Below are 144,179 nucleotides of genomic sequence, written 5' to 3'. Positions count from 1 at the left end.
TAAAAATTAAAAATGTTTTTAATATCTAAAGTATAGTCATATTACATCATAGTGAACAATTAAATCTTCAGTGATTAAAAAACATTGTTATCTCGATATGAAATATTTCATTGGATCATTTTGAATAGGCAGATTTGCGGTAACCTTCTTTGACTGACAGAGGAACGGCTCTTGCTGGCGGTACGGATCTGGCACTTACAGGGTGGTCAGCAAATAAATATATCAGGAACTGCATACAAGGCATACCGTTCTCCAGACAGACTCTTCTGGACTTTACTACACCACAAAATGTGGCTTATTGTAGACAAATTCTGTCTTAAAGTAAAAGAGGTTTCCTTTAAGATATTACATAGTATATATCTGGTAAAAAAGAGGTTTGAGTGATTTAGATTGAATATTCTTGCACTTTCTGTCTATTACATGAAGAATCAATTTGTCATTTATTTTATCAATGTATATATTGTAGAATGTTTTGGTGGGATGTTGAACGTTATTTGAAAAGGAAAACTGGACAAACGTTTCAATTTCAGGAAAAAGACATTCTTATGTTTTGAAAGAAATGAGAAGGAAAAAGACAATTTTTTTGTACAGTTGGTATTATTGGGGAAATTCCACATCCGCAAGAAAAAATGGACTGACTCCAAACTAAACTTTGGACACTTTCTGCATCAGTATAGCACCTCAATTAAAAACGTTAAGAACAAGAAGGCAATCATAACTAACTGTGTTCTGGGTGGTCAGATCTGCTCGGGGCCTGCGCCTGCTGGTAACGCCACTTAACGTGATTGGCTGTACGTTTGTATGATGACGTGGCAGATGGTATGTCGTAGTGTTTACGGATACTAGTTTTTGGTGAAATAATGTTACGACGCTAATGTTAGCAGCCCATCTACTTAAGCTAACGTGTGTGTACGTTATTTCCCTGGAGCATATCTGGTACCTACACTGGCATCGGAGGGTTTAACAACCCACTACCACTCCGCCCTCGTTTGTTTCAGAACGCAATGCGGCGGACCCTCTGCATGAACGCGCAGACAGTGGAAGTAGGTAGGGAGAGGGAGGAGCAAGCAGTTTCGGAAAGGCTCTGACACTTTGAGCCAAGAATGTTTTTACTCTCAAGTCGATTATTAGCAGCGTTCTTATGAGTAATTCTGAGAAGCTTAATAAATACGGGCCCAGAACCAAGTTAAGGTTTGAATGAGTATTTCATTAATTTTAATAAAGCTCAATAATGGAAAATTGTTGCGTTGTACTTTGCATGTTATTTCCTTGCATAAAGTGAGAAAACTTTTTCCTGATCCTATTTTTTATTATTTAATTAAAATTATTTAATAAGCATGAAATATTCACTGTGAGAACTTTTCACTTGCTTTATGCAATAGTTTAAGTTCTAGCACTTCACTTTAAGTGCATTTCTTAACATGCACTCAAGCAAAAATAGAAACAAATACACTACTCAAAAGAATAAAGGGAACACTTAAAAAACACAATGTAACTACAAGTCAATCCCACTCCTGTGAAATCAAACTGTCCACTTAGGAAGCAACACTGATTGACATTCAATTTCACATGCTGTTGTGCAAATGGAATAGACAACAGGTGGAAATTATAGGCAATTAGCAAGACACCCCCAATAAAGGAGTGGTTCTGCAGGTGGTGACCACAGCCCACTTCTCAGTTCCTGTGCTTCCTGGCTGATGTTTTGGTCACTTTTGAATGCTGGCGGTGCTTTCACTCTAGTTGTAGCATGAGACGGAGTCTACAACCCACACAAGTGGCTCAGGTAGTGCAGCTCATCCAGGATGGCACATCAATGCAAGCTGCGGCAAGAAGGTTTGCTGTGTCTGTCAGCGTAGTGTCCAGAGCATGGAGGCGCTACCAGGAGACAGGCCAGTACATCAGGAGACGTGGAGGAGGCCGTAGGAGGGCAACAACCCAGCAGCAGGACCGCTACCTCCGCCTTTGTGCAAGGAGGAGCAGGAGAAGCACTGCCAGAGCCCTGCAAAATGACCTCCAGCAGGCCACAAATGTGCATGTGTCTGCTCAAACGGTCAGAAACAGACTCCATGAGGGTGGTATGAGGGTTCAACGTCCACAGGTGGGGGTTGTGCTTACAGCCCAACACCGTGCAGGATGTTTGGCAAATTCGCCCTGGCACCCTGTGCTCTTCACAGATGAAAGCAGGTTCACACTGAGCACATGTGACAGACGTGACAGAGTCTGGAGACGCCGTGGAGAACGTTCTGCTGCCTGCAACATCCTCCAGCATGACCGGTTTGGCGGTGGGTCAGTAATGGTGTGGGGTGGCATTTCTCTGGGGGGCCGCACAGCCCTCCATGTGCTCGCCAGAGGTAGCCTGACTGCCATTAGGTACCGAGATGAGATCCTCAGACCCCTTGTTAGACCATATGCTGGTACGGTTGGCCCTGGGTTCCTCCTAATGCAAGACAATGCTAGACCTCATGTGGCTGGAGTGTGTCAGCAGTTCCTGCAAGAGGAAGGCATTGATGCTATGGACTGGCCCGCCCGTTCCCCAGACCTGAATCCAACTGAGCACATCTGGTCTCCATGTCTCGCTCCATCCACCAACGCCACGTTGCACCACAGACTGTGCAGGAGTTGGCGGATGCTTTAGTCCAGGTCTGGGAGGAGATCCCACAGGGGACCATTCGCCACATCAGGAGCATGTCCAGGCGTTGTAGGGAGGTCATACAGGCACGTGGAGGCCACACACACTACTGAGCCTCATTTTGACTTAAGGACATTACATCAAAGTTGGATCGGCCTGTAGTGTGGTTTTCCACTTTGATTTAGAGTGCGACTCCAAATCCAGACCTCCATGGGTTGATAAATTTGATTTCTATTGATAATTTGTGATTTTGTTGTCAGGACATTCAACTATGTAAAGAAAGGAGTATTTAATGAGATTATTTCATTCATTCATATCTGGGATGTGTTATTTTAGTGTTCCCTTTATTTTTTTTGAGTAGTGTCAAACTGAAGCAGACAGAATTTTACTCAAATTAAATGTCAAACGTAATTAATCTTAATTTATGCAACTTGAGCCAACAAAAATATTAATTTTAGAAGAATGGAAATTAAACAATCTCCAAGAGGCACAAGCACCTCCATTCATTCAAACTATCACCACTGGGCAGTTTTGTTCAGCAATTTGACTGAGGATGCTTCCACTTCAGATGGACAAAATCCAATATAAAAGACCCATATCTACATACAATTAAGAGCTAGGTACAGCAGTGAGAGAATGCAGGTAATAATAATAATAATAATAATAATAATAATAAAAAGTCAATGGTGAAAGTACATTAAAACATCTCTTAGAAACTAAATATTTAGTGTTAGAACGGGTATGTTCAGCCTTTTTAAACAAAACTTTAAATACACAGAGACCTTACAGAGTCAAACCCTGTGCATTGAACATTCTGACCTCTGACTTATCAGGAGCTGACCCAAAACTAACCAGCCGCCACCACCACCACCACTTTAAGCCTTAAAAATTATAGATGTTGGTTTGCTGCCAAAGCGGCTAGCAGAAAGATTTCTGCTCACTTCTAACATTCATGTCTTTTCCTGAATACAGACACATGAACCAAAACCCCGCAAACAGATGAGATTGTAGGTGGTTGATTACAAGCTAAAGGGGACAGACAAACAATCACAGCCAAAGTTTGACAACATCTGGCTGGTGGGTGGCAGACATTCCCCGACAAGACATTACTACACTGCATTCAAGATTGTTCACTTTGATACATTAAAAGACAGACGACAAAAAATGAGACATGCTAGTCAAAACACATAATGCCCTGGATTTTTATTTCATTTTGTGACAATTCAAGAGGATTCTTAGTCTTTCCGTGTGTGTAGGTCTACAAAAACAAAAACTCATGAATCAACTGGGCCACTGGAATGGGCATTGGGATTGTGGTACAGACAAAGAAAAACTACAAGTAGCCTTGTTCAGTACCAAACTCTTCACAGAAGAGAGCGATTTTTTTTTTTTTAAAGGTTTTTTTTTTCCCAAATGAAGGCACCCGATAACTTGTGGTTCATGGCCTTGCAGCCTTCTGGAGAGTTTTTTAAAAGTAGAGCGATTTTTTTCTTTTCAATTAATACATGTTTCTTCCTTATTATGTAGAAGCTGGAATGATAAATGTCAGTTACTGCATTTTTTTACTCCTATTTTTTTAGATCACAAGTAACAAAAGAATGATGTCTTGAGAGGGGAAAAGTGGATACAAAAATATTAAAGTTAAAAAAATTATACAGGATGTAGGGGCTCATCTTTTACAGAAAACAAAAGTAAATGAGGCCATCTGGGGCAAACCAGAGACCAAAATCATACAAAAGCAGCATCAATCAATTTAAAAAAACAAATTATATAGTGCTTAGATAAGTCAGAAGCTTCCCTTCTGGGAAAAAGTCTTCATCCCCAATGTTTTGTTACTTGTCTCAGGAATAATATATGTATGGAAGAGCTTTGTGGAAACTGATTAACCCACTGACAAACTGATGCCTACAACAAACAAATTCACACCTGTCGCCGTCTTCTACTGCCCTGCGCCTGAATCTGTATGAGTGCATGTCTCCATGGATTCAATATGACACATGGGAACATCATGGAAGAACGCCCACAAAAAAAACAAGCGAGCTCCCGGCCATGTTCACAACATCAAAAAAATGTGTTTTTTAATCTAGCTAAACACTGACTACAGCACGGGGAACCAGTGAGGGGTACAGTTGGGGGGGGGGGGAAAAAAAAAAAAAAAAAAAAAAAAAAAAAAGTAAAAACCAAAAACAAACCCTTTGTAAACACGGCACAATAAATAGATCAAACAGCAGGTTCCGCACCATGCATGTGAGGACATACATTTTTCTGTGGTACAACTTTCACACCTCATACTCGCATCAGTTGCAGTTTGTCGTTTTCTTTTTAATTTTGATTTTTTTTCCTCGAGTGCAAAACATCACAAATGAACAGTTCTGTATTCAAGTAATGTTATATACAAGAACAGGGGGTGGGGAGGGGGTATTACAAATATGCAGTACTGTACATATAATTGCCATATTAAGAATTTACAGACGATCTCTTATTAACAGTAACAAATAGGGAAATGGGGTCAGAGGGGAAAAAGAAGTTGTACGAGACGAGCATTGCAATTAAGTCCCAACAGAGTTACCATGGAAACCCAGCCTTGCCGCGCTCTTTCCACCATCACTTGCTTTCACGACTAACGAACGATGCATAGCACCTAAAAAAAAAAAAAAAAAAAAAAGGACTTGCTTCCCCCCCGTGCTGCAGACGCGAGGCTACGTAACCTCCATGGCCATTGTGTTCTCCGATAGACTGTTCAGTGCTGGCTTGTCTTGTTCATGGTTCTCCCTGAGGACAAAACAAGATGAAAGTAAGAAAAACAGCAAATAGCTGGCATTTAAAATTACTACATTAATGTACTAATCGCCACTGCAGCAACTTAAAGCAGTTATCTGGGTCGTCTCATAACCTGAACTATTAAGAACCTTGTGAGGCTTTGATACAAGGGTCTTGTTTATGTTTGTTGTATTTTACAAACTGGGGGGTTTTGGATATACACGACATTAAAAAAGGACAATTGATCTTGACTTTAAAATTAAGTTCATTCAAACTCAAAAAAGGAACAAGAGCTAGTAATCAAAAAGTAGAAGTACTTCCATCCAAATGAAAACAGCTGTGTGTTTGAGTGCAAGGCTGCAAGTGTTTTGTTTTTTTAAAGATGTGAAATGGAAGCTCTCGCGTCTTATGTGACTAACAGTTGTCACAAAGTCCAAATATACTGTAGTAACTTCTAAAAGACTGTGGATGGGGGATATTTTTCCTGGCTGACCTGGTCCACCCTTTAATGTTCTCACAATGGTTGCATGTTTTTTGCTCACCTGGGCACAATGTCCAGTGGCGAGGCCGAGGCCGTAGTGACCTTGGGTTTCTGACAGTTGGCGGTGGCGGCAGCTGCATGGGCGAGCTTTAAGGCGGATGTTGACATGGTGGCGCTCAGCGTCCGGGGGGCGTGTACACGCTTGCTGGCGGGAACACCCATACGGAGGCTGTTGTTGTTGTTTCCCAGCAGGACCTGAGTGGTGGCGGTGTTAGTGGTGTTGGCAGGGTGGGCGGTGCCGTTGTTGTTACTGGTAGTGGAGGTGGAGCTGCTGGTGGTGCAGAGGTGAAGCGATGTGGGTGTCAGGGTAGTGGTGGGTGGAGCCGGGGCAGCGGGGGAAGGGGACGCTGTGCTTGAGAGGTGCAAGCCCTTGTAGACACCTGAGGGGTGAAAAGATCCCGGGTGATGATAGGGGGGGAGAGGTGGTTGGTGACAGGGGTGGGGAGTTGGGATTTGAAAGGTTTTGATTATCAACTGTTCTTTAAGGGGGGGAAGAAAAAAAAAAAAATCATGTTATCTATATTGGAAACTTGAAGCACTAAATGCAATGTAATATGGGTATTTAAATAAATTTTTTAATGTGTACATGGTAATGCTATATTAAAAATAAGCTGTTGAGAATGTGTGCACAGGTTTAAAGGATGCCATGTTAAACCAGCTCAATGCATACTTTAACTTTAAAACTGCATATTATTAAATATCTACAGTGAGGAAGGTCATTTATGAGCTGCATTTATTCCTTTTCACCAGACTCACAAAAGAGATTAATCATTAGAATACAAATTATTTCACAGTGATTATTTGCCTCCAAGTTTTTCTGTAGTTTTATCTGTAAAGGGCAGATCCTCCGTGCACTGCGTTCATCTGCAGAATTATCTCCAATGGAAATTCCATTGTCAGTTATCTCCTAAATCCTGCAGCTTTTGTTCAATCTGCTTTGCGCTCTTATCTGTTCTTTCTGTATACCCTATTATGAACTGTAATTACTTTACACTCATCGTTTGCTTTGGCTCTTCGGTGTCACAGTATTGCACATTTTGAAGTGCACTTTAAATTGTTTTGTTTCTGTAACTTTGTTGTTGCACTATTTATCGAAATTAATATTTTGGAGGTACAAACAATCAAACTGGGAATTGTTGGCGTATCCTGCCAGTAATGAAACATTCATTACTGTCAGGATATTCAACATTGTGGTTGAGAATAATCAAGATGGTCAATCAAGTTAATCCTTCAGACCAGTGACCACCTCATTGAATAAAATGACTGTGATGCCAGTTTCCTCATATTACATGTGGAGTTTCCACCACGCTGCATAATGAGGTTTTGTCTTATTTACAGAAGACAAAACATTTTCGGCTGTCTTGTCATTGTCTCTTTTTCAAAGTCTACAACCAAGCCTACCAGCAGTTGTCTGGAGGGTTGTCATACCTGAGGGAGAGAGGACGCCATTGACTCCGCCTCCCAGGGCTAAGTCCTCCTTGGTTTTGAGAGCCAGCAGTTGGTCGGCGGTGACTAGGGCTGAAGCGGCGAACTGAGCGCTAGCCTGGTCCAATGTATTGGCCAGGCCCTGTCGGAAGGAGAAGAAAGCTATTTAAGTCAATGATGAGAGGAAAAAAAACAAAAAACACAAAAACTCAGACCATGTTCAGTTTGTGTCTGACAACCTGGACGGACTGTGGGATACTGACATGTGTGCTGTTTGTAGTGGCGGTGCTGTTGGCTTGCTGTTGCTGCTGGATCTGCTCCAGCTGCCGTTTCTGCATCAGGCCCAGCTGCTCCTGATGCTGCTGGTACTGTTCGGCTGTGAAAGCTGAGAGACAAAAGTTTGTTACGAGAGTTCGAAATGGATTTCAAATGCTGCTTTTAACACACTGTTTCTACTAATACCCAAAGCCAAGAAGACACATGCAGACAAATTCACCTCCATAAAATGTTGCTAGATGTAAATGCAGAAACAAAGCATGAGTAGTGTGTGAAGAGAAGCCACAGATGTGCTGAGTCTGAAAAACCTGAACACCTTTCTCAACATTTACAAGATACTCTTAAGTACCAGACTACATGATGGCCTGGTGATGGACAGTTGTGAAAGGAGGCTTGAATGATGAGCACTGAGCCGTTCAGATAGACCAATCACACAGTGTATGCAGCATGCAAGACATGGTCATTAGATGCAGTACAGCTATTTTTGCTAAACTGCTTGACCACGCCTGCTAGCCTCTTGCAATCTTGCAACCCAGTGGCATCAGCTCCACGTAACACTCTGAAGCATCACTGTCCAAACAGAAATCTCAGTGATGCATGAAGCTGTCTGAAACCCATTGTCTTTGCCTTTACTTTTCTCTTGAGGAAATCCCAGTACAATAAAACATGGACATAAATATCTGTTTTCAATTTACTTATGGTGAATGAACCAGCAACTTTTCCAGCACTGCCAACTCAGCAATGCACAACACACACCCACCCAATACTGCCTTCATTGTTAAGGCAGTTGCCAAAAAAACAACAGGGAAACGACACTGAAGTTCACAGACTTCAGCGGCGAGACATTTTCTTCAGCTCGGGAGAACAAGAAAGCTTGTGTGTATGCAAGTTCCTCCGTGGTCTTATTTGCGTCCCAGGTATTTATCCTGTGAATAACATGGTTTTAAGTCTTTCTTTACTGGCTTTCTATTGATTTCAAAGTCTTATTCCCGCATTTCAAGGTATTACGTGGCTTTGTGTCTCATTGAAGTATTGATCTGTTCATTCTCTCCGAGTCTTTCAGTTCTCTACTTCACAGGTTCCACGACTCCTCATCACTCTGCAGTTGGAAGTCACAGCTTGTACTCCATCTGGTACACGCTTCATTCTTGTTTCATGCAATCTGCCTCTGTCTTATTTAATCAAAATACAGTACCCATTAATTCAGCACTGCTTACAATCTACATTTACTGCTGCTCTCTGCAGCCTTAACCGCTACTGTAGTCACTCTGCACAGATGGGTTACTTGAGTTTCTTGCTAAATCTCTTGTTCATTATGTCTATCAGTTTTTCAAGAAGAATTCAGTACGCAGTTGATTTTCCTGCACATCAAAACATACACAACTCCTGTAAACTGCCTGTAGAGACATCAAGACACCAACTGCCTGACTGCCATCCCAGTACCACCACCAGGGATCTGTGGCATTTAGTTTGTATTCAACGCTCCACGCCTGTGTCTACACACCCCATCAAATTGTGCATCTCATGAATTTATTTATCAAACCCAGTTTTAATTGACACCTTGTGGACTGGGTGGGGTGGGAGGAGACGCAATGTGAATGCCAGGCAACAGCTCTATTTGATAAGCAACAAAAGCTGGAAGACAGCAGGAATAGTGTCTGTTTGCAGTCTTTTAATTGGAGGACCAAAGAAAGAATGATCACCACAATCCAGAAAGAAAAAGGGGGAAAAAAGAAAATGTGATAACAAACAGGAAGTAGTCTGACCCGTGCATCCTTTATGTCATGGATGGATAGTTGCTAATTACCTCCATGATCTAGCTTGGCTCTAAAAAGGTCCATTCACCCAGAGTAGTACACTGACACACTAGTTGCTTTTTTATGTGCCCCGGTTTTAACATCTCAATTAAATTTCATTTAAGCTTCTAGTATTCAAGAAATACATTTCAAAAACTCAAAAGAAACTAGTGTTTCCATAATCCACAGACCTTGCAAACAGCTTTCATTGAGACTACATTTTACAGGAAAAACAATCCAAGCGACACTTGATTATCCAGTAATTGGGACACTGGGGGAAAACAAACTTAACTTTTTTTAATTTCATTTTTCAAGGTTTTTCCTCAGCACAAAATTGATTTTCAACCTCCACTGCCAAACAGTTGGCATGTCTAAACACCACTAGGGCTGAGGCAGTCACTGTTTTCTATTTGTAAAATGGGGAAAAATTACTATAAAACAAGCTCATAGGTAGAAGACAAGTGGTGTCAGTGGTGTGTGTGCGCGCATGTGTCCTGTTTTCAGAAATAAATAAGGTCACTCATCAAAGCAGAAATGCCCTGCAACCCCTGGCTACCTAAAGTGCAAAGTTAAGAACAAAAACAGTATCTGACAGAAAGCGTCCATAATGTTTGAAGGCAGCCAATCCACTTACCAGCAATGGGTGCGGGAGCGGGGACAACCCTTACAGGGCGTTGGGAGCCAAAGGGCCGTCCCCCAGCCGTGGAGGCCGAGACTGGGCGCTTCAGGCCTCGACTCAACTTCCTGAATAGCGGGTGGGCATTGTCCAGCTCATGTAGTGGTAGTGTCCGTGGTCTAAAGTGCCTCCATCGACACGACTTTATATTCAACAGTATCTGACTGAGGTCCGTGGAAGAGGGAGAGGAAAGAGAGGAATTGAAGGAGGAGGAACTTCTGTCTGAGGTATTTGTTTCTGAGGTACTGGCAAACTTGTCGGTGGCCGGCGAACGTGAAGTAGTTGTAGGAGGAAGAGGAGACGGGGGAAGAGGCAGGTCAACCATTTCTGGATCCAGTCCGTGGAAAACTTTGTCATAGTCCGTGTGCGCCCTGTCCAGCAACACCCTGCGAGACAAGGAGAAGTTCAGGTCTTGTGCTTGGACACTGGATCAATACAGATAACCAGCCTAATTTGGCTGACATTTTAACAGCTTCTTTCTGGGGATATGTAAAAAGCCTTCTTATAATAAGACTAGTACTTCAACTACTAATTAATCAAGTACTTCCACGTATGTCTTTAAAGAACAAGAGTAAATGAGGAAAGTTGAGCAGTTCTTCCTTCCTTGTTGACAAATACAAGTTGTCTGCAGCTTCAACTATTAGCCATCATTTCCTATGAGATTTAAATTCATACAATATGCTACGTCCAACATACCACTGCACAAGCCATTAAGAAGTTTATAGCATGGGACAAAGTGCTAATATGCTAATCTGACGGAAGTTAACTGACCTGCCGCCTCGTCCCACGCGTCGTCGAGCCATGCCAAGACAGCGCCGCGGCACTGTGAGCGTGGTGAGACTGTAGCGAAAGCGAGCTTCTGCAAAACCGTCCTCCCAGGGTCCACACCATGGCCAGCTACCCACACGATCCTGATGAGCCTGGAAACAGACAGGATGCTGATCGTCACTCGGGGTACACTCACTTAATCTGTGACTTGCTTTACTGACTTAGTAAAGAACTTAGTCCACTGTGTGCTGTGAAATAAAATCACTTGCATGTTGAGATCAACTTAAATCTGTAAACTGAATATTTCACTATGTATTCTCCTGCTAGAAATAACCCTTCTTGTTATAATATAACAACTATGTGGATAATTATTCCTGTTCTAACCAGTGCTTGCAAAGAGCATTTAAAAGCATCTACAACCTCAGGGCACCACTGCTGGGACATCATGCCCCCTTAAACTCACCACAGTATAAAAGTAAAGCTCTGATATGCTTTTTATTTCAACTGGATTACCACAGTACTTACAGCGTAGTACTGGCAGCCTGCCTTCCTGCGAAAGGCATATGCACCGTCTGGGTCGTTCTCCTCCTCTGCTTCTGATGAGCCCGAGTGCAGCTGTGGACACAGATGTTAGAGGTCAGACAAAGGTCACTGGAAGAGCAGAATTTGTAACACTGAAGCCACAAGGCTTAAATACATTAACCAACCACTCGCCTCATGTGGTTTTGCAGATTTGAGTGGGTTTATCAGCACAAAGGGCAGAGTGCAGTGACAGAGGTCAAACTGTTCAGCAAGGTTTTTTAGCTTGGTAGTCAACAAGTTATTTCAGGACATAGTAGCGCTTGCCACTTTGTTAGAAGCATCATTTCATAATCATGTTTCTAGAAATAATGAAAAGGGCAATACACACAAAAAAAATCAAAATATGTACAACAATAAATATTACCCAGAGAATTTACTTGAAGAGCAAACATGTGCAAATGATAGTGTGTGTGAGATTAGCGGTCTTGTTTGCTCTGCATAGTGTGCTTGGCTTTGTAAGAATGTACCTGGGAGAAGGGCTCGTCATCTGAGCTGGGGAAGTCGTACTGGTTCAGGTCCTTGGCATTGAACACGACAGGACCTGGATGGTGTGGGGTGCCTGACGACAGTGGCAACACCTTCTGCTTCTTCTCATACTTCCTCTTCTGACGGGGAACTTCGGTCTTCTCAGGCTAAAGGAGAAAAAAAAAAAAAAAAAAAAAAAAAAAGGGTTAGACTTCACAGCACCTTAAAAAAAACAAACACATTTAGAGACAAACTACAGCAGTTTTTAACCTTGTACACAGCCCTCTTAAAATATTTTTATTCTCAAGTTAGTCTGTAAATGTGACTGGTAATGTTACACATTTAATGTTTTTCTAACCAAACTTTTAACACTTTCTCCAAATTATCCAGTCCAGTGTCAGAATCCTGTTCTTAACAGTGAACCTCACCTTGGACTTGTAGTCCTTGAGGTCCATGTGGTCCTGGTGTCGGTACTGGTTGGTGAGAGGGACCAGGGGAATGATCTGCGGCCTCACCAGCGCCCGCTCAGCCAACACCTCTGCCATCACCTCACCACCGTAGTCTGACATGACGTTTCTGGAGCAGAGACGGGAGAAAGGATTAGCCTGAAAGACTTTCTTTTGCATTTTTGTTACCTTTTAACATCAATTAAATTTTTGGTCAGAACAGTTCCAAACCGCACAGCAGTACTAGGCTTTAACTATTCTTTTATGTCAGTTTTATACTCCGAGCAGTCACTCCCACATTTTCTTTTTTAATGTCGCCACCCTGTCAACGTTTCATTTCTGTATCAATGCATTGTGGGCGCAGCCCCGAAGGCAGGCTCACCTCTTCTCAAAGATCTCCAGTGTGAGGTGCAGCAGCTCTCTCTTGCTTTTCTCCCGCCTCTTGATCATTTCCAGGATGGTGACAGCTCGGCTGAGATCCCTGCGTAGCTTCAGCATCTTCTCATAGGACGCCTCGTCATTCTTACGGTTCTGAGTTTTGAAAGACGGAACAGGTTTAGGCAATACTCAACAAAATAAAAAATTATTAGAATTTACATATTTATATATGCGCTAAACATTTACAAAATAGTTTGGATAAACACAAACAGGTTCCTACGATCGAGTAAACATCAAGGCCAAATTCTTCATGTGATCACTTGGTGGCATATACATCCTTTACAAGCAGGTTGAAACTACTGTTTCATGGAGTCAGTGTTTGCCCTGTGTTCAGAGTACTGCCACTAATTAAAAATAGTTACTTTAAAGAGGTGCATGGTTTCTCAGACTACTGGGTCACTTTGGTAGGTTGGAGCAGGGGTGGAAATTAACACCCGCCAAGTTCGTTAACACAGGGATTAGGGACATTCATTGGTTGTTTATATACATTTCGTGTTTGACTGGCGTAGATATGTAAGGGGGTGGGCATTGGGGGATTGGAGTTGGGAGCTGTCAAGCCGTGCTCTAAGGACCTGGATTGTTTTAAGCATTTAGCTAGCTAGCTACCACTGTAACGTGCATACCGATCAACCCTCCCGTTTCCCCTGGCTTCTCCCATATTTTACCCTTCTCTCCCCGTATCTCTCCCCTTTATTTAAACCCGCTGTTTGCTACGTTCCCCTCTGGTAAAGCCAGTGGCAGCATGTAGAACAGCTCTGCAAAAATGAGGCTGAAGCAGAACATGAAAAAAAACAAAATAATGAGGTTTAAGTTGAATGATTGATTAATAAGCATCTTGTAAGTTTATAAAACAATTTACCGTTATGTCTTAATTACATTTAATAGCAATAAATTAAGTTTGTGCCAATTTTTTTATCTGGTATCTTTTTTTTTTCGACATAATTCCTTATTTTCAAAGTGCTGAAACAATTTTTTACTTGACATAAATTTTGGCCGGTAAAAATATATGTTTGGGCAGTGGATTTTTTCATCTACCAGTCCCACTGGCAGGTGAACCAAAGTGTTTATTTCCAACCCTGGTTGGGACGGTGCTTTTATCTGACTTTATCCATCATGGTATGCTAACAGTCTTGGGCGTGATGTTTTGGTTGTGTATGTATTCAAATACCTCTGATGGGAACTTCAGTCCCTTTCCAAATAATCTGTAAGCTAATTTACTTTAAAAAAAAAAAAAATCAATCACAATTTCATAGAGAAGCTTGGCTTGCTTAGCAGACAAATACAAAACTGAAAAGCACATGCCCTTGAATTCATTCTGCTGGCAACACCTGTACTGACTGACAGACACAAAGCTAAGGCATTATACTCTCCAAGTGACGTAAGATGACGTTCATCGAATGTGGTTGCGATGCCTGACAGCATTCTTTCAGGGTCAGGTATTAAGATTCATATCGATCTACATCACAGATTAGAGCAAGTAGTCTTTTCAATGCAGAAAACTGGATCAAAACACAGTGAAGCTGTGAAATCATAGTGTGAAAATGTTTTCCTGTGAGGTGTAAACCAATTCTTTGTCCCAATTCAAAAACAAAACACCAACACAAAGATCTGGTATGAACTGCCACGAGTATGTAAAGACTACGGACCTTCCTGGTTTGCATCTTCTCTGTGCGCCGTCGGAAGGCCACATAGGGGTCACTGGTACTGGAGCCGTCCCGCTTCTCCTGCTTGACGGTGGGGATGAGAGAGTTGGCCTTGCTGTTTTTCCTCTTGCGGCTCCAGTAGTCAAAGACCTCCTTGATGAGCTCATCATCCTCCTTCAGCAACAGTTTGGCTTCCGGAAGGCTCACCAGCTAAGAAATGCAGACCGGAGTTACATTTTGATAATTAAGATGCATTTACACGGAGGTGAGGGAGACGAAACTGGTGCCACAGGCTTTTATACTGAGGCTGTTTTACCATTAGATGATGTCAAATTAGGTATCAGTGTTTTTCAGAAGCTCACTGTGCATTAGTCTAAGGCATTTCATAGGGCTTTCTTTACAGCTGGCTGTGTTTCGGGGCAGATGGAGACACAAATGGTGCTGACCTGCTGTCCACTGCCTTTCTCCAGCCGGTCAATCATCTCCTCAAACTGCAGAAAGCTGATCTCCATCTTCTTCTTCAGCTTGTTGACAAATGCATCATCTTCCGAGTCCAGATCGTAGTCGGGCTGCTCTGTGTCCAAGCTGAAAGCTGCAGGGAGGTCGAGAAACAGGAAATAGACTTTAGACATGGATAGATGGGCAAATACTAAAACTAAAAAAAAAAAACTAAAATAGGTTGTACAGGTCAAGTTGTGGACCATATTAGCACATTTCTTTAAGCTTAATTCTTCAGTCTGTGTGGCTTTTAAAAAAAACCAAACAAGTTGTACATGTTCATGTCCTCCTTGTCACTCTTTTGTAATCCCCATATTGAGAAGCATTTGCTGCAACTGCTTGCTCTTGCTTGTGGGGGAAGGTAAATTTTTGTCATAACACGGATGCATTCAAGTGCTTTTTTGGAATTTGACACAGATGACCTCACTACACTGACAGCAAACTGAGCGGTCAAAGTTAAAATTCAGTTTAATAGATTACTATTGTTACTGATTGAAGGCACTGCATGCAGCATTACAAAACATTATCTAGCCAGTTTCCAGCTCAGTTTACTTAGCGTCACTGCTGAACAATCACTGAAATACCAGATGCAGACTTTTTATGAACCTTATCTTTAATGTTGGAGATGCATCATAACACACCAAAAATCACTTCTCAAACAAATTACAGACAGACGGGTGGGTATAATTTCTGCGTGCAGGCCATAGTGGCTAACAAATCCCTGGTTTTGTTTCAGAAACATACGGATGGTTGCTTGGCTGTCATGACTGTCAAGGCCACTCTATACCTCAAATGCATTTTAAAAGTCTTTCAGTATACATTTAGTGTCAGTTTGTGTTTACTGCTCAGTCACACAGCCAATGTACGAAGAGATGTTTACAGTACATCTTCTACTCCATAACACAGAAGAAGCAAGGTTGCCACCTACACTGTCCATATTTAGGATTATCATTTAATGACAGTATTTCAGCTGTGCTACATACCTCTTATCAGACACATAAAAACATTCGTCCTACACTATGAAATAAAAACAAGCCTAAAATTATTCACCCTTAGACTGATGACATATTGACCAAACTGCAGTACTACTACGCACAATGACACACCGACAAACTTTGAATATATGTATTTCAAAAAGCTTTCTGTGCTGTCCAGTCGGTCAACACTACTGCTCCCTTTGCGTGGAACTAGTGATTGGAGCATTTTGAACATATTAAAAATAGAACGTGCCTGTGTCTGCAGACACACAACCTTAACCAGACCTAAAACAAAAGCAGCAGCTGTATGAATAAGTGACCGTTGAGAAAACATATCCAGTCATTGTTACAGACTCTAAAAATACAGTGGCGACCGAGCCTCCTTTCTGCAGAAGATATAATATTCATTAAACTACACAGGACTAATGGCCCGCAGTTAAGTGGAATAAATAAGTGCTTTAGGAGTACAGTCCACCCCAGTTATGGACACACTGGATAATTATCAGGTGTAATTACACCAGATTTGCCTTTTCAGACTGAAAACTTAAGGACTTACCAGACAGTATAGAATATCCGACAGTCACATCTAACCCAGTACATCACAGACTGACCAAACACTTTATCAGAGAATGTAATGTTGTCTGCATTTGTGTGTGTGTATATGAAAGCTAAATAATGGGCACTGAATACTTCTGCAGGTCAAAAGATAGATCAGAATAATTTTAGCTGAAGCATAAAATGTGACTCTTCGCCCTTTCCTAATGGTCTAGTGTAGCGCATGTTCCTGTTGCAAAAAATACCAAATGCTATCCACTCACTTTGGTTTTCGCTTTATTAAGTCATCTAGTTTGTCTTAACCCTCAGTGACCGGTGAGTCATGTTAAACCACGTCAGGCTAATTCAAATAAACTCATTTCCTTTCTGATTCTCAACATTCACCTCTAAACTCCCAGCCAGCAGTATTTTTTTTTAATTCAGCAGTGTCTCACAGCAATGTTGCCACAAACAAATAACCAGGCTTCCATCATGCATAGCTACTGTACTTACCCAAGTCTAGATTAAATTAAAGAAAAACCGCTTGCATATTGAGCTGCCATCAAGGCAAATAGGCACGGCAGATGGAATATATTGTTACTGACAAGACTAAAAACAGCAATCTCTGTCACCAGGGCAACTACAGTGTCTCCTCTATATGCATTCAGGAATGGCGGTGTGCCGCTGCTGAATCACGACCGCCACTACAAAAGTTTCCCACGATCATTAAACTATGCGCTACAAATGTTTTCACTCGCTCACTGTGCGAGCACGGCAACACTCAATGCTCGGCTCGCTTCCTCTCCTCGTTCTATGCAGAACATACTTGACAGATGGTGTTATAAGAGCAGCGTAACTCTGAATCAGGAGGTGCGTAGCGAGTGTTTGATTGTCAGAGGGGCAGAAAGTGACGGTGAACGCGAGCGGAGGAAAATATTCTGGCAGTAAATGTACGGTGTCTGTTACAGTGTGTTAGCTTCTCAAGACCAAGAAAAGTCTGTTGTTTCCCACCTACTGGAAAAGTGAAGCCAACTTCTCCAGCAGCTACATAGCTGCTATGTAACTTACCATTAGCTCAATCTATAGAAAGTAACTGGAGGCTGTATTTTATAACTGCCAACTTGTCCAATGTTGAGAACATCAGGTACAAACTTAGACTAAACTGACGTAGCCTGCAGCTCTGTCCTGTACAGACTGATTCAATTACTTTTCAGTTTTCAGTCTGAAAAAGTGGTTTTGGAAAAGAAAGGACGGAGGTGACCAGAGGAGCTGAGGTTAGTAAAGCTTATTAGTGATGCAAACTAGTCCTCCTCAGAAGGGAGGAGGTTTCTCATGTTGCCCATTTTTCATATTAATGTCTACAGATAAATGACAGAAGCTGTAAAATGAAGACACAGAAGACAAACATGAACAGTCGTACCTATAATGATTCTGAGGTCATATTAACAGGGCTTTCCTGCCGTTAAGGCTTAGGGCAGATGCCCAAAACATGCTGTGCCATCACTGTAAAATCACTGTGGAGCAACAGAACCAACCAAATTACTTTCTCCAGATGTAAAGGTTGGAGTTCCTCCAGTAGACTGATCTTTGGCTGTTTATTATTTGCTCTAGCTTTTCCAACTATTTGTTCAGAGATATGGTGAAAATAATGGCCCAATATGATGTGAAATGACATATTTTTCATTGGAAAACATAACATTTTCTTGGGGGAGCATCCCCAAACCCCCCGACCAACACCAAAACATTCATCTAAAGCTCACATTAAACTAGGAAAACTGCAGTTTTAAGCTATTCTAATGTGCATCGCATGCTCATGGACACAAGAGCAATGATGCTGAGACATGTTGTGTTGGGGTTTTATATTCAGACAAAAAAAAGGAGGTGGGGGGGAGGGGGTGCTGTTTGTCCTGCACCCACTGCTGAAAAAAATCCTAGAGGAAACACTGAACTATATAAGATTTTGACTAGTTTTCCTATTTTTAGAGACTCGTTTCCTCACAGGATTTACAGCACATCAACGGCCACCTTATAAAATGCCAGTACATGCACAGTGGCATAAAATGCCTACTCACAACTAGACAGACAAATACAGTTTTAGATATTTTGGTACCAACTAAACTTTCCAGAAGTGGAAATGATCAATTCTGAATTCCCTACATTTCAAACTGTCTCTACCTCTCAGGAAACCCTGAAAAAAAAGAGCAATTTGACTGGGAAAAACAGTCATTTCAATTTTCAACTGATAACAGTGTCTGTTTAGGGTACAGCAAATTGCTTTCCTTTGAGAAACAATCACGACAACCACTTGTGACAGGGACATGGTTACTGAACTGAGCAATCTAACAAACACATTTTCTTTGATATCATTACTGAACTTGGCAGTCTCGCCAACTCATCTACCTTGACAAACATGACAACTCAGTAAAAGTTCACGAAATACATGCCTGATGCCATTGTACAGATGACTAGCTGTCGCAATCAAAAGACCTCCTTTACTACCTTGTGAATCACTGAACAGACTCGCCATTTTAGTCTTTATGCATCCACCTTCATAAATCCTGATTGACCGTTTCACTTTTAATGCCACATGGGTTTGAATGTCATTTCAGGTTGCTCGTTATAGCTGTATAGTCAAAAAGCTAATGTAATGAAATGTTATAGGTCTAAAGTGATGTTTAAAAATTAAAAGTCTCAAAACTTATAATTCTGATAAACAGCCCTCAAGTGTATAATGCATTCAAAATAATTGAGGGGAACACTATTAAACCTAATGGAACATCTGAGGTCCCTAATCTGCTACATCAAACTCATTTTCTCCGCTTACTGCATCCCATATTTGCCATTAGAGAAGCCCACTTACGCTGTATGTGAATTAGCTGCTTTGGCATCTTGAACTCCCCAGGGTAGAGGGATTCGTAGTATGTGATGTTGCTTTCTGCCTCGGGGACCGGGATGACCATGTTGTCCCGCTTCTCGCCATAAACCTGCTGTGCTGAGATGGCCCGCTGGAGATGGTGTTCCTACAGAGACACAGATGAAGGTGAGACAACTGGACCGCTGAGGACGGATGTGTTCTTACTAGAGATTATGCACGATCTATGGCTAAAAACCATTCAAACAAAACGACTGCTATGAAGCTAGCACACTGGATAAATCAACTGGTGGCACACAGTTGAAAAACTATTTTAAAACTAAATCTGGGACCAATATGAAGGTGATAAAAAGTTTTGAACCACTGTGATAGGGTATGGGCTTCTCCAGCTTAGTTCATTCAGACACTTTGTACCAAAGAATTGACCATTTATAGAAAATACTTTTACAGTTACTTTTCAGGAAATACTCTTTAAAAGCAAGCTTTCAAAACAATCCAAGCAGAAAAAAGCAGCGCAAGTCTACTAATATTAGCTTATTGTAGATTATATCTCAGTGTATGTGTCGACCAATAAGTCTGCAGTACAGAAATGCAAAAGTAGGTGTGAGGTCATGTTGAAACAGGGTTCCCATTACATAGCTTGTCCACTACAGAGCACTAACAAGTTTACTTTTCAACTACACTGTGCTACCTAGTATGCCTCTTGGTCATAACAAAAAGGGTACAAAGTTGTCCCAAATATCAATGGCCGCTTTAAAAATCTGGATGTCATGCTGTAGACCTGCAAAGATATGATTGATATGATCACTAGTCTGCTAAAAGCAACACCTCTGAATGAGCCAGTGATTCTTTAAAAGCTAATGCCAATCATCTAATGCAAGCGTGAAGGAACACTAAGCTCTATTAATCAATGTGCTACAGCAGTTTAATTTAGTTAAAACTGACAGATTTATAGAACCATTTATAGCAAACACAAAATTACAAGTTTCTCAGCATTAAGTTTGACATCACATGGTAATACTGAACAGCCTCGGCCCGTTCAAAAGCAAAAGCTGAATCTTCACATAGGACTGCAAAACACAAAACAATCCAAATAAATTGTTCAAACAGTTCACAAACTTAAGACCAGACTGTAAAGCAATTGTTACACAGACAAACATTGCCCTACTGAAACATAATATCAAGCCTGGTAAACTTTATCAAAGGGGGGTGGGGAGTAACAAACTGACTCATGTCGATACCAGCCAAATATCCACCTATCGTGCACACTGAGTTGCAGGAAGAAACTCGTGATTATCCAGTTACACAGTAGGCAACATTTGGTTTCTGCACAACATATTGAAAAACCCCCTGTATCACAAACAGGACTACTGGGTGGAACAGAACCATATTTAAAACATTTCATGCTAAAATCTACACTGCCATATGAGTTTTAAATATTGAATCTTCAGGTTGCATTAAAATATATGCATTTATAAATCTCTTTCTTTATATATGTGAACACTACCACCATTTTCATGCTCATTGCAGATTAACAAATGGGGCCTACAATGATGTGAAGCAGCTGGATGGAAACAAATTTGAACCTGCCTTCCAATCACTTCATCTCAAGAGCGCAAATACAGAGGACAACCCGACACTGTTTTTGTCTCCAGCATCAATTGGCCTTATCTACCCGCCACAAGTGTGAGGAGTGCCTGCCGCTGCCAAGCCTGCTGAGGGGTAATGTGCCGGAAGGAAGGCAGACAGGCTGGATAGCTGACTAACGGGTTTGCTGGCGGGCTGCTTGTCTGAACCGTCCCAGTCAGCCTTAGTAGTAGAGCCTTTGGCCCAGAGCTGGGCAGTCAGCCACTGGCAGGCAGTCTGTCAACAAGGCAGCGTGCCGCCGGCCTCGTACAGCAGCTCTCTGGAGAGAAGGTGTGTGTTTGTTTTCCCTACGGCTGTCAGAGACACAAGGGTAGCAGGGAGGGTACAGGGAGTGAATATCTGTGCCTGGGGATGGTAGGCAGAGTGAGTGAATAAGTCAAAAAGAAAGTATGTGTGCGTGTGCACACTTTGATAAATAAGTGTGACACCATTTGAGTACAACTGGTCTGTTATGGTTGCATTTTTCTATGAAAAGCAACCGACTTTGCTTACTGCCAAAACATGGCATAGTCACTGTGTGTAACATACAAACACTGAGATATACTACAGAAGCAAGTATTGTAGCGCTTCAGTCAGATTCAGCTTTATGCAGTGGAGGTTCTCAGAGGGACATCAGTCTGGATTTGACTGTAAACTTTACTAGGTTTGCCATGTTCCCAAGGCTGATACACCTTATGCTGTTCCTGCAGTAAACTCAATTCTGCAACTGACACTTAAGTCTCTGCTTCTTATTCACAGGTAATGTGAAGATATATAGCGGTTATACTGCAAGCCCTCCTGGCTATGTCTGTATCTCAAATGAAAGCATCTGTCCAACATACATACACGGCCAATCCCAGTGTGCAATTGGCCAGTTTTTTTAAGTTATTTTTATAAATGACTTGTAGCAGTGCTTCGCATTGGTTGAGGATTTATTTGTGGTGGTCACATGGCTGCATCAAGATTTAGGTAAGGTTGGACAAAATATTTCACAGTATGTGCAATCTAATATATCATAATAAAGAAAGTACTGAGGAATTTCAATTGACAAACCGTATATAGATAAAACATCCACAAGGGAATGTTAGTTTTTGGCTAATCCAGTAAATTAAACCTCTGAAAAATGTCAAACATGCTGTAATCAGAATTGCACGCAAAGATCTCTGTATAAATGATAATCTGAGGCTGTCGCACGTCCGTCAGAGAGGTTATATATATATTTAAAAAAAATCCTATGAACTTATTCACAAGCTACATACTGTGCATCAATGCATATTTTCCACCAATCAATCTCTACTTACAGCTGTAATTCCATGTAGGTGTTGAAAGAGAAATACTTGAAAGGGTCACCCGTTTAACTAGTGGATGGTATTAATCTTTCCAAAACTTTCAGGTACCCATGTATTACCAAGATTTTTATACTTACTTTATTGCATTATACTTCAAAGCCTACTTTTACAGCACTATAGTAGCACTGTATACTGAGGAATATTATTTAACTGCAACTTCTGAACATTAAACAGTAGTTTGGTGTGGGTCTGGTAGTGTGTGGGATTCGACTGAGCAGCCCCAATACATCAAAGAATTTAATACTTTTATATATAAGCTGGTTATGTAGGTAATTTTTGCAGCTCAGTGCTCAATAACAGCTGGATTTTGTTTTATTGTAAGCTTCCCTGGTACCGCATGATAGCCAGAGGGAAAAGGTGACTGTGACCCAGGTGACCCATGAGTACAGGAACATAAGGACGGCAAACTGCTTTCACTGGTTAAAAATCAGCTAAAGTGTGCATTGCCTCGGAAAAATATCCAGAAAAAAGTGAAGTTGATCATTGCTGAACATGGATCAATTTGTGCATTTACAAAAATGAAACGGCACAAACGGGCAAGCCTTTCAAATGCAACAAGATTTTTCTTGACACTTTCACTGAGACTTTATTTTTATTGATTGAGACAGCGTATCACAATTACCAATTCACAATCTTCAAATCACAACTAGCTAAATTAATTGGAGGTCACCAATTATTTCATTGTCAAAAAAATAAAACTATATAAAAGGGAGGTTACCTTCTAAAAAGGCAGAAAGTAAACTTTATATACTTTCAGTATACCATCATGTTGTTTGTAGTCATCTAACATTTTCAATTTATTTTATGGTGTCCCAAAGCACTGTGTTCATCAACACCATTTGGACTTTTGGGGCTAACGATTTTCTACCGTCTGTTTTACCCGAGGGGCAAGTGATTGTATTTTACATTTATAGCTCCGGTGATCTGTTCAGAGGATGTGGCTACTCGCTTAGCTGGAGAAGCTGCTGTGGACAGGCCTTTCAGTGTTATTCTTCCCTTAGGCGTTTGCATACAGAACCCAAAACTCTTGCACATTCAACCCAGCATTTGCTTTGACCCCCTCTGTGCATGTACGCTTGCATAACCTTCGTGTCCCTATCTGATTCCCACTGAATAATTCCCCCGGCGGACGCCTAAACCTCCGCATCTACTTCCTCGGGCCTCTCCACAATGAGGGAAAAACTCATAAAATCAAAACGGCCTTGAGCAATAACACGTTGGCTGCCAAACCTAATCAAGCAACATGTTTGTTTACTTTCCCGGCCTTGGCTATTTGCCTGAGAATAAATAAGACTTAGATTGAGGTGAACAGTCAGAATACAGAGCATTGGCTGGTGCCCTCACACACATGCACAATTTTTCCTCTCGGTCTTGCTTTCTCACACATGAACATAGGAGTCCAGAAATAGCCTTCTAAAATGACCACATCGATCACTGTCAAGTCTGCTAAGGCAGCCAGAGCCTCCTCCACCTACACCAGTCTCGCCTCTGACAGCTACTGTCCCAGACACTGTAAACGCCACTTAACATGATGGACAACCGCAGGGGATGGTCGGGTAGGGCTGTCGAGGGATGCATAGCATAGCAGTAGAAAGTAGTTTCATGCACTGTGTGGGAGAGGATGATTTTTAACACCCAGCGTAAGTGGAGTGGGAAATTAACAGAAGCCATCAAACTGCACTTTTGGCCGTGGCTGGTAAATTCCCGACAGTTTTGAAAAGTAAGTTACATGAATTGAGAAACTTTCCATTCCTCAAGTTAATATGGCTGTTAAAAAAAAAGTCAGACAGAAGCAGTTACTACAAGGAAAAATATGTTTTTCTAACTTGAGCGTAGGCCCACTGTTGCATAATAATGCAGGGAAAACAATTAATCACAAACAAGGAATGCACATCTTCCATCCATCCATCCATGTGTCTGAGAGGAAAATTCTTGAATCCATCGTTTATTTTCAGGACTTGTTCCAGCTGAGGCTCAAGTACTAAGAAAACTTGCAGGCGATTTAGATTTCAGAAACCTGCCTGGTGTTAATTCCCCACGCTGCCCACATACGCGTCACTACGAAACTGTTAACAGTGAAAGAAAAAGAGGGAAACAGCTGACAAAGGCAACTTTCAATTTTACAGCATGTAGGCTGCAGAGACTTTGGACAGGTGACATGCCCCACATTCCCACCCAGCAAGGTCACACAGTGACAAACTGCCAGAATGAGTGTCTGTCAGTGTGTGTGTGTATACAAGAACTGCGTCTGGCAAAGATGCAAACACAACAGATGCCTGTGGGGTCCCACCAGGGCTGCAGACACTGACCTCACTTTCACCCAAACGTAAATACAAGACAAAGTGTCTGGCCCCAAAACAAACACGCCGCACGTGCTGAGGGAGTTTCAGCGATTACGACTCTTCAGTGGAGCCAGGCTACATACACACCGCCTCTAAATTACAAGACCACATGCTGGACTGAGCAATGATTTTTGATAGGCAAGTCCAGCAGCAACTGAGACGGAAAGATTGTAGTCCTGTGCTCGCCAAATTGTTCAATCGAGCAGTGCCAAATGTAGCATAAAGAAAGGACTACGCCTACAAGTTGCTCTGTGGTCTAAGTTCAACAGCTCACTGTAAAAAGCTCTCTATGAACATAGAGTCAGGAAGTGCACAGACACCACTCAACGACCAGTGGTTTGCAGGGTGAGTGTGTGGGTAGTCAGTGTGGTTGGGGTGTTGGCAGGCTCACTGTGTCAAGCATATCTCCAGACACGCCAGGAACTATTCACTGTGTACATCAGAGACTGAAGAATCACGAGTGCAATTCCCATAGGAGACCCATAAAATATTTTTTTTAAAATAAATAAATAAAAACACACACTTGCAGTACAATAAAAACACCACCATACCTTATGTGCTGACAGATTCATAAAGAGCATGAGCTATAGTATCTACAAACAATGATTCAAAGCATGTTCCAATGCAACAGCTCCAAACACTGAGCGGTTGGGCATGCAGCAGGACTTGGCCTTCCTCTTATGATAATATGACTCTTACATAACCAGGCACTCCAGCTGAGCAGGGCACAGACTTGGAAGTGACAGCGACCCCCCCCTCATGCTGCCCTGATCTCCTCGAGCGCCACGTGCCGCTGGTCCGCCAGCCTGCTGAGCCATCTGACACACTGAACCCCTGACATGGAGCCTCCACAAGAACAGGCAGCCAGACTGGCCGCTACATACTTCCATTGAAGGATAACGGTATCCCAGCAAGGACGCCTGTAGTGATAGCCCCCGTTTACTTGGCACTTATATATGTCAACACCAGTCAAGACTGTTGTGTCAGCTGCAATTTAACAATACTCTTTGAGTAACTGATATTGTGCTTGGGGGAACCAGGTTGTTGGAATGGAAGCACAAACAGTAAAATCGCCATGGGCTGCATCTAGTTTATAAACGGCCCCCTACATCCTACAGATCACCCTGCTGTGGGAGGCAGCACAACCAGGAGCATAGAGCAGACTTTTTTATCTACCTGTCTCAGTGGCTTGTGTGCATCCCTGAACCTCACCTGATAGTATAACTCTCTTTCCACCTAAACTGTTAGGATACTTCCACCAAAGGTTAGGCAAGTGTAGCAAAATCGCTAGTAGAGCTCTTCAAATGTTTCATCCCCCAAAAAAAACCAAAAAAAAACAACAAGCACTGGAGAATTTGGTTTGTGGGGGGGATTTAATGTTCTTATCTGGAAAATCAAATGTCAACACAAACTGTAGAGATTAGAGATGGTTACTACTGTGACAACAGCTATCCTGATAAATCCACCACATCTCCAGAGCAAGTATTAAGAGAAATACAGCCAGGTTAGACTTAAATATACATCTCACAGCTACACAGGCAGGATTAACCAGTGCAATTACTGTTCGAACAATGGGTTTTAGTTGTTGCTGTATGCCAACAGCTGCATTATAATTAATATATACACACACCCACCCACCAAACACGAAGGGCTGGATCATTTGTAGACAATTTCATGACATGACAATGTGCAAATATCGCCAACTGTACCCAAATCTGCACTAAAGCAAATGATGTGAGCAAACACACACTCCATCCTGTTCAACATGACCCATACCGAGATTTTCCTCAATGCAAGGCAGCCGTGTTGACATTTCTGCCTTGTGGGAGCGCAGATGCCACATAGAATCTGAAATCACTAGCTCCCCCTTGCCCTGGTCCTTTGCAATTACGCCAACACAAGGCCCCATCCTGACAGACAAGACAAAATGTCGGAACTGCTGAAGTCACATGACTCCTTTGTACTCAGAAAATCGCCTCACGCACAAATAAGCCGGCCAAATTGGGTAATTTTACCCTACAACGACACAGTGCATCCCCGCTTCCCCCAAACATTCGTTTAAGTCCCACATATATGCAATTTGCAACAGAAATCCGTCGTGTTTCTCTTGAGAAAATCGGCGGCCATTTTGTGAAAGCTTGCGCAGAAAAAAAGAGGGACGCTTGTGATCATTTAAAAATAAACCAAAGCATATATTTTGACATTTTCGGACGGTTAAAGCATACCGATTCCTCTTCTTTCTCCATCCCCGTAGGCATCTGCGGCACGGCCCGGTTAATGGATGCATATTCGTGTAGGTCGGGTAAATCCTCACAACGGAAGACGGGTAGTGGCTTGGAAGCGTCCAGCGCCCGTGCCCGAAACGACAATTTACTCATTTTTCACAATTCGAGATGCAATATAAATCTATCGGATCTCCTAATATTCACAACGGTAGCGAGTGGAGCTTTCATGGATGTTTCTGTGCGGTTATTATCTATTCTAACGTTCGAATGGTTGTAGCTTGTATTTAGGGCGTCGCCAACGGAGCCGGGGGAAGGCCCGGATCTTGGTCGCTCTCTCTCGGACTGTTTTTTTCCGACGCTCCGCTCCCTATCGTTGGTTCAGTGCGCCATGGACAACATGGCGGACATTTAAAACTCTTTTGCTCTGTTTCGCTCGGAGCGGTCCAACCCCCAGTTCGCGGACCGACCATTCCCACACGATCCCGAGCGCTTGCGCGTTGCGGGGGTGGGGGGAAGGGGGCATTTCTTGCAAACTAACTCCTCTCCACACACGCACATAAATTATTGAAATAAACATTAGGCTTGGCCGAGATATATATTGCGAAATTTAAATGACAAAATATTGGATTATATATTAATCAAACATCTAAATTAAATACAATATAAATAAAAATAAAAAGGGAAAATGGACTCAAGACTTAAAAACAAAATAGATAAAATCTATTTATAAATGAAGAAAATTGGTGTGCAACAATAAAGAAAGTTATAATTGATGGCAGGAAATTTTCCAGCAGTGATTAAGGCATTACTTATTGAAAATATACCTTGTCAATTTACAACTGACTGTGCAGTCCATATTTGAATATTAAAAACAGATTACATCATATGCAAATTTGTTTTTAATCAGACCTCTCAAATAATGAGACATTGTCCAAGTTTATTCTGTTGTATAACTTTTTATTTTTAATTATGCATTGTTTATAGTAAAAGGATTTGTTAAAACTTCTTAAATGCCTTAAACAATTCCCTCAAAACTCTGTGTGCTCTGATTTGTGTGTGTGAGAATTCTATTCTCACTTTTGGTTAAAAAAAAAAAAATAATACTATACTCTGAATGTTTCTTTTATGTAACTGGTTTTATGCGCTGGTGTAAAACCAGAGGAACAAAATCTTCAGTATGTTTTAAATACAGAGTTCGCATTATCCACAACAGGACAACGCCCAAAATACCACAAAAGTAACTGTTCCTGCTAACTGATGATGAAAAGATGTTAGATCCACGGAACCTTATCAGTGCTGAGCATAGAACAACACACAAGTGTTTACTCCAGGTGAAAGGCTTCTTGGCAGCATGTTTACCACGTGAACAATGTCGCCCTCTTTTGGTCCAACAGGCAAATTATCTGACTTTCCGACAACATGGATGTTTGAATGCACTACAAAGATACACTGCACACAGCATTTGCTGAATATTTGTAGCCAAAACACTGTGCAGCTCTATCAGTGTATATATTATTCAGCTGGACTGAGTGGGAGTACCCTGCTTATCTCACTGAACTGTAAGATCCAACGGTTTAGTGCTTCCAGGGGGCTTTGAGATTAGGTTTCGCCATGAACCCAGTGTTAAAAAAGGTCAGAATAAAATCATTAAAAACTCCTTACCTGTTGATGACATTGGTTTTAGCCAGGGTCCACCCAGGGGAACCGAGGATGTCTATTCATCATTAAATCCAGTGACTGCATCACGAGGACCTGAGAGCCAATTGACAAGAGCAACATGGGCATTTAGCCAAAACTCACAGAGGGAGCCCAAAGCTTGAAAAAGAAAGACATTATTACAGCTCGGGTATAGCGAAAAATAAAACCAATTGGCATGAAAGTCAGATAAAGAAACTCAATTAAGATGTTTGCCTTGTTAATTAAAAATAGGTTTAGGAGAGGGTTTTCTGGGCGGAGCAAAGGCAAAACATTTGTCCACCAGCTGATTATAATTGGCAGCCGTGGTGCCCGGTCCTGCCCTCCAACGACCACACCTGGCTGCGCTCGTGGGCATCGCCAAAAGGGACTCGTGCATAAATAAAATTCTAATAAAGCAGCACCCTAACATTCACAATTCCACCTGGACCTTTGTATCATGCAAGTACCACTTTTTTTTTGCTATGTAGCAAAAGATGAGATTTTGATGCCAATTAAGAAACAATTTTTTGTTGACAGTGAAGTTGATATTTTGTATGAAACAGGCAGAAAGGAAATGTGGGGAGAATGATTAAATGCAGCAAAGGTCTTTGCGTAGCCATATTCAAATTTGGACATTACAGCTATGTGTTACGCTTTTTATGAAATATCTTCACAGCTACTGAATGGATTGCCAAACATTTTGGAACAGAAAAGTACCAAGAAAATGTTATTCCCCCCTCAGGAATAATTGTGATGACTTTGGGTTAGGGGTTTGCAACCTGGCAGTTTTTGTTCAAGCTCATGATCTAAAGGTGGCAACAATTTACTTTTCAGGCGAACAGTAACTTCACATAACGTCACTGACTAGCAGATCCGCTTGACGTTAACATACCAATAGAGTGATGTAGCCAGCTAGAAGGCTATGTGGATTGGACAAAGTGCTTCACGTGGCTCTTCCATGATGTATTGTAAACAAACGCAATTGAGTAGTGAGTACTTGAAGTGTTATTTTATCATAATGTTCTCTTTCGGTTCTTGTTTACAATTTCAAATTAAACTCAAGTTTTAAAATCAACATGTTGAAAACTGTAGTATTTTTAATGCAATATTATATCATAGGCTATTTTAAGTCTCGCTATAGTCTTCATAGCATATAAAAATCGCCCACCGCTAACTTTGGTGATTGCTTTACTTCTCATTTTGCACCATGCAATACTTGAGGACCAAATAGCTGCCAAACATTCCCATCAGCGTCTGACATATATTTCTTGTTTAATGCTAATTAGTAAAATGTTCTCATGCTAGCATACTGAACAACTGCTCTGGCAAAGTACAGCCCCACAGAGTGGCTGGTGCGGCTGTAGGCTTACAATGCTGTTGTGTTACCACTGGGTCAATAGATGTGTAATGTAAATGTGCTCACTCGTTGTGACAAATCCAATGCTGCACTGGAAGTCTCTGTATCTGAGGTTAAAGTTAAACTTGAGACCCTGCCAACGTGCATTTTCTAGCTTTAACCTGTCTCGCCAAAGAGCAAATAATTGCTCTAGTAAAAAATCAGACAGTTTCATGTACAATTACAATCAGGAAGTAGTTCTGTTGTGCAAAGCAGCACTGTGATCATGAGTGCTGAGGGAAATGAAACCACCGGACTGGAATTTGTATTTGAATACTTATTTGGATATAGATAACTAGCAGGACACAAATATTGACATGTATAGATACTGTTATCCATACTTGATTCCTCAAATTTTCTTATCATCCTAGTCATACTTGTGAGACATTATCATTGCAGTGTCAGCAATATTATCACGTGCTCTCTTGCAATATTGAGATGACTACTCTCCTTAGACATTTTACCTGCTCTGTCTGGCACATGTTCCTGTTTTTTTTTGTTTGTTTTTTTTAAACACTAAGAATCAACATGTCTGCTAAATGTTGCATAGCTGGTAGTACTATCTAATGCAGTGACTTTAATTTGGCGCCTGCTTTTTGAAAACATCCCATTTTAGAGGTTTGTTTTCCCCTTTTGTTACACTGATATTAACCTGTATTGTAGATGAATATCTTGAAATCTTTTTTAATTTGCAGATAATTACCGAACTATTAGTTAGACAAAAGGCAATGATTTGAGTATGCGGCCGGGGCCTCTGTGCCCTATGATTATGCAAAAATGACAAAATCTAGTGTGAAGTTTTTGTATATAATATAGGGCCTAATGTTAGTGACCTTGATATCTAAGCTTCTAAAACCTTAGTAAAACATGTAAACATACTAACATGCCTTCTCAAACTAACAAACAGTAACTCTCATACCTCACATAGTTTGTGCTGGCCTACAAATGTCCCATGAGGGTGGGGTTAGTCCCACAATACCTAGAGTTTACACAATCACAGGAAACGCAACTTATTCTACTCATCTGATTTACAGCTTACACCTGCTTGACCTGATGTAGGACCCCCCCTACCCATCTGGTTTTCTAAGAAGGCCTTTACTGAGAATTATTAACTAATGATTGTACTCCAACTGCTAGTCACCATGAGGCAGCTCTGGGTGCAGGTCTTCCAAACCTCATCTTTAAAAAGGGAGGCAGAATCAGTTACTAATGTCTTCCCCACCTTTTTGAGTCTATGTAGGGAGAGGTGGGTGTTTTGAGGAGGGGGAACTACTGTGGGGTTAAAGTAGATAATGCGGGGATCCAGAGCATGCAGGCCAGGGCCAAGCAGTTCCCTGACAGACCGCAATAACTGCCTGGCACTGTTTAGCCACACACCCTAAGCTTATGATCCAACAATGTTACATTTCCAACAAAGATGACGAAAACCCCTAATATGAAATCATGTCAAAATTATCTTTGAAGCTCTCATCGCCTCTTCACCTCGGCCTTCTGTTGAGGTTCTCTCTCCCCGCTAACTGGATCAGGTTTCGGACCTACTCATTTTGCCATTAATGTAACAACCAATGAACTACATTTTTGTTTTTACACAATGAAAAACCATGTCCTCAGCCTAACTCGATCGATATCATAATCCGCCTGAATCGAGAGCTGGCAACGTGATTAGGAACTTGTGGTTTTAGTGCTGAATTGCATCCAGCTGACCAGCCAGGAATTTGATTGCGTGTATGAAATCATCTGATGCCAGAAACACTAGTTATTCACGATGGGCCTTTCTGGCGACCATCGATTCAAGTTAAAAACATGACAAGAAAATACTCACCAAGTCGACCATTCCGCACACGTCGGGCATTTACAGACAAACGGTCAACATTTCTGCAAGTCAGAAGTATTAAAAAAAAAAAAACGCCAGTCAACACGACGCAGCTAGCCAGACAGGGAGCCAACTAACATTAACGTTAGCCACAGCTACTTCTTCTAACGATAGTTGGATTTAGAATAAAAACCAGACGGTGAGCCGGTGTCCCGGCAGGAAGAGCAGCTGTCCGCTTTCTATCCACCTCGTCAAATCGGGGTTTTCGCTCGATAAAAAGTCAGTGTTTTCCAGTCGATGTAAAGCAGGATGAAACTAGAGAGGTGGCAACCAAAGTGCTACTGTTGGGGGTTAACAACTTTGCTGTAAAACACGGCCCGTGATTGGACAGCCGAGGCCACCAATCACCTGTGGAGGGCCCTGGGCTTGTAGTGTCACGCTCCACGGGGGATGGAACGAAACGTGATTGGCTGACATTTGTCACGATGTCTGCTCTTTAGCGCTTAGCTTATTTTTCTGTTACATCAAAACTATACTTAAACATCATTTTGCTCGTTGTTGTAGCCCAGGCTTTAAATTGGACTTGATCCTCATTTTCTTTCATTTATTAGAAAATGTATTGCTGTCTCTTTTTTGAAATGATGTCTGTCTTATCTTGACAATGGGCGTGAGACACATCCAGACCACCACAGACTGTATTTCGCCGCTTTTCACCACCAGCTCACGTTTTTCATTAGTCACCTCACAAAGCAGAAGAACTAAAACCACTGGCATACAGTCCCCCTTTCAGTTCAGGTTGGTCAAATTTTTTTTATGTATGAGTAAATGCCAAAATAACTTTATTCAAATTGATGACTTGACTGAGTTTGTTATAAAAGGAGAAACACGTCTAGTTGGCTGTGAGCCACAACTGTAAATACTTAAGATTAAATGGTACTTGTAAACAAAATTATTGAAAATAATTTCAAGGGATTTAAAAAAAAAAAAAAAAAACCAAATACAAGGACAATTTGAACACTTTAAAAAGATCACTGATCGTTTCCACTGCCTCCATTTATAAGGATGAGGAAGGCATGAATCACTAACCTGCTTTATCCTCAGTTTTGTTGAGGGACATGAGCAGAGCATTTGTTCACATCTCAACTCAGAATTTTCCCCATCAGGTCAAAGCACATTAATAACAGGCCCTCCTGGTGAGAAGTGTAACATTTGAGGCTAGCTGTGGAGACACACTGAACACACAATTGAGTATAATAACAAATCCAAAAGGAGAAATTGCACAATGGTATTTTTAGAAATATTGGGGTAAATTGTTTTTAATGTTTATTCAATAAATAATTCCAGAAATACGAATTGCAAATGTGAATGTGTTGAAATAAAAAAGGCACTTAAAAACATTGGTGACAGGTGTAACCTTTTTTTCCTTTATAAAACCCAAAAATTCTCCAGATCGATAGATAAATCCCTTACCACTGATCTTTAAAACTAAAATTACATTATCGCCATTTATTTCCAATAAAAAAAATGTTTGATCGAGGCACCATAAAGCAGTTGGGTAGAATTACTGATATAGAAAAAAGTGGGACACCTTCCCAGTTCATATCCTACAAATAAAATAAGGCAAATTTAGTGAGCACATAAGGCAGGTTTGCGTGCATTTGGCATTGCTATGAATTAAGGACCTGAGTTAGCTTTAAATAAGCGAGTAAAACCTGGAGCCAAAGAGTAGTACTACTGTACACTGACGTCCTTTACTCTACAAAGGCTTCCCAAGAAAATATCTTTTCTAGACAAAGATACATTTCGATTGTTCAGATGGATTAAGTCACGCAGGAAAAAAATAAAAATAAAAATACACACCATCGCCTTCAATCCAGTTCTGTGAATACATATATGGCTTTACACAGAAACCAAAACATCCTGTACACATTTCATAGCTACTGCACACAGCCAACTGGTGCTACATTTGAAGAGTTTCAATCCAGAGAACTTCAGAAAGAGTGTGACTCAGTCAAAATTATGACAGACTCAATAAGACCTTTGCTCCCACAGCAAATCAATCTTAAGACCTTCTTAAACTCACCTGTGTTTTTGAAATATTGACTGATAGACAGCCACGTGTTTAACATTGTATACATGGTTACTTTGACAGGAACTCTCCATTTGTTGCCCATTATCAACATCCAATTCAACCCTCAACAGAACACTGATGGCTTGATAGTTCTATATTAAAAAATAAAAAAGGCTTTCTGTTACCTTGCCAAAAACTACAAAATCAGTTCAACACATTCTCTCAAGTTCCGCGCAGAGGCAACCAAAGAAAAACCACAAAAAAAAACCCAAAAATAAAAACGCATTTATACAGACTGTACACATTTCAGATGATGCATAGAAAATAAAAACAAGTTAGTAAAACACACTGAAACAGTGACAAAATTCTTTGCTATCATTTGGTGACTACAACAACAACAACAAACAGTGAGAGCATTATAAAACCCACCCCTCCCTTCACCCCAGCCCATGTTCTTTTCAATACAGTGATGTCACAGTGAAGGCAACGCTCCATCATTTGCCCTCGTACTTTGGATTGACGACAGTTGTAACGGCACTTTTGTAGATTGGATTCTCACCCTGAGAAAAACAGAAGAGCAACATGAGTGAGTACGGCAGTTGTGAACCGAGTGATCAGGTTAACAGCACTTGTCAATTTCACAACAACACAGTTTTGATACCAGTAAGCTCAACAGTTTAAGAATGTGTTATAAAGCATCACAGCAAACAACAAAAGCCAGTAACAAGCATTATTTGTTTGGTTTTAAAAAAAAAATACTTAACAGATAATGGAACATTTCAGCCTTCATTTTATTTTTATCTGAAAGATTCAAAAAACACCAGCTTTGGAGATATATGTTTTTTTTACTGGACAGCGACGTATACTGTATAAACACAGTGAGTAGGGTCTACATTAAAGAGAATAGTTAAAATATTATTGCAATACTAATACTATTGTTTTTATGAGTTGTTAGTTCGTTCGACATCAAAATATTACACCAACCCAGAGGTTAACATGCCAATTTCACAACATGCAGTCACCAAACATTTCATTTTATTGCAGTCCTACAGAAAGGTCATTCAAGGTGTACAACTGCACTCTGCTGAAAGTGCATGCAGATACACACGGCCAACAGGTGATACAAACTTTAACCTAAAGAGCAGCGCCTTTATTCCCATAGCTGGGATTCTGGAACTGGTTAATAGGACTCTTGTAAATGGGGTTCCCTTGCTAACATGGAGAAGGAAAAGGGGGAGATGAAAGGGGAAAACAGAAGAAAAGAAATTAAGAGAAGCAGGAAAAAGCAGTGTAAAGGACAGACACAAAAATCTGAAGGAAAATGTTCAGCATAGACCAGAAAAGGTCAGAAAGCAACTATCAGTGCCACTCAAAATCCTTTTCTGTCTGTAGTGGTAAGTTAGCTCTTATTTCCTGTAATATGTGATTTGTAATATTTCAGTAGATATCTTTGCTTTTATTTTACTTTCATATTACGTCAATTTGGTTAGCAAAAAAACAAAACAAAAAGACTGAGGCCCCATCCGAATCCGTGTATGGTTCGTTCTTACATTATTTCGTTTCAAAACCAAATCGGAATAATTTTGATTTTGCTGAGTCCGATTTGCGTAGCTTTCCACACTACTCCGTTTTAGTTTACAAACAGAAGTAAAACAAATACGATCTCCATCCACACCAGCGTTTTAGAGTTGATCTCCGTCTACATCAAAATGACTTTAAACGCACATCTAGTGGCCGTTCAGGTACACTGGGCATGCGTGGACATGGAGCAGATGGTCTATTCCGTAGTTAGAGATGATTTGGCGAAAGAATAAAGTATTACAGACGAAGAATCAGACCAGATATTTTTTGCATGGACCATTAACGAGCTGGGACTGTTACTGAATGTAACACGGGAGTTAAAAGCGGCTGTGGCGGCAGAAAACAGGCTGGGAGTTCTCGTAAAGTAAACGGCGACATGCACAGTACAAGTGTAGGCAGATAGGCTATAAGTGTTATTTGCACGTTTTAATTCGAAAATAGTAGTGTGGATGGGGCCATATAGAAAACCCTGAAAACCCCCCTGACAGCACCAGCTGTCTTGCTCCAGCATGTTTACTAAGAGAATACAAAAGGATCAAGCGCATTACCTCTGAACAGAAAGTAACTTTCCAATGTCTCTACTTTCTTCTACTTATGTGATAAATTTACACATTTATTGTTACAGTTTCCCTCCACCAGGCCATAAACACCGCTGCTGTGACTTCCACACAGCCAGCAGCGGTGGAGCTTTCCATAAGTGCTCTCCCAACAGTACTGTTGGTCTGCTTCATTGCCTTTTATGGTTGTGCAGTTATACCGTGTGGACAGTGAGAGGCAGCACTGTCAGCTGAGGGGAAGGCCGCTCCCTCGGTGAATAAAGACTAAACAAAACTGCACGGAGAGGAGGTTGATCAAGGACAGAGTGAGGGCCACAGAGCTGGAGATTCTCTCTGAATGTGTTGTTCTGATCGGGGATCCTCCACATTACTCTGGTTTAAATCTCTCTTTCGGTTTCCAGACATTCCGCTCGTGTTTCTGCCGATTACTTCACACATTTGACTACAGAATAGACACTCACATCCATAAATGATCTGGAGAAACCTGCAATGTGATGCTCAATATTTTTTGTGTTTGATGCTTCTCCATAGAGTCTAAAATCTGTAAAGTCTAAAAAAAACAAAAAAACAACATATCTAACACAATTAGGGCCCGTGTCGACCGAAGCATTTTTTTCTGACGCCAGCATCTTTTTTCCAATTTTTCCAACTTGTAAAAACGCCAGGAGCAGAATGAGGCGCTGTCACTTTTTACCCAGCCATCCAATCACAGTGCAGGAGGGGCGGGACAAACACCACACCGAGCACATCCGATCTTGAACGAAACAATGTGCATACTCGCTGAGGTGTTTCCTCGCCTGCAAAATCTCATGTACCCATGTACGGACAGTCTGTGCTCTCATGTTTCAGCCTTCTCTTCATGCAGAGCAAGTAGGCCTACGTACTTTGTGGTGACATTTTCACATTCACTAAAATTAAGTAGGCTACCCTAGTTGCAGCACATCGCCTCCACGGAAACGCCTCCAAAACGTGTTTTCAGAAGAACAGGTGGCGTTTTCACCTGGAAAAAAACGTTTTGGTGGACACGGGCCCTTAAGGACAACCAGATTAGAATGTTTACTTAGGTAATAAATAATCTTCTAGCAATTATGTAACAGCTGAAATAACGCTAGATGGAAGGATTCAGGTAACCATTATTTGAACTGTGGAAAAGAGTAAAGCCTGGGCAATAGATAAAGTTCCCATGGCCCCAGATGCTCTGGGGTGACTGACTCACCGTGTCCCACTTGGCATTCATCTTCTCCTTCTCAAACTTGGCAAACTCTCGGCGGTCATGGATGATCATGAGAAGTTTCCAGATGAGCAGCAGTGCGAGTCCGATCAGCACAATACCTGCTACCACACCTGCCACGATGGGGATGATGTCAGGTCCTGCCGGGCACTCTAAAACACAGAAAGCACACAGAAACCAAGTTAGATCTATTGCTAAAGTTCATAAAAATAATCTAATCTTATAAGAATCCTGTGTGGAAGTTATGATGCTCCGTTGGCTTCACCTGTCAAAACTAAGTTTGTAATGATGGGGAACAAACCAACTGATTGTGTCAGAGCTTTAACACAAATAAGCAAAAAAAGCAACTTAGATATTGATTATACAAGTGAGGGTGCCACAAAAAGGTCCAGTTTGGAAACGGGCATTTATTCAAAAAGGTCCAGAAATAACTCATTTGTACGTATCCTTGTTGAATGCATTTCATTCCTCATAAATAATTTGCTAAGCCAACTTAAAAACCAAACTGCGTGTTTTACACATGTTTTACAGTAAAATGATAACTAACCAAACAGCATCTTATTCAGTATTTCAGATGATGTTAGTCCAATCATACCCAGTGTCTCCACCACGTAGACCTCCTTGGTGTCGTTCCTGACGGCATAGGTGTAGTAGAACCAGCAGTCGTTGGCGTCTCGCTCTTTGCAGTGACTCAGTGGGAAGCTCTGGTCTGTAGGCTGGGGCAGCTTGTCGCGATCCTTCACCTTGATTAGCTGGAAGTAGCTACAGTCCCGCTCACATGTATCCTTCTTGTCACCGGCCTCAAATGCTCGGCACTGCACACAGTCTCTGTGAAAACATTTATGGGAAAGTTGATTTTCTCCATGTTGTATTCTATTTATTAGAGTCCCAGGATTCCTTGGAACGAGCTGTGAAAAGTTACTAATCGAAGCAAACTACATGCTTCTGAATGAAGAAAAGTGAGGAACCAAGAGGCAGAGATGTAGGCAAGATTTCAGAAATAATCATGATACTTAAAAGTATACTTTCGTTAACTGTTAATTCATTATCATCATTATATTTTCTGTAGCATAAATTCTGTTTCAAAGAATAAAAATGTGGTGGGGAAATACTGAATCCTTATTGTTCATTTATTTGTTGGTCTTCAAGTATTATTTTAAATTAGTATAATTTAAATGTACTGAGTATAAAACATATTGCAATCTGTCTATAATATACTATATCTACAGATTGTAGAACATAAACTGCTAAAAACCTCTACTAGGACATAACCTCACTGTGTTCAATGGTAGATCTGGCCCTGTCCCTAGAGGAAAAAGACACAGGAAGCAGATGCAAACTGTACACAGACAGGCATCGGGCTCAAACCCAAGACAAGACAAATGCATAAACATTGCAAAAACAGTTGGAAAAACTTTTGCACAATATGATAGTTTGTGTCACCAGCTGAACTCCTGTTTTAATATTTCTTAACATTACATTTCTTGCCACGAATGTAAGTCTTAGACTCACTTGTGCTCAGTGCAGACACCAGGGCAGGTGGGACAGATCTCGCAGGTTGGACCCTGGAATTGGTGGTTGGTGCATTTGCAGACTCCACATTCACAAGTACCGCGGCCATTACAGATCTGCCCGTTCTTGGCTAGGCAGGTGGAAGTCTCCAAGGAACAGTCGCAGGCACTGCCTGTGAAGTTGGCATCACAGATGCACTTCCTGCATTCGCAGCGCCCATGTCCTGGTAAAGCACAGGCAATGGCAGGGGTTACCACAGAATGTACAATGAAACAGATGTCTCTTAAATAAATGTATTCCTATAATCCTCACCTCCGCAGAGCTTGTTGTTCGATCGGTCACAGTTGAAGTTGTCGCACTCACAGTACTTGCCACTGTAGACCTCTGCAAGATTCTCCCGCTTCTTGCATTCGCAGGTGCCGCAGACACAGTCACCATTGTTGCTACAGATATCTGTACCGTTGTCTTTTCGACAGTTGGCATCCAGGTCCTCTGTCCGCACTTCGTCCTTGCTGCACTCACAAAGACGCCCGATGCGTCCATCATTACACCTGGACAGAAAGTAGAACGTTAGCCATTTCAGCAATAATGCGTACTATCAAAGTCTAACGTTGCGAGCAGAGTATAATTCCACAAGACAAGAAAAGTTATTCTACATGTTTGGGAAGTACTTCAAGTGAAGAACACTGGTCTGAACCAATGGGTGTGTTTATTTGGGTGGTGACAGTAAAAAAAAAACAACACATTTCTCCCTCCTCATTTATTGAACCTTGTGCCACAGATGCCTAAAATCCAACAGCTTTTCATTCAACGTATAACTGCACCTGGTAAGTTTATTTGGCTGAATACTTACTTGCAGGCTCCACACTCGAAGGTCCCGTTGCCCTCGTGGCACTTCTCACTGTTGGGCTCTCCATTTGTGGCGCACTGACAGTCGCAGATGAATTTCAGAACTATCTCCACCTCCTCATTGAAGGCCAGTGGTTTAATTTTAATGGTCTCAGTCTTGCCATGCGATGGACACTTTTGGGATTCAATGGAAATCTTGAAGGACACCTGGTAACCAGAAGAGAGTTTATAGGATCATGAAACCTATTGAGGATGCCTTGAAGCTTATTATTCCACTTTTTAGACATGAGTCATTAGCTTGTAATGCATTTGTCATTTATTTTGAAGTGTCTTTTTTTATGCATGTGTTTTATCCCCTCTGTCTCATTTTAGAACAGCCAATTCCTATGATCAGTAGCGGACATTAATGTAGCAAGAAGGACCTTGTTGTTTACAAGCTTTCCACCCCAGAAACTGGACATCCAGATTATAAAATGCCACTGCTGCCATGGTGCAATTTGTGAGGACAATGCCTTTCCCTCTGTGCTATCTGAGTTGAGAACCTAAATGTTTCAGATGCGTCATTTTCACACGTGCAAACAAATGGCAACAAAAAGTATTGTATCTACCTCGTCTCCGATGGAGATGTTGGAGCACTTCCTGCCGTTCTCCCCGGTTCCCACCACACCGTTCTTACAGATGGACTTGTAGGTGATGGAAACTCCCTCTGGCAGCCTGTTGTTTTCCAGAATGACCTCAGATGACAAAGACTGTCCAAAACAACAGAAATCAAACAATCACTATAGGCTCCGGCATCTGTGCATATTAAAAAAAAGATTCAGCAAACAACCTGTGCATCCAAGCCTTTTCCATACGGAGACCCAGCTGCTACTGGGCAGGAGATTTTGCGTTGTCTGGTCTCATGTGTGTGTTAAGGAGTGGCATGGCTAAGGCACAGCTGTCAACTTTGATTTGGTCAAATGGACAACATTCATGTAACCTAAAATGTGTGCACAGTACTTAATGTCAGGAAGAAGTAGTCATAGTGATAGTGCCTTGAGGTTTTTCACTTTATTTGACTTTGATCATTTAGCTTCACGAAACACTTGCAGGTGCGTTTCCTCTTGTAGCGTTCCATTAATTTTTATTTAGCTCAAGAATCCTTATTTAGTGAGGGGGGAAAAGGATGTAGGACACTTCCTACAGGATCAAAGCAAAATTATGTGCAAATATTTTTACAGTATAAAATTAATAAAAGAATATGATGAAAAGTAATCAAATTAAAATCATAAATTGTCTCTTAAATGCCAGGGACAGTTAGACGTCATGAGAAGATGCTGCAGCTTGACTCACATTGTAAGCATCAATAATGAGTTTGATCACATTGCTGGAGTTTGAGGACAGCGTGCCAACAGCTGATTTAGGAATCAGGTTTTTCAACTCCTGAAAGAGACACATTGGCGGATGGTAAGAATAGACAGAACACAATGTGAACTACATGATGTGAATGAAAAAGTCAACATTTTAATGAAAGAAGCTAGTTAAAGCACAATGTAGATAAAACACAAATATCACCTTGTAAACAGGCTGGAATTCCTCAGTGACGGCAAAGATGGTCTGGATGTTGTGGTCACTCAGTTTCTGAACCAAATGGGCGATGGAGGGGTAGTCCTATCAAATGGATTCATCAACACAGGTAAATTAACAGAAGCAGAATGGGTCATCGACATCAATAAGAAATTGAGGGGGAAAAAGAAAGTCAAGCTGAGCCCTGGAAACATTCTGCATATTAAATAATACATACATAATAGTGGCTCATGGTGTACATGTTGTTCTCCAGGTGACACTTCCCATCGTTGGGCAGGACAATGCCGCCCAGTTTGCCATCTCCAGCAAAGTGGAAACCAGCGTCGGTGGAAAACACCAGCAGACGAGTCACGTTCCTCCAGCCGATTTGGTCCTGGGAAGACAAAGAGAGCATTAATATTCTCATTAATATTTTACAAATTTGCAAGACACCCTTGCCTACATAAAGTGCAGTGGCAGAAGTCTAAATTTCCTGATTGCTGACACTACAAAACAGCCACTACAAAGCACACGGGAAAAACTCTTAAGCAACGTCCTACCTCACAGACCGCCACCTGCATGATGGCATCGAAGCCCCCCTCTGGAGAGTCCAGGTTTCCTGAGATCTGCTGCTGACTGACCAACCGATTGAACTCGTCTCCCTTGTCTGTCAGCTTGAGGACGTTCTTATAGCTGAAGGGGCTGGTACAGTTTTGGTTTCCTGTGCAGGGGTTGATGAGCCTGGCTGGCGTGGTGCTGATGTAAGGCATGACCGTCTTCTCCACAAATGAGCCAAAACCTAAAGAAGAATTTTATTTTATTTTTTTTATAAAAATATTTCTAACACTACAGCTTTTCTGTTTACTATTATCCTTTTATTGGGGAGGTTTCCTTACCAATCCGGAAATCTGAGGTAATCTCCTGCATTTCCCTCATGAGGTCAGTACCAAGGTTTTTGACATTTTCCAAATCATCTTTCATGGAGAAGGAGAGGTCCATAAGGTAATACAGGTCGATGGGGTAGTCCTCTGCACGCTTGAATTTCAGATCAAAAGTCTGGGGCTCACCTTAAGAAAAAAAAAAACCAAACAGCACAAACATTACATTTCAACGTACCTACACCAGCCTGACTAGAACAACAGAATAACATATTTTAATTTTAGAATCTACCGTTGTTAATTGTAACCTATTTAGTAAACATTTGGAAAGCGCAGGCATGAAGGAAATTTTTAAAGGTACATTTTGCAGTACAAGTTTCCTGTTGCAAGAAATCCTCCTTTTGGTCAATACTATACTTTAGCTCTTTTCCGAAACATATTTTACACAGAAATAATGAGTTCTTATTTTGCTGCAGAGCTGGTTGACTTGCTTTGCTACGATACCATAGACCGGTAAAGTACCAAAATGTATACTGGCAATAACACATAACCACAGTTTCAATCAGACTCTTCTCCTGCTTTAGAAAAACATTCAAAGATTTGTCTGAATAATTTGAATAGTTACCAGATCTGAGTGTAAGGGTGAGTTTCTGGGGCTGGATCTGGGTGATCTGCTCAGGCTTCAGTTTCTCCGCTGTGTCCTTCTTGCGGTTGGTGACGGGTCGGTTCTGGTTAATGGTAGTGCTTCCACGTGGGTTCTCAATTTTGGTCACATCACACTTTCTCTTCTTCAGGGACTCCAGATCATCACAGCGAGCTGACTTGGACTCACCCACAGTGAGGAAGGTCTGAGAAAGAGCACAAGAGGTTTTTGTGAGGATTATTTAAAATGACAATTGTACTCCATAACAAATAAAACCTAGTTCACACTACATGATTTTTTGCCCGATTTGCCACTCGGCGAGCTCAGCGACCATCAGGCTGTAAAGCGCCAGTCGCCAGTCGTAATGTGTGAACTACATGAAGACGCATCAAAACGGCTCCCCGACACATTTGACACATTGCCGACGTCTGTCAGAAACCCAGCATGTCAAATATCTGGAAATGTCGGCCTCAACAACCCACATCCAGCCATCCACTTTAAACTGTCTGTTTTTTGTTCTTAGGCAGCACTACACAGGGAGAAACAGATGACTGGGAAGCCTGGCTACGAATATATATTGGATGCACATGATATCCCGCAAGGCATAGCGGAGAGGTTGAGACAATGAACAAAACAAAAACAGTGCTTTGACCCAATTCTTTCAAAAACACATGACCCATTGAGGCCTTTTTTCTCTCCCTGTACACATCAGATAAGATTTAACCGAAAGTTTAAAAAACACAGAAATATAAAACACCTACTGCTCTGAGAACAGTGAGTAGTACAAAAGAGTAGGTGATATACAGAAAGGAGTTTAGTCGGTCTCAATCACACAGGAAATAATTTGAGTCACGTTCTCAGCATACACAACAGTTGCAGTTTTTAGTTCATGTAGTGAAATCAGATTGTAAGGGCGCCAAGTGTTTGTTTATGGAGGATTTGTTCCATTTTCGTCTTTAGAGTGATTCCTTTATGATTTGGAGTTGATTTCGAACATCACATGCCCTCTGAGTATGAGAAGATTAAACCAAATGTACTTCAGTGCTGCAGATATTTCACCTCATCTGGTAAGAAGGCCAGCAACCAAACAAGACTGGAATAATAATAATATTATTGTGATTTCATAAGCTCAAGGGTAGCATCAGTCTATCAGTCAGCAGTCTGAGAGAAGTACAGATACTCACTGTCTAGATATTTGTCTAATTGACAAAAACACCCAACCCTGAGAGATGTTTTTATGTTATTTAGAAAGAGAGTCACCCTGGTGAACCATTTCAGAGTAGCTACCGACTCACAGAGCTAGGCTGACCAATCAAATCTCACTATTTTTGGATAACTAAATAAGTTCACTAGTCTGATACGGTCACCAGTCTGTATCAATTTAATGATGAGATTATATTTGGGAATGATTACTGATGGTTTCCAATAAACAACATTTCAAGATTTATTCTCGACTTGCACTTTAACACTTTACATTTGGTTGTAGCGTTATATTTGCACTCTTTCATACTTTCCACAATGCTGCACAACATTTTCCCTTAGGATAAATAAAGTTCTAAATCGTTAGTGATGGAGAAGAGATACAACAACGAAATAGGTTGACACTTCACATTTCACTAATTAACAACAGTCAAGTGACCTCAGAAATGTGTGTCACCAAACTGTAAGACCAGAAAATGTGTTCAGTAGGGCTGGGTATCGAGTTCAATACTTTTTAGGTACCGACCGAATTACCTCAATACCACAGAGTATCAAAAAATGCCTTGTCTTTCGGTACCAAAGTTTGATACCTAAAGGTTTTTGTTAACGCCAATGAGCCAATAAGCATGCAGCATTCTTCTAAAAGTGATTGTAATTGGCTGTGGTGATGTCAACACTAGTTCACGCCGGTTACGCACAGAGACGTGGCTCGTGGATGTAAAAGACATGGAGAAAATCAAGTGTGGCCTGATGCAACAGTGCGCGATGCAATATTTGCGACGTAAGATAATTGCTGCCAAGAGCGGCGACACTACAAACCTGGTGAAGCCCTTGACTGTGCATGGAATAAACTTAAGAGCAGAAAGTAATTGCTCCGTCTTTGCTGCAAGAAGACAGAGCAGTCATCGTCTCAGCACTCTACTGCCACAGAGCTTGCTTCAACATGGCCACCATACGAGCAGTGTTGAGCAGTAGCGTCACTAGAAGTAGCGCCATTAGTGGATACTAGCAACTACATTTCTCAGTAGCTTTATGGTAGTGTCACTGTTTTCTGAATCAAATCAAAGCTCTTTTACTGACCGAGTAGCGCGGTAGCTTCCACACATGCTACATTTTCAAGTATTTCTGAAGGATCAGTAAGTGACGCCACTGCCACACACGGACCTGTATGTGCAGCCGGCGGAAGCGCTTCCGTGTGATGGTGACATCATGTACCGATCCTTGGGCTAATGTCTGCAACTTTGCTGCAGGGGAATAAAGACACAATCTTTGAACGAAACCCAGCCCTAGTGTTCAGGAAACCATCGTCCGTCTCCCCATGCCCCTGCACTAGATTACAAAGCCTCGTTTATGGGTGACGTTCTGGTTTCTCACACAGATTCATTTGTGTTTGAAGCCATCACTACACATTTTATTTAAAGTAGAAATAAAAATACTTCCCAAACAGCAGCACTTTGTAGCCTCCACATTGAAAATTCTACTCTAGCTGTGAACTAATGTTTCATATTAAGCTCAAGATCCTGTAAATCAGTATTTCCCTGCACTGTGGTCTCACTCAGTAGTCTTCAGAAAGAGTTATTTGCCTTGGGTACAGAAAACATCTAATTAAAAAGGATTACACAGTGTTTCCAAAACAAGAAGTAGCAGCACCCATGTTTACAATCAATGGAACAGTTTGTGGTTTACTTGCCTTTGGTCGAAAGGCAACAAAGAGCAACTCCCTTGAATCTCTTAACACACTAGTACTACTCTGCATTTGCTTGTGCATGTATTTATATGGTAAGTAAAGTTTATGTGCACCTTTACTATTTGTATAAATAGTAAAGGTAATTTGGTTTTAACCCTGCCTCTCTTTTAAAATTATTCAAACAAATGAATAAATAAAATAAATTAAAAAACACTAATCAAATGTTATCTAAATCATAGTATCTTAGGATAGTATTTGTCTATTTAAATCTATCTAACTAGGGCTGCCTTCTGTTATACGCAGAAATGTTGGAATTTTCAAAATGTGTTCTTTGTATTTATTAGAAATCGTGTTTTAATTCACAAGATGATGTCTATCAGCTTTGTTTGTATCTGTTTGTGTGTAATTCAACCATTAAGAAACACTGCCACACAAACCAGAGAAGACTCTGAACTTGCCACACCCACAGCTTAAGACCGTCTAATAACATCACATAAGTTTTCACTCATGTGATAAAATACTTTTATGATTCGACTCACTTCGTCTGAGCACCATCCACACTTCTCGTCCACCTGGATGCATTCCCCACAGGACTGTGCGTTTGCCTTGATGCATATGCTTCCCTCTGAAAGAGACAACACAAGTTCCAAGATGACAAAACAGAATTTCCATTAGTTCACTAACTCAAACCAGATTCAGTTTTTGGCTGCTAATCACAATCCCTTACATCATGCTGAGAAAAGCTCTAGGCAGTTCACCAAGAGATGACTTCACCTAGTGGGAAAAAAAAGCCTTGCACCACTAGCCAACAGGACTCACACGGTCATTAAACCATAAATGAAGAAATACTCAATTTGAAGAGGACAAAAGCACTGTTGTATTGCACTATGCTTGAGAACTTGAAGTCTAAAACCAGAGAGGGCAATATTTGGCCCAAAGCACAGAGCATGACAACTGACAAACCACGATAATCAACATGAAGAGTAACAAGGAATAAGGATGACTATGGCGAACTAGAGTGTCTGCTAACAGAGCTGAAAAACATGCTATGCTTTAGGCTAGCTAATATTTAACAGCTAAGATAAACAGAGCAAAACCTAAACGCATTTCTGACATGTCCTTGTTCTTACCTTGCTGTGCCCAGCTGCCCCAGAGGACCGCTGATAACGTTGCTATTAAAAGTAACCGCAGATCCATCTGTAACAAGAAAAATAAATAACTCAGTGTTAGAAGCTGAAACCAGGGGGGACATCAACATGAAAGAAATAGACCTACATTGTCTGTGTCTGTTTTAGCGGTCACTAGTGACAAAGAAGTCTGAGCTCAAAGAGTGTGCAACAGTCACATGTGTTTTGTTATGGTTGCCCTCTGATCACACATGTGTGCATAGAGAAGATTGTTGTCTTTACATTTCCCAATGTGACACAGCTGCAGAGTGGACACATTTAGCTCATGTACATTAAAGTTACAGAAATTACTCTATTACTAAGTGTACCATTAACACAGCAATCCCCCCACACACACACAAAAACTGGAAAGGATCTCATGGACTGGTGACTCTTAAAACAATAGTTTTAATTTTAATGAGATCACCGCGATGAATATATTTAGATTAAAAGATATCCTCTGCGATATCATGCCGTGTGTTGTGAAGTCTCTATCCTCACGCTGAGATGAATTGTTAGAGCAGCAGAAGGGAGGAGCGATTCTCATTTATCCCAATTCCAAATATGGAGGAATGATGTGCCCACACAGATGGCGTCAGCTGACAGTTCCACCATACCACATACTTGATTTCTGACTGCGGTTTGGAAACTTTCATTCTGTTAAAGGCCTACGTAAAGTTAGATAAAAGAATAGTCTCATTTACACTTGAGGTGTTTAGACCTATCCAGAGTGACTCATCATGAGTCCAACAGCTGACTCGTAATGACTGGAACAGAGCAGCAGATGCAGCTTTAATTCTAAGATGTCAGACATTTCAAGCCGCCACAAAATGCAAACTGGAGAGGAATAACTGTGGTTCATTAGGCAGTCCTATGATGCCTCTCACTGAGCTGAGCTGAGCTGCTAAGCATTAACCAACCAACCACACTAACAACTAAACAAAGATTAAAATATCCAAAGAGGCTAAAGATGGTTAGTTCATCAGCAACTTGGGACACAGCCTTGGTGGTGGGTCAACATTTTTACTAAGCAAGTTGTGTGCAGAATAAAGTTCACAACCTCACACTAGAAAATACAGAAAAGGGGTAGGTGTGTTCACACGTGTGCGTTCCCATATTTGGTCAGGCTATTTCATGCCTCCTCCTGAACCTCTGCCATTCCCCACAACTCCAGTGACATGCTTCCTCGACTGTCTGCCCAATCTTCAAACTTAGAAACTCAGACCAACTTCCTGTGTATTTGCCCCATAAGATATAAATAGGAAATCAGTCAGTGTTGACTGTAGCCAAGTCTACAGCTGTGTCCCAAAATAAATTATTAAGCTAAGTTCAGCCAATGGAAAAAAGTGCAATTTATATCAACTCTTAGAGAAGAGCAATAAATCGATTATTTCAATTAATTTGAACTTATGGTTTATGAAGATTGACAATTTTCATTTCAACTTGGGTAATTACGCCTCATCAGCGCCAATCTCAGGCAAGACACCGTCCGCTGTAAAGTTTGTTTAACCTGTGTGGCTACTAAAAGCAGCAGCGGAGCTGAGGAGAGACAAGTGAAGTGAACGTTATTCAAGTTGACAACAACTCATTACGTTACGCTAAAATTCAAATGTGGTGTTCTGTCAAGAGATGCAGTTAGAGGAAAAGGCAGCTAGCCACTGGGCTAATTTTTGCAGCATAAAACAGCACAGGCTTAAGTTGCCCTGTCCCGTCTATACAACGGTACATGTGAAAAAAGTCGTTTTACTCCACTAGGACAGGCCTAGTCCAGTCAAAGCTACAGGAGTTTGACGTCACCTTTTATTGAAGATGATTGGACTCTGCAGAGAGTCTGCCTCAAACAACTGAATAATTCCTTTGTCTTATGGGTTTTGTTTAACAAAAAAAAAACAAAAAAAAGATATCAGGTGTTGTGAAAAAAATCTGAGATTTTATCTTAACTGTTCTTCAGTAGATGCTCAGGCTACATCCACACTACTACGCATTTTACTTGCGTATCAGAATGGATCTGTCTGTATTTAAACAACTGAAAACACAGATGAAGTGGCCATTCACTCACTGTGCATGCATGTACCAATGTAAACAGGAAGCAGATGGTCTATTCCGCAGATGCAGAAGGTTCGACTAAATAAGCCAGTGGCCAGCAGCTGAAAAACATGGCTGATACAAAATGCCACACTTAAAGATTTGGAGAGTAGTGGGGGATACAAAAAGTTTGACTTCTTTGATTTTAGGGTGCCTTTTAACTTCTGGCCTGGGGCTACAGATAGGAATTCTTTTCTGTTGATCAATAGACGCCGATCCTTTTAAATTAAATGTATAATTCAAAGAAGAACTTGCGGCAGGACCGACCAAAAGTTCAACATGCAACATACCCAGCAAGATGCTTAATAAAATTCAAGCAAACACCAACTGCAAAGACTTTCTACATATTAGGGCTCCTCCCCAGCATTCCTGAAGACCAGCTTTGTTTAGCGCTCAGCACAGGGCTGCAAATTGTAGAGAGCTGACAGATTGGGAGGCATTCGGGGTCTCCAATGTCTGTGTGCCACATAATGGCATGAGGGAGGCAGTGGCATTTCTGCTAATGATCCTGAGGAAAGGTAAATTTGGAAAAACAGGCTTGCTTCAATATTTGCTCTGAATTAAATATTAAGGACATCTCCCAGAAAATTCTTCCTCTTTTTATTTACATCTGCTCATTTGTTATGGCCATATCTCTCAGGGAAATAAATTGGAGACAGTGGTTTTCATGAAGAGTCTTGCTACTTTTCCAGCTTCAAAGCACAGAGAACAGTGCTAAAGAGCAACTCAGCAGTGATAGCAAAATTATTGTCTGGCCGTTGGAGGAGGAGACGTCACAGAAATGGTGGGACATAAAAAGTCAGTGCTGCTTCCTCTCTGTGAACGTCACTGCTGATAAGAGCTGATAGCAACTTCTGGCAGACAGACTGATGAGACCTAATCCATTCCCAGACTGTGGCAACACGATAAAAGAAGGCCGAGTGGTTTATATGGCAGGAAAAAAAAAAGGGATCACAATAGCGTCTCAGTCAGTGCACAATTTCCTTGAATTTCTCTTCTACCAAAAGTCTGTCTGGGTCTGTCACCCAACCACCTACCACCTCCACAAAGAGGCCACATTTCCACCAATACAAGACAGTTTACCAGACATCTTTTGCAAAGAGCTAAAGTTAAAGTGGAAACCACCTTGTGCCAGCTGTTGCTCATTAATGTTCTATTTTAGTCCAAACTATGGAGGCGCACAGTCGAAGCTACTGTACTTTATCTGTTCCCCATATCAGTTGAGAAAATAAGTTGACTACACATGTCAGGCCATGCCACTTCTGTGCTCGCAGTCACTGTGAATATCTGAGGATCAGCCTTTCCAGTCAAAGTCTAATGACCGTTGAACTGAATGCTATATGATGAACAAAAACACAACTGCTGAGCTGATAAGATGTTTACAAACTCACACAAGGTCTTGCTTCCTTTTACAAAGTCTTACTCTACTCACGCTCCTTTTTGAACACCTCTCTCTATCGTCAAGCAGAAACTATGGCCTATGAGTAGTCGTGATGACAGACCTGAGAGCCTAATATTTAGAGTAACAGGAGTACACTGTGTCCGATCATGACTTTGTATGGTCAAGCTGGAGAAGACAGAGACGGCACATGCTTTGTGTTTGTGATGCTGAACGTTAGTGTCACATTTTTTCATTTCCAATTCTACCTCTGTTAATAAGAGCCAGAGCTCCTCAGCTCTTTCTAATACAAGTATAGTAACTGAGACAGTGGTTTTGACTCAAATATGGATGTGTGGGAATGTAATAACACAGAGCAGGGTCTTGCTGAGTAAGAGCATACATACTCCTAACTTTCTATAGATACAATAAGTTTATGGCTATAGTAGGCAAAATCTTATTAATACTCACATGTCAACTCAATCACAAAGCACCACAGATGTTTGGATAAAACTAGTAATATGAAGACATCAACTAAGGAAATTATAATGAAAAAAAAAAAAACATTCTCATCAACATTACTTCCCAAAGTGTCCAGATTCCAGACATAAAAAATGGTCGGTCTGAGGTGAGGACATTTCAGATCAAAACTTTACACCAAACATCTGCTGGGTGTGATGGTGGCCTTCAGGTCCTCTCAATGACGACCCACAGCTCACATTTTTTTAGCGACTCAAACAGGCCTGGAGTTGTGCTCACTGAAAGCTGCCCCCCCCCCCGATTTGGAATAAAAAACCATGCCAATCACAAACGGCCTGGATGAGATTGAGTTGAAATGTCATTGCAAAATGGCTTGTGCCGCAATTATCATTTTATCTCGATTAACGTGTTTTTATAGTCATTGGAAGCCAAAATCAAGATTGAAATTCCATTAATTGCACAGCCCTTCTACCTGCTTGAAATCAATGCAATAGCCCAGCCAACAACACAAGCAGTGCTCAAGCAGGCCCAGACAAATGTTTTAGTAAATATTTCTTCCAACAGCTGCTGGGAAGAGCTGGCTGAAACTCAATCTTCCACCATGCTCCCTGTTATGGCTCACTGCCTGCCATCAGCCTCAGACAGGTCAGAGGCGTTCTGATTCAATCTGCGCCTCCGGGACAAGAGCCACGCTCTCTCTGATGCAAATCCACAGAGAACATTCCTCTGCTCAGACATGTAGCTGCGTTGCAAATAATCGACTCCCTGTGTGACATCTCCGCCTACTTGACAGTGGCATTCCTTTGGGGATGATTCTGTGGTCCAGGAGAGGCAGCGCTGAAAGAATGAATGAGGAAGACTGTGGCAAGCCATATGTTTGATTCAGAAGATTTTAACATCAGTGTGATGATGTACCTTGACTTCTGGATTTTTCAAGTAGTTAATAAACTGGATTAGCCAGAAACAAAAAAAATCACTATCTTGTTATTTTGTTTACAAAAGGCTTTAAACTGAATTTCCAGTAGGGCTAAACAACTAATCGAAATATTATCAAAATCATGATGTCACAACATAGTAAATGAAGCATTGTGGTGTTATAGATTTACACCGACCTACAGTTTATATTTTATATTCTCTCTCCACAGACTATTTTGCATATCATTCAGCCCTAATTTCTAGAAAATGTATATATTGATATAAACATACATATACACTTCTGCCAGTTTATTAGGTACACATAGAATAATATTAAAGCATGATGAGGCAGTACGATAACCTTAAGCAAAAATTGTTTGAAATTACAGCTCTAAAATGTGTTAATTTAAAATGTCTGGGTAAAAACAACTTTTTCCATTTAACACAATATATTTTATTTTGAAGCAACAACATATACTACTGCTGCTAAGAATATCAAATTACACTATAAAATCGATAATTGTTATTTCAGTGTGGATGCACATCAGGGCTGAATCTACTTGCAAAATTTCTACCTGAAATTGCGATTCCATTTTTTCTTTTTAAGTTTAGCTAAAGTTCAATACTCACTGCCAGCCTATTTTTGACAGAAGCCTCATCAAGCAGCACAGAGCAGATGAACAGGGCAGGAAGTCAGACACAGGACGGCATAGAGAATCCGGTCGATTTTCAAAATTCAACACCCTGTGCAGACTATGATAGAGATTATTAATTTATGGGAGCGATTTTAATTTTTTGGGTATCAGGCCAGTTCAAGTGTCAGTAAAACTCAGATCTATTGGCCAAGTGGGGGAAAATGTTACATTAGACACTGCAGGCTCAGCTTCAGTCACAGCTTTGACTCAAACTGCTGACAAGAGTCACCCCCACTTCTTTCTTTACCCCTTCCTCGGTTCATAGCCTTATTCATAGTCACGTGACGTCACTTCCCAAGGGAAACGCTCCCTTGGAGGGCAAAAAAGATGTTTTTGCTTGGAAGCAAGTGATACACTGTTATTTTGTTACTTTTCTGTTGCCAAAATTCCAGATAGTTGTTGTGCTATTGGATGCACTAATTGACGAGGTAAGGTGCAAGTTGATCGTGGGAAGGGAAATAAACCAGCTTTTGCTTTGTCTCTCCGGGGAGCCAGGTGTGAGTCGCCATCCTGGTCTGTTGCTCACTTGTTGCAGCAGCTCATATGGCTAAGAACAGACAAGTCTGGTGTTGTCTCGAGGTGGAGAAAAGGAAATCTGTTTGTGTTTAATCCTCTTTAACAAAGTCCATATTTGGAAGACCACAGTTCAACAAAAAGGCCTTATGATGTTCCTCTATCTGCCTGAGTTTACGGCGAACTGTTGTCACAAAAACTGATTCTGGAATGAATACCACGTCAGGTTTCTTCACAATATTTTTTGATGACAAACATGATTTGGAAACACTTATATCATCACCTTTCTGCACCTTCACATATGGCTGACAAATGTATTCATTCAACTACAAAAATAATGTTTTGCTGAAGCATAGCTTACTACTGAACACTGATAGAAAAAAAGACAGATCACAAAACAAATGTGATTAGTTGAAGTTGTCTGCTACCAGAATTTTAGTTGAAATGGAGGTTAAAATTCAGTATTCAATTCAGTAAAACAAGCAAGTTTCACACTGCAATCCAGCCTTGAAATTTAATGCTAGATTGTGATGGTCCACGTAACAAGAAAATGCAAGCTGTACATACTCACAAACAGCAAATAGCCATGACTCCTCTTCGAGTATGCATAAGATATTAAACTCATAGGTAATTGCAGAAGCTACCACAACTCTAGCTGGTTCCTCAGTGGTTCCTTGTTTCATGCGACTTGAGGTTAACCAAGCCGTGCATCACTAACCCTGACTGTTGGCTCATGTTTTACTCAAAACAGAAGTGCATATTGATCCAAGTCCCACAACACAATGTGAACTTGCATGTTGTTGCTTAAACTCTGTGCATCATTTCAATCCGGCTTCCGATACAAGCCTCTACAGCCGCTGCAAATTGCATTCACTACTAATACTTAATATACATTTTTTTTTCATCGTTGCTACAACATTATTTCTGAATTTTCTTTTTTTATCTTATGCTGTGTTGCTAACTGTAGTCAGGTGATGCATGACGTGGCGTTCAACACAAGTCAGCATTGTTCACACCGGGTGGTTCATGTGGTAGTCCTCAAAATGAGTTGGGTGCCCATCCCCCCAGCTCTGTTTGCCACCCGGTCAGTCAGCCGCCCCCCCACCTGCTGCTGAAAGTCACAGTCCACTCTCAAGTAAATTAGGTCCCCAAACAACTCAGCATGACCTCGCATCAATTTCCTGAGGGCACGGTCACACATGCGAAATTAATTCCCGTTCACTTCCATTCAATGCAAGCGAAGAGGGTAATAAAAAAGTTGCTTCTGGTGGGAAACTAAATTCACATCTTCGGAGTTGTATTTTCTCACAACTGATCTTGTCCAAAGAGCTACAAACCAGCAAACTGACATCCTGCACTGCCCACATTCACTATGACAAGATTTGAATTTCCCCTCTGCAGGCGATGTTCACTGGCCTGCATTCGCACATATGAAACAATGCCCTTAACTAAACTACAACCATGTACTGATGAAGGATCAGGAAGAACCCGTCGCGTCTGACTGCAAACACAGCATGTTTGAAGGAAACCAAACCCACAAACAGGAATACCCCCTCTATCGAGCTAACATCTGCCATGAAGCTTGATGGTGAACTTAAAAGTGCTATCAAACTATGTGAGCATTACTTTTTTATACTTTAACCTTAGGGAACAGTTTAAGGAAAGCAAGGGCATCAAAAATGCTGTTTTGTCAGTTAATATAATTGATAAAAATTGGATAAAACATTAACATCCAAAAGTCCTAAAATACCAGCATAAAAAAGAAAAGTAAAAGAATCAAACCCTAGTTTGTGGTAGAAACTTTCTGTAGCAAAAAAAAAGGAGAACGATACAATGAGCAAAGTGAGATGTGACAAATCTGACGTGCATAAACATGTTTAACATATGTTTGTACTCAGCTGATACAGTGGCCTGATTCTGGAAAGAGTTAAAGGCAGTCTCCTGCAATTTTTGGAAGTTGTAAACTGCATGACCCGGGGGTTGTCAGTCATATGGAGGAGATCCCGTTCTTTTATCCCTCCCCAGAAAAAATGAGATAATGCATTCCATCTTAAGTAGCTCCATACGATGTCATGGAAAAACTACATACCTGTTCAGTCATTTTGATGTAGATGGAGTATGGTGACAATTTTGACCCTGACAATTTGTTGAACCCCTGCTTTCTTTTACATTTAACAGCCAGGGAAGGTTTTCTTAAATAAGCTGTGCATTACGAACTTGCTACGGTTGAAGTTGGGGCTGTACCAATTGTTTTGGGGGGTTTTGTATTCAAAGCTTCTATAAACAGTAAAGATGTCTTACAATTTCTTGTTTTATTCCAACCTTTCTTGATCAAAACAGTGATTTAACACAGAAAAGTAGTAACTCCAAACTGTTGAGATTAGAAAAGAGATAATGTTTCCCATTTTGCCTGATGAAAGGCTTAAATGATTTATCGATTATGAAATATTTTGAAAATTAATTTTCTGTCACTTTCATAATCAATCGAGGTGGTGTGTGCAATTCTGGAGAAATTCAATACCACGACAAATACCATGATATACAGCGAACAACGACACAGCATGTAAAGTAACTAGCATTAGTTGTGTAAGTTGTGCAAACTGTGGCTACAATTGCTGCTGCAAAGCTTACATGCAGAGAGGACGAGACTGTTCCAGAGCCAGAACACCAGCTCCAGACAGATCTCCTGTAGTTAACAGCACAACATGTCTTGGCAAACTAGAAAGTAAGCTGAATGTCCATGGGCAAGTCATTAAACGTTACCCGACGGCCCAAGACACTTTCTCATTTACAGAGCAAGGGCGTACACAGAACTGGAAGCTACAGTGAGGAGATATTAGCTGAATTTTACAAAATAACCAGTAGTGGATTAGAAGTGCATACCCAAATTAAGGTTGGGGTATGACCAAGTTACTTCTCTCTCCTTTTTATGAAGGTTTTCTTGTAATCTGGTCATAGGTGGTAAGTACTTAGATGATCCTTCATTCCTAGTATTATACTTTTTTGTAGACAGGGATGTGCCCTTCAGCTAAGTTCCCATTACCAACAATAGTCTGTACCTGTAGGAGTTTATGGTTTAGTTGTTTGGTCCATAAAGATCAGAAAATGGATATATATTATATAGACCACAGTCAGTGGACAGACCACTGAAGTGGCTACAACCCCTGCTGAGATAATGTTTGAACCATGACCATATATGCTCTAACATACCCCCGACATGCTTTAAATGGCCATCAACGGAAGGCCCGTCATCCATGATTCATATCTGACAAGTCGGGGTAAATGCCTGGTGTTGAGTAATGCAGAGTGACCCTGCAGCCGGCCCCGGACACTCCTAGCCGAGCAGAACTGCTCACTGTGTTTAATCATTACAACAATGTAACTAAGGGAAGTGACTCAGTGATCTACAGGGAGCTGGCTCTGGTCTTACAGACATGTCTCCCCTCATGTCTACAATTATCAGGCCTGGTGAATATTATGTGCATCCATGTGATCTGTACATGCTGTACAAGATTAAAGACATATGTGTTTTCGCACCTCGATACGGTGCTGTTGCTATGTCATTACGATGCTGTCTATAGAACTAAATTAGGCCTTGCAGCAAGAACTTGGTGAGCACTGATTACTAGTTCAACAAATCAAGCTTCTCCCTGAGATTAACAAGGGAGAAAAAAAGCACCCCCTCAGGGTGAAGTTCCTTTACAGGAAGTGAATAAGACAGGCAAGAACAATCTTGTTCATGTTAAACGCTACAGTCAACAGTCCAGAATCAGAGCTGAGGGCAAGGCTGAACAAGAGACTTTAGATTCTGGTTACCCAATCTGGCCTGCTTTAAGTCATCTTGGTCTTACTGTATCTTTAACCACAGTTTATACAGTCTCTAATGCAGTTTGACCAGACTGGGCTTCAGCTGGTTTGTTTTAGGATAGTCTTTACAAGTCAAACTTCACTCAAATGTTTGCGACTTTGGCCCGCAAAAGGGATGCTGCTTGGCTTTCTTCTTCATGAATGTTTTGCTCATAAAGTAACTTATAAGACATCTTCGTACATGAACAAACACAAACGTTAGAGACATCTGAAATGTTTTTTTGTGTGTGTGTGTGTGGGGGGGGGGGGGGGCACAAACTGAAAAATGGCTGGTTGGACAAATGGATCCAAGTGATTTAACAGCATTTCTAAAGAATACCAGATGGCTTTGATATAGAAGCTTCACTTTCCAGGAAAGGAAAAAAATATATATATATATATCCTGATTGATGCATTAGCATTAGCCAGTATTTCAGACAATAAGAAGCCTTCACAAAACCACACCTTTCTCATAAATAGTGTAACTAATTAAAATACGGTGTTAATAGTTCCACCACCTTCTCTGGCTTTAGCCACCCATACTGCCCTCTTTGGTCATACAAAGCGTCTCAATGGCCTACTTTCTGTACAAAGCCCAAATTAAGATTTATTGAGCATGAGTTGTAGCCAGAACTATGCCAACATTTCTCATGTCATGCTGTTGAAAAGCCGTATTGTATAAGGGAATTAATACAAGTGTCTTTCAACCGCTAGCTAGTTATCGTTAACGTTAATCCACACCCAAAGTTTGCCCCTGAAGACGGGCATTCCTTGCTGCTCCCCTTTTGTCGTGTACAGTGTGTTTTCAGTCGCCTTAAACGTGGCAGACAGGTTAAATGTGACCAAAGAAGGTTAAAATATAACAACACTTACCTTATGCTGATGTTATACTGGCGTTTCAGCTGGTTTACAATAACATTTGCCCCTAAAGTGCCCTCTTTTAAAGGAAAAAAAAAACGGTTAGTGAGGCGAAGAGCCTCAGCTAAAACTGTTATGAGGGTCCGCTTTGTTTTAGCTAACGTTAAAAATAAACCGCACCGCTCAGACGTGCCCCCGTACGTAACGTTCCCAATCACAACCCGTCAACGGCTACCTTATTAAAACTAATATTTTTGAATATGGGATACGTTAAAAATGACATAAGTGGCGAGGAGTCCCCGGCTCGCCCTAACACGTTACAGCCTCAGCTCTGGTGCTGCTGCTCAGTGGTTTTTTTTATTGCTCACTTCAACAAACCTCCTCTTCTTATTTAGACCCCGCCCACACAGGAAGAGACACGGGACGCTGAGGGCAAAAGAACAAACACTCTTCGGGGAACAGTGAACCCGTCCTCACCTCGGATGTGGTGCGCGCGCGCACGTACATACACGCGCACACATATAGGTGAAAAGAAACACCTTATCATGCATTTACATCTGGATAATGGATGTAAGTAAATAACTTTATTCAAATATTGTAGTTCAAGTATTTTACATAAACATCAACATAACATTGAAAAAAAAAAAACTCCATTACAGTACTATTATCAGCAGCTAGTTCCAAAACAATGTTTTACATCAGTGTAAAATATGATTTATTGTTATATATTTAACAACACAAACAGAATATAAAGTAGCCTAAACAAAATTAGTAAAAAGCCTCATAAAAAGTACCACAAAACTTAACAACTTAACATTTCCACCACACTGTTTAGACCACCTGTTTATCTGCTGCGTTTAAGCTGTTCTGCAGGCACAGGTATCACCCTCACTTCCTGTGCAAACTGAGAAAGCAGTGTCAGATAAAGAGTTCAGTTTCAGTCATTTAAAAAGTCAGGTTTTCCTTTTTCATTTCACACAACAGACTTGGAGCTGCCAAATCATTTTCATTTTTCTGGTTTTAAAGAAGGTGCCAGTCACCAACTTGTGAGATAAGGGGCTGGCATGGAGGACTGGAGTAGACTTAAGACATTTTACTATCTCTGGTGCCTATCAACGGGTATACAGACCCAGTGGTGATCCCAAAACATGCAAAGATACCAAATATGTCAGGCTGACGTTTGTGTAAATGTGTACTAAATGATGCACAACACCTTTAGAATATTTTCTTTTGATGGAATGGTAGAGTCACAAAAAACATGGAGTCTAAGGTTTCAATATTTCACTGCAAATGTTATATACATTACACATGATGGACCCTCCAAGGCCCAGCCAGGCTGGTTCAGCAGACCCTACCACATCAGCAGTGCCTGTTCACTACAACGTCTTCACAGATTGCTGAACTGACGATGAACGGTCCAGAAACTGTGGCAGGTGGACGTGCTGCCATATGGGAGTGACAAGCTAGTTGTATGGTCAAAGGCCATCATCACCAAGCCCTTAGGCTATACATGGTCTAATATAGTTGATGAGGACACAGTGATGCCAAATGTCTTCTTAATGGGACACTTAAACCCCCTTGTTCATTGGATAGCCTACACCACCTGTGGGAGTGCACCATCAGGTGGTATATCCTATGAGCAAGAGACTTATCATAAGGAGATGGAAATACTGCCAAATTCTGGAGGACCAGTTCTGGGTAAGTTGTATTAGGAACAACTTGCCCACCCTCTAACTTTACAGAACAGAAATGGCAAGACACCCCAGAAGACCACGCCCCCTTTGGTGGATAAACAGCTCACCAGGGCGAGTTGGTCCATCAAAACGATCACCATCGGAGAGCAGAAAGTCATGTGAGATCAGCTGACATTCGAGTAAAGGACCGAATCTAAACCTATTTATCTATTTATAGGGGAAAACTGTACATGTTTGGATTTTTTTGGGATCATAACAAAGGGATGAGGTTACATCACTCACAATAAATCATTTCAGAAGTAAAATAAAATTCAAATAATACATTAAAGGAATTATGCTGCATGATATAAAGAAAATGAAAGTAAAATTAAACATTTTAGCTAAATAAATTTAGTATAGACAAGTTGATAAGCAAAGACGTACTGTAATTATATGTTAACTTAATACAATTTTAGAAAAACAAAAGGAGAAGCATTGAGGTACGTGGGGAATAATCAGTAAAGCACCTTAATTACTTTTGCCTAATCCACATAGTAACATTAACCAAAATGTACATTTTTTTAACCTCTGTTTCCCTAAACTAGACAGACATATGTTGAAAAAGACACTTCCCTCTTTAAGAATGTAACAGCGAAGGAACTGAAGTAGTCAACTTCCTATATTTAGCCTCTAAAATAAAATGTATGATATATGTAGCAGCTGATGCTGCCAGCTGGCCAAATGACACATGAAGTCACCATCTCCATTACACATCTTTACATCACTGCACAATTATCCTGCCACATGCCCCTGATAATCCATCCAGGGAGAGTTTGCTGAGCACTCTTTAGACCATACCATGCAGGAACCTTATCATAGTGATAGTGTGTTTTAGGGGTGAAAATTTGCAATTTATCAAATTACCACAAACCAACTGACACACAGTGAATAATGCACATTTGACAGTCCAGCCTTGATGTCAGAGGAGTTATTACAGTTTCAGTTCAGTTTTACAGTTTTACAGTTTCAATTGCTAAGATGCAATGGTCAAAACTGAAGCCACTTTTTCAAAACTCTTCACACAGTCTGCATTACCAACATGCATCTTGGCCGAACAGTTAATCTCACTTCCAAAAGTCACTCAAACCACCAAAACACTTCATACAAGTCACAAACTAAACTCAAACCACAACAGCCAAAACACTGGCAACAATTCTCACTCAGAAAGCGTACATTGTCACTCATAACACACTGACCTCCAAAACACTAACAACAGAAAGCATTACGTAAGTTTGATGAACTTTTATATTTGAATTATGAAAGATTTTTTCATATAAATCACTATTTTATTATACAATACAGTTTTTTCTCAGATCTTATTTCAGAATTGAAATTCTCAAAACTACTTGTTCAACCTCCACATTATCTAGTTACTTGTGCATACCGTAAAAGCAATTTCTCATTCTTTTGAACGAATTGAACGTTCTTTGGAATTGTATGCTGTTTTCTACATTATCAATTGTTTATGTCATGTTAATCACAATGGATTAAACCGGTTCTCTGTTGAATAGGCTTACCCCCCAAAACATCTAGTCATTAGTTTATTGTGTAAGTCACTACATGCAAAATGGTTGAACACGTCATAATGTGCAAATAATTTTTTCTTGTAATTGTGTCCTATAGTAAATTGATAAAGATATCTGTTGTGATGTGAATATGAATCTGTGGTCCAATAGACAGGAACATCAACCTTAGGGGGTGTTTCCATTTTTTACATTTCTAATTCTGTAATTGTTTCTGTTATGTTATGCAGTGCTGTAAAATAGTCTTGTTTTATTTTCTCCATCACAATGACATGCTCTGTCAGCAAATTACAGTTCATACAGTAAAAGTGAAACTGTGAATCCTGACCAATCTCTTGCAGTGTTTACTGTAACTCTGTACTGTTCAAATTGATCTATGCCATACAGAAAAAGTGCAGCCTTGTGCTTTTTCAATCATTTTCATCCAAACCTTAGCCCTACTTTACCAATACAAATAGTTTTGCAAATGTTAAGCATGATTGTAGAAATGTACCAAAGCGCCTGAGAAAAACTGTAAGAATAACATACTTTCACTTTACAGTTTTTCTCATTTGCTAAGACACACTAAATGAAACTGGGATCCGCTTGATCTTCATCATCACATTATTAGAACAGCAGAAGTCTTCTCTTGCAAATGTTTTAACACTTTTTCATTTGTTTCACACATTTCACACCCTTTGTCAAAACAGTTACCATGGATCTCATTGAAACACCCCAAACTCTATTGGATTCACTGTGTTGAACAAAAGGAAAACATCTAATCACAGCTGATAGAAAATCAGTCCTCATCCATCTATAAAAGATGCCACCTCTGTGTTGCTATTTGCAAGCATGGGTCATGGGCCATGGGCACGGAAGAAGAGCAAGAGGCCATGGCAGAGGGGCCCGAGGAAGAGGAGTATGTATGCGCGGTGGAGGAGCTGCAGCAGCAAGAGGACGAAATCGAGCTCAAGTTTCAAATGAAATTCAGGCAACAATTATTGACCATGTCATCAATCATGGCTTGTCCTTTAGAGATTTTGGACAAAGGGTCCAGCCCCTTCTGAGTCGGAGCACTGTGGCATCTATTGTCAGGCTTTTTCGGAATGAGAACAGGTAATTCACAGTGTTACTGTAACGTATACCACTGTGTATTTCAGCTTTACTGTATTGCCCTGTTAGCAGAACAAACTGTGTCTACAGTAATGCAGGTGTTTTATCAATCCCATTTACAGTGGGTACGGAAAGTATTCAGACCCCTTTAAATTTTTCACTCTTTGTTTCATTGCAGCCATTTTCCAAAAATCATAAGAGTTCATTTTATTTCTCAGTAATGTACACTCAGCACCCCATCTTGACAGAAAAAAAACAGAAATGTAGAAATTTTTGCAAATTTATTAAAAAAGAAAAACTGAAATATCACATGGTCATAAGTATTCAGACCCTTTGCTCAGTATTTAGTAGAAGCACCCTTTTGATCTAATACAGCCATGAGTCGTTTTGGGAAAGATGCAACAAGTTTTTCACATCTGGATTTGGGTATCCTCTGCCATTCATCCTTGCAGATCCTCTCCAGTTCTGTCAGGTTGGATGGTAAACGTTGGTGGACAGCCATTTTCAGGTCTCTCCAGAGATGCTCAGTTGGGTTTAAGTCAGGGCTCTGGCTGGGCCATTCAAGAACAGCCACGGAGTTGTTGTGAAGCCTCTCCTTCGTTATTTTAGCGGTGTACTTAGGGTCATTGTCTTGTTGGAAGGTAAACCTTCAGCCCAGTCTGAGGTCCAGAGCACTCTGGAAAAGGTTTTCGTCCAGGATATCCCTGTACTTGGCCGCATTCATCTTTCCCTCGATTGCAACCAGTCGTCCTGTCCCTGCAGCTGAAAAACACCCCCACAGCATGATGCTGCCACCACCAGGTGATGAGCAGTGCCTGGTTTTCTCCACACATACCGCTTAGAATTAAGGCCAAAAAGTTCTATCTTGGTCTCATCAGACCAGAGGATCTTATTTATCACCATCTTGGAGTCCTTCAGGTGTTTTTTAGCAAACTCCATGCGGGCTTTCATGTGTCTTGCACTGAGGAAAGGCTTCCGTCGGGCCACTCTGCCATAAAGCCCCGACTGGTGGATTGCTGCAGTGATGGTTGACTTACTACAACTTTCTCCCATCTCCCGACTGCATCTCTGGAGCTCAGCCACAGTGACCTTTGGGTTCTTCTTTACCTCTCTCACCAAGGCTCTTCTCCCCCCGATAGCTCAGTTTGGCCGGACGGCCAGCTCTAGGAAGGGTTCTGGTCGTCCCAAACGTCTTCCATTTGAGGATTATGGAGGCCACTGTGCTCTTAGGAACCTTAAGTGCAGCAGAAATTTTTTTGTAACCTTGGCCAGATCTGTGCCTTGCCACAATTCTGTCTCTGAGCTCTTCAGGCAGTTCAGCTGGACTCAAATGAAGGTGTAGAACCATCTCAAGGATGATCAGAAGAAATAGACAGCACCTGAGTTAAATATGAGTGTCACGGCAAAGGGTCTGAATACTTATGACCATGTGATATTTCAGTTTTTCTTTTTTAATAAATTTGCAAAAATTTCTACATTTCTGTTTTTTTTCTGTCAAGATGGGGTGCTGAGTGTACATTACTGAGAAATAAAATGAACTTTTTTTGATTTTTGGAAAATGGCTGCAATGAAACAAAGAGTGAAAAATTTAAAGGGGTCTGAATACTTTCCGTACCCACTGTATGTGACTGTCATACAGTAATGTCAATTTTGACATGCTTTTTGCTTTTACTTCATAGAATCCACACATTACCACACACTGGTGGCAGAGGAAAGATATTTAGTATTGAACAGGAGTCTGCCATTGTAGATATGGTAGTGGCAAACAATGCAATCAGACAGCAGTAATTGCAGATCAGGGAGCATTTAGAAATATAAACAGTGTGAGTTTGGCAACTATAGATCGAGTCCTTAAACGAAACCATGTCAGAATGAAGCAACTGTACAGAGTTCCATTTGAAAGAAATTCTGACATCGTAAAGGAGGCACGATTCCAGTATGTGCAAGTACAGATTTTTTATTGCAATACCTTGTTCACCATAGTTACATGCTTTATGAATTCGCTCTTTTTCTTAGAGAATAATGGAGCTTGAAGCTGAAGGGGCACATCACAAATTCATTTTTGTGGATGAAGCCGGCTTCAACCTCTGTAAAGTGAGGAGACGCGGGAGGAACATCATTGGGCAGAGGGCCACTGTCACCGTACCAGGTCAGAGGGATGCCAAATCACCATGTGTGCTGCCATCTCCAATGATGGGGTCCTTTGCTACATACCAACTATTGGCCCATACAATACAGAACGCCTCATCACATTTCTTGATGCATTGAAAGAAATACTGATTCCACCCGAAGAGAGAGGGCTGTTGAGGCCTGGCATAACTCCGTATGTCATAATTTGGGACAATGTGGCTTTCCACCACTCTGTCCTTGTGAATGAATGGTTTGCAGCACAGCCTCGTATTATGATGCAATTCCTTCCTGCATACTCGCCTTTTCTGAACCCAGTAGAGGAGTTCTTCTCTGCTTGGAGGTGGAAGGTGTATGATCACCGGCCATATGAGCAGATGCCCCTCCTGGAGGCAATGAATACTGGTTGCCTGGTGCAGAGGACTGCCAGGGATGGATACGCCATGCAAGGAGGTATTTCCCTCGGTGCATTGCAAGGGAAAACATTCAATGCGATGTTGATGAGAACCTGCGGCATAATCGTCAAGAACGAATGGACTAAATGTGAAAGATAAAATATACATATCTTTTTTTTAAGGTATTTTCACCCATAAGTTTCCTTTGGTGGCTTTTTCCCCCCCAGTATCCATTTGAGTTTGTAAAGTATCATATTTCATATTGATGGCTATATTTTGTATTTTGTTGTCCATTGTGTAATGATTGATTGAAAGAATAAATTAATTTGACCACAAGTTGTGGTGTTTGATGGAAATATTTGCTTATGTTGCATGTTTTTAATGTTTTGTGAGTGTTGGAGCATTTTGCTAACAAAATGAGTCATATTGGCCATTGAGCTTCAGTTTTATCCTGTGTGTTAACTGTTTTGAAAATGTGATGTCAGAGTGGGCAAATGTGTTTAAGCAATCAAGGAAAACTGTATTGACCGTACTATAGTGTATGTAAAAAGAATGTATCAGAAATGCAGACATTTCCTTCAATATCCTTTATTTTGCATTCTGTAATTTACTTGTGAAAAATAAAGAGGTTTAAAAATAACTAATTCCTGAAATCCAGTGTTGCAATACAGTCTTTCTCAGTTGTTTACATGGTAACACTGGTAATAGACACACAATGACCGCAACGGGTAATTCATGTACAAACCCCCTGAACCAATTATGTACATTTCCTGCTTTACACACATAGTTTTAAAAACCACATTCCAAAGACTACACACATTTCTCTATGCACAGGGATGTAAACATAAAATGTGCGTAAATGTTAGCTAAGCTTTCCCATATAATTCTTTCTGGTTGCTGCAGAAAAGCAGGACATTTGCCATCTTTCTGTTTTGAACAGTTTTGGACACAGTGTGTTAGCATTTAAAAAATGTGCTGCAGATATACGGTGTTTTGCAGGTGGTGAAGCAGTAAAGACAAAAGAGTTCATGGATCTTGGAGAAAGTGGTCACTGAATGCATTTTGTGTGAAAGAAATGAAAAATGATTCAGTTTGTGTAATTATATTGTTTATCAAAATTGACAACTATTGATGCAACTTGAGAAAAAGCTCATATATATTCATTGTAGCTCTCTGTGTGCCGAGTCAGGGGGACAGCAGAGGTGAACGGTGGAAGCAAAGATACTTATTGTATTGTTCAGTACATTTAATGTACATTTGCACTGTTACACTGTGTTTGCACTAGTTCGCACCACATATGTTATGTTCCAAATGATCAAAAGTACAATAATAGCTTTTCTTACCTTAAGCATGCTTCATAAATAACAACTTTGTGGAGAAACATGTCTGTTTATTTGTGGCTTTTACACAAACAGACTTTTGTGTAACTTAACAAGTCAGTGCTGCTTGAGGAGTAACAGCACTGAAACTCTTTGCAACACAGAAACTAGCAGGTTATGGGAGTGGTATAGAGTGGCACCACTTTGGCAGGAAACCTCATCTCAACCAAAGCCACTTGACAAAGTTTCACATCAGACTGAGCCACTATGAGGTGGTTGTGGAATGCACTTAGTTTCTGTCACTGACAGATTCTGCTGCTATACGTAAATGTCTGGAGAAGCAATACTGTCACTCTGTGGTCAAAGCATGGTATGGCATGCAGACAGTGACGCTTCCAGTGATTACTGCACATATACAAATGCCACATTTAAGACTGTTTCCGATGTTTTGCTTTGTTACATGTTTGTCGGTTTTAGTCTTTACTCTTTATCCTTTGCTGTGTCCAGTTTTAGACAACATCATTCTAAGCAGGTTGAGTATTTAGTGAGTTCACACCGTATAGCTAAATAAAACAGATTTCTGAATACTATTTTTATACTCTATAGACCCCCACTGCAGTGCACAATGGTAACAGAGGAGCAACCCACACCTGCAAAATATTAAAGTAATTGTAAATAATGGTGAAAGCAGCACACGAAAGGTTTTGGAAAACAAAAAATTGACTTTTTAAAATATTTGCAAAAATAGTTGGCAAAACAAGGTCCATTCATTGCTGTGGAGCTTTCGACTGTATCATGAGACCTCCCTCAGGAGATGAAGGTTGCCCAGTTGTCAAAGAATAGTAGAAGTTCAAGGAAAATAGGTTTAAATTATGAACTCCATTTAGCTGACATGCCATGTCATGTTTCAGGGTCCTAGTATTGTGCATGATGTCTCACTGTCACACATTTTAATGGCTTACTGGGACAGTAAAAAATGTCTGCTTAAAAATGCTTATTAGTAGCTGTTCACTAACAAAGATCGCGCCAGTGTGAGGTGTGAAAATGGGTAATTTATTCAGATAATGAGGAGGAATTGGCTTGGTCTAGTTCCTGAACTTTAGTTGTAAGGATTATCGAGCTTTTGAGCATCTTCCACTGGGAAACGCTTCATCTGCTGAAGAAAATCTTGTGAAATTGTTTGGCCAACTGCTGTTTTTAAGGTCAAGAATGAATTTTAAATCTCAACTTTAAAAAATATTGTGCTTCTCTGTGTGGACAGGCTTTCTGAAGTCACAGTTGGATTGAGATCAAACAGTAAATTATTCATTTCTTGTACAATAACTGTAAACAGAAACAGAGTATACACTATTGGTACATAGCCTATTGTCATTGAACTGGGGGCACATGCACATTGACATTACCTAGAGGTTTTACTCACCACTCAAAATTCTACAGATGATAACTTCACCACCAATATTATTATGCCATAATATTATAAGCAGAATATAGTTGGTTTAATTATTTATTTCTTGCTGAAAAATATGTTTAAAAGTGTGTTAATTGCTAGCTAGCATAGCTCTAAACTGGTAATTAGCACTGCTTTCCTTGTGACTTTTCTGTGCTTCACTGTTAGCTAGCTGTCTAAGCTAGCAGCCTACTTCTCAGAACGTCTAACTATTCCTTTAATCTTAATTTCCTTATGCCTGATGCTTAGAGGTTGAGTAACACCATGTTTTACCATTTACCTGGTAGTGGTAACGTTATCAGCCTGACAGATAGTTTTTGGTTTTACTTGCCCAGATTTTGAGATACCTGAGATATGCACCCTAAAACAATGGAATTCCATTTATGATGCTTAAGTGTGTGACAAATAAAATTTAACAATAACATGTATTTATGAGCAAAATGTCTCCAATTCTTAGGCTAATCCAAAGAAGATGTTGTTTTTGGGACTATTTCTTCAATAAAAGGTAGTTCCAATGAAAAAAAAATGGGCAAATTAAACTTTAACTATCTGAATCACCTTATACCATAGATTTGTAATATGGGCAAACTGACCCTTCATAGCAAACTATTCTCTCTGAGGTAGGAAAGAAAAAGCAGAGCAGCTTTTACTTAAAACATTTATTCGATCCAATTCTTTGGAATGTAATAGTCAATGATCAGAGTCTGAGACGACAGAGAAGGATGAGTCTGGGTGCTGACCAGAAAGTCAAAGTACAAACAATACTTTTAGTCACTTAAGGCCTCACTGCTTTTCCATTTTTTTTACTTCCTTATTTTCTTTCTTGTTTTTTTTTTTCTGGATTGGGGACAGCAAAAATTACAGAAGCAGTATTGAAAATAAAACATTTTTTGTTGTCATACAAAGAAAAAAAAAATGGCACACACATCAGTGACAAAAACACAAGGTGATATTATACCAAGTAAATAAAACTGTTACATTTCAAAGAGATATAAGCTTTTTCGAGAATGAAAAACATCTCTGTAAATTGTACTTTTCAGAATTATAACATTGTCATCTGAAACTGTGTTAAAAAGAAGCAACAATAACACTGTGTTCTCCTTCCTTCTCTCTCTCTTCTCATAAATCAACATCATAAACACAGATTTTTTTTTAAATATATCAGTGCAACATTTGTTTTTACATCTAGTGCTGCAGCATCCTTTCTTGTTTAAAGGGGAAGGAGCTTTTTGATGTCAGTCTGAAATATTAGAAACACATTCTGTCAGACTGAAATTACATTTTGATTCCCATAATCTTGTCTGGTTCTTCTGCTGTAACCATATGTAGTTGATATTATACAAAGACGATTGAACCAGTGTGATTTTCAAGAGCTAACAATAATGAACATCTCAAGAGTCAGAGCACCTTTGTTTGATTGGAAATGCTCTCTCAGTCGTTACAGACAATAATTTGATTTAAACTGAACCACTTGAGGCGGTGGATTTTCTTTACAACAAAAACTGATAAAATGAGAGTTTCTAAAGCCTCATCAGGAAATAATTGAGAATGCATGCTATATTGACTACTGAAGAACAGTCTCACTTCACATTTTGAGCTCACATGATGCCACATAATGCTACATTAAAAATGGGCAGATCTTACAGTGTTCTCCCAGTTGCCAGAGGCAATACGTCAAACTATCATACCTGCTTAATGGCTTTATAATATTTGTAAGTAAAGGATCTGTCAGTTTTACTCAGGATAAACAGACATTCAGCAAGAACTGTCCTGTATTTTATCACAGAGTGAACATATAACATCTGTTGGAGGTTGATAAGGTTGTTCATTGATACCAATGAGTTATTGACTGGTGAAATTTCTGGCTTCAAAGACTCAATCCTCTCACCTATACAGTGCTATGAACAAGTCACCAGTATCACAACACATTTAGCTACAAAAGCTAAAACACAACAAAGCAGTATTAGTACAGTATTTATATGGCTCGTCGTTTTCAGTTTTAAACCAATTTTTCACTGAAAAATACCCAAATGTTTTAGAAGGAATCAGTTTAAAGTGATTTCATCCAGGAATTTTAAGTTGCTAAGAGGACATTGATCACTGTTGATGACAGGAAATAAGGCCCTTTTGCAGCTTTGATAGCTAAATAAATCTCTTGCAAATAGAGATGAGTAAAATGGGGAATCCCACAGAAAAAAGTGAAGAAACATGCAAAAAACAAAGACAGAGTGCCTTCACTGCAAATTACCCTTTCTAAAGTCCAATTTTAAGATTTCTTTGAAATAAAGAAATGAAAAGAATGAGCCCTGTGGTTTTACAAGGCATTCCTGTTGGGTTGCTGCTCTGATTAGCTAGTAAACTCATCTTTGTTATGAAAATGTGACTGAGTGTTATTTCCAGGACACTGCCAAGAATTGGACAGTATGATCAGCTGCAATTAGTCACCTGTTGGGGTTGTTAAACATCCGTTTGCCCCATCAAATATTTCTCCTCTGATAGTCAACACAAGAAAAACACTGACATGTCATGGCAAACGTTAATTCTTGATTTTTCAATCATTCAGAGCCTCCACAGTTCAATAAAAGATGCCAATGGACCTGGTGAGACTTGAAGTCTTTCTGATGGCTTCCAGGCTGTTGGACACACTTCTGCTTAGAGGTTTAATTCATTCATTTAAGTCATTTTGTGTGCCAGTAAGAAATGTTAGCCATTAGCAATAATATAAAATATTTCAATCCAGATGATCCATCCTTGACGCACTGTCGTCATCTTAGTGGTACTGAGGTTGTTCATTTTACCCTGTACAAAAACTTCACTTCCCGTAAGCCATTTCACATAATCTCAAAGCTATTTCCATCCTTTTAAAAACCTTCCTGTTCCCAGAGCACAAATAGAAACAACGACAAAATTCACAAAACGTTAACCAGATCATATTTGTAAAAGAAACACAAACAACATGTTTTCTTAAAATTAATATTTTCTGTACATTTTCAGATTTTTGGAGATTAGGGCAAGTTTGATTCCAACACAGAAAGGATACTGCGGCACTGGTGTCTTTTTCTATAGAAAAGGGTGCTCAAATATATTAAAACCTATATACAATGTGTTGGATGCGTCATGTGCCATGAAAACGAGGCATTCAGGGCTCCTACACATTTTCCATTCTGAAATTCCAGAGTTTTTCCAAAGCTTTCCAAAACCTAAATGTTAACTGCCTAACTTGGATTTTAACGTTTTAATGGGTGTAAGTACGACTGTCATCAAGGCCAGATCTTCAGATCTACACCAACACATGCGCTATTTGACAGTATACTACAATACCAACCATTTGTAGTTGTGTAATCACTTTTCCACATGTTTGTGTAGGAACCCTGGACGGAACGCCAGCCGATGAGAAAAACAACCAGCAGAAAACAAGGCAACAGAAAAAAAAAAAGGCACTGTCGGAACTAGACATAGGTCACGATGGTACCCGCTTTCACACACACACAGACACACACAAACACACAGACACACACACACACACACACACACACACACACACACACACGGAAAGATGCTTGCACTTCATGTATACAGACAAACACGAGTGTAATGCACACATATACGCCTACAGCTAGACACATACACACCTTAAATGCAGATGTATATGAATGTGACACACACACACACACACACACACACACACACACACACACACACAGACATATGGCCAGCTAAAGAGCCCCAGATATCAGAAGAGCGATTTTCACATACACCGCTCTTTCTGTGAAACTATGACATCTGAAAAAAGACCAAAAAAAAAACAACAACAACAAAATAAGTCTAATCTTATCTTTCCATAAAAGTACAGAAACGATACTTTCATCTGAATTGGTCTCAACACCAGCATGTGATTACATAAACTCAACAAAGCACACCGAAAAACAAATAGAATCCTTAGTTTTCTTCTTTTTTTTTTTGCTGTACAGATTCTTTATACACAGTGCCCCCTACAGGTCAGTCCATTCCACTGCCGCTCCTGAGAAAAAAAATTACATTGGCTCACTTTCAGCCCACCCTGCCGTCCCATTGGTGGCTTCAGCCCTGTGTTCCTCCTGCTTGATTGGCTGCATCACGTGTCCATGCGGAGCAAGCGCAGCTCCGTCTCTCTTTTCCCCTCACGCTTCTGAATAGTTAGTCTGTCCGTTCATCTTGTCCTTCTTTAGCTTCACGCCGTCCACCAGCTCAAAGTTATAGTTTTCCAGGGCAGATAAGTTTCTGTCTGTCATGCTGCCCTGGGAGCAGGCGCAGTACAGGACGACGCCGCAGATGGCGCCCAGAAAGACACCCAGTGCTGACATGGCGATGATGGTGATGAGGATGGGGTCCAGGGTCTTCAGCATGTTGCCTGGGCCACCGAGCTCGCTGTTCTCCTGTGAGAGGGAGTCCATCGCTGCGAGAGAGAAAGGAAAAGATGGATACAAGTTATAATCTATTCAAATGACTTGTGATTACAGGCTTAAAGGACCATACTGTTCTGGATTATACAGTAGTACAAAAGGCAGCCACAACTTCCATTTTTCTTTATTGTTGGTCTTCTGAGTTTGATTTCCCTACATTATAAATTTTGGAGCGCATTCAGCCCAGACAAAACGTAGCAAAACAAAAAAACACCCTGTTGTGTACATAATTGCATAGCACTGCCTTTTTAATATGGCAACTGTTTATTTTAATGGATTGTCTATCTCAAGAAAGTTTCATGTATGTGCAGGTTAAAATGAGTAGTGAAACATATGCAAGTGGAGACGACTGGCTGCCTGGAAGATCAATGAATAGAAAATCTATGGTATGCTTCGGAAAACTGGTCTGCAGTAATGTCAAGTATATGTAGTTCATTTTTCTAAAACATGAAAATCCCCTCATGTGGTCCTATAAGATGTCAAAATAAATAAATTGTGTGTGACTCATAGATTGTGCAAGGACATACAGTACAAACATGTTTACTTTTTTGGAGAAGACAGACATTTTTCCTAGAGAAATCAAACACGTGTGGTTCCAAAACTCTTAATTTGGTAATAATTGATTGTTTTTCATTGTCATTGAATTTGTCTGACTCTGTCTGCAAACGCCACAGCTCAGGACTGGTCAATAGAAATTCTACCATTCTGGACATCCATAAGGACTAGGTGCGCCTTGACTGAGCTGAAATTTCATTTATCAACCATCTTTTTCAAAAATTTTGTCAACCTCGCTGTCTGTGGAGACCTGTCCAAAATGAACATAATGACACTGTAATGACCAAGTTTGAGTCAGAAATCCACTTACGTAGGATGAAGATCTCAGTTGGCGGAGACGTCGGAGCTTCTGGATCTGGAGGAGAAAAAACGTCTCCATCAAAGCAACTGTTTACAACACACAACTGAGAGCAGAGTAACATTTAGAGGAGCAGGGGAGGGAAGAAAAGCAACTTTATAAACTTTGAAACCAAAAAGACTCCTTTGAGAATTCAGCTCCTGCCCTGAGAATTATTTTGGGGCAGCTAGATCACTAGATAGTACAACAGTATAATGGTACACATTTGATAAACCGAGTGAGTCATAACTGTACAATACACACCCTTGCAGTCCTCAGCATTGAGTCCATCAATGATCTGGATGTTGTCCACAGCTATGTGACCTGCACTGCGTCTGTCTGCGACGCCCTCAACAACCACCTGCAAATAGCAACCCACAGTCAGTCAGTCACACGCATTCATTGAAACAGGAGCTTAAGATACTCAGCTTAAAATAGTCATTCTAGTCATTCTAAAACCAAACAACAAACCACCCAAACTGTACCTTTAAAGTTTTATATCAATGAAACAAAATACTAAGAAGAAAACAAATTTTATCCCCCTAAGTATTGCTTTTCTGTTGTTGAAAACAAGAAGCATCACTTCTTCTGACCTCTAAAATGTCTAAAATTAAACAATGTGAAAAGAAAATCACTATTTGGTTAAACTGCTGCAGGTAGTGGCACGGACCATAAGCCGCAATGTCCCTGGTTTGACTTCGGCCAATGACCTTTGTTGCATGTCACAATTTTTACAGAGCACTTTTCAAAACCCGATTTAGTGCTTCACACGAGGCAGCATATTAAAATGAAAAATTTATAAAAGCATTACATTTTATGAACAATTCCAGCTATGTAAGATAAAAGTAAAAAAAAGAAACAGGAAATTAGACAAAAAGACTAAAGCTCTGAAAGTCTGATTTAAGAAGAGATTTAAAAGGTATTACTGTCGGAAAACCTGATCTCCTCATCAGCATTCCACATCTCTCTCATCTTTCCAAGATTAACTAAAAGCATAATACTCCCAAAAATATATTTTTTAAAAAATTGATTAAGACACTACTTATATAAGCAGGGTTGAGGTTGGGAACCACTGTTTTACATGTTCAATATACACAGTACAACCTATTTACCTGAAAATAGCTTATTTATGCTTTTTTTTGGCAGTAATGTAGAAAATATAAAGTAAAGTAAAGCTTAACTTGCATCAGATATGGGGTGATACAAAACATGGTTGAGAATTTATCATTATGTTTTGTTCATCCATCCATTTTCTATACAAGCTAATGCAAATTTGAGTTTTCTCTTTTCCACTAACTATGTTTTTCAACTTATGGAGGAAACCAGAGCAGCCAAGACCATGTGTCTGCAAGGCAACTTTAACCTCTCTGTACACACTTTGTGCTTTTCCTACTTTTATTTTATTTTAAGTTTCCTGGTTTGCTGTCTCTTTCTTTAAAACTCGTCAAGGCTTTACAGATGTCAATTATGTCAGTTTTAGGTAAGATATCAGCACACCAACAAAAACTGTCCAAATGGAGAAGGGATGATCTAAAAATAACAATATACTTGTCTCAAATAGAGAGCTGGGATCAACTTTAAGAATCATTTACAGTACTTTTTATCCTATAAAAGGACAAAATGATCTAAACTAAGGTGATCTAAATCACAAACAAGATTCAAACCCTCTATTTTGCTTACGTTACATGAAAATCACTAATAAAGTGATGTATTATTGACATATCTGGGTCTCTCTAGTACCTGATATGAGACACTCGAGTGTGGCAGTAAAACTCGTCCCTCCCTCCACCGGCTGCCCTGGTGACCGCTGACCGTCCACATGATCTGACCCCCCTCAGCCTCCTTGCTCTGCTTGATGTGAAGCGCTCCCGCGTGTTCACCGAACATGTGATACCAGAAGGACATGCACAGGTCGGTGTCCGTTGCGGTGATGGGCAGGCTGACCAACCTCGCCACCTTGTCCTCATCATCATCATCCTCACCGGTTTTACTTGGTGGGTCTGTGTCGCTCAGCTGCATGTAGATGAAGTTCCCTGGTCCGCCTGCAGGGGGCAGCAAAAGACAAGGTAAGAAGTGGCTTTGTGCTGCGTTAAGGGCCTCCTGACAGCGTGAGAACCCATTGCAGCAGATCTGGTGACTCTTCATAATACTATTTCAAAATAAGAGCTTAAAGAATGTAAAAATACAGTCAGAAATGCTGTTTTCTGTACATGCTTTCTGTTAATATGATTAAATCAAGCTTAATTGTGACAATGAAAGGTTTCCAAAACTAAAGCATTCATTATGCATTTACTTCTTTGCATTCAGATAACGGCTTAATGTAAATACCTGTCTGTTCCGTTGCCAGTGTTTCACTGTTATTTCATGAAGTTAAAACACATCTCATATCTGTATAATTATTTAGTATCACGCTTCACACATTCCCGAAGACATAACATTCAAGGACTTTGCATGGTTTTTGACAACAACTCAATATCAGCATGTTTCATGGGAAGATATGACTTGACATCACAAAGGGCTCTTTTTATTATTTTATTTTTTACTTGTGATCTAGTTAAGTCAAGATATCAAGGTTAAACCATTCATTTTAGAGCTGCTGCTGTCTCCACAAAAAAACATCCATCACAAGAGGTTTGAATTGAGAGAAGGACAGAGAGCTGAGGCACACTGATAAATCTGAGTGCTGTGTTCTTTAAAAAGTCAAGTTTCTCAAGGCCATCTCTTCATTTTCAAAGTGTTTTAAGGCTCAAAGCATCTGCAAGTTCTGCTCTGTTCTATTCAATAGTGCTGACTATACTTTATATTCATAGTCGGTTATGAATTAACTGTATACTGCTGATGTTTTGGGGGTTAGCCTTATTACGTTATGGTTTTGGATTGGTCTTGTTAATATTTGTGGATTTAGACAGCTGTTTGTTGTTTTAAGGTGCCATTTAGGTCGTTTTTACAAATGTACTAGACGTTTAGTTCATGATTTTGATAGCATTTCTGTTTAATTCTTATTTTCTTCCATACTTTGTGTTCATGTGTCATCTGTCATATGTTATTTGTCTGTAACTCTTTTTGTAATTAAATAAAGGAAAGAAATGCAAATGATTTGGTTACTTGCTTATTAGTGCCAAGATAATGTTGTGTACAACTCATTCATCCATAAAAAAACATGAAAATTACAGCGCTCCCATTCTAATCAGCCAGCGCTGATTACCCAAACACAGAAAATTAATACCCACAAAAAAGCCATAGAAAAAAAGGAAATAAAAACTATATTGTTAAAAACTGTTAAAAAGACCTATCCAAACAACAACAGTCTGAACTCGGATTTAAAAATTCAGGCAAACTTCCTATAAAAACACTATTTTTGGAAGATATGCGTCATTATTACTCGAGGATGTCCACGACTTTAATCTTTTGTCCTGCTCATGTCAAAAAATATATATCTTGCTCTATTTACCTTTATTTACACTGGTAACTAGCCCAGTCTGAATTAATTTCACCTGTATATCTGTAGTGTTTATGCCTGGTGAAGTCCCCGTCAATATGGACCTACTTATGGAATGATCTGCTTCTGGTCTTTGGTCTGTCTCAAAATGAATAAACGATTTAGTGACTCCACGCTGAGCAAAAGTTCATGAATGTTTTTCCATGTTCACAAACTCTTTGTTCTTCAGAGTAGGAATAAGGTTATGTGTCCAACGGGAGTTTCTTTTTACATCGTAGGCATCTTTTTCTCTTTTAAAAAAAGAGGCACTGTTGTGAAATCCCAGCAGCACAGACTGTAAAGTGTTATTTAAAGCGTAGAGTAGGTAAAAATATTCCAACTTCTAGCAAAAGAGCTTCAGACAGGCTTTCAACAGCTGCTTAGTGACATAGAGAGCCGCAGAGTGCTCTCCCAGAGCGTCTGTCGAGTGGTGCTGGTTGAAAAAAAACAACCCTTTAACACAACGGTGAGCACACATCTCCTACCTGTGTGATCGAGGGTCGGCCCTTTGTGGACGGCAGGAGCCCCGTTGGTCTGGATGAGCCACTCTGCCCCCATACCGGTCTCTCTGGTCCAGCCGCAGAGCGACGAGAAATCAAAGTTGCAGGCGAACCACACGTACGCTGCAACAAAGTTGGAGTCGCATGTGAGTTTTTTGATGACAAAGGATGTTTTCAGTTAAGATGCTTCATGGTTGTTTACGAGACCTGAACTTTCAGGAGGATAAGGATTATAGCTGCGAGGCTTCTAGCAACACATGCAACAATGTCAGCTGTCTCCTCCGAAACACACGGTGTAATCTGACAATTTTTGTAAACCAACAATCTGACGCTCATTTTATGGCCAGTTGTGTGAAGGTGAGAAAGTATGCAGGATTTTATACCTGCCAGCATTCCCATTTTTCTCAGGTTTCTCCCCTATTTCAAGGCCATCTCCCCGCGCCCTCCTGCCTTGCTGTTTCTCCTGTAATTTTCACGGCCCTCAAACATATTATGAATAATCGTCATAAACGGATCCAATAGACAGGAACGTTTCCATTTCATACTTTTTGTAATTGTTTCTGTTTTGCTATGCAGTGCAGTAAAATACTCTCGTTTGTTGTTTTTTTTCTGCATTTTCTGCTATTACCTGAGACACAATGACCACAACCTATAATTGATGCACCAGCCTCCTGAACCAATTCTGCTAAAATATAATAATATAATGCGTTACACTCAGCTTGCAGTTTTACAGTAAAACCACATTCAAAACACCACACACATTTCTCATAGATGTAAACATAAAATGTACATAAATGTTCTGCTAAGATGTTCTATATATCTGTCCAGCTGCTGCAGAAATGCAGGACATTTGCCATCTTTCTGTTTTGAATGTGTTTTTAACAGTTTTGGACACAGTGTGTTAGCATCTGAAAAATGTGCTGTAGATAAACAGTGTTTTGCAGGTGGTGAAGTAGTCAAGAGAAAAGAGTTCATGGATTTTGGAGAAAGTGGTCACTGAATGCATTTTGTGTTAAAGCAATGAAAAATTATCCAGTTTGTCCACATACACTTCTGTTTTTCGCTGACTGTGTGAAGAGTTAAACTATCCAGAATTAAATGCTCCTAGAGTTCTTGTCTGCTGTACTGTACAACTCTCTGTTTAACAGAATGAAACTTTATCATGTACGGCGTTTACCCACTGAATTAGCTTCAGTCTGGAGGGGAAGAGGAGACGGCCTGAAGAAGAAACTACAACATCAATATCAGAACACTGTTCCTGCTGTATTGTACACGCAGTATAAATTGTATAGCTCGTGGAAAACTTATTGCAGCAAACAAAAGGCTTGTGCAGCTGGAATGGGGTGAGAAAGACAGAGAGACAGCTGCAATTGTACACGTCGTACAGCGCTGCAGGACACTTTGCTCTACAGCCTCAGTGGAAGACAGGAACTAAGACGTCACCACTGATAGAAAACAGCACCAACAAGTAGGCTACATATGTTTTGGATCAGGACATCGAGAGAGAGGAATGAAGGGACCTTACGCAGAGAAAGGCGTGGTGCCACCAGCATGCGGATGTGGGCCCCTGAAAAATCCCTACATTTCCCGACCTCCTTTCTGCCTGTGCCAGCAGTCGACTGGCGGCAGCGGTTCACCACAGCATCCAAGTGAATGCAGAAAACTCTGAACACTGGACATGTTGTTTCTGAGAGGCTAATAGGATGCAGAGATGACCCTGGAGCCGGTAACCCCCCTCCAACCCCAAGCTGTCTTCATGCGATACTTCGACTCGGCTAATTGAGACCCAAGAGGCCTTTATCTCTCTCTCTCTCTCTGGCGCTCACTATACCTCACTCCAATCCTCTCTTTTACCTTCACTCTTCCTTTCGCTTTTTGCCTCTACCTCTGCATCCTTCTCACACTCTTCTTTCTCTCTCATCTCTATTCACTGATACTATTTTGCTACCTAGTTTTCCTTCTTCTGCTGAACCTACTTCCATATAACACAGTTTGAACCTCAAATGCCCTGAGCCGGATCCTTATAGTTCATTATTGTGATCAAGGAACTTGTTGTGGTAGGTTTGTGCTTTGGGTCGAAGATAAATCCAAAGGGGTCACAAGATGATTAAATAATAATAAATAGTAAGATATATAATTATTTGACTTTTAAATCATTTTCTTGCTATCTTCTGGTGAAATAGTGAATATCTTCACCTCTTTAGGCCTTAAAAATGCTTAAAATGGACTGCTTACAACTTGTGCACACAACCAAGGCCATAACCTTTGAAAAGGAGTAAACAGTGGGGTGCACATTGTTTTAAGGTGTCACAAGCCAAAAAGATCAGTAAGCACTGCTATAGTTCAGTCTGAGTCTCACATGAGCATTTGCTGCTACATTTAATTGCATTGCAATGTAGAACATGAGGTAAATAAAATAACCATTATGTCACAAATAACCATTTGTCTTTTGACAAACTGCCTGAGTTTTGTTGCTTTAACTCCATGAACAAGATATTTGTGTTGTACTGTTTCTATCTCTTCACAGTTTACTTTTTCTGAATCGCTTTTCCCTGCCCTTTAAAGTTAGCCTTTTTTTGATTTCTGCCTTTTCCATCTGTCCACCCTTTTTAGTTCAATTCAACTGGATTTACTGGCACGACCAATGAAAAAACATTATCAAAAACAATGCAAATGCATTTTAGAGCAAATCTATCAACACTGCAGTCCCGTTGTGTCAGTGCTGAGCAGTGTTCAGGTAAAATCTCATTTGTGAACTGGGGCAATGAAAAAGCCATTTACTCCCATCGAAGTCAGTTTCATTGTTCTTTGTGACTGCAGTCAGTAATTATGGTGACACTGAATGATGGGACCATTTGCTGAATTAATGAACTGATCTGGCAATCCTGAACTGGCACATTTATTTGTACATTTTTCACTTTAAAGTTACTAAGTACAGTGTACTTACTAATAACTGAAAGTTGAGAACAGTAAACATGGAAGCAGATTGTGGCAGACCTCACCTGGTAAGTCCATGATGGGGTCGGCCGCTGTGATGCCTCCAGCTATAGACAGATGGGACAGAGTGGGAGAGTGGGGTCAAAGGTCAGGTGGTTTGGCCCCATCCACACAGATGCCAACACATACTCAACACACCGAAAGATTTCTAGAAATCAATACCAAGCTTTCATGTCGGTTTGCACTGCAGAAAATATTTAAAAAATCAAAAAATCCAAAGCATGCAGTTTTTTTTGTATCAATGTTTTTCAGAGAAAACTGAAATGGATTTCCAGGCAAAGTTCTCACAGCTGTAAAAGGGAAGATAAAGGAGAATTTTAAACAAGAATGGTGCAGTTAAGCTCTACTAAAAAATGCAAGATAGAATTAAAGTTAAACAGAAAATACCCTATTCCGTCAAAACTTAAACAGAGAGAGGGAAGATAAGGGAGAATTCTTTAGGTCTAGTTCATCGAGTTCCCCATCTGTCAAAATCAAAAAGATATACCATCGTAGTAGACATGAAAGAGATGACTGCAACAGGATGAAAAAAACAAAAGGCATGCAAGAGTATTTAACTTTAAAGCAGATAAAGCAGACTACAAGCAGACTTACACAAATTATTCAAACGCAATCATTTTTTTCACGTTTCACATATTTTGCCTTCAAAACACTGTAAATGAGTTTTGGGGATTGCTACATAAATAAATTAATATATATATATACAGACACGGAGGAGGGTAGGAACACGGCAAAAGGAACATAGTTTTGGTGGTTCACCTGTTACTGTGTCGTAGTCTTCGGGTGCCTCGGTCTCGCTGGCACAGTCCTGTTGTCCGTCCTGACAGTCTGGAGCCAGGTTCGTGCCGGGGATGGTGAACGGCGATGTGGTGGTCGCCCCAAAAGTGGTCATGGGAAGTGTGGAGGCAATGGGGGTGGTGGGAAGTGCTGTAGTCGTAATGTCTGAAGAGGGAGATGGATAAAAGACTATTTGTATTTGTACTAGACAAAAATGTTATACTTTATTTGCCAACTGTTATTGCTTTATGTACTTAAACAGAAAACAAACAAACAGAAGAAGAAACTGAGCTTCTCATCCCTACTAATTCATTGTGTTTCATTGTGATGCCTGTCTGTTTCCTCATGTACTTGTCAATGTCTAAAACCCGTTGCTTTCTGATCTGTTATCAGTCTTAACTAATCCGATCTTCACGGTTCCTAAGATGTGTTGTAAATGCAAACAGGAATGAGCAGAAGGTACTTTTATTTCCCGATTTATTTGATGGGTCTCGAAAAGGTAGTCAACAATAACAAGGCGCTGAACAGATCTTTCGACTTTGGAGACAGTTCCTCATGGACAAGTGTTGTTGCTCACGGCTTGCAAAAAAAACCCCCAAACAAACAAAAAAAGTCTAACACAGCTGTTACTTTTGAACACATTACCAATCTAATGACCTTAATGTGCCATGCAAAAGGGACTTCCCCCAGTTCCTGGGACTTTTTGGTCTAAACAAGCCAATTTATGACACTTATATGACATTTATAGCTTTAAAGCAGGAAGTAAATCCTTAAAGATTCCAAAGATGCTAAAAACCAGGGGGTTGGGTTTGATCTAATGATGTTCACCAAATAGGAAGAAACGTGAAATAGGATATCTAAAAGTACTGAAATTAAAGGGAGAGGAGGGATCATGTATCTCCACAGCACGACATGAACAAATTTAACCAAATTTAAGGGCATCTATGCATTGTAATAACATCTGAAGCTTAAATTAACCTTTAATATTGCATTGTGTATGTAAAGAGAACTGTGGCTCATTTGGGGGAAAGAGATATTAAGACACTCGCATTGACAATCCTGTGAAACTCAAGAGTCTCGATTTTTCTGGAGATTGAAGAGCCGGCTCTCTTGTTTCCCATCAAGGACCAAAGTGATAATGACAGAAACTCTTGTATCTTGTTAAATTCTGGTGATGTGTTTTTATGGAAATGAAGCTAACTGAACTTGAATTAGCATATGTAGACTATGTAAAAATCACAGATGGTCCGCATGTAATTAAACTTTGTAAGGAAACGCGTTTGCAGTGTTTTGAGTGGGACGGAGGTTTGCTCTCACAGCGTGGATGTAAGGAGATGATTTAACTCAAAGCTTGAAGCAGCATTAAGCTGCCGAAACTGATATGCAGGCGTATTGTGAGCTTGTTAGTTTCGCTGGTGCTTTTGTAACCTTCACTTCGCATCTCGATGTCTTTGTTGGAAATAGGAAGAGATTTAGTCACGCAGTATGGCTCTCAGATGAACACAAACACTTGTTGAGAATGAGTTGGTCAATACATTCAAAGGAACTGCTTGTTAAATTACCTAACATCCAGCACCTTAAATTAAAAAGGCTTTAAATATTAACTGTAGAACAGTTTGATTTTATAATTGTATGACAGCAGTTTGTTTAGCTGTTCAGAACCCTCAAGCTTTATCATTACGTACATTAATGATGAGATAAGCAGCCTCAGCGAGCATCAAGGTACGAGCAGGCTGTGATTTGGATAATTGATGTGTGTGTTTGAGAGTGTGGGAAGATGTGTGTTTGTCGGTATCTTTAATGTCTTATCTGTATGCCTTTTCCAGTGTACACATGTGACTTGCATCCATCTGAGTGTGTACATATGCGTGTGTACGTGCTCTTAGCAGTCAGATTAAAGCGTCTCTGTTACGTCTCCTGTGACACTTTGTGTGTCTGTGTGTGTGTGTGTGTGTGTTTGTGTGTGTCTGTGTGTGTGTGTGTGTTGTCTTTGTACTCTCCTAGAGAAAAAGTCTTTTCATCTGGTACAGACACAGACATGCTGCTTCAAATACCTTGCTCTGTTTCTTTTTCCTCTCATTTTTGTTTTGCGCTCACTCCATTCACCCCCTCTCCATATGCACACACACACTACAGTGGAAACCTCTTCATCACATACGTCTGGGTCACATTCCCAATATATCATGCATATTACCATCTAACTGACATTTATTATTTATTATATTCGCTAAATATTACTCACTCACTCACTTACTGTTAAATTACTGTACTATGTGTGCTAAAAAATACCCTTTACAGTAATACAGTTCAGTACTGTATTCAATATAGCTTACTGTAGATCAAATTTTTATATTTACACTATAGCTTAAAACAGTATTGTGCTGTTTACAGATACAATAACATCAGTAGTGCAAATAGGCTGCTAAGCCACAACTTGACAGTGGTTTCAGTGCATTTCTACATTTGCAACAGGCCTTAAAAATACCTGTAGGCCATCAATGCCAAACTGGTAGCAGAGTTTGAAAACGTATTCATATAATAATCAGATTCTTTCTATATTTTCTCATGTATGAAAGAACCCAAAATGAACACTGTAAGCGTTCTACTTGATAATTATAAGCAAACTATTCAAACTATTTAAAGAGTGATTCTATCCTAAGCTTTTTGATACATATAAGTGGTTGGTAACTGTATTATAATCAGGCGGCACAGGGCCAGAAGGTGTCAGGGTTAGGGTAGACTGGTTTACTGTAATTCGACTTTAGCAGGTTTACATTTATTTGTTTTCAAATACAATTTACAGTATAGGTAAAAAGAAAAGCAAATAACTGCCTTTGGATTTTTGAGACCCCACAAAACCTGATTTTGAAGTTTTCAGGGGTTCTTAGGTATTACTTAACAGTCCAAAATCCTCCTTAGATTCTTGCAAAGTTGAAGTTTATCCCCTATCTTCATTTCACCTCAAATCTTTGTCATCTTCTTGTCCATTCTTATTGTATCCTCTTCTGTACTTCTCTGATTCTCTCTCTCTCTCTCTCTCTCTCTCTCTCACACACATGCACACGCACACACACACACGTCTCATTGTCTACTCTGCAATCTCGCCTGCTTTGGCTGATGCTTATCATTCTCCCTACAGTGCAACCAGATACTCCAGAGAGCCGCCCTCCTCCCTTCATCTGTTCCTCCCTCACCTACTGTAGGAGGTCGAGCCCTCCTGTCTCTCTCTCTCTCTCTCTCTCACACACACACACACACACACACACACACAGCTCTGACCACTGCTGCAGTAGAGATAGTAGCCTGCCATGGCATGCGTCAGCCTTTCAAGTGCTTACCCTCCCTACTCTTTTACTTTCTCATTAAAGTGCAGATAAGCAGCCTGAAGTGTAAGCAGTTCACTGTTTAATGACTGATTGGTTGGCTGACTGAGATGCAAATGTGTTTGAAAGTGCTGTTTGCATGTTGAACATTTTCCCTTTTTTGAAAAAAACAAAAAGATGTACAAACATGTTTAAACCTCTTCTACTCACTTACGCCACTTGAGCCTTAAGGGCATTTCACACTGTACGTGTAGCGTTGCATTATTTCATCTGCAGCACAGAATGGAAAGTTTAGACGGAAGAAGTAGTCAAGGTAAAGTAGCTGAGATGATCCAAACTGGGGAGTGAATGTGATGAAACAGGAGCTTTTTTCTGGAGCTTGAATGTGCTTTGGCGTTAGCGAAACTGAACGGTGTTGGTGGCGAGATGTTGTATTTTGAAGCTTTCATCACCACCTATTTATGCCATCAATTTAATCTTACATAATTTATGTATTTTGTAAAACTGAATATCTACCGGTGCAATGTGCCAGTTAATTTTTGAACTTTCGTCTGAAGAATGTGGTGTGAGGTATTGACAGGTGCTTAAACTTTTATTCGTAGATTAGGCGTAAGGTCTACTTTCATGATACTGTAACATAATGAATATAACACAATTATTATTCACTGTTCATGGCCAGCATGGAAAAAAAGTCGTTTTTGCCATATTAGAGTGAAGATGCTCAAACTAACCTAAAGAGTGGCTGATTTACTAACTGAAAAACTCATTCTCAACCAAGAACAACGCTGCCAAAGCCAAAAACCACAGGAGAGATCTACTTTAATATCAACCTTCTTGTAATATTGTAACATTAAAATGTAATATGAGGAGACAGATTTCCTTACGGAAGACAGTTTATACATGCGTGTTATTGATTTGTGTGTGGCAATAAATAAAGGTTTTAGACACATAAAGTAGGCATGTGAATTCACTTTAAGTTCCTCTTTATATGACTAGATTTTACTATGATGTTAGATTAGTTAGATATCAGAATATATTGATGTAAATAATGCTAATACTTAAAATCAGACATTTACATTGCAGGCATTAGGTTGAGTACTGAAATTACAGATATTACAAGAATCCAGGAATACTGCACCATTCAGCCGATGTAAAACCTCTGATATTAATATATTTCCCTCTGTTGAATCTGTTGGTAAATGGAACTCACCGTCCAGTTCGCAGCCCAGCAGCTCCAGTCGGAGGCCCAGGCCCTCGTTGGTGGCTCTCTCTGGGTAGATCCTCACGAAGCGGGTCAGGAGGGGACCTATCGACCTTAGCTCTGGAGTGTCATGGTTCTGATTCCCAGTGAATATCTGAGGCAGAAGACAGAGAGACGTGTCAGGGTCTGTTCTTTACTTGAGTTTAACCAGTGTTTGCCAAATGCAAGGGTAAGCCAGTTAAATAACAAAAGCCGAGAAATGGAAAGGAAGAGTAAGGAGAAGCCCTAAACTAAACTTGGCAAACTCTGCAGCACTCATTACACCTTAAATCCCCTGCCGAAAAAGAATAAAGCAAACAATAACGTATACTGTTCTATTGTAAGTCTGCTTCTGATCAAACAGTGGGCCAGTTTGATATGAATCTGAAACAAAATGAAAAGAGGAAACAAAGGAAACAAATCAAGGAAATCAGAACCAGAGGACATCCTTTCATATGTCCAACATGGACGCCGCACAGATGAAAATGGTTTCTGTCACAGCGGGAGCCAAGTGGTGGGACACCAAACACCGAAAGCACTCCTGCCTGTTTGAACTGCTGAGGTTTCCTTTTGCCTGATTTATCACAGGGTGCAGTGTGGCATGTAACCGTGTCTACAGAAAGCAGACGTTTAAAGAATAGGCCAAGATTTGAGTCTGTATGGGAACAAAAAATGCACAGAAGTTGTTCTCTGTGCCTGAATAGAACTGCTGTGGTGCATACATGCCAACACGTAAGAAAAAGGCCAACTCTTCAGCATTTACCTTTGGTGAGAAAATGGAAAACTGTTGCAGGTTTTGGCATTTTGTTAAAAAAGTACCACAGCATTACCTTTCCCTGTTTATAAAAAAGTAAACAGGCACTAAAAATGAAGCTGTCTCTCGGGTCAGTGCTATATGCTAACTATGACAAATACAGTTGTTTTGTTGTTGCATTATTTATTGGTATATGTGTACTGTACTGTTCTGTCTTCTGCTGCTGTTTGTTTTTTTTTAATGCTACTTTGAATGTTAACTTTATCCATCATGCTGTTTTACTCTTTTTAAGCTTATTTAACATCTATTCGTGTTTTCTCAGCGCCATCTTTGCCTTCTACCTGCCCACATCACAGCCTGGTGATTTAATTTTTCTGGCCAAAAAGCACCTTGGGAATCGTAGTTCACTCAAATGTTTTCATGTACACAAGCTTTCACCTTCGAATTTTTATCAAAGAACCAGATATTTTCTAACGCAGTTCTTAATAGGGAGTTTTTTCTCATGTGATTCAAAGGTTTAAGGACAGATCGTCATGCATGGTATGCTATACAGACTGTAAAGAGGCAAATTAGTCCTTTGTGATATAGGGCTGGATAAAATTGAATTGAGCTGACTGAATCTTGATGATTTAACTGAGATTTTCATGCTGATCCAAGCAGTACAGAACGTCCAGAGTGAGGGGTGCCTGAAATAACCTCTCCCACTTATTATTTACATTACATTTAAATAGAGACCCAGCCCATTGACTTATGTCCACCGTAGCGGAAATTTGAGTTTCATCCCTCTCCTTTAAATCTTTTGTGCTAGTCTCTTAATTCCTGCTGTACTGTACAGAAGACATCCTGGGCTTTTCAATGATATGTTATTTGATTGGCTGGGAGGCCGGGAACCCCCTCTATCTTTCAATCCAATATGGACGGCATAGGAACAAGCACATTTTATGGAAAGATAAGAGGTGAGTCAAATATTGTTTGTCTATGGTTTTGTTACTATGATAATCATATATTTTCTTGTTCATTAAGGTGTTAGGAATCATATATTTAGTTCTGATAGCAAATACATTATGTATCTTTTGAAAAATTTGCCATTTTATGAACGTCAACTATAGTGGACATCAGGACTATCTTCATGTAAATAATGACTCCACATTTTTATAGGAAACAGAACTGAATCAGAAAGAATTCTTTACAAAATAGTCGAGGGAGATTCAGATTTAGAGTTGTATAATAGTCAATTTACAGCCCAAAATATATGTATTCTTAGTTAAAAAAACTCTATAATCTGGTAAAATTTGTATCTACCAAATGTGTCTGTTTTCGTACTCAAATGATCCTGTCGTCTACTACAGTGGACATGCTGTAAAATAAAAATAAAAAATGAAAATAAAAATAAAAATGTGTGAATTGTAGGATGTTTTTTAACCCTGAACAGGTATGGAATCACAAAAAAATATGATTAGTAAAAAAAATATTTTCCTTGGTTCTCAGGAGGATATGTCAGAGGTCGCACGCCTCTGGAGCAACTAGGGGTTAAGTATCTTGCTCAGGGACACAATGGTGGATGGGTCACAGTGGGGGATTGAACGCAGGTCTTTCACACCAAAGGCATAGTTTTATCCATTGCACCATCGCCACCCTTACTTGGATTTAATTGGAGTTCCACAATGAATCTGGATATAATATCTGGTTACAATTCACTCTAAATGTGCGCCCTTATGTTTTTCTAATGTGTAGGCATGAATAAATGCATGTACCAGCCAGGTCCTCACTGAGCCTTCCTGCCTTGACTTTTGAAGAGGTTTTATGTAAAAGACACAGGAAACAGAGCAGAGAGGCAGGGCGAAGGGACAGAGGAGTATCTAGATCAGTAAATCAGCAGGAGTCTGATGGCTAACCTCGCCCTCCGCCTTGCCATCTGGAACACATAGAGGAGGATGTCGCACCAACGGGGCCAGACAAGGAGAGGCAGTCGGGTCTTGAAAGCAATGATATGAATTTCCTCTTGAGGATGAGAATCCGAATCACTCAAATTGTCAAGAAGGATTAGAAACCGGGATTGGGACTCCCATTTTTAATGTTTATGTTCTCTCTTATCTTTCATACCGAGCACTCATTGTGCTCAGACACCACCTGCCAATCAAACAAAGTATTACTGCAATGTCTTTTCTGGTTTGCGTGTCTGTAGGTGGCACTCTTTTCCTCATTTGTTCAGTCACTGTGGCCATTACTACTCATGTCAATCATGTTCCTCTGTTTATCATGACCAAACCAGACTGGCTTCAAGAACTGCAGTTTCACTATTACACATAAAAGTAGTGAAAATGGTTTCAGATTAATAGTTAAAAATAACGATATTTATCAGTTTTCAAAGTGACATTAATGGCTAAAATGACTGTAATGTATTCACAGTTATCTACAAGGGTGTAGGCTTTGTTTCAGAAGTGGGGGAGCACAATAAAGTCAAAACAGGTTTTATGTAAAATGTTACATTATTAATGCACTAACCCTACTTAAAATCCTTGATGATAAATAACGTTGTATATTTCCATCTTTACTACAAAATCCAAAGTGCCTTCCCTTTGATTGATGGTCTCTTAGGAAAATATTAACTGTATATTTTCTTTTCACTGGAAAAACATGCAGAGGAGGTGTTTGGTGTTTTTTTTAGCCCTGGCTGCAGTCCTTGTCTCAGGCCTCTCCTGAGAGGTGAAACACGGGGCAACACAAATTGGCAAATTGCTCCTGGAGCTGGTAAAGCACAACTGTGATGAACGCACGGTAATACATGAAGGCGGCTCAGATAAACTCAGATCCTCTCTTCTTTTATCTGGAGGTGGACAGATTTTAGTGAGTAAATCAAATGAAGTAATTTAATGGGTCTCAGGTACAGACTTGTGATTTTACATATTCCAGTATTTCAGGGTGGGGTGGGGTGGAGGAACAAATCGATCAGCAAGTGAGGGGATCAATAAATAAATGTTACGGTCTGGTGCAAAATTAAACCATTGTTTTTCATGCTCTAGTCTGTATTTCCTACATGTATTATTATTTTATCTTACAAGAAACCAATTTCCCTTTGAAAGCTTCATCTCTCCTTTCGTCAAGGTTTTGTTGAGTGCGTCAGACAAAAGCATCCAACAAACAGCACAGCCAGCGCTCATATGAATAGTAGTCTATAATTTGGGTGTGAAACATTTCATTCCTGCGACCAGTCGACCGTCTGTCTGGTGGTTTCCAGGAATTAAAGATTACAGTAAGGGGAGATTTATTTCATGCCAGCAACCTTATCTGTCTCCTGTACAATTTACTTTCTGTTCATTTGTGTTGGCCTGCATCACCATACTGCCACTCAACGAGACAGAGAGCATGGATGGACAGTGTGACGACGAGAGAACAGGAGGGGGAGCCAAAAGTGGATGAAAAAGTAGAACCATTTCTGTGGTGGAGGTCATATGAGAGCTTTCACATCCTGTAAGCCTTGTGGCTGCACTGTTTATTAACTTACTAAAATACTAAGAATCTACACCTTAATAAGCCATGTAACTGATAAATACTACTATTTTTTTTATTCTAAAAGTGCCACTTTTATGATTGGGCTCAATATCACAGGCAATATAAACTAAATACACAGTTACAAAGCTGTCAAACTGATTGCAGAGACAAAACTGTTTTGGAAGTTAATCTAAAAACGGCCATCCAACCTAACTTGGTAACTCTTTAAACATTTCATGTAAAGGTATATGTGGCTAACTAATTTTAGCAGTAACATGTGTGGAACTACCAGTAACATGCAAGTTAATGCACATTATGCATACTGTACACATGTTAAAACCAACCTTGGGCTTGGTGGTGTTGTCCTCCTTGACAATGGTCCAGTCCTCTCCGTCAAGGCTGTGGCCCACCCTGAACCTCTTCATAAAGACGTTCCTGTCACGGTGTTTCCCTCCCTGGATTACCACGCCACTCACCATCTTGTCCTGGCCCAGATCCACCTACCAGGGAGGATGACAAAGGGAAAAAAAATGGCTTTACAGACAAACTAAATGACAAGGAGACAGACAGACAGACAATCTGACTGGAAACAAAACAAAACCCCATTACACATAAAACAATAGCAGGTATATAGGGATTCAGTATCTGGCTGACAAAAAAAGGATCACAGGTCATCTGTTTGACATATTACCCCACCATTACCCATCATTAAACATTCAAAGTTCAGTATTAAACCCACCTGTAGCCACTCGTTTCTGAAGGGCTGCTTGGTTTGCTGCCCGGTCCAGCCAGATCTCCCCGTCAACAAGCGGGCATTTTCAGCCACCCAGCCCCGGTCAGCATACGACGAGGCGCTGATCTGAGCATCTGAGATCTGACCTGAGACCATCCCCAGCATGCCTGAACACGGGTAGTCTGTACAGAAAGAGAAAAGGGGGAAACAGTGGTGGATAAGAAACGTTTGAAAGGCGTGCAGTAGGATAAGAAAGGCTACTGCCATCCTTATCTTGTCACTGGTTTTGTCAGCAGTTTTAGTTGAGGCCCTCTAGGCACTGCTGCAGTGTCGAAACTGTAGAGTAAAAACACCAAAGACTCATTTATCATCTCTGGGAAGAGTTAGTTTGAATGGAACATGGAATTCTGTATATAAGCACGCATGATGACTAATTTCATTTTGCATTGTTTTTATTGTAGACAACTTGTGTTTTTACTTGTATATTACCAATTCTTCTACTGCTACAACTGTTACAAAGGCCGTGTTCAGACCAACAATAGCACTGCGTCAAAATACGCAGCTTTCTTAGTGGGTGTTCAGAACGAAAACTGCCCTACATTAAGGAAATTCAAAGGGCTGCCCGGTGTTATGATGAAATACGATCCAGGTTTGAGTAGCCGATCAATCAGTTTGCCAAAACACGGCACAGTGGCTTATAATATTACGAGGAGGCACTTTACAACTCTGGATTTCATCTTTCATCTCGATGATGGCGAGGTAAACAGTAGTTCATGTTTCCAACAGGAATGTGCACTTTGCTGGAAGACGCTGTGCTGCGGAGAAAGTGGAGCGAGGTTCAACTGTTTCTTCCATGCTGGTTCCCCCGCTGTGTCGTTCAAATGACCTAAGGGCTCACTGGAAGGTTGACCCTGGCTCAACTCTGATGAGCCTGGATGTATTCCTCAGACTGGACCTCCATGAGGCTATAATGCAATCTGCTGAACAACCAGACCTGTCTGATTTCTCTAATTTTGTTCAATTACTAGGAAATATACAGGATAATTGAGAGACTTTAGCTGTGATTTTAGTGTTAACAAAACCTAATGAAACTCTAAAATATGTGGACACAAAGGTCTGGTCATCAGGAGCCAAGATAATTAGTTAGAACTAATAGAATAAAACAGTCGTGGTCTCAGTTTTATATTTGTATTTGACAAATGCTTCCAGAGGTAAATCTGGCGCTTAACAACAGCTCCCGAGGATGTAAATTCCTCCATAATGTGAATTTACAGCTAGTCAGCGTTCTTTATGGTAACCCCCTACAGAACTGTATGTGTGTGTTCTTGTGTTTCTGTGTTTCCGTGAGTACCAAATGTCCCAGGGATATAAAAAAACAATTGGTTTAATGGGCAAAAGTAGCGCATCTTTCATGCATTGCATGTTTTCATTCTAATTCAGCACATCACACACACACACACACACACACACACACACACACACATTCCTGGTTTCCCAGTTGTGTCTCCTGAATCACCTGTCTAGCACTCGACAGCCTGTTCACCTATGAGTAACAGCCTAATATCTACTTTATGGGGCTCTTCTACTGAGAGTTGCTTGTAGCACATCAAGGACTGAGGTTTATATAATGTTAGAGGATGAGTAATGAGGCAGAATGATTTTCCTCTGCTCCTCTGTAACGAATAACGGTTTCCTTCTGTGGGAGTTTGCGTTCGCCTTGGAAGCGATTATTTAAAATCAACAGAGCAGCAGGACATTCTCATCCGGCAGCCAAAAAGATGCTGGTTGGATTCACGATGTGCAAAAGTGAGAAGATTCTCTGAAAGGGGGAGAGTATGGTGCGAAACAAACAGCCGTCCAGTGCCAAAAGCAGGTAAAACTTGTCAAGAAGTGCTCCTGACTGTCACTCCAAAGTCTTTTCACATAAGGTGTTAACATTACCCTGTTTATTCCCTCAGTCAAGATAGATTTAGTGTTTGCAGAAATACATCACAGTTTTAAGTGTATGTAGTGTCTGTAAAAGAATATTCTTCTTTGTAAAATTGTATAAAATGTTTTTAAAAATTTATTTTGCATTTGTGTAAGTCAGTCGGAAGTTAGTCAAAGTAGGCTTAGTGTTTGCAAAAGTGCAAAAGTTTATTGATAGCTTAAAAAGTTCAAGAAAAAGAGGTTAAAGAAAGGACATGTAGCGCTTTGCACGCCATCCATTGTTTGAATTTAGATGTTACATTAAATAGCACATCAAAATGTCTCTAAATAATACATATTTTTCATGAAAAATGGTAAAAAATAAACTGTGAGTGCATTATGTGATTTGTACGTAGATATAATAATTGTGAAAAAAGAGAGCTGGCCAGTTATGTCCCTCTGTGGTATTTACATGCTCAGTAATCAATTTAGTGCAGTGTGAGCACACACCCACACTGCTTATGTTTTACATTAGATAAGATTAAGATAAAATTAAACTTTAATCATCCCTGTGGTGACAGGGAAAGTTAATTTAAAAAAATGCATGAAATATATGAATGAAATATGCAACAGTGTGTGGACAGGATGTGCCACAGCTACTGAAAAACATAAATCAATGCGTCAAGAGTTTTAAGCCGTGAGTGCAGTCTCATATCATGAACAGTGTGTGTGCGTTTGTGTGCTGTGAGTGTTTGCTAACGTCACCTGATGTTCTGCAGCCGTAGACCTCAAAGCGCATGCAGATGCCTTGCTCCCAGGAAATGGGGCGGATGCGGACGTAGCGAGCCAGAGTCTGTTTTGGGAGGAAGGCGTGAACCTCGTCCGTCGGGTTGTGGTTCCCCTGGAAGATCTGAAGATAGGAAAACATAGAAAAATAAATGACACATTGGAGCTTTTGTTATTTTGTTACTTATTTTACTACTTAAGTATTACAACCACCAATACCACTCAGTACTGTACAACTATACTATTACTGGTCCTTCTACTGCTACTTCTTCTTTTACCACCCACCGCTTCTACTAGAGGTATTAGCACACTGCTACAACACTGTAACCACTACTGCTACTAGCACTGCAACCATGACTTCTACTGTCTCCACTACTACTACTGCAACAGCAAAATTATTTTTGTTGCTGCTACTACTGCGATTACTCCTGCTACTGCTGTCTACTACAATAAACCCCTGGTAGGTCATGGTTTAAGTAGAATCTGGATTGACTGTTGACATTTATATTGAAACTGGCTGTTCAGCATGAGGCGTTGGAGCCAAATTTAGCACCCTGGTACACTTTAAAAACTCTTTCAAATGATTTGTTTGTTGCTAGTAAGTTGTACCACGTCTATCAATAAGTTGCTTAATGAGAGACTTTGGAACCCATCAATTTATCTCTGCCCCAAGACAACTTCCAGACCAGTGTTCCTCCGGAGAAATAGATTCTGATTGTGATGAGTGAAGTGGGATGTGAAGCAGACTTTCAGCACACTCATTTCAGTCAATTAGGGATGTTGCCAAAAGCTGTCAGCCTGGGAAGACATTGATTCAGCCATCTACACTTCTCTCACCATTGATTAGAATGCAGAGTCCTTCATTACTCATCAATATTAGATAGACGGGGGTTGTTACAGCAACAATGAACATTACCTTCTGCTTTGAGCCCTCCTTCACGGTGACCCAGTCCTCTCCGGTGGAGCTCAGGTCCACTTTGTACGAGCGGACGTAATAGTGCTTCTTGGTCTCCTTTGAGATCGCTCCCTGCGTCCCGATGGCTGTGACGAACCGGAGAAATCCCAAATCCACCTGGATTACAGTAAAGACAGTAAGGGCAAGTTAATTGAAAAATGCAGACAGGATTACAGGCGAGGTACAGTGGTAATGCACAAGTTTTGAATTTTAAAGCCTGGTTTAACCCCAGTCTGCTGATCTTAACATGTCAAAGTGTGCAACAAAAACAAGTACATTTTCTTCTTTTGGAGTTTGTTCTTGGACTGTACAAAAATAATATAATTTTAAAGTTTTAATGTATTACCAAATTATACATAGAGCCAAAGTATCATCCTACAAATGCAACACTGTCTTGTACCGTGTTTCACACGGGAAGCAAGAGGCTCAGATCTCATTAATTATACTGCGATCTGTCCATGATTAGACAGTGAAAAATCAGAGCAGGACGCTGGAGAGATGGGCAGCCCCGTTCGTTCAGACCACCACCTCTCTACCACATAACGAATCTTTACAGGGACATTATTCAGTCAGTATACTCCACTACTAAACTGCTGAGAAGTGTTGAAAGTCATGAGTGCTCTCCTTAATCATATTCTCTACAAATACCCACTTAAACCTGGTGAGATGAGGTGACAGCTCATCCTCGCCATCATTTTAGTTTCCATTGAGGCTACTGTGTGAAACCCTGAAGGGTTTTCTGATATAAAAATGAACCTTTGTGCTACTTATTGACATTTGATTCCGTACACTTGTGCATACGTGCTGTGTTCTCTCACTATCAACAAAACAACCTTTTCCCGGAGAGGGATTGAACGTGACATGTGATTTAGGTCATGTGTTTAATTCTGGTTGAGTCAGGCGTACACTAAGGGTTTGAGCCTCAGGCTGCTGATCCACAAGGATGTCTGGAAGAGTCTATCTGCTGTGACACTGTTCAGAAGCGTGTGTGACATCAAACTCATTTAGAGCATAACAGACTTGTGTCAGACAGTGTGTGTGTGTGTGTGTGTGGGAACCAGCTCACGATCAATTTTATGGTTGTCCACCCGCATCACTAATGACTAGTGTGTGACCTGTGGTGCGTGTGTGTGTGTGTGTGTTTGTAACTGTCTAGGTTGAGCGGTTGTGGTAGACCAACAGCAGATTTTGTGAGAGAGACTGTGAGTAAATAAGGACATACGACGACAACAAGGATAAAAACTGGACTTACAGCAACAGCTTGCATAGCAGGCCAGCAGGCTAGTTAATGCTGACACGACTTGTGCTAATAATTTCGCTCATAATATGTTAAAAACACAAAAGTTAGATATAGAGAAATTATAAATTCTCAGGGGAAAAAAATCCCACTCACATTTACCAGTTGCTTCTTAACCAACTTGCTATGTTAAGGTTTCCATGTCACACATGTGGAAATAGCTATTTTGTTATTCTTTGTTACTCTAAAGACCACGTCAGTTGTCTGCAAAAACAAGGCAACCGGCAGTCACATCTTAAAATAGCCAACATTTCTCTGGTGGCTGATGGGAATTTCCCCAGTTTGACTGTATGACTAGACTGACTGAATGTATTATCTTGTGTCTGATTGAGTTACAATACCCAGTAGTAAGTAAACAAACTCAGAGTGTCTCTTAGTGTCAGGACAAACTCGCCAGCCAGCCTGAAGGAGAGAATTCCACCTTTTAAAAAGTAAATTGTTTTAAACTGAATCTAACAAAGTTTGGGATCATCCTTATTTCAGTAGCAGATTCCAAGCACTCTTAAAATAAGTAAGTCCAAGTGAAATTACACTGACATTATCGCATCTCATGGCTATATCGTTTCCTAGTTTTCTCCTGAAATTGTGATCTAAGGGCTAAATAACAGATAATAAAAAAAACTTATTCAGATGGCCGAGGCATTTTATCTCACAGCAGCAACGAAGCGTCCAGAAACAAGGCTGTTCAAAGTGCTTGAAAAGAAAAAGATAAAATAAAAAAAGATTAATAATAAGATAGTTATCATCAAAGAGAGCAGTAGTGATAACAGAAAGCCCTACAGTAGTCTTTTTAAATCAATGATTCACACACTGTCTACAAATACTTTAACTTAAATTAAGAGTACTGCACCAAGACAGACCGTAGCTCCATGTACAGTTATCACATCAAGTGCCTCCAAACTGCATTAAAGCATAAAGTAGAATCGAATTATTTTCATAACTGCGTATTAAATGAGATGACACTCCATTTGACTTCCATTTCATTCCACTTCAACTAAACAAAATTGCTTGTTTGTTGAGTTTGGAAATTATCAGTTGCATACCAAAATACACAGTGCTGCAGTGTGTAGGATGCCTGTAATATATGGTGTGTAATTATGTTACCATAGAGACGTCGCCGCTGTGATACTGCACATGGGAAGGGACCAGAGGCCATTATTTAACTTCTCCCACTATTGCTTTTTCAGGAAAAGGGAAGAAAATAGCTTCTTGTGGGTCTGTGTGGGCTCTGACACTGACAGCGAGACCCCTGGGAAACGATGTTTCGTGGGATTGCTCGCTGGCGTTCCCAGCTGCGTTCTGCTCTAAATTCCCAAGGGATGTATCCCCCGAACACTACAAACACTGTGTGTAACAAAGACACTGTGTATGGTAAGCTTTGCTTTGAAATGAGATAAACATGCTACTAGATAATTCTTTGCTGTTTATTATAGCATCAAGAGTTGCGCTTCCAATCTTTTTAACTTGTGACCCCGGAAACAATGAAGGCTTTTAGAGGCCTTAAGAGGCGTATCCAGTAAGAGAACGTTTGAAATTACTTTGGGTTAAAAAAAATATTAAACTTTCTTTCTTTCTTTCTTTCTTTCTTATCCTTTTAATCATCTCATGACCCCATAAATTTACCTCGGTCCACATCAGCCTATGGAAAACACAGCTGCAATTTTGCACAGACCTTCAATGATCATACAGTGAGACATACAGCATAATGCAGCCATAAGACAAGTCACTTTTCCTATAAGAGGAGTGGGCAATTCTTCAGAAACGTGGCAAGATAAAGGTGAAGAGTGTGTACCAAATATGAAAATCACATCAGAAGGTAACTCCTGGAATCCGCTAGTGGAGGGAATCTAAAGCTGAATCGATTCGCCGAGTAATCAGTTACTTGAGCGACACAAACTTAACCTGCAACTATCTTGATAATCCATGAATCTAGTTAAACTCACTTTTCAAGTAAAAATGACATTTACTAGCTCTACTGGTAAAACCAAACAATCAATTTTGCCTTTTTTAAAAACTGTTCTAAAAGTGAAAAAAACCCAAAAACAATTTCCCAGAGTCGGAATAAAACAGAACTGATGATGTTGCCCCAGTTTTAACAGGAAAAGCCTCAGCACTTACAGTAATCCATCGGCCAGCCGTTGCAGTCGGCAGTTGCTGCATGTTTTCTGTTGCTGCCGGTCAAAGCTCCATTTTCCAGACTTCCTCCATCAAATGACTAAGGCTAATTGCTCTTCCATCTTCTAATTACTCAACACTTGGCAGCGTCTACATATATGCCACAGAAAATAGTCACACTTAGAGCTTTTTAATGACGGGAACAAAATGCAGGAAGGGGACATGATTCAGTCAAGTGTGGCTAAATGAGATTGAACAAAAAACTCTGCTACTTCCTGCCAAATGAGGATACTGCTTTAGCAGTGATAGTAAAAGAAAGAGCCTCAATTACTCAGTTCTCATCTGAGGTTTGAATGTTTACTTAAGAAAGTGCTGTTCTCCGGGGATGCAGTGGATTGCCTGGGGAGAGAAAAAGTTTTTCTACATGCACAAGTTTTTCTTTACATCTGACTGACAATGTTTTTGCATGTTTACAGACTTATGTCAGCCTGATAGTCAGACTTAATTGCCATTTTGCTTCATTTCATTAATTTAATATGATATTGTGTTCATGTTAGCTACTTTCTTGTTGGGAAGAGGGGATTATTTTGTTTTGCCCCTAGCCAATCAGTAAAGTGTGATGTATCCGCCCTGCCAACATTATTTTCAACTGACATGGCGGCTGGGAGCAATTATGGTTTTTCTCACTGATGAAACAACATGTCATTTTAAGTAGAGAGGTATTATATTGTAAGTTGACTTATGACAACTTGCTTGTATTTTTCTGTGGCTATTTTTCTTGGATATAGGTAGTTAGCTACAATGACAGCAGTCCAGAGGTTTTCATCCCCAAAAATTCCAACACATAAGACAACAGTGTCTCCTAAAAATTACATGAATACGCGATTAAACTTGCAACTTGTATAACCACTGTGATCTTAAAACCTTGTTACAACTTTTTTAAATGACTCGGTGGCATTGATGAAAAAGAAGGAATTTAGTTCTCATTTCTGAAATACTTTCTTTTAGTAGCCTCGAGGTTTCTATTCAAAATGGACATCAGACTAATTAGATCTACTTGGTTTGGGGGCTTTATTTCCTTTGATGAATGACATAACTGGAAATTCATAACAACCCAAATCATCAATGAGCTTAAACAAAACTCAGACAAGGCCTTACATGCACTTCTCCATGTTAATAAGTCTGATTTGTGTTGAGGTTTCTCTCGGTTATTGACATTTCCAGGGTTTGGAAGATCGGGGTGGCATTCCTCCAGAGGTCTGCTCTGGTTAACCAGATCCTTTAATGGTCTCTGGAGGATCTTTTGTCTTTCATTTTCCCCCTTGCCTTGGCTCATTCGAGGCCCAAATGTGTTCTCCAGATGCTACGCCGCTAAGCTCTTCCTGGTGGCGTCAAAGAGATTCTGAAGACAAACGGCAGAGCGTCTATAAATACCTTGAAGTCAAGAGGGGAAGGAAGCCTTTCCTGGGCTTACATCATGGTATTCAATAACAAGTCAATTTTCTACAACTTGTAAAGATGCACCTAATGGCCATTTTCGAGTAACATTTGTACAAATGAAGCTTGTAACAGCTTCCTCTTGCTTTTGTACCTGATCAGATAGTTCTAGCATTTTACTTGTGTATGTTAAGGTTGGAGCCAGATTGCTTGACACGTGGATCAATACTTCACTTTAATTTGCCATTCAATTTGTTGAATAATTACAAATTCTATTTTTAATGAACGTTTCTCCTAGCAAGTATGGATTGATCTATAATGTTCACATTAAGCTCATTTTGCTTTGCACAAGTTTCTAAATTAGTACAGTTATTGCTGCAAAAGTAATTTTTTTGTATTTCTTGTCAATCCTGAAAAATTTTTACAGATATGGAGGCTTTCCATTTTATTGCATAGTATCCAGCATGCTAATGAAATGAGTCACTGCTGTGCAAAATATGATTACAGGTTTTTCCTGAAGCTAGATAATTAACTCGCTGTCTGCCGCCATCCAAATTGCCACCGGGTAACATCACCCGACAACATTATGAATCGTAACCTGAAAACAGTATCAATAAAATATAAATGCCTTTAAATGAATAATAGAGGTGTTTGTGGTGGAGGAGGCAGGCATGCAAGAATTAACTCATAATTTTTTAAGTCATAATTTTCTTCTCAAGTAAGATGAATGGAAAGCCGTAAGGCAAACCACGCTGTGTGGAGTTGGCCATGCACCGTACTTAATCAAATAAAATGGAAAATTCTCTTCACAAAAAATAACCAGTCATAAGTCAAATGCCTCACGGAGTCTGGGGGCACGCAACAGAACCGGTTCTGAGGCTATAAATCACTGTTGCAGGGGGGATGGTCAGCTCTTCCTACAGGAGGGACTGCCAACAAAGCTTTACTTGAACAACAGAAGAACATGCGCATTTAGAAATCTGTCCACACCACCAAACCTGACTTGGTATCTTCTAGCCTCGGAGAGGAGAGCGTGTATGAGAGGTCACTGGTGCATATCATGACCGGTGAGCTGAACGAGGAGTGTCGTCCCCTCCTTCACTAGCTACAGTTGGTGTGTCTTTGTTGCTGAGATCATTTGATTTATGCAAATGCTTTGTGGGAATATGCAGCACCAAAGCACCATAGCAGCTAAAATTACACTTATGAAATGCCTTGCATTATCTGGACGATTTCTTGTAAAGGGGCCAAAACATTGATGTTCCCAAGGTAGTATTTTTAATATAATATAATATATATACAAAAACATATACAAACAAAAGCTTCAGTTTCCATTTTTTTTAACTGCAGACTTTATCAGAAGGCTTAACATGGTACTACTTACATCCTCTCCTGACCTGAACTTGAAAAATACCATTACTCTCAAACAGCACAGAGGAGGTTGTAATAAGACAATACAAACAAATAAGTCTATATAGGCAAACAGAATTGCTGCCCAATTGCATCTTGTATAAAGAGAAGAATTACCTGCCTGTGGGCCCCTATTTACTCTCCCCGGTTCCACCCAACATCTGTGCATTGTGTATCCATCCTGTTGTTTTTCAGTATACATCAGGTGCAGTGCAAAAGGCAGATCATACATGGCAGAGCAGTATGACTCTGCTCGTTTATAGCGTAAATGTTGTAAGTTGGCAAGAAAGTATTAAATTAATCTACCTAAATCTATACCTATTTAAATAAAATAGTGAAGATGGTTCTAATGTGCTCATGTGTTAAAAACCAAAACATCTTGTTTCATTTTTTTCTTTTTCATTAAATACAATATCCCTCATCAAGACACCAAAAAAACTCCTTTCAGATAATAATGTGTACCACAAAGTCAAAGCAAATAATGAAACATTTCAGAAGGCATCTTTAGTAAACAATGAAGCGTACTGGACAACCTTCTGGTAAATTCAGGCTCCACATGTGAAACCATTAACCTCTATTAAAACACTGTCCTTCATATCATTACATCCCAGAGGGCTCAGCTGTGGCCCAGTAGCTAAAAGAAGTCCCCAGACAGACAATAGAGAGCCCAACTACTAATCCGGCACCAAGGCCATCTTCCTGTCTACTTCCTGTTGTAACCCCCACAGGAAGGAAGTGAGGGTCAGTCCTTACTGCGAGACGCATTGTGAGCCTTCCTCTATGAGTTCCTGTCCTGGACAATGGCACAGTCCTGGACTCCAGCCTCACCTTATAGGTCTATCTGGGGGGCGATCTCATTTGGAATTAGTTTTCTTTGGCTCAAACCATATTAGGAAAAGCAGATGATTGTTGTTTATAAATCCCAGTCATACGTGTGCCAAGACTCACAAGTACCTGTCATCCTGTCAGGTCTGACAATTTGGCGCCAAGAGAAGTCCAAACAAATCAGATTCTGGTTCCTGTAATTTTAGTGAAACGTGATGGACTGCACTCTTCTTCAAGAGCACAAGAAAAAACAGATAGGCCTACATGTGCTGAAGACCATGTTTGGCCCATAGACTTGAAGCTGACTTTTTGACACTTTTACTAGAAAGAAATGTAAATCTTCAGTTAATGTAAAATTTGTTGTAAATACAAAATGGAGCAAATAAATGAACCCAATCGCAGTAACTGCACTCTGGCTTGGCTCTTGGCTCAAGAAGTCACGGTCACATTTATTGCAAACTCTTTCACAGAGCAGCCAACTACACAGCTAATGCAATAGAGCTGAAACTAGATGGAGAGAAAGCCACAGGCTAGCCATAGCTAAGGCTAAATTTACTTATTTTTATCCCTAGCACTCTCTGGCAAATATCAATTTTGATGAACTGACATCTTGGTAATTCAGTTTTTGAAAGAAACATGACTAAATGAGACAGTAGCTAAATCTAGTCATGAGGCCAGTTTGGCTAAACGTTAACTAGCCTAGCTTAACAGAGTAGCTAACTGCCGTGTCAGCTTCTGACTCTTTTGAATTCATGCAATTAGTTGTATTAAATACAACACTATACCTACTGTGTGCTATAGTAGTAAACTACCTGCAGAAAACAATAGTGCAAACTCTATTATTTAACAAACTACTAGTCTAGTACAGCCTATGAATGTAGCTATTACAAAATAAAAGATAAGACAAAATGCACACACGCTGCATATGCAATTTATATAATCATAAACCTGACAACAGATGATAGAAACTCATTTTTGGGTGCTTAGTTAAATCACATTGTATTGTGTTTGAAGAAACACCTCATTCTCAGACCTGTAGGCCTACAGCAGTTAGTTTATCAAACTGAACCGCCATGCAGCAAAAGATACCGAATGTGTTTAAAGAAATTAAACAGAGGGCTGCAAACACATTCAGTGACTGCAGGCGGCTTACGTCAGATTTCACAGTGAAGATAAAATGTCAACTGTGCTGGAGAGGCAGATTTCAATAAATAATGCATGTTGGCTTTTCCCCCTTCATTCTGTGTGTAACATGCAGAGAAGTGGTACAAATGAGTGAACAATATTCTAACCAGATGTGAGCAAGATCTCAGCAGTATAGTCAAGTTCACAGTGAGCACCGTTTCTCCATGAGTGAGTGAGCAGAGCTACGCACATTTTGAGATCAGACTCTAAAATGAGGACCAATATGTGACATAATTTCATTTTTCTGACCCAGTTTGACCTCAAGAATTCTCCATGAAAATTGGTTCCTTGACTTTTGACGCAACCAAACGATACTGACCTGTATCCACTCTCTGACGGTGTCATCTGAGGGCGTCCAGCCGTTCTCCTGGTAATTGAGACGTGAGCGTTCAGGGGACCAGTTGGAGTTGTACTGCGAGGAGGCGCTGATCTGGTCTGAAGAAATTTCCCCCGACCCCATGCCCAGTGGCTCCATACAAGCAAAATCTGCCAAAGACAGAGAAACTCCATTAAGAGCTCAAATTTTGCTTTTTAAGTTTTGTATCATTCATTTACTTTATTGTATTTATCTTTTTGCATTGATAGATAAAGAAAAGTAGATCTCCCAAAAAGGTCTTTGTCATAGCAAATGGAATCACACAATTAACAATGCTGACATTATCACTCCCACAAGGAACAGAGTTGGATCTAATTCCAGCCATGGCCATCTTAATACTTTTAATCTATCATCTTTATACTATTAAAAATAAAATGGTGGCCTGTGTGTCTTGAAATACCACTGGACATGAAGTTTATGGTCTTAAACACATCCCAGGGTGGTCCAAATTATCAACAAACAAAGGAATGTGTTATCAAAACTGCCTCTTTATTGAATTTTAAAAGTTTATTACACACATCATTAGCTTGATGAACTGAATTTCTGTATTTTTCTCTCCACCTTGTCATTGCTAATGGCTGAATTTATTATTATTATCATAAAACCCCAGAACTGGGGTTTTAAAAAAAACACCTCAAGTCAAAATCATTAATTCATGTTTGGGAAAAATGCTCATTTTGTGTCTGACTAGTGAGCTTTGTGATTATAGTGTCAGCCAGACACCCATTGTAAAGTGTCTGTCCCTGCTGGGCACGGCAGTCAGTCACAGTAGTAAAGGAGTAACAGCCACAGGAGTTACAGCTCCTGTGGTGGCACTTTAGAGGTCGTTAGATGACACTGGATGTTGTACAGTATCCATACATTCATACACTTGCCGTATGTGCAGACATTTGTGTCATACACAGAGAAAATACACACAAACCTACACAGTCACCAAAATCGCTGCTAATGTCATGCTGTAATTTAGCTGATTTTCATTTTTTCTTTTTAACTAAAGGATAATACACTCCTGTCCTCTGTGGATGAAGAAAGTTCTGCTCTCCTTTGGGCTTAGGAAACTCTTTCAAAACAGCATTTGGATAAACTCAAGCTACATGTCAGTATCTCTGAGGAGGCAGTGTCCACTCTAACAGCAGGGGAGCATGGGGAAGGAAGAGGGAGGGGGGGGGGGACAAAAGGAAACGTGAGTTTGTGTGTGTGTGTGTGTGTGTGTGTGGGAGGGCTGCCTGGAGACACAGGGTCTGCCAGACTGACACAAACACACTTACATCATTCCACAAATAAATTAGGGAGAAGGTTTGCTTGCGACATCACCAAAAGACTGCAGAAAGCTTGTTTTTTATGCTCATCAATATTTGTTAACTTGACAATTTTCAGGCCCAAATCTTCCAAATCCAGAAGAGTACCCTTGCCAGAAATCGCTCTGAAACTGCAGACAATGAGAGAGTAAAAAAACCTCTGGATAGCAGCCAGCTGATACATCAGTTTATCTTTAAATTCTCTCACTTCTCTGTTTTCTATCTGGCCTTAGCCTCCTATCCAAAAACTTCTCTTTTGCTCTTTTCTAATTTCAATTCCTGAGACAACCTCCATTTCTCCCTCACAGCAGGCATGAGGGACAAACTTCAACCCCGTCCCTCTACCTCTTCATGTAAAAAGAAAGAAAGGACGCAAACTGACACCCCAAGCGATCGTTCAGCTGATCAAAGGCCCTGCTGGAGGCCATTTCTGATGCTGATGCCCGGGACGGAGCGAGAGACGACTGTAAATTCACAGAGTTTGATTCCTCAGAGGCTGTTAGCAAAGATCCTGCCTGAATGGAAGTTCTTTCTGAACATTATAAGAGGATGAAGGCACATCATTGATATGAAAAGCAGGCAAATAGAAGATAAAAGGCTGTTTATAGCAGTGGTTCCCATTCATTTTTGTCAGATGTACCTCCCTCCCAAGCCCTGTCAGATGAACTCATGTACATAATCAACACCGCCCATGATGTTCCAAATGTGTTCCTTTCAATGGATTTTTAATTGGCTCTTTTTGACACTATTATATAATATTTTTATAAAATTTAACTGCTGTTTAAGTGTTGTAGGCCTACTACCACTTGGAGTGGTTGAAGCTGAACATTTTAGTCTTTTTCTTTTAGCTAACAAAGTGTTTATCCATTACTTCTTGCTTGTTATATTCCAACCATTTTTTCAGTTCACATGTTACAGCTGACTCAATATGTTAACACTTCTTTTCTAATCAAAGCATAATTTAAATTTTTTGTTTCAAATTAGTTGAGCTAAAATCTTTCCAAGCACCCCCAGGCAACTGCTGAAGTACCCTTGGTTTGGAATCACTGGTTGATAGCATCAGAGTGGTTGTAGAAATGTGATGTGGTTTGACAAGAGGCTTTGAATCAATCTGCCAAATCTGCTCAGTTGGGGGTCTGTAGGCAAAGTAATTGTGTATGTGTGTGTGTGAAAGAGAGTGTGTTACTTAAACTAATATAATTAGAGCTTTGTCTAGCACCAGCTGCTCTTAGCCATCCCTGTTAAGACTAGAGGGACAGATTTAACTGACACACACACACACACACACACACGCATACAGTACAGGGATATTTGGTACATGTAGGTGACATCCATGTATTATCACCTTGTCATGAACATCAGATAGCACACACACACACACGCGCATGCATACAACCCAACAACACCCGTGTATTCTGCCCATGGCAAAAACAAACAAGACAACTGAAAAAACAGCGAAGATAATTACTTTGACCCCCCCTCTTGAAAACGTCTACATAGATGTGTGAATAATAAACATTTTCCAGTGCAGTGCACGTGTGATCGTTGAATCATGTGGTATTGAATATAATATACAAATCACATCAATTCATTTTAAAATGAAAGGTAAAGAAAGCTTTACAATAATTGACATGGAACAATTTACACAACAACTTTTTGTCAATGTTTGTGTTTCTAATTTATCATAATGGAGTTTGAACATTTAAATACCAATATATGTGCATCTTAACTGGATATCTGAACCTCAATTTGTAAGCCAACATGGACAAGAAGTCCTTGCTCAAACTTAACATTTGATATGATCGAAAGCTCCAGAACATCAAGTGAGTGCCACTGTGTGCAGTTGGGATGTAAATCTCAATGTAAATCTTCAGATAAAGGATAATTCTGAACAAAAATATGTATAACTGATTTTAAAGTCTTTTGTTCATTTCTCCCAAAGTGCCCATGTTAGCCACTGTGGGACCTTAGGTAAACTCAACTCTGTACACACACTCACATTCCAAAACAGGGGCGACTGGTGTTGAGGTTAGAGTGCAAGAAGCATACGGAGCAACATAACTTAAATCTCTACAGGCATTCCAACAAGGACACACTCATGCAGACAAACAGCCTTTTTTTTTTTTTAAAGAACAAGTGGACATGTGAAAAAGAAGTGGATCTATAACCAAGCATGTGATGTTATCTCGTGATAATATCCTGATGTGTGAAATCTGCCTAATGCGTTGTTCAACAGGAGAAGATAAGAATATAAACCTTTTTTTTTAAAATCAGAACCAAATCACATGTTAAATTTCAACCATAAGATAAGATTAAATATACACGGCTGTGTAGTCAAATTCAGATTCTGATATTTTAAAGTTCAAGCTTGAATCAAAAAGTAGCCGCAAACAATTCCTACTGTTGGTTTTATCTTGCAGACAACACCACATGGACAGTAACAAGAGGCAGCAAATAGACATGGACAAGCCAAAAAAGTTGGGAGACAGTAGTAGTTGTGTTCAAATTTACTGGACTGTAAACCGTTGACATTTAATAGCTAATTGTAGCAATCAGTAGTTAATCACCAGAAAATCTAATGACAACAATTTTGATAATCGACTACTTTCAGCCACTTAAAAAGGCAAAAATGCCAAACCAGTTTTAGCTTCTCAAATGTGAGGAATTGTTTGTTTTCTCTGTTTCATAGGATTGTAAATGTAACATGTGGCCTTTGGACTGTGGTTCAGACAAAACAAACAATTCTGCGACCTGGCTCATGTGACCTTGGAGTCTGGGAAATAACGATGCCCATTTGTCATTATTTAATGGCATTTCACGGATAAAAGATGCATCTTACGATAATTAACAGACTAACTGATAGAAATAAAATTGTAGTCCTTGTGGAAAGTACTCAGGAGGGGTATCATGTCTTTTTCTTCCCCTTAACTCAGTACACAGCTGATTACAAGAAGCAAGCACATGATGTGATGGTTTTACGAAGTAAAAAAAGGCTCTGCTGCATCCTTTTAAACCCTGAAGGAGAAATTCTCTTTCTGCTTGCCTTACTTTCAACATGGAGGTCAGAGGTCAAAGGTCACATACAGATCGGCTCCTATAGAGCTGGAAGAGATTCAGCGATTTTCTAAAGGACACTTAGGTTGAAGCTGATGGACAAACCACTTCTGTTTACTGTCAGAGGTCATCAACAGTAGATGGGACAATTTATACATCTGCAAAGGTATTATTTCAAACCGCACAAGGCAAAAAAGACACAGAAACACCCTGAAAATTAACCCTGGTCCTTCTTAAAGCCAGAAGACATATGTACCCCCCCCCCCCATTTCTCATCACTAATCCAGCTGCTCACCCTCATCTTCATGTCCAGGGGGGAGGCTCCTCTCTCGGATGGTGTAGTTGGCAGAGAATCCCTCTCTGGCGATGGCGTTGTCAGTGGTGATGGTCATGGACAGGATGCCAGTGTAGGAGATCACACGGCCCGGGGACGTCTGGCCACAGTACCGACCAATATGGGGTCCCACTGGGGGAGGAAGGGGGGTGGGGAGGAAGGGTAAGAGAGAGGCAGAAAGGAGGCAGGAAATGAGGGAGGAGAAGAAGGGAATAAGGAAAAAGAATGGGGGACAAAGAGGAGGAGAGGCCAGAGGAGAAAGTGGGAAAAAGGAAAGCATAGCAGTAGTAGTAGTAAAGTAGCAAAGAGACAAAGGAAGAGGGAGATGGAGCAGGGGAGGGGGAGAAAAAGGAGTCAGCTTCATCACTCATCGAGTGTTTTTATTATTCTTTTTGTCCTTCTCTGCCCTCACTGTCCTGGGAAATGTTTCGTGACTTCGGGCAAAAACACACAAGCTTGAGACTTTGTTTTTTATTCTATCTACACAGAACCCAAGTTTAATAAAAAAAATGTGAATAAAAAGCCCCCCAAATTCAAAGCCAGCATGTTTAATCTGCTGTTGTGTTCAGAGTCTGCAGACAAATACAATGAGCAGCCGATCCCCTGTCAGCTCCAATCTCCCACCTCTCATGAGTGATGTGGCACCTTTGAGACAGGAATAAAGGTGAGATGACAGGTGGCAAAAACACTTATTTCCAAAATATATTGCATTGCCACTTATTATCCCAACACTATATATAAACTGTATTGATATGAAATCATATCAGGTACAGCAGAGAATAACCCTTTTATCTCAAGACAGTGTAGAGTACTGTGTTAAATCTGTCTGTTTTGTCCTCCTGTTAGCTCTCAAGAGTCCAAATTCTTAAATTAAGATTTATTAAGAACTCAAGACTTCTTGTAATGGAATAACTGACATCAGTTATTATATAAATGGCATAATATTGTTTTTTTAAATGGAAAAAGTTGTTCTCAGATGATCAGATGCAGTGTTGTGAGAGGAGTGTACTGCAGATAGATGAAAATTGGATTTTCATGCCTCAAAAGAAACCCATAATGGGCCGAAAATATGGTTATTGATATTAAGTCAGAAAATTCTGACTCTGAGTACACTCATGGCTAAAGAAACAAGATCAGAAGATCAGAAGACCAGATAAAGAAACAAGATCAGAAGACCAGATAAATATAGAATTAGTTTAAACATCCAATGAAGGTTGAGGTCAAGGGCAACAGTTGCCCTCTTGGATAACTATGACCTGAACTTCACAGACACCAATTAGTTTAAAGAAAGCCTCCAATTTAAACCAAAATCTATATTTATTTATTATTATTATCATTTACAATGTGACACTGTACTGCTGGAGATTTTTCTTTCAGAAAAAGAGATGCTGACCTCTCTTACGCCAAATATAACAATAAAACACGATGGGGCACAAAGTGGAGCTAACATCAACTGTAACAACATGATTTTCTTACATGCAGCACACAGTGACAGACTTAGTGTCTTAACACTGTGAGTGCTGACGTTGCTGCCTGCCCACAGTTTGCTGGCCATTTCATCCTGTTCTTATCTGTGAGAAACACTGCCAGGCATGTGGTGCCTCCTGTCTCATAGAGATACTGTATCTGCAGCCTCTAGAGGACTCGACATTCATTGCAGAGTGAAGTCATACATGTTACAAAATTTATACTTTTCCTTCAGCTTGGAGGCAAAACAACCAAAACCTTACACAAGGCAGTCACATTGGAATGCTGAGCTTTGGTAATCTGGCGGATTATGTTTATCAGTTACAGTTTAAAGCAGGTTGTCGATTATCTGTGACGGATTACATTTTGAATTAATTCAGCCTTATCTGAGGTGTGAAATGTTTTCACTGTGAGGCTGTCGTCGACGCGATCAGCTTTAAAATGGAAAAATCCTTCAAGCAATATGGCTGCATTTACATTTATTTAGGAGATGGTTATATCTTCTCAGAAGAAGATTCAATTCCAGCATTTCAACTTATAAACAATAGTAGGTAGGACTGTAACATAAAACAAATGCTTTGGCAACCTTGAAAACAGCTATTTAATTAAAAAATATCAGTACCAGGCACAACTGAGCAAAGTCTACCCACTGTTTAAAGCATAAATTGTCGCTAAGAGCTTTGGAAAAACCAAATATGTGAATATCATGACAATAATTTCCTCTGTCAAAAAGGAAAATGCTATAAAGGAGTCACAACTCTTCATTTAGGGTATTTATAAGTCTCATTGTTTGCCACTTTAAATGATTTTTTTTTGTGAACAAATGTGAAAAGAATGAATTGTCTTCTTCTTCTTCCAATGCTTTTCCGAGGAAATAAATCCAAAAATAATGAGCCCTTGATGTTTGTTTGTCCGGTGAAATCCTAACAGAAAAAGAAAATCCATTTGAAGAACAGATTTACACCTCCAAAGAAAGAAAATGATGGGAGGGTCTGGTATTTGTGTTAACACTGCGAAAGCGTTTGATGGGATGAAAAACTACATCCTGGTCTTCGCCCTGCCGCAGAGATGCTTTGTTATCTGCGCTGACACACATGTTCGCTCCGCAAACACAGCAATACAGGGCTTTGAAGCATCACACACCAACACGCACATGCATTCATGCAAACAGACACACCTGAATGCACACACGCACACACAGATCATTTGACAGGAAAAGCCCTGGCATGTTATGTATGCTGGCATGGCTTTAAAGTGTATGTCACTGTCTATATACCTGTGCCAGTCTTTGTGTCCCTCATGTTCCCATGCCAGTCTCCTCCCTGGCAATCATCAGGCAAAGCTTTGGGCACAACAGCGATTATTGTGGGCATGCTGGCAGACTACTCCGGCCTGTCCAAGGTATGTAGCTCTCACCATTATCTGCACACTGTACGGCTAATTAGACAACAATGGAAGCCGAGAAACGCTGTCCAAATGAGGGAAGGAGTGTGAACAGAGGGTAGAGCAGGATGCGTCTCTGTCATTCATGTGCAAAGAGCTAATTTTCCAAAAGTGGTTGGTGAGGGAACAATGCGCAATCTGTGAATCTGTGAAGGAGTCTCTTTCAGTACATCCTGTGTGCACAGGAGGATGACTTTCAGTAAAAGACTGAGTAACAGCTGAGCCAGCGTCTGTATGCTAAAGCAACATTTTGACATTTTGGGCAATATACTTATTGTCTTCCTAGTGAGCTTGAAATGTGCTAGTAGTATTTTATTATTATTATTTTTTAACCTACTTTTTTAACCTACTAGCACCTTTTGTATTTGTAGTTTAGAGTAGTGATCAAATCAAATTCTTCTACAGATTCTTGTGTTTTCAGAAACCTTCAGGTGTCTCCAGCCACATTTTTTTTTCAAATGTTTTAAAAGTCCAGAAGAACCTACTGAAAAATGTGTCCACTCTATGCCTTTCAAATTTCAGAGTCAATGAAGAACTCAACAAAAATAGCTAAGGTGGACAGAGTGGACCCCCTGTATATCCAGCCAATCAGAGCAGAGTACATCATCACCCACCTGTGCCAAATTCCTGCTCATGACTAGAAAAAATAAGTGCTAAAATCTCTTTTAAAGTGTAATATGCAACCTGTTGAAGGATTTGTCCAGCTTTTGCTTATATATGCACAAAATGTTTAAGTTGTCTCCCCGATCCAAACAACTGAAAACACGTAGCGCTTCCCACTTTCCCTACTCCCCTACTTGAGCTCACATCTTCCTCTTGTCTTTATCAATCTATTTTTTGCCTCTGCCTTCTGCTTCGCCTCCATTGCTCAATCCGAGCTCGTCCCACCTGCAGGGAAGTCATCCATCCTTTGTTCTCCTCCCTCCTCCTCCCACATGTCTCTGTCTGTATCTCTGTTTTCTGTCAACATCTGCAGGGGGAAGCCGTCCCCAGCACTTCTCATCCTTCTCTTCTTTCTGCTGCTTTGCAGCTCCGCATACTTCTCCTCTGCATCTGCATCCCATTTTCCCTCTTCTTACCCTCCACCTGTGGAGAGGCAGTCCTGTTTTTTCTCCTTCAGTTCTTTCACCTTCATCTTTTTTTTGTCTGACGCTGGCATTTTTATCTCACTGCTCTATCTTGGTAGTGAATCAGTTTCTATCAATCAGTTCTATTTTTTGAGAGTGCCTCTGAGTTCATATATGCTTCAAAAATTGCAGACGGAAATACCCCTTTGCACTTTTTATGGCATGTTTTGACCAAGTTTTGTTTATTACACAGGGTCTCAAGCTGAAAAAAACCTAGAAAGTTCATAAAATGCTTATGAAGTTTTTTTTTTCCGTGTAGCTATAGATGAGGGCATAATTACCATCTTGCATGTGGATGTTTAAGTAAGTTTTAACAGTCAAAACATTAACAACTTCAAGTTGTAGCATCATAATTTTGCACTTCTTTTGGCTCAAGGTGACACCAGCAAGTTCTTTTCTTTCTTTTAAATTTTATTAAATTAGAAATGTTTGCTTGATTCAGCTAGGAGCTCATGTTTTACACTCTCAGACTCTGTGCCACCACTCATCTCAGCCTGAGCTAAAACCCTCTCCTCACCTGCAGGGGAAGCCGTCCCAGATCTCCAGCCAGTCGTATCGGCAGAGGGCGCCCGGCGGCGGCGTGGTGTCGGGCTCCATGTCAAAGCTGTCAAACTCCACCACGATCTCAGACATCTTGGGGGCGAAGATCATGAAGGTGCAGTCCAGGTTGTTGGGGTACTTCTCAGGGAAACCCGGTGTCTTGATGACGCCTCTGGGAGCCGTAAAGTTCCTGGAACATTCTGGACCTACGAAGCGAGAAGATACTGATGGGTTTTTAAAGTGTCAAGATGTGTTTGGACAGAGTGAGTAATTCTCACTCGGACAGGGGTCGGGGTCATAACGTGTTCACACATTACTTTCACATTGAATAACACCTTGAGCACTTTTTGCAGCCTTTGCTTAGTACAGAATGAGCGGTTTGGGGTCTTTGAAACAGAATAAAAGGTATTTCCAGCACACATTTTAAAACTGCATAGATACAAAATGAATGTTGAATCTACCAGAATATCCTTTAAAAGAAAAATTTGTGCCTGCTTGGGTTGTTCTTTTTAGTCTGTGTTCTATGTTGTTGACCTTTTTTGTCTGTTTTCCTGCTGCAAAAATAAGGATTTAGACATTTTGGAAACGCACACAAACTAAGCTACTGTCAGTTTTTTAACCTTTCTGGGTGTCTAAAATGTTGGCAGACTGAAACACTTTTGCAGCTGTGACTTCACTGGAATAAAATATTTGCTTTAACTGAGTCTTTGAGTCTTAAAACTAGATTTTCTCCTAAACATTGCGGGAATTCGCCGAAAAATCTTTCAATTTCCAGTTGACAGTATCACATGAGAAGATCCTAAAATAAGAAAAACCACATCACTGGCTCCTGATAAAACGGCCAAATTGTTTAAAAAAAAAAAAGATAAAAAGACCCCAGTTGAATCTTTGAGAAGCAGTAACAGACTCAATGACTAGTTAACATTTTCTTTAAACAGAACCTTTGTTTTATTGACAAAACCCATGTCATCTCCATCCACTCAAACCAATTGGCCCCCTCCCGTCGGAGCCGTCTGTGTCTGTGTTTTGACTGGGGTGGGGTGTTGCTCACAGTGCCAGACACTGAGGGGCTGTTTACAGGGGCTGATCCCGGTCAACAAACAACAACACACACAGATGCACTCAGAGACAGACAAATACAACCCTATTAGCTCATTAGACATGTCCAAATGCGCACGCACACTACCCTACATAATCATTCAACCACAACCTCATAATTTGTGTTCAGTGCTGTTATGTACTTTGTGGATTGACTGTGTGTTAATGCTCTGTGTCAGTATTATCTCTGAAGCATTTTAATAATTTGAATGAGGCAGTGAAGATTCCTGTAAAATCCTATGTTGATTAAGGAAAGACTTTCATTTTGAAGGGTACAGGTATATGATGGGGTATATTTTCACATTGAATTTAATCACCTTCTCATTAAGTTAATGTTGCTTTTCTTCTTGTCTTGAAAGCTTGTTGTTGTAGAGTGTACTGCTGAGACCAAGTTGGCACTTAAATCATGATGTTACACAGGCACAGAGAGAATTATGCAGAAAGCCTATAAATGCTTTGTTTCACAACAACTGCAGTTGCAGATGATGGTGCCTGCTTAAAGAAAGTCTAAGGAAGTGTGATCCTTTTCTTTTACACAACGCAAAACAGAATTACATCCACTGTGGTGGCATGAAAAACCTCATAATTCCTCATAAGCATCACAAGCTCTTTTGGATTGTAGGATAATGAAATAAAGTCTTTTCAAACCAAACATTCACTATGCAGCATCAACACATGACATAAATGTCTCCGGATAAAAGTACAAACAGAGCGGCTGGTGAACGCGACAGCTGTTATGTCACTGTCGTTGTTTCTCCACAAGCTGTTTTCTCCACAGTCACATCCACACCGTCAATACTGCTGAAGAAAAAATCCCTGCGTCGGCTCGCATCAGTCAACTGCCGGCTGGAAGTTCACACCTCTCCTGTCGTAAAGTGACATGAGCGAGTTTACAAGACGGTGACTGATCACGGTGGAGGGAGGACGACGTGAGGCGTGGACGAGGGTCAAGCATCCCTTGGAGGCACGAGACATGTGTGTGTGTGTGTATGTGTGCTTGTGCCTCTGTGTGTGTGTACTGGGGGTGGGGGTCGTTATGTTGCCAGGCCAGATGTGACCTGCATTTTATCTGAGCATGCCATGAATGCACACACACAGAAACACAGAGAGACACACACACTCCCGTGGACCCCTTGCAGTTGACACAGGTGGTGTCATTAAAAGGGCGACATGATAAATGATGTGGAAGGGCTGAGGCAGGCTTCGATCCTGCTCAGCTGGCCCACTTTCCACTGTGTGTGTGTGTGTGTGTGTGTGTGTGTCAAATGTGCAGATGGGTTGAGTAAATCTACGCTTTATGAGAAATGTATGTCTATGAAATTAATGTGATTTAAGCTCATGCCTGGAAAAATAAAAACTAATAATGCAAAGACATTTTTTGCTAACATGCGTTACTCTGAGAACTGAACCTCATGGGCCCCTGTAGGTAATCTTTTGAGCCAGCTGATTCTTTTCAGAGCGTTTTTGGATGAGTGCACAGAGCACCTTTTGATCTGAAGACAAGCAAGTAAACACGCAAGAAGTGAAATATCTTCCTGACTTACCTACAAACTGCTGCATCAACAAAAGATAAAACAAACATTGTTACATGTAAACCAGAAACCGCATACCTTCAACCAGACTTTGCTTTGTTCAGATAAGTGCATGAACCCATGAAAACAAAAGAAACAAAAAAGTTCCAAAACGTTATGAACCAAACCAAAAACAAATAATGTGTTCCTTAGTTTGTGCCTGAACTGTCCACCAAATTTTATGTAATCTGTAAAAAAAGAAAATCTTGCCCACAAAAAAGGTCAATCGAGCCAAAAGATCCATACGCCATATGTGACATTGTGTTTGCATACTTTTTACGTTTGAGGTTGTGTGTTCAAGCATGTCTGTTATGTCACTAACACGAGCGTGTACTTTTCTCAAAGAACATGGTACATTGCTCTCATCGGCTCATTCTCAGTCCATCCATCCATCTTTCTTTCATCTTTTTTATCAACGACCTTTAAATCAACTGTCACTCCCTCCCCACGTTGACTAAACCGCTGAGACATGTGTTTCTGGTTTGAAAACCTGCAATATAACAAGCCAGTTGGGGCAAATATAGTTCCAGGGCGCTGAAGGGGACTCACTTGGCTATCATTTATAAATGATGTATTCTGTGGTCAGCAGAGGGTGGAGTTATGGTTATGGCGATGGTGATGGTTGAGGGAGGTGAATGTGCCAGAGCTTTACAGCCCAACGCTCATTAGACAGAGATTTACCCACTTTTGCCTAGCGCTATCTTTAAAGCCAAACAGAGCATGTCATCTGAATGAGGGTTATTGCTTTTTGCGGTGGGGTTTTGGGGTTTTCTCATCATAATGACCTACGTGGAAAAGAGAGAGAGACAGAAGGCAGGAGAGGTACGCAAAGAGGGAAAGAACGAGGGATGAAGCCACAGACAGATACATATACAGAAAGGTATGTAGAAGTGCATGTCACATCAAGCAGACCTAGGGGTAATAAAAGACTGTGGTCACCAGCCCAGAAGAAAAAATAAAAATATAATTCACAATATCTTTATTAATTTAAGTTATACTTTCAAACTTTATCTCCCTACTCCATTGTCAGAACGCTGTTCCAAAGAGCTCTTGACGAAAATATAATCCTGGTGAATACTTAATCCTGTTATTTTAATTAAACATACTTGAATTTGAATGACTCAAAAATCAAAATAAGCCTAAAAATACTTCTCAAGTAATTTAAAATAAAATATAATACATTTAAACTGTGTGTAGGGCTCTCGCGATAACGCAAAATTTAAATGCCGCACTATTGGCAAGCGAACCGTAAAGGATGACAAGCAAAAGCAACAATCGGTATGTTCCTACATTTCAGTGCGGGTTAAATGAACAAATCAATGGTTCAAAAATTTGACAAGCAACACGACTTTAGAACTTGGAAGCTGGAAGTTTTGTCATATTTTATGTTGTTTTACTGTTTATTTTGTAGGTTAGCTAACTTTGCATTAGCATATTGTGCCGCTAATTTGGACAATAGACTAATGTTGTAATATTGAGAGACAGTTAACAGAAACTGTGTGACCGTTAAGCCTCATTTGAAGCCCACAAAAAAAAAAGACTGTAGCAGGTTGAATGCCCGTAAAAAAAAGGCATGGTCAGCCTGCAGGAATGAATTAGCTTGGCAACATTGTGTAACTTTGACTAGTATGCAGCAGCTAGCTTGGTCAGACAATACAACTGCAGTGTGTGGCTCGCTAGGTGGTGAAGTGAGATCCATAGACACACTTACTATGCATTATTGCACCAAATTACTTTGCAAAAACAAAACAAAACTGGCAATAAGACCGCATACCACTGTGGAGCCACAATAAATCACTGCAAGGGAAATTACTTCACCGCGACAGCCCTAGCTGTGTGCCAATGTTCTTAAAAATTACATTTAAAAAGATGTCTGAGATCTAAAAATATTCTGAGATCACACGACAAAAACAGGCAGTGAGAGAAAGACAAAGAGGGGGGTCTCTATAGACTTTAAAGCCTGTTTGTAACCAGAGCAGCATCTCCATTTAGCACTGAGTTTCAATACGCTGCTCTGACTGTAATGGATTTTAAATGTGGCGAGAAGGAAGGCAGCAACATGGCAGGGGGATTACCTGAGTGAGTACAAGTGCTGTTTTTAACTTGTTAGAGGGTAGAGGACCCATATTGAGGCCAATACACACACACACACACACACACTCCCCCCAACACATGCTGTCCTAGTTTTCAAACCCCTCTTCTGGCTCTGACATGCCGGAGCATCCATCTCATCTGCAGGTCACCCCTGTTGCCTCCAAGGACAAACAGCCCATTAGCTAAATGAGCCTAGGGTCCCATGTACCTGTCTACTCACACACACACACACACACACACACACACAAGCAGGTATATACATTGAATTGCAAAGACAAGTCTAGGCACAGAGCAACACACATAACAAAAAGATAATCTCAGTAAACATACGAAAACGGTTGATGCCCACACACACACACACAGAGTTCTGAATATTCTGTGCTGCAGCTGAGCAGTAGCCAGTAGTGAGTTACTCAACAACAACACGAAAACAGTCACTCTGTTTCTCTGATAAACAAGGAGGGACAGCAGCAGCGTGCACAGACACACAGATGTGTGTGAAATTCCTCATATGTGTACACATACCTGGCAAATAAAGCTAATGCTGATTCTGATTCTGTTCCCAAAGTCATAAATGGACATTGAACCTTAAAACAGTACTGTATTTTAAGACATATATCACGTAAGGTGGAAGGCTCTTTTCACTCGAAATAATAAAAATATCATATTCTTATTTAGCTATAGCTTTGCAGATCATTTTCGTTTTATTTTTCCAGGTTTTAAGGTTATTTTTAATTAAAAGGATCTGGAAGAATTGACCCACAATTCCATTTATCAATTTAAACTGACTTTCAACACAATCATAGGAGTCTATTTCATGACAAATGACATAAAGTTGGACCTTTCCTAAATGACATGAAGCCCCAGACAGCATGATGAACGTACAATAAATCCCTATTTGATCATTATACTATCTGATCACAGCTCAAATATAAATCATCACACATCTATGTAGAAACTCTATCTTTACAAAAATCCCACCAGGAAAACGTTCAGGACCAATGTTCCTTCTAAGCTGATACACTGTTGACCCACTTTTAAAGATTTATTACAATGACTTTCCAACATCTTCGTGTCATTCATCAGTCAAGGCTCCACTTTGCACCCTGAAATTACAGTTGAGACAAGCGGATTTGAAAGGTGTATCAGAAGTAGGGCTATACTTTGTAGTTTAGAGCTTGCCCTTAACCCCGCTCGTATTACTGCCTTACTCCTCATTTCAGTACAAAACAAAAAGCACTTGTTTCATTTTTCATATTACAATATTTTCAACAAAAGTCCATCTGGGGATTGTTATTCCTGGATCCCGTGATTCTGTGAATGGTTATTGCTCTCTGGGGTGCAAACAAAAAAAGAAGAGGAATCTCACGCAAGCGCACATTCCCGTTTTATCTGATTTATCTAAAGTCCCCATTGGTGGAAACTGAAGTGGTCACAGGAGACTCAGCGTTTGGCGGTTACTCAAGTGGACCCAAGAGGGAAGAGCAAATACAAATGTAGGACACGGGAGCAAGGTTCCTTCCTCGACAGGCAGTGTTTATGTAGGTCTATCCTGCTAGCATCCTGCCCCAGCTGGGACTCACTGTTCCTCTAATGGAATTCTGGGTCTTTGAGTTTATTTAACTTGCAGCTTGGAGGTCAGTGTACGTGGGGTGCAGCTCAGGCTGTTTGGACAACCTGAGTGTGGAAAGATTTTTATCTATATTCTCTGAGAGGTTATTTTAGGATGCTGGTTACTGGTTTGATCAACATGTAAGAGATCATATGCTTATGTTTTGTGCAAAATGTTTGTAGTCTAAATATTTATTCAGATTTTTCACAGTTTTGTAAAAAATGTAGGGTGCTTGTCCTACACTTGGGGAAAGGCAGCCAGATGATCAGACTAGCCTAAATTTACCCATAGAACAAGCACCGTCATTTGTTATATTTGATTGGTTGTCACTCTCATGAGGGAGGGTTTTAACTAATAAGCCTGAGGGCCGTGTCCCCAGATCTCTTCAGTTAACTTGGTAACACTAAATTGGTAACACTAAATTTCCAATTTTGTCAGAGAGGACAGGAATTATCAAAGCTTTAGTCTGTTTGGTTTTCTTATCATCCCCTGCTGCCCTTGAACAGCCTGCCAGCCTCCTGAAATATGTAAAATGGCAAAAAAGTATTTATTGCTGGTTATTTTTCATCATGAGTGACATTGATCCAAAAGCTCCAGAAGAAACCTGGCTAAACTACAAATGAATTTAAATTGGCTGTTTTCAATGAGGCAATTCATCACATTCAGTGGAAAACAGCACGGCAACTGCAGCTCCAACACAAGTAGCTACAACAAGGACATTTCATTTTGTTGTTGTTGTATGATGAAACCACAGACCAGTACACACCTGTCTTGAAGACCTCGTAGCGAACAGAGAAGCCCGCCCCGTGTGTCTCATAGTCGGAGACAAACTTGATGAGGAGCTGGCTGCCGCTGGAGATGATCGGAGACGGTGCGATCTTCCCGCAAAACTTCCCCAACATGGGTGAAAGCTCATCTCCGCCGTTGTAAACCTCCACGTAGTCGTACCTGTAGGAGAAGAGAGGAGATACAGGTTTAGATTTACACTCTTGTCAAAAAAAAACACGTTATTATATGAGCTCATAATTGATTTTTACATTGACCTATCCCAGTGTCCCTGTTTGCTTGAATGTACAAAGCTGCTGAACATATGCATGAGTACGTGTTCTAGGTTATCAAAAGTTGAATAGTTATTCTGTGATTACTGGTAGTGTTATTAAAAGAGGCTTTCCACTGATCTTACATGAGAAAGTCAATCTGCTACGAACAGAAAGCTGATGTTACTAACTGGAGGCCATAACAAAGGATGTCATATCTGCTTTTCTCCAACATGTTTTGCTGGCACTGAATGCTTTCGGATTTTGACTGACTTGAGGCGTTTCTTCAAAATACCAATCTGGTCAGCTGACCGGCTTGGTTTGCAATGTTTTATCTTCTTGTCCTTATAGCTGATGCCACTGTGGCACCCTAAATACCAACAGCTGTCTCAAATGAATGATGGAAGATTGCAGCAGCACATTGGAGCATTTCACAGTGAAGAAAATTCTCAGATACAGCAGCTGTATAATAAATCACTGAATGCATGTTGGGGGAACAGCAACATCTGGTTGTCTTCTTTCCTTTGCATGGTGAAAAGATCAATATTTACAGTATTATCTCAACAGACTTAAGTGTGTCACAGATAGTTTGTGAGGCACCATGATGTAAGGCACATTTCAACTTAAGAACAATATATGTAGATCAGAATGTAAGGGAACATGTGAGTGGAACGAAATGATATTTCTCTCCCACAAGTAAGATATCTAACTGTTATATATATCCACTGGTCTACATCAGAGGTGAGAAATGACAATCAATCAATCTCTTTATTTGTCCCCGTAGGGAAATGACCTTGCGTGCCTGTTTTTAGCTTTTCCTGCTGGTAAGAAAACATCAGCTCTGTGTGGGGACAAAAGAAAAACAACATCAGATTTAAGAAAGTGCAGTGTGAACGGAGTCAGAGAGTCAATGCAATTGAACAGAGGCTACTCTTTCTAGGACTGAGACAGGGACGGGCAGAGGGAGAGAGCGAGGCAGCCATAGAAACATAAACCCATGACAGTGTGAGGTACTGGGAGGATCTGAAGATCCCCCTGAGCGCACTGAGAGACTTCATCAGTCTCTGCCGTCTGTGTGGACCTCCCACCAGCGCTGCAGCACCTCATCTTTTACCTGCCAACAACCCTCTGTCCACCCACTGTCCACTTCACAACACCTCAAGTGTCTAAGTGGGCACTCTGGAGGTGCATGCTGTTTGTATGTGACTTCTGGAAGATATGTATTGCACCTTATGTTTGGCATCTGCAGGCACACTTGATGTGTTTTGTACCATGTATGTAGGCTGCTGTATATATGCTCAGCAAAGAATTCACACAAGTTGAAGTGCATTTTTAAGTGCGTAAGTAACTCAAGTGTGTTCGTGAGTATGTATGTAAGTGTGCCTTGATAAACACCTCCCCTCCTCCACTCTCTGTGCTGCGCTGTAGCAGACTGACTCACAGAGCCAAGTGTGTAAGAAAGCATGGTGGGATGCAACGCGAATTCACGACTAAATGGCTGATTATACTACAGACCACAGCTAAAAAAATACCTGTGACTCAGCAAGCAAGAGGATAATGCCTGACAAACTGTTGTTTAGCAGGGTGTCTCAGCTCTAAATTTTACGCTAGATCTTGCGGCCCTTTATAGCCCAGCAATGCCTTCTTGTGCTCATGTTGCATATACGTCCATGAGCTGTGAGCAAAGAGTGATGTTCCCTTTTTTAATTTTAATAGTTTACAGAAGCCTGGGGAGGGAAACTCTCAAGTATTTCACAAAAACAAAGGATTTAATTCATAGTTTTCACATGACGTCACACTCCACTGAAAACGCTCCCTTGGAGGACAAAAAGACGTTAATTTCTGTTGCCTGCGAGCCAATAGGCCTATGCAAGTGATACACTGTGACTTTGAGTTTGTTACTTTTTGCGTTGCCAAAATGCTGGATGGTTGTTGTGCTTTCTGATTTACTAATCGAGGAGGAGACAAGCCTGTCTCATTGGAGCGGCGGCAGGGAGCTGGCGGGTTTTAACGGTAGAAATGCGGCAGCGGGTGCTGTAACGTTATATGGATCGGATATGACCCACACTTGCAATTTGTGTTCATATCTCTCTTTTTCGTTGAAAGGTGATCCAAATAAAATTTACTGCTTTTGCGGCGTCTCTACAGGGGAGTCGCGGTGTGAGCTGCTATGTTGGTCTGTTGTTTTGCCCTCCAGGTCACCGCGCATGTCACGTGACTAAAAACTTTGAACAGGAAAGTTCATTCTTGCCCTTGGAAACAGCAGTTGACTTTAGAGCTTTAAGAGTTCCAGAAGTCGAAATTAAATGGACCTTAAGACCTCAGCTGTGCCCGAAATCACCCACTACTCACTATATATAGTGGACTATATAGTGAGCTGGCCATTTTGTAGTGCTGTCTGAATGTATAATGAGAATTGTTATTCCCTTTATAGTCCACTCAAAGTATCCCAGAATTAATTTTGAAAAGTAGTGTACAACCGACAGCCACTAACCAAGCCCTAGATCTCATCATGCATTGCACTGATAGAAAACAACAGTCCACCAATCGATTGTCTGACAGCAATGACGTAATTAACAAGGTAAAAGAGTAGTGTCCAAAAGTGTTCATTTAGCAAGTGAGCTCGGTATATAGCTCTCTACACACAACTCACTAGACAGGGAGTAGTGAGTGAGTGGTGATTTCGGACACAGCCCTCATTTTGTCAACTGATCGATCTTGACCCCCACATCGGGAACTACTGCACTAGAAGGAAAAGAGGATGTGTCACTGAATACATGTACCAAAACGTTTACATTTCTAGGTGCAAAAAAGTGTACAGTTATTTTTAGTTAACACGTCATCATACCTAAACAAGTAAATAGGTCGATTGTCTCAAAACGACACGTACGAGCATTGTAAAGTACAATCCAGTGACAGGTACTGACAAATACATTGCGTACAGTGCGTAAGTCATGTGACTTAACTTACCCAGAAAATGTTATTTAACTTTAAATAAAGCTGACTTCTGTAACATCACTGTTGTCTGGACGTCTCCAGTGGAAAACTAATCAAAAAGCTTCCTAACAGATAATCTGTGCTGACCATCAGACTTGACTCAGCTTCAGATTCCCCTTCTGACTGACAGGATGGGAAATCCAAGTGGAAATCAGTTATATATACATTTACAGCACATCGTGTCTAAAGCTTTTGTTTTTAAATCTGACATTCTTTCTGTTTACACATTTGTTTTCTGTTATTGCCATACTGTCTGAAAGCCTTTGCCTGGTGAGTAACTAAAGCTGAAAAGGGTAAAGTACAACAACAGAGAACCTGGACCTGAGAGACCATATCAGATGTGTTGTCCTTGAGCAAGACAAAAAATCCATACCAGCTTTGGGGTCTCTGTGCTGAAGCCAAGCCTGACCTCTGCACTCTCTGACAAGAGAACAGAGAGTTTTCCTTAAGAAGCTCGGCAGAATATCACAATATTCCTTCAGTCTGGCGGCTTTCTGATCAGCAGTAAAAGCTCTCAGGTAAGACTGTGTGGAATCATAGGAATGTATGTCTAATGAGACCCTTTCCTCCAGAAGTACAGATCCAAAAACAGGCCTCCTGACCAAGCCAGATAAATAACCGTGCTACGATTTTTGAAAAGACAAAAACACCTATAGCGTTTTCACACTGTGAGAAACGTCGTCAGCAGGTTTGGACTGAAGCTCAGACAGTCAGCTCGTCTCAGACTCAAGGAATTCAGGTGTTGACTGCTGATTTTCGTCATGGCACACAGACATAAAGCTTGTTAGGTGGTGGTTTTCGAAAAAGTCTCTTCGTGAGTTTGATGCGGGAAATGTGTTTTTCTCCCTCAAATCTCTTACAGACATTGCTTATTTTAATTTTGTAAATCAAAATGTGGTGATTGTTTTTATGATTCTTTACTGAGACCTGATCACTCCAGTAGAATCTAACAGAGTCCTATAGGAGCAGAGCCCAAACCTGTACTGCGCTGAAAACAATGACTATCAAATTAGATTAATGAACAACATGAACAATTAGAAAAACATTTGTTATGTTTTCACACTGTCAAACATGCAGCAATTCTCAGGCAAGTCTGTTTACACACATTATGTTTCAGCAGTGCTGACAGCTCAGGGCATAAACAAGTGTTTTCCATGTTGAAATCGAGGTATTTGAGCCGGAGGTGTACAAAATCTGTCCTCTCTCTCTCTCCTTCCATCTCTGACTTTAATTGGATCTCTGTCTCTCAGTCTTATTCTCCATGTGTTCGCAGATGGCTTTACATGCCCGGTGAGAAATGGACTTAAGTGCTCACTTGTAAGGTCTTTGTGCCGATGGTGATGTTTAGGTGATGGCATTTTTATTCATAGCATCAAACATCCACCTAGCTTCCCTTCCTCTCTCCTCGCCGCCGTGTCTTACAGAAGCTTATAAATTAAGGGCCATAGGGAGAGAGATGGAGAGAAACAATGTGTGTGTCTGTCTGCATGCAGATGGCTACACTCACTCACTCACTCACTGCAGCCAGTCCTGGAGGCAGTCGGTGTTTACCGAGACAGGCCGTTTAATGAAGTGGGTCTGTCTCTTCACACTCTAGTTAAGGAGAGTCTCTCAGTCTGCAGCCCTGCAGCCCCCTCTCCATCCCCTCACATAACTCATTAACCACATTGGCTACTCGTGCCCTCAAAATGCAGCTCTCCGTAGCAAATGCCTTGCTCAAGGGCAAAACAAGCGCCATTCCATCTGGGGGCCCAACAGCAGATGTTTAAATGAACATTTCTTGCTATTAAGTGGCACTCCAACCCACAGTGATGTACAGAACAGTAAGTGTAAGTTGACCAAATGTCAAACTTAATAAGCGACTAGTGGCAGGAAGAGCAAGAGAAGGTTGAGATGTATTGTTTGCAGCATTTTGAGCAAGTGTTAAACTGGAAATATGGAAGAATTAGAGAAAAAAATATTGGTTTGGTAACCATATCACACTAACTGACATAAAAAACATAATTGATTCATAAATTCCGTGGAAGCTTTTACATTTGCTGTTTTTAATGAGAAAAATGGATGAAGAGGATATGTGCTGCTCAGTTTTCAAAATTTTAGTTTTATTTACCCACTAGAACCTCACTAAACAGAATCCCCTCAATGTCCATCCATAATAACCCAGATGAATAAAGCTCTGAGTTTATTAAAATGAACAACAAAGATAAGGATTTTTTTTATTAAAAATGCAAATGCACCTGTACAGGAAAGTTTAAACATCTTCAGATCCATGACAACTGGCCAAACATTTGTTTTTTCAACAGCGTCTATGTAGTTTCATGTTCTCCCCCACTTCTGAAACCAAAACCACAAACTCAATTATTTCTGTCAGAAATAATGATTTATTTAAATTATAAGAAGTGGGTGTTTAGCATCAGCAGCAATTTCCAAGGCTGAAGAGAAAAAAAGAAAAGAGTAACACCTACAAAAACAGATAAAAATAAATCAAATTAATTAGACAAAGAATCCAATATAAAAAAATACAATTATTAATATTTTCATTATCACCCACACAGTTTGATAAGTGCTCCACCACTAAGACAAGTGATACAGTAAATACAAAGCCAGGAATTTTCAAACAGCGCTGCATTCCTTCCCAAGCTACTGGAGTACTGAGCTATAAGCAAACCCGCTCCACTCATACACTACAACTCATTAACATACTCCCCCCCCCCCACACACACACACACCGCACACACACACCCCACACATCTGGACATTATCATGGGAACATTTATTGGGCGAAGTTTGAGCTGTTGTTACAATTACCTCCAGCAACGCAAAGTAGAAGCTGGGAATGACTCAGTGTTTCTGCAGAGCAGCATCACACCTCTCTCCCTCCGTTGTTCATTTATTCCATCCACCTCTCTTTCCCTTCATCTGGATCTGTCTGTGCAAACACTGTCTGCTCTCCACCTTCCTCCCCAGACATAAAATAATTCTTCCAAAAAACTTTCCCTTCTCTATAAACCATGTGGCTTTAAAGGAAACATTCCACGTTTGATCCACCCAACCCAATTTAAAGATTGATCGAATATTGTAATAAACTTTTCTTCAACAGGCCTCATCTACTTCTACTTCATGTAGTAATTTCCTTCATTACCCAGAATGGCTTTCAACAACCTTAGGCAAAAGGCATGAGCTTGTTGCACCCAGTTGCTGACAGAGAGAGTGATTGTGCCAATAACATCGGGAGAGTGCTTTCTTCCACTTGAAAAGAAGGGAATCATGCCCCTTTCTTGCAATCCTTCCACCGTCCACTGAGGCTGGTGTGTGTGTGCATGTGTGGATGCTTCTACCTGTGTGATTGTAGAACGTCACTGAAAACTGGGGACTTGAGACACCTACACCTGAAGTTTACTGCTGATACTTTAAATAGCTAAAACATTTTTTTTATTCATGGTAAGAAGGAGCTGCACTAAATAAAAACAATGGTTCATTCAGCTGCTTTGTGGGATGTCATGAATCAAAAACAATAACCTTTTATTATTCTCTATAAATTCATGATGAAACGTGCTTTAGCGTGCAAACTGTGTGTTCAGTCCTTTTTGGTGTGAAAGCATCACCCAGCAACAGGAAGTAACAGAAGAAACACTCACCCACAAAAACAGACACACTTTTGCCATGACCACTACACTTCTGTGTGAGCAGATATGTCCCCACAATGTAGGAAATACCACACCACACACAAACACACACACAGAAGCTGTAGGCTACAACGTTCAGATTTTGCAATACATGAGTGGTTTCTGTGTTTTAATGCCGATGAAACCAAAGTCTGACCAGTCGTTCCGAGCTCTGCTGGGAGGCTACAGATGGCACGTGTGTGTGTGTGTCGTATCTGAGTGTGTGAGCAGAAAACACACTATGATGCCACCTGGCATCACACACACACACACACACACACACACACACACACACACACAGTTCATCCCTCCCAATTTCTCACCTCCTCCATGTTAACCAAAAAATCGACATCATCTCTATCTCTTTTACTCACCCTCACACACCACAGCTCATGTCATCTCCCCACAAGTAATACTCTTAGTCAGTTTCCTGCTCTTTGTCTCTCTCAAATATCTGTAAAAATACTCACTTACTGTATTCATAGCACACCCATATGTGCCCAAATTTGTCCAGTTATACTTGACACACAAGTGTACTTGATACACAAATGACATTCCTGACAGTGTTAAGATCCACTAAACCGACCAATCACAGCCTGGATGGGGCGGGACATTTAAAAATATTGACAGATAGGTGTCATTTCCACTGGGGACGGGTCAGAATCAGTATGTCTCCATCACTTTTTGAAAGCTTTTGTTCAAAATGTTCTGAAAAACAGCAACAAGAAATGTTAAATTACAAATGAAACAATGGACAATAAGAAAACATGCAATGCAACTGAAATATAGAAGAAACAAATGTGCATTGTCCAAAAGCTGATAGCTGACTGGCACCTATTTTTTTCCACTTCAAGCACTGGATAGCAGGTGGTGTGGCGCTGAGCTCCGACACAAGAAAAGGCAGGGGTCAAACGTTGACATTCACCTGGAAGTTCGGTTTTGTGTGAAACTTGCCTCCATGATTACAGAAACAAACGAATGCCAAGGTTGCTTTCTTACACAAGGATTGCTCACGAGCAATGCATACTAGGCTTGTGCTACCCTGCCTCCTTAAAAATTAGGTATTTAATACTAATTTGTTTTTCCAATTATGTTGCTATTATGTCATAACATTTTCTCATTATGTTGATAAAGAAAAACATAGTCTGGGAGGCATTAGGTTTCCATTTAAATGTATTTGCTCTTACAAATGAGTTCATTACAAATGTAACTTCAAGGAGACAGGATTGGCTTGTGATTGTTGTCACTCCCACAGAGACAAGCAGGAAGCCCAAGATGGTGTCCCCAGAGGGTGTTCACCATAGCCCAGTTCCTGAACGTTAACCTAAGTATAATCCTATCCCTGAAACCAAGCCTTAACGCTGAAACAGCCCTTTAAATAAGTGAGGACCGAACATTTCCTCAAGATCAAAATAAAGGTCCTCACAAAGGCAGAAGTACAAGAGCAAACATAACGACACGCTAATTGTTTAGAGCTACAGTATGAGCACCCACTGAACACACACTCATATTGTGCTCAGAAATAATCACTCGTGCCACCCATCCATACATCCACCCACACACATTTAATTTTATGACCATGACTGTTTGTCAGATGCAATAAACACACATTTCAAAACAAACAAAACACCCAAACGCTGGTTACATGATAACTTATTTGGTAAACCCGGCATCTGAGTGATGTTGAAGAACACTTCAAAAGAAAATGCATTCAAGTAAATCCTATTAAAACCAGTAAGATCATACACACACGGCCACACAAACTCCCTACTCTGCCCAAAAAAATTAAATTGGGCCAAGCAGCCAAAGTATGAATATCCTCATCCTTCACCTCGGCCGTGCAGATACAAAGCCACAGACGCACAATCCTGCTGGGAAATTAAAATGGAGACGAGGAGGAGGTGGAATTTGTTCTCATTTAGGAAGCCTTAATCTGACAGAGGAGGGAAGGAGAATGCCCCCCCCACCCCCTTCTTAGGCAGACTGTTTAGGGACCCTGAAGGATGAAATGAGATTTAGTGAAAAATCAAATGGGGTTTAATATGAAAAAGTTGGAAAAAATGAAAGTCAAAGTCGTATTTTGGGGAGTAGAGAAGTTTCTCCAAGTGTTGCAACTTTGCTTTAACGGAAAGTAGCTAGTTACTGCATCCGCAGTCTGTCTGGATAGCTTGAGACTTAAACAAACATAGAAGGGCGTTTCTGTGTCTGAAATCAGAGAAAGTCCAACTGTCTCCATCTGTACCACAGAGATTTGGGAGGAAAAAGGCCCTTTGTCAACTGACACTCAATCCACACCTCTCTAAAGTGAGTTAGGGGCAAAGCAATAAACACTGTGTCACTTCCACTGCACTTTGACATGCGTTAGCCCTTGACAAGTTCATCTGCATTCACAGAGAGGCCTGGCTGGCTATACATTCAGCCTCTTGTTCCCAAAAGCATGTGACAATAATTAGCTAGCTCTATTCAGAAACACATATAGAAACCCCAGCAGGGAATGCTTTGGTTTGTTAATGAGAGAGTCTAGTGGACAGGCAGACGGGAGGCTGATAGAAAGATAAAGATCTGACAGTTGGACTCTGAGAATCAGCCTTAATTTCAGAGAATGATATTATGAAGCATAAATGTCGGCCGGTGTTGTGACTTAACGAGTTATAAGAGGATAAGCACATTGGTCAAATTAGCTTTTCAGTCATGCAAACTTTAATACCAAAACTATTCTTCTGTTCTTTTGTGGCTCACCATAGCATCACGACTGATAGTGAGAAGCTAGCATTATCAACGAGATCTAGCAGCAGTGTCACAAACGTTTTTCACTGTCACCTTAAAGTTCAAAACAATGTTACACAAAGGTAGCATCAGTGATGAGGCTAGCTATATATGTATGTATATAAGCTAAAAACTCCAGCACAGTTAAAGAATGGAGTTACTCACTTGAAACAATGTCCAGAAAGTAGGCTAAACCTGGCTATGTCTAATTTATTGAGCTAATATTGCACGTTTAATTAGTAAATATGCAGGCAATATAATGAAAACATTACAACATTACATTTTTGGTGATGGCAGGTGTGTCTTCCTTAAATGTAGTTATAAACTTGTATCTTATCATTTTCATGTTTATACTTGTGACAAGTATTTATATTTTGCGCAACTTCATATCTCTACAAGAAAAATTGCACTTTTTACTTCTGTGTTTATCTGATTGCTGTAGTTACTAATAACAAATATTTCACATATAAATATATTCAATGTTATAATGATTTTACAACCAAACATATTGCAATGTAATTGGGCCCAGCCTCACAATGTTGCTTATCCAATAATGCATAAATAAATTATTTAACACTATAAAAGGGACCATTTCTCATAATTAAGACTCTTACTTTTAAAACCTAAGAGCTTTTTGCTATTAACATAGAACTCTAATGAAGAACTTTCACTTATGATAGAGAATTCCATCATTATGCTATTGCTAGGCAAGGGATCAAAACACTAACACCACTACTATCACTGCTAAACTACTACTACTACTACCACTGGTTAAATGGTACTTCTAAAATCACTAACCTTATACTAAAGTGTCAGCATGTAATGCCAAAACAAATGATGTTCTGGTGACACACTAACACACCCTTTTCCTAAAAAGATTTTTTCCCCTTTCAGTCAGCAGCCTGATTCAAAATAACCGAACCTCAACTGAGTCACTCCAATGTTCACTGTACTCATCAAAGTACCTAAAAGTTAAGATGATGAAGCTCCACGGACTCACACACAGCAGGCACCACAAAACCCAAACACACATATTAGTACAGAGTATCTAAATAAAAGGCCCAGGTTTTGTAGAGCTGACCTAAAATAGATTTGAGTCAACACTGTGAACTTATTCATGTCATCCATGTATTTGCTTCATTTTAGTTGTGTGTGCATCCCACAATCTTTAATCTGTTTATCCTCTGCCCACAAGATATGTGTGTGTGTGTGTGTGTGTGTGTATCTTCTACCTACATGTCTCAATGGGAGGTCACCCTGGGGCGTTTGTACCCAGACAGATACAACGCATTCTTCTACAAGCTGAGAAAGACTTTATTGTCTATGCTGCTAGTGAACAGCCATTTAGTTTCCAATGGGGGTGGGTTTCCCGTCGCGCATTTTTAAAAGGATAAAGCCTCCCAGGCTGCTCATCCTCCCCGGAGAAGGTCAAGACACAGTTTGACCCGCTGACCGACCCCAGACCCCTGTCTTCTGATGCTGAACTGCCCCAAGCGTGACATTGAGTTTTCATGGGCCTTCTAAGTTCACAAGGGGGCAGATGTGTGAATCAGATGAGAGATGTGAAGTCGCAGTTATTTATATTTGGTGTTTTACTAGAATTTTAATGGTGCCCTGTGATGTTTGGGACATTCAGAAACATGGACGTTAGTTTAACTTTGACGCATTTCACAGAGAAAGAAGCAGATCACAGTTTGCCTGTACATCTGCCAGTCTGTCCTTCCATCCATCCATTCATCTTATTTAGAGATATTTAATCACTTTAAAGTTAATGTAAGGCCATTTTCTGAATGTGAAGCTGTTTTCCCTGAGTGCTTTGCTGAGGCGTGAAAGCAGCTGTAGTAGGATAACACAGCATTGGTGTCATATTAGTGTAATTTGTCATCAAGTATGTTAAACATGCGTCATGTATAAGTATAAAAACGAATTATCCTAAGAACACGCTTTACACTGAAAATACACAACTGATGAATGGCCGATTTGATGTGTATTTCTCCTTTGAATGTGCTGCTGCAAGATGACACGCATCATGGCATCAAAGAAACAGTAATATGAAATGAAACGTCTTCTGTGTTTTCCAAAACATTTAGAATTTTTCAGGGATGTAATTCATGCCTTCAGTGTTGTGATCGATGTCTCTGAAGGATTGTGGTCCATGAAAAAATAACTTGCCGGAGCCTACAAATTCCCTAAGACTCGAAGATTTGAAAGTAGCCATGTCCAGCGGAAATGGAAGCATTAAAATGTAACCAACCATCATCACATTAAAGTATCCTCCCAAATGAGATGTCTACGCCTCTTTGGATAAATCCTCCAAACTTATTAAACCAGCCAATCCAGCAAACCACCAAACCATCCGTTTACTGACTCCCTCTCCAAGCTTAATGTACATCCAGCGTTCACAGTAGATTTAAATATCTTGAGCTTTAAGACAACTTAACAGCCAATAGAAGCTGCACGCAAAAATGGTTCAAAACAAGCTTTATCGTCACCGTAAAATCCAACTGTTTACTCTGATGCCCTTCTATCGTGCATTAGGGTGCATGTTGCGTTTGGGACATCTGGAGTGTATCAGCGAGTGCATCCTGTAAATCCTGGGATTGCAGCTGTGACGCTGCTAACTGCCCCCCCCCCCCCGCCAAACTCTCTCCTCATTAATCTGCTTGTTAAGGATCTAATCTGACATGTGTTTTCATTTGTGTGTGAAAGCGTGAGTGTGTTTGTGTGTGTTTATGTGCGGCTCACTGATGAGCAGGGAATCCACAATAGGTCCAATTACGTTTCTAGCTATTTTGTTAGATTTATTATGTGTGCGGTGCGCTTTCGTGTGCATTTTCTTTGCCTGCACACATGCAGAGACAGTATGTGGGAGCTGATTCATATGAGACGCAGAGTTTGGGTCTATAATTGTTTAGAAAAGCAAATCCAAACAATGTACAGTTGCATAAGAGAAACAAAGGCCGGATTCAGAGTTCACCCTTCCTTCCATTACACAAACACTTGCTGCTGAGAGACAAATCAGCTTGTGAGTGTCAGACAATGTTCATACTCTATTCTTACTCTGATCTATAAAAGGTGGAATCTATTTCTTTTCATTGATGGATAAATTCTGAACTTTGGAGCACTGATCTCTGGCACCAAGCAGTATAGTAAGGATATAGTACAGTATCAGTCACTCTCAGTTAAAAAGTACTTCTCATAGTAGACATACAAAGCAAAAGGTCTTCCATCCGGCAATACAGCTTGGTCGTGTCATGGTTTTAAGGATTTCCGGGCTTAATTTGGGGGTTTTGATTCCATGTCTTGTTTATTGTTGTGGTGATTTTATGTTCGGTCTAGTTCTGTTCTCACTGTCCCCACTCGTCCCCTGTCCTCATGTCTTAGTTCATGTCGTAGTATGCACTCTTGGTTCTGTGTCTAAGTTCTTAGATCTGGTTACTAGTAAGTTGTTTTCCGTTTAGATTTTACATGTATTTTGTCTTCTGTTTCTTTCATTCTTGTTGGTCTGTCTTATCCGTGTCCTCATCTGTTTCTGTATTTGGTTTTTGGTATGTTCGGTGCCAAGTTACAGTTTGTCTACGTGTGCCCCGTCTGTTCACTCCATGTATCTGTGTCTTGCCTTGTTTCCTGTTTTATTCTGAAGTTGTCTGTGTTTGTAGTGTGTCTAGTTTTGCTTCCTGTTCTGTTTTTTTACCTTGATGTGATCCCATTTTGTGTTCCCGCACTGCCCAGCTATTTTTGGCAGAGTTCTGATAAACCTACAGTACGCAGCTAACGGCTAAAAGACAAAGTTAGTGAATATCTGCTGAACAAGGTAGAGCATTCAGCTGCTTAAAGACCCGGTTCTTTTTTCAGGAGTTGATGGAAACCAAATAATTTGGACTTCCATTCAGCAGAAGCCGCTATAAACATTCACTTCAAATTAATGTTGAGTCTGGTGGATGTGTAAAAGGCAACTGTTAGCTTACACTGCTTATCAATGTTTTAAGGCCATTACATTTCAACTTTTTGTGGAGTTCTTCCCCCAAGCAGCGATATCTTATTCAGTTACCAATGAGTGACAATTTTAAGTATCTTTAGTGGCCAAGTGTATCACACGATGAATCTTACAAATAGCCTTTGCTGATAACACGGTTCAGATATAAAGCACTGAAATGGCAGCTGTATACAATGTGCTCACTCATCATTTTGTGTGTAGTTATTATTAAACACAGCCAAGAGTTCAGGTTGTGCACAGTGAAAAGTTCACCATCATTTATCCAAATGGAGGAGAAGGAGACAGAGAGCATATGGCGAACAGAGGAAAAAATGGGATGAAATCATGACGAGTGCACATGGAGTTCAGAGACAGTGAGAAGCAGGAGAGTGTGAGGAGAGAGAGAGAGAGGGTGCAGGACGTGATGGGATGAAAAAAGTGACAGAACAGCCTGAGGGTGTTAGAGGAGGGCAAGAGACAGCAAGAGGTCTGTCTCTGAGGTCAGGATTAGACTGACCATGCCAACCAGCCTAAGGCCCTGTCTCTCTGAGTCTGTCTGTACCCTTTTGCTCTCTTTTGCCACCATTCTCTTTGCTGTTCATCTTCCCCTCTTTCCCCTTCGCTTACTCGTTATCTCAGACATCCCAGTCTCTTTGTCATACAGAAGATTTCCTCCCTGTTTTCCACATCTCCTTTCATTGCTTTCTTCTTGATCTGTGAGGATCACACTAAATAACCAGGGGGGATTTAATGACTAAACTAATGTCTGCTGTTTGAGAGCTCAGCAGGAGGGAATCCCAGACTGAGACCCCACTGCAACATGGGAAATGCAATCATTTTGGAAAGCAAAGATGGCATGAGAAAGGGAGAGGTATGTTGATCTGTAGATCTGTTGTTTTATGCTTTGACCTGTGGGTATTTAAATCCCTTTGCTCTAATTGGCAATACCTGTAACTTCTTTAAACACCGTGTAACTAAATCAAACTGTAATACTTTTCAGTCCCAAGTAAAGCACACAATTGTCAAGGTTATGTGAATATTTTTATTCACAAAACCTTTTATCAAATGTACATGAGAAATTACACATTTGTCTGCGCAACATAAAATATAAATCATCTTACATAAGACAGAGAATGAAAATGGCTCATTCAGACTACAAACAGGAAAACAAAACAAATATTCATCTTTCATTGACCTAATTCTCACGGCTCTTTTGTGCTTCAAGGAAGAACATATCACTATAAAACACAAAACAACCAATCAAATTTCCTTGGAAGCGAGCCACAAGCTAACCATTCTGTGACAGACGCACATTTAGTCTTCCTGTTTAGTGTGGCCGCTGCGGAACTGAAAAATACAACCATCTGGAAGGGACACTTTTATTTAGTTTGAAACTGGCAAAGTCAGACTGAATACTGAGCACAGAACCGCTGGTGAAACAACGTCTCAGTCTGAAGCCACATAAAAAAGGCTGAGATTCAACATAATATTTGTCATGTGGCACATTTTTGCACTGCAGCACAAACACAAGACTAAACAACTGACGGCAGAGTCTCTGTCCAGTGTTGTTTTGCACTTTCACAAGAAGAGGTCATCAAGAATGTGCTGGGAACAACTTTATCCAACTTTATATCCATCCATTCAGCATCATTCCACCCATAATCCTCCCAGCCATCTGTACAGTAATTCTTCAATCTATCATTCAACAATACACCCATTCTTCCATGCATTCACCCATTAGTCTATCAATTTGAGTCATCCCATCCATCAGTCAATCAATCTCTTTATTTGTCCCTGTAGGGAAATTAGTTTGCAGAACAATCACTAGGCATTACATCATATGCCACAAAGAAAACCTTCAAACATATTGGTAAACACACACTAACACACATAACACATAATTTCCCATACCGCTTAAATTAGGCGGGCCAGACCAGCTGAGCATCCTGCCCATTTGGCCTTACCTGTTTAAAAAATTAATTGCTTGAGACACAAATGAAGATTTAGATCTATTTATTAGGCAATATCGTCACCCAGATGGCAGCAGTTCAAAAGAAGGGGCAAGGGCGCGCCTCTTGTCTCCCACAATGGGTTTTCAATACTTGGTAACTTGATCCCTAATAGTGTACTGGCTGTCGTTACTGTTGTCGTTCTTGCAGACTTTTTCTGTAGGGAAATTAGTTTGCAGAACAATCAAGTAGGCATTACATCATAGTGCCTACTTGATGGGCATCCACAAATCAGTTTATTCATCCACTCACCTATTCTATTCATCCATCCAGCCATCTTTCCATCCATCATTCATCTTGGGATTCACCCATCCATCATCTTTCTATTTATTATCCAAAAATGAATTCAATTGTTGTCTTGCAATTCAGTCCATCAATTGATATATCCATTCCCCCCAAATCCTCCCATCCATGGCCAAATAATCAGTTTCAACCTTTATCCAGCAATCCATCTATCCGTTTGTCATTTCAGTTCCGTTTGTCGTTTCGGGTGATCCAGCCATCTGTCCCACCATCCTTCCATCTATCATCCAATGATACATCCTTCCTTCCATCCATCAACCTATCCTTTGATTCATCAATCCAGTTATCTATCCATCCGCCCATTTATCCATTGATTCATTCATCTCTTCATCCGTCTGCTGCTGATTCTTCCAAATATTCTTCTTCCATCATCGATCAATCCATCCATTTATCTGCTGATCAATCTATTTATCCATGCTGCTTCTATTACATCCAACAATCCATCCATCCATCCATCCATCCATCCATCTGTTGACCAGTCATCTCACAGCTCTTTTGTGCTATCCTGCCTCATTCATTTATCATCCATCAATCTATCCATCTTGTGATTCATCCATCGATCCTATCATCATTTTATCCATCATCTGTAAATCCATCCATCCATCCATTGATTTTACATTCATCCTGATATCTTTCCATCTACAATCCAACGATCCATTTCATCATTCATCCAGCAATCCATCTTTCCACTGCCATCCTACAAGCCAACTGGTGATTCTTTCATCAGTCCTTCTCCTCTTCCATCTTTCATCTCCTTCTGTCATCTAGAAAAGTCTTTATCCATCCATCCATCCATCAAGCAATTGATCCATCTATCCATTATCATCCTACAACCCATTGATCTTTCATCCATTCAGATTTTTACCATTCCTTAACTGAAATACTGTATTTTTCAAATACTTCCAGAATACTTGATTAGTTCTTTTAAGCCACCATGATCAGCCAAGTAAGTTCAACTTTGATAACAAGTGACTAAATCCTCGACTCACTTTTGAAATGTCACAGATCCCCCAGCCCCAACATGCACACAGACACAGACAAATGCATTCCAAGTGTATGTTTCCATTCATGTGACAACTCCAGGCTGTGGGATGTTGGTCCTGTGACAATGTCTCTGCTTCAGGAAACTTTTTTTTTTTCTAATCATGGATCCCTTTGCCTCGGGACATACTTGTCCTTCCATCACACTGTGGGGGAATTTATAGTATCTGTTATAATAGAACAGTTAGACTGTTCTATTAGTGACGTCAAAGTCAATGATAAAACTTTGAATAAATTATGGATTCCTCTTTACATGACTGTTGAACATTAAATACAAATAAACCTTTGCTAGTACACCGTGCTCCTTAACTTAGGTTCTACAAGACTGTGCAACTCCAGTGGAGGGATGAACACATTCTTTCAATAGATATTCTCTCATTTGGGATTTTGATGGTTGTGGTGGAGCAGCACATTGCTCTAAAATTTCCCATGGGTGTTCAGATGGTAACTGTGAAGGCCATAGGATATGATTTATCATTTTCATACTCATCAAAGCATTCCCTTGTGACCAGAAATAAGTCTGTGAATCCAAGAAGTGACATCAAAAGCAGGTACATTTTCCTTTCAAAGTGATCCTGTGTGTGTCAGTATTGGCTCTTTGTGTCATGTGTGCAAAAAACTGTACAAAAATGTGTGTTTGAGAATTTGCAGAGCATGCACACTGTAGCTTTGTTTGCACCACAGAGTGCACATGAAGCATACTGTAAGTGACGGAAAGTTTGGTTGCTTGGGTGTGTGTGTGTGTGTGTGTGTGTGTGTGTGTGTGTGTGTTAAATGTGTGAGTGTATGTGTGAGGTGCAGACTGTGCCAGTACAGCCTCATGTAGGAGGAAACAGTTCAGCCAACTCCTAAAAAGATGTCCCAAATTATCCCGCCACCGACGCATGTTCTTTACCCATGCCTCTGCTCTATTTTACCGCACTCTGCAGGGATTCACTTTGTCGGCCACGCTATTTCAGACGTGGACGTGAGACAAGACTTGTTCTGGTGCTGTTCCAGATTGGCTACGGACGCAGAGCCGATGCATCTTAGTGTGTCTGAACAAAAGTGTTACTGGTTCTCGTCTACACCAACGTCTGTTCACTGAGCACAGATTGTGTCACTTGAGAGTTTGTGGAAGTGAAAGGTTATAGTTGGAAAACCCAGACTAACTGTTTTACAGAAGCTCATGAAGGCCTGGTGAACCACAAATTCATCCATTTAGCCTATAAGTTCATCTTTGAACATACTACAGTACATATTTTTGGAATTCCAGCAAGTTTATGATCCAGTATATTTGTGATTGCATTTGTTGTTATTTTTCTGACAAAATTAGGCTACAGCCTGTCATTTATACACATTTGTTTTTTGTGATAAAGCTTCATTGTTTCCAAACTGGTGGGTCATCTAATTCTAGTACAAACTCCCCCAAAATGTTTTGTTTCCTCCTTCATGAATCACACAAGCAGAAAACATTTCCCGGCTGACAAATATGTATTTTTTAAAAACGCTGTAATTACGGAACATAATTACAAACCCTGAGGGTGCACAAGGAAGATATTTTGTAACACAGATGTCGGCAATGTAGCCCGAGTTCGCTTGTGGACGCCAGTGCTATGGCTTCTTTGTTTGGCTAGTTAACTTCAGACATGTTTCACAGCACTGGAACATGTTTGTTCCATTCTGGTCCAGTAATTTAATTATGGACTGGGAGAAATGGGCAAGCAGCGACAGGCTATCCGATCTGAGGGAGGAGGGGGTGTCATTCCAACAATAAATTAGGAAAGTATATCTGAGCTAAAACCGTGGGGTAGAGTGCAACTGGCTCAGATACTATAAGGATAACTGGATAGGAGCAAATCTAAATACACACTGTTTTTATAACTTTTATCTGGCGCTGAAACAATTAGTTGATTAATTTATTGACAGACAAGTAGTCAGCTAAAATAAAACCATTAGCGGGTTTCAGCTGCTCATACATGAAGATTTGCTGTTTTTCAGCTTGTAAATTCAATTTGCTTGAAATTGAAGGCATCGCCTGTTGTCTGGGAAATTGTGAGGGGCATACATTATAGACAAAACATTTGATTAATTAATTTAAAATTAATTCTAGTGAAAACAATCGTTTGTTGCAGCTCTAGATTTATTACTAATCTTTGTCCAGGTTTCACCACTTTCTAAAGATTTTTTTTGTTATTGATTACACAAAGATTTAGCTTGTGATCTTTAGATAAACTTACTGAACCTCACACTATACATAAAGGGCTTCAGCTAATGATTATTTTTTTATAATTGATTAACATGTCAATTACTCCCATTGATTAATCCTTTGGCATATGTCAATAAAATTAAATACTTAGTAGTTAAAAATGACTATAATAGTAAAATGAATTTGACAGTGTCCAAAGATGTTCAGTATACAATACAAACCAGAGAATTGCAGAAATTCCTCACATTTGAGAAACTAGAACCAAAGAGTGTTTGGTATTTTGGCTTTAAAAGATGACGTAAACAATGAATTGATTATCAGAATTGTTGCTGATTAATTTTCAGTTGATTGAATAATTAATTAATCAACTAGTTGGTTCAGCTCTACTATACATGTACATTTGATTTCTGAGAAACAAATTCACAGTTCAGTCACTACTCTCTGCAGCGACATAAGAGGTCAGGGGTCAGGTCTGGATCTGAATGGTAATTCATGGTAAAACATTAAATCCTGTTTCTGTTTCCAATTACGGCCTCCCTGACTGGGGTGTCATATTTTGGAGCTGACGTTATGCTCGTGGCATCAAACAGTAAAATAAAACTGTATCATCTGAGGAAATTTTTAAGTGGGACTGCGGTCTCGCCAAAGGCTTAAGGCCTGGCTCAATGGGCATATTTCGAACATTTGACTCGTTCCCAAAAACAACACTGCTCCTGCCAAGTCAGAGAGCTATGAGCTACACCCCATCATCATCCAACATAAACTCACACAACAAATAATGAAACCAATCAAGCAAAACAGAGGCCCCTAAGATAACAGCCAAATTACATGATAAGGTGGCTGCAGGGTGGCCAGGCTGAGGAACGGTCATTGGTTTGAATCCTGCAGGCTTACCAAGGAATCTTGTGTGTGTGTAGCCAAAGTCAAAATCGCATCATGTGGAAAAATAGCCTGGACACAGACAAACAAATACAAGAGCCTCTTCAGATGCATTAAAAATCTAATTTTGGACATCTTTCAACCTAAACTTTCTTTTTTCCCAGATTTTTAAGAGTTTGTCATGTTTTGGGTATGAAATGACTTGTAATCTTTTTTGTACCTGAAAAGAGATGCAAGAAGCCTATCTTCTTTCTCATTGGATGAGAGAATGTTTGGCACATGTCAAAATAAATTTCCCCTATGGGAATTAATCTCATCTTATGTTAAACCCTGATGGAACCCTAATATTTTACTTACAGCACATTAACCTTTGGAAAAGTAATTTAAGCAGACAATAACACTCTGTTGGTGGTGAAGTACAGTGCCAACCACTGACTAAAATTTTATCACCATGATTTATTACATTTCATTAAGCACTTAAACAGCATTATTACATACTTATATTGCTCCCTGGGTTATCACACACTGTAAGGTCATTACAGATTTAGGTTTTCCTGTAGAAAGCATTCCTGAATGTTAACAACACTGAGGAAGGTGTGTAATCCACTGAAAGACACACAATATCCACTATCTGTCCAGGAAGCTAATGGTTTATTAGTCCCTTGGTGGTGAAACATGATCTAATAGTATTGGAGGACCCCATCTGTGAGACAGCGCTGGACAGCCAGTCGTGATTTACACAGGAGCCCTTTATGGAGCTTTTAAAAAAGACAGAGGAGCCGACATAAAAACAGGCTTATTTATGGAAGAGAGCAACACATGGGCTGTCGTGTACATGCACACAATCGAGTGTGTGTCTCCGGGTCAAAAAGAGGGGGTGTACGGGTTGTGTGTGTGTCTGCATGGGTGCTTGTTTACAGGTATTGTAGAGGAATGCTCAGGAAAGCACCATCAGAAATGGAGGAGTGACTTAGAATGCATGTTTGATGTTTTTAAATGGTTTTAACCAAAACCACTAATGATGGAGCCAGTGATGGTGACGGGAAATGGGGCTGCATTTTCTTCCATTATCAATCGATCTGACTATTTTCTATAAACGATTTTCTCAATAAATCAAATAATAATTTGTCTATAAAATGTCAGAAAACAGACAAAATGCCCCTTACATTTTTCCAAAGAACAGCAAATCATTTGTTTTGTTTGACTAACAGTCCCAAAATCAAAGATAGTCAGTTCACTCCAATAGAAGAAAAGCAGAAATTCATGTTGGACAAGCTGGAACCACCACAAAAATGATCTTAAACAATTAATCGATTACCAAAATTGTTGCCAATTAATTTTCTAATCAACTTATCATAGCAATCGTAATTGGAAATATAAAGGTTAAAATGCACAAGGTGAGTCTTTTTCAACTTCCTCAAACGTACAAAAACCTGACAGCAGCACTTCCAACAATTTGCAAAGTTAAATTAATCCTTGAGGTTCACTTACTACGAACAAAAGAGCCAGACAAACTCTATTCCCCCTCCAAATACAAACAGGTAAACTCTGCCTCCAAATGAAAAGGAAACACCATCCGTCTGAGTTTCACTAGGTTTACTCTCCTCCAAATTGTAGCCAAAACCCCAAGCAGAGACATATGCCATAAGACACCCCCCCCACCCCCCCAAATCCAGTATTAAATTACAAAACCCATCAAACCGCATTTCCTCTGAAGTAATTGCCAATAGCCTCAGTGCCATATCTCACCCGTGTACCTCCAGTTCTCTGAGCGCAGATAGCATAACTCCTTGACCAATAGGTGGCAGAGTTTAACACTGTATCTAGGCAGGTTTAAGGAGAGAGGGTGGGGGGAGCAGAAGAGAGATAGAGAGTGAGGAGTGAACTCTTACTTGCAATCTCTGTCCTCCAGATCGAAATGAGGATTGAAGTTGATAAGGATCTTCTGACCAGGCTCGGGGGCTGTTATCACCCATGCGCATTGCTGGGAGGGCGGGTAGGCGCCGGGATAGCCCGGGGAGGTCAGGTAGTCCGCGGCGTGAATCTCTATATTCCCTCCGCATTTATCTGCGCCGCAAGAGAAAGCAGAAAGTTGTTCAGTTAGTGGAACGAAAGTGACTTTTTGGGCACTGAGCTGCACTTATTTGTTGACTGACAGCACATTTAAGTGTAAAAGAGGTAATCAGCATGGCAGTGAGGATACTAAGACCTCCAGCTGGGGTTCATCATAAATCCAAATATCTACAGTGGAGCGAAAATCATGTTGACAGTAGAGCGCTGATTTTTGCGCCAAGCCTCGTACACATATTCAAATCTACCAACCTAAAGAGGGTGATAAAACTCCCCGATAACACTATCTTAGAGGTGGGGTATAAAGTGGTTCCTTTGCGTCCCTGTCATAAGGTGTGATTACGCTCATGAAGGTGAGGTGGGCTGCCTGCTGCTTCCTGCAAACAGGCAGGACGATTGAAATTAATTTTCTCAATGAATGATTTATTAAATTGCTCGTAGCCCATATCAAGCTTCAGTGGCAACACGGCAAAAGCTCCAAGATGCGTCTTTAAATGAGCGCCACAAGACCTTAACAAATTTTTTTTATAATTATAATTAGGAAATCTTAACAAAGGGACTTCGTGTGTGCCTGTGATAATAAATTGTCAGTTTGAAGTGATTGTAAAAGGTACTTTGAGCATATTTTGGTATTGTTAAATATGTCTGCAATGGTGTATTCTGTATAATAAAATGAATACAGCGCTATTCGGGTGATTACAGTATTATAGTATGTTAACAGTATTTGAATGATCTAACTTGAATCCCTGCAGACGTGGTCTCACAGGGAACGCCGAGGCAATAACAGGTGAGAAGCAACAATGGTGCAAAATGATGCAAAATGGATCAATGTTCAGCCAGGCTGCCTGTTGTCAAGCCACATGTATTCATACAACCAGTAAACACCTACCAGTTTGTGTCAACGAAGCAACCAAGATGACTTGGGTGAAAAGGAACAATAGCAATCCTCTATGCATCCTTAGATTGTACAACAAAGACATTCTGTTTAAGAAAATAAAGACAAACGGAAGGGAGGGAAATTGTCCAGGTGGGTTACGTCCAAAAGAGAAAAATAACCAAAAATTGTCTCAAAGTGAGAGATCTGGTTGTTGTAGGGTCCCCAGCATCCTGCGAGCTTCAGCACCAGATCCTTGGGTCTGTCAGGGAACAACTTGCCATCTCCTGGAAAAAATAATCCAAATGCAGAAAATAAGACGAAGGAACAATCCGTTCGCCAAAAGTGTCAGCTGTGCGCCCTCGGTTCTTTATTAAACCTCACACTTCTGATACCAAACAGGAACGATATAGGCTACGTACTTCCAAGTGGAAATTTTTCAAATGACAAACCAGTAACCGAGATTCAGTGAAAACCAACCGCAAGGAACATCGGAGCGCTGCTCTTCAGGTCTTTACTCCTTCTTTCAGTTCAGCTCGTTCTCCGCCCCTCGCGGTGTACGCAGCGACTGACTGACCGTCACAGCAGAAATGTCAGAAATACGAGGCGAGCCGCGAAAGTAACAGCGGAATTTCCACTCCCCAAATTCCTGTTGCCAGACACCGCTGCGCGCAACCAGCAGCGACCGACCGCTACAAGAGGCTGGAGCACACTGACACCGGTGCGCCCTGTGTGCGCTCCCGACGCATGCGAGCAGGAAAACTGCGCACGCAAACCCCCGCTGGCATGTGAATCTGGTACAATGTGTGGGCAGTGTCCACCAAGCAGTCATGAATTCACATGTGATCTCTGTGAAACCGAGGAGCAAAGGATTCACGAAAGATGTACTCTCCCCTCTTAGGTGACCTACATCTGATATCATGTCCCACTGACCGAGTATGTTCATTAGTCTGATGTTATGTTGCTTTTGGTCGTTTTGGTGATGAAAATCCAGAGAACTGGCCAAAATATTCAGGCTCAGAGGTGCATGCTGGATCCTTTTTTGTGTGTAAAACCATTGACTTTCTTTGTTTGATTTTACCAACGAATCACTGCATGAATTTATGTGATGTTTATATTATAAAGTGTCCTGAAAACTGTCACTTTATTGATTACTGTAATAATCAATGATTATGATGGATTAATAACAATGGATTTTGTCTATCCATTTTACCTTAAATAAAGGATCTACCTGCCTTTCTGCCATATTGATGTAAGAGAGCATTGGGATATCTTTACATTCACATAATGGGATGATATTTTATTGACAGAGGCTGAACATGGACAGAGAGACAGTAAACTGACGGCAGAAGAAGAAAGATCAGCTCTTGTATGACGTCTAGAACTATAAGTACTCCTTCATTCCATTTCTTAGGTACTGTTTTGCCTATATATCGTACATTAAAGGTACATAGCAAACAAGAAGTTCACAAATTAATGAAGACACACAATACAGGTAATTGCAGTAATCTACTATCTAGGTTTAGTGCATTAAAGGAGCTCATAAACCTTCTTCTCCTGTAGTGGTACCAATGATTTCCTTCTTTTCCCAGAATGCCTTTCAGCAACCTTCCCAGAGAACGTGACAGAACTTGTTGCATACTAGTGTGTTGTTTTTTATGTGAATGAAGCAGTATTGATGGAGATGAAAGGGCGATAGGTCCACAAAACACAACATGTTTCTGCATGGCTTTGCATTCTGGTCAATTGGGACTTTGGGACCAATGTAGGTGGAGAAAGAAAGAATTACTGTGATAGATTTCTCACTGTAATATTGTTGGCTTTGGTGCAAAAATTGGGTCAAGTTTTACATTTGGTGTTTTAGAAAATACAGAATCTTGAAAACTGACTATGAATATACATACATACATATATATACATACATACACACACATATATATACATATACACATATACATATATATATATACACACACATATACACTCATATATATACATACATACACACAAACACACACACACACACACATATATTTATACACATACATGTATATATACACACAAACATACATATATATAATATACATATATACATATATACACATATATACATATATATTATATATATTATATACATATATTATAATATATATACACACACATATACATAAATACATACATACACACACATACATACATATACACACACACACACACACACACACATATATATACATATATATTTATACATACATACATATATATACACACATACATACATATATATAATATACATATATATATATATATTATATATATTATATACATATACATATATATACACACATACATACATACGTACATATACATATATACATACATACGCACATACATATACATATATTATATATATACATATATACACATATATACATATATATACATATATAATATATATATTATATTATAATATATACATACATATATACATATACATATATATATATATATATACATACATACACACATATACATATATACATACATACAACATACATATACATATACACATATATATACACATACACACATACATATATATATATATATTATATACACATATATACATATATATATATATTATATAATATACATATATATATATATATATAACATATATATATATATATTATATATAACATATATTATATACACACACATATATATATACATA

The 144,179-nt window shown here is 40.2% G+C and overlaps 2 protein-coding genes and 1 pseudogene across 4 annotated transcripts; all 3 read right to left on the bottom strand.

Annotated features, from left to right (window-relative positions):
- Nucleotides 1-3,813: 3,813 nt before the first annotated feature.
- LOC119901713 (enhancer of polycomb homolog 1-like) lies at nucleotides 3,814-32,098 on the bottom strand. Of its 3 annotated transcripts, XM_038717319.1 has the most exons (15): nucleotides 31,764-32,098; nucleotides 28,531-28,620; nucleotides 19,315-19,474; nucleotides 14,892-15,037; nucleotides 14,449-14,655; nucleotides 12,747-12,895; nucleotides 12,347-12,494; nucleotides 11,921-12,085; nucleotides 11,397-11,486; nucleotides 10,875-11,023; nucleotides 10,062-10,489; nucleotides 7,619-7,740; nucleotides 7,359-7,497; nucleotides 5,932-6,409; nucleotides 3,814-5,401 (listed from the first exon to the last, which is right to left on the bottom strand). In XM_038717319.1, the coding sequence occupies exons 3-15, from the start codon at nucleotides 19,412-19,414 to the stop codon at nucleotides 5,329-5,331; spliced, it is 2,394 nt and encodes a 797-aa protein (XP_038573247.1). In that variant the 5' UTR covers nucleotides 19,415-19,474; nucleotides 28,531-28,620; nucleotides 31,764-32,098; the 3' UTR covers nucleotides 3,814-5,328. The 3 variants fall into 3 exon arrangements, with proteins under 3 accessions (XP_038573247.1, XP_038573244.1, XP_038573245.1); XM_038717316.1 differs by lacking the exons at nucleotides 28,531-28,620; nucleotides 31,764-32,098 and adding an exon at nucleotides 26,869-27,294; XM_038717317.1 differs by lacking the exons at nucleotides 28,531-28,620; nucleotides 31,764-32,098 and adding an exon at nucleotides 26,869-27,292 and having other exon boundaries at nucleotides 5,932-6,310.
- A 944-nt stretch (nucleotides 32,099-33,042) lies between these two features.
- LOC119901714 (integrin beta-1-like) lies at nucleotides 33,043-57,801 on the bottom strand. The gene is made up of 16 exons (XM_038717320.1): nucleotides 57,460-57,801; nucleotides 46,639-46,705; nucleotides 46,048-46,133; nucleotides 42,604-42,826; nucleotides 41,997-42,167; nucleotides 41,661-41,899; nucleotides 41,339-41,494; nucleotides 41,110-41,205; nucleotides 40,888-40,977; nucleotides 40,164-40,304; nucleotides 39,560-39,762; nucleotides 39,019-39,257; nucleotides 38,707-38,929; nucleotides 37,790-38,022; nucleotides 37,180-37,346; nucleotides 33,043-34,385 (listed from the first exon to the last, which is right to left on the bottom strand). The coding sequence occupies exons 2-16, from the start codon at nucleotides 46,703-46,705 to the stop codon at nucleotides 34,320-34,322; spliced, it is 2,400 nt and encodes a 799-aa protein (XP_038573248.1). The 5' UTR covers nucleotides 57,460-57,801; the 3' UTR covers nucleotides 33,043-34,319.
- Nucleotides 57,802-67,724: 9,923 nt separating this feature from the next.
- Nucleotides 67,725-142,194, bottom strand: LOC119901712 (annotated as a pseudogene).
- Between the last annotated feature and the right edge of the window lie 1,985 nt (nucleotides 142,195-144,179).

The sequence above is a fragment of the Micropterus salmoides genome, unplaced genomic scaffold (genome assembly GCF_014851395.1).
Source record: "Micropterus salmoides isolate LMB-PRFRI ecotype aquatic unplaced genomic scaffold, ASM1485139v1 Ms_hic_scaffold_14, whole genome shotgun sequence".
In the NCBI taxonomy this organism is placed as follows: domain Eukaryota; kingdom Metazoa; phylum Chordata; class Actinopteri; order Centrarchiformes; family Centrarchidae; genus Micropterus; species Micropterus salmoides.
This window is presented reverse-complemented; position numbering and strand designations above follow the sequence as displayed.

What these genes read in the sequence shown, in the direction of transcription:
- LOC119901713 (XM_038717316.1), bottom strand. Translation starts at nt 27,021, where the DNA reads ATGAGTAAATTGTCGTTTCGGGCACGGGCGCTGGACGCTTCCAAGCCA. An exon ending in GCAGCTAATTCACATACAGC is followed by an intron (nt 15,038 to 19,314) that starts GTAAGTGGGCTT and finishes ACCTCCCTGCAG; the next exon opens with CTTTCAGCTTGGACACAGAG. An exon ending in ATGACGAGCCCTTCTCCCAG is followed by an intron (nt 11,487 to 11,920) that starts GTACATTCTTAC and finishes CTGTGTCCACAG; the next exon opens with CTGCACTCGGGCTCATCAGA.
- LOC119901714 (XM_038717320.1), bottom strand. Translation starts at nt 46,705, where the DNA reads ATGGATCTGCGGTTACTTTTAATAGCAACGTTATCAGCGGTCCTCTGG. An exon ending in TCATTATTGATGCTTACAAT is followed by an intron (nt 40,305 to 40,887) that starts GTGAGTCAAGCT and finishes TGTTTTGGACAG; the next exon opens with TCTTTGTCATCTGAGGTCAT. An exon ending in ACATCTCCATCGGAGACGAG is followed by an intron (nt 39,763 to 40,163) that starts GTAGATACAATA and finishes TCTGGTTACCAG; the next exon opens with GTGTCCTTCAAGATTTCCAT.